Raw genomic sequence first — 144,179 nt, 5'->3', positions numbered from 1 at the left:
AGCTCTAGCCAATCACGTGTAGCATGTGCTCCCAGACTTCCCCTCCAATTTGCCCTCCAAAGCTAGTACACTCCTACCTCTACTTCTGCTCATGCCATTTGCTCCCCTACTTATTGCCTTTTCTCCAAATACATTTGGAAATTTATCATTTGATTAGTTTTAAGGTGATCTGTGTATAACTTTGCATGCAGTAGATAGAAGACGAGCAAGGCATATTTCCCCTTTGAAGGTAAGTGCAATGTAGGAGCAGCTATTCATCAAATGTCACTCATGGGCCGAGCCCGTGGTGCACTTGGTAGAGTGCGGCGCTGGGAGTGCAGCGACGCTCCCGCCGCGGGTTCGGATCCTATATAGAACTGGCCGGTGCACTCACTGGCTGAGTGCTGGTCACGAAAAAGGACAAAAAAAAAAATAAACAAATGTCACTCATACTGTGAGTAAAAGTAAATTGCTATAAACCACACAATAGGAAAGAAGATGGAATGGGCGAAGCTTAGTATGATAAGCAGTTGCTAATCAGAAGTGGATATTTTCATCTTCCAACTTAACTTTTTTTAGCCCTAGAACTTAAGCAAGTTGAGATGAGGGACAATTCCTAGCATGTTGCTTGCAGGCACTTAATATGTTTGATGAGTTAAAGATTATAATGATAGGTTAGGTTTTCCTACCTACAAAATTTTCTCCCTCAAGCTTAATATATATATTAAGCTTGTGTGTGTGTCCACATATATATGTACGTATGTATATATATTTAACTTGAAATTTAAATTGTATCATAACAGAGAGGTATGTATACATGTTTGTACATTAACTGTAAAGTAGAAATTTGACATTGGACATTTGGGTCAAATACTGAAAAGTTAGTTTTGGTGCTATCAAAGCTCAGCTCTGGTTACCTGCTCTCTTGCTTCAAAGAAAACCTCATTTTCAATGCTAAGAGAAAAAAGTGGAATTTTAAAAAAAGTAAAACCAATCCATTAAAAAATTTATTTTTCTTTATTATTTTGTTTTAGTGAAACAAAAATCTATTTATCTTAACCTTATTCAATTTTTATCTTTAAAACTTTTAACAGCCTAACTCTTAAACTTATACTGAAAGTGCATAATGTAGGTCAGTATTAATTTTTAAAATGTCGATTCAACTTAGTAGAAAAAAAGGAGTTGATGTTCTTCAGTAATAACTTCCACTTGTTTTAACTTGTTATATGAAAGCTTGTAATTCTATTTAATTGGCATGTAATTTAATTGCCACAGAAGTTATTTAATTATATACTATAAATGGAAAATGTTGTTTATAAGCAATCATATCTCTTTGTTAAAATCCGGGATACTAGATCTTCCTCGATTTTGTTTATATGAAATTCCTTCATGCTGATTATTTGCATTGCATGATGGAGTGATATCACATACTAACTGATTTTGTCATTGTTTGTAATGGTGTTGTGTGTGTATTTGTATTTATTGTTATGTTTTAGTAACTAATTTACAGATCTAAAATTTAATCTACCTTATTAATGAAAAAAAAGGCACAAAAGACCTGTGTCTCTCTCTTTATGGCAATTATAACATCACAGTAATTCACACACACTGTTTGTTCAGGCTGGCTCTACTCTCCCTTCTTTGCCTAATTCCAGCATATTACTTTTTAAAATGTTTTTATTGAAATATATTGATTATACATATTCGTGGGGTACAGAGATGAATATCAATGCATGTATACAATGTGTGATGATCAAATCAGGGTAATTAGCATATTCATAATTACAAAACTTAATCATTTCTTTGTGATGAGGACATTCGATCTCCTCTCTTCTTGCCATTTCATAACAGGCAGTAAATTATTGTTAATTATAGATGCCTAGCTCACCTGTACAGCAGTAGAACTTATTTTTCCTATCTGGCTGTTTTGTGTCCATTATCCAACCTCCTATTATCACCTCCTTCCCCTTTCCTGCCTCTAGTAACCACAGTTCTGCTCTCTTCTTCTGAAAGTTCAACTTATTGTTTGTTTGTTTTTAGTTCCTACTTATGAGTGACAACATATGGTATTTCTCTTTCTATGCCTGGCTTATTTCACTTATCCTAATTTTCTCCAAGCTTGTCCATAGCATATTATTTTTGAAGATATACCTTAGGTGTTACTTCTACTAGGAAAGCTTTTCTGACCTCTCCAATGGTTAGATGGCATTTCTCTATGTTCCTTTAAGTGAGATAACAATACAGAGTCGGACAGAACTAGGGGTAGTCTTAGTCTTTCACTAGTATGGCAACCTCGGGCGCTAGCAGGATAGTCTTGGAAAGACTCAGGTGTCTTGGTTGTAAATCAGGGATAATAGTTACTTATTAGATTGTTATGAAAAATGTATAAGCTTTATTATGCCTTTGCACAATGCTTGGCACACAGAAAGCCTTTGAAAAATTTAGCTTTTTTTCTAATGAGTGGATTACAATTACCTATTGACTTGTCTGACTTCCACTGCTCTGTTTGTTTATTCAGGGATGGGTCTGTAATATTTTGTCTCATGTAAGGTAGAGAATAGCACCTGCCACATTGTGAAAACCTCTAGCTTTCTAATCTGACTAAAAACTTTCATAAGTACTTCAAATAAATATTACTCATTTAAGCAATATTTGTTAAACACCCACTGTGAGCCAGGCACTGTTCTGTAGGCAGTTTATACTTCAGTGATAAAGTCTGCTTTCACAGAATTTACATTTCAGTGGAGAGAGACTGATGATAAGCAAATAGGTAAATACAAGGAATGTTGAGCAATGATAAGAGCTATATAGAAAAATAAAACAGGGTAAGGGAGCAAGAGAGTGTTGGGAGCAGTTGCTACTTTATGTAGTGTGATCAGAGAAGCCCCACCATAAAGGTGGTATTTGAACAAGAGACCTAAAATGAAGGAGTGAGTCATGCGGATGGATGGCTGGATGAAGAGCCTTCCAAGCAGGGGGAGTAGCAAGTGCAAAATCCCCGAGGAAGCAGAATTCTTGGTGTCTGTCTCAGGAAGAGCAACGAGCTGGTGTTACTGGGTGGAATGAGGGAGAGAGAGGAAGCGGTGTAGAAGACACCCCTTCTTCTACAGGTAGCAGGGAGTCTTGGACATCAGTGGAAATATCTAGAAGTCTAGTCTGAGTTAGATGGAAAGTGTATCCATTAGGTTTCTATAAAATAAAAAGAAATAAAAGCATTCTGCTACTTCAAGCAGAAAGTACTTTATACAAGGAGTAGGTGCTTCCACATCTTTGGAAGGGGTGGAGGGATGGGGTCTAGGCTGGACCTCTGGGAATGACTCCTAGAACAAACCTTTGAAGTAGCCTGCCAAAGGGAGTTGCTATCGTTGCTCCTATCAAGAAGATGGGGAGTTAGGAGGCCTCCTTAGCTGCGATTCAGGGATTAGCAACCACCAGCAACACCACATCCATTTCTTGCCACTCATAGAGTTACTGACTGGACATTGCTGCACTGATGCAGAAAAACCCAAGATCTCCACCACACTGCTTAATAGCAGCAGTGGTCAAACAGTTTTCTAAGTGCCAAGCAATTTGCAAAGGCAAAACGATGGCCCCCCTTAACTTCTGTGTTTTTGTCTTTTAAATCTTGCTTGGGTGCCTGGAATTGGGAAAAATTAATTTCATCACAAAACATGGCTTTCTAGTGTTTGTTATACAGGGAGGCAGACTAGGAGGCTCCAACAGATGCTGAGACCCAGTCACTGACAATCCACTCATTATCCATCACTGACAGCCACAGGAGAGTATCAAGAAAATACAAGATGTGAGTTGAGTTTTAACAAGACCACCTGGCTGCTATGTAGAGAACAGACAACAGAATACCACTTAGGAGGTCATTGCAATAATCCAGAGGAAGATGATGGTGTTTTGGTGTAATCTTGTGTTTAGAAGAAACAACTCGCTCTTTGAACTGATGTCATTCATTCATTCAACTGTTTATGTATTTTATAATAAAATATACTGCATCTCTAAATTTGAGGAAATATATCTATGTGATCTTATTCAAAACTGATTAAATATTTCTGTAAAAACAAGAGTGAAATTTGTATGGCTACAGGAATCAAAGCTTAAGTTTAAATCATCTTCCTAATGGTTATCTATATCAGAAGATTTAAATACATTTAGTTTTTTTTTTTCCATTTTTTAACATCAAAAGAGAAATTAGTTTACCCTGTGTATTAGTCCATTTCTGTTGCTTATAACAAAGTACATGGGACTGGTTAAATTGCAAGAAAATGAAATTTATTGCTTACAGTTTCTGAGGCTGGGAAGTCCAAAGTTCAAGGAAAAATAACATCTGGTGGTAGCAACAATGACCCACGGGTCTCACACTGCAAGATGGTAGAAGCAGAGAGAGGCTAACCTCTTCGTGTCTTGTTCTTTTAAAGCCCTCAGAACCATGCCCCCAACCATCATTATTAATCCATTCACTATGGCATGGTTCTACAATCTGATCACCTCTTCAAGGCCCCACCTTTCACTTACCATAATAGGATTTCCCACCCTTAACAGTTACAATGGGGATTTAAACTTCAGTGGGAGGCGGGGATCCAGTCTACAGCACCCCGTATTTTAATCCACTTGGATGCATGTAAAGCATATGCAACTTGTAGGAAGGTACCCCTGCAGGCTTGATATAGGGCTAAAACGTCTTGCATATTTGGTATATTGCTTATTAATATGACCCTCCCAGAAGCTCATTGTTTCATAGATCAGGATGTGGTAATTATTCTCATGAAGAAATCAGGATTATGTAGCCAAAGCTGGTTCTTATAAGAAATTTCATTTTATATTATTTTCTTTTTTCCCAATTCTTGAAATTCATTTAGATTGATGTAAAATTCCAAAATATGAATAATTGCCACCCGATGGCATTTAAATTAGTCTCTGAAATACATATTGTAAATATTAAGCAAATGATTTAAAAATGGGCTTTATAATAAACATAATTTTTATTTTTTGATAAAATATTTTTGTAGGTAAAAATAACTCAGCTTGCCTGTTTAGTTATTGCAGGATATGTATTCCCAGGTGATGGTTTTAACCACATTCCTTGGCAATATTAAGTCATTTATATTTGAATTTTTATTCCTTTGTGCTTCTTTTTAATATATTCAATCATGCATACTTTGTTTTTTAAAGAACACTGTCTATAGTGATTATTAGTGGGAAACCATATAGTGTATTAAATGAAGCATATTTTTGTACAGAGCACCCAAAGAAATATGAAATATTTATAATTTGGGGTTGTTAATTTAACAGTGACCTGATTTCTTTTTCTTTTTTTTTAAGGTTTCTATAAGTTATATTTTAATGTGATACTATATTGTTAGGTAGTATGATATAGATTGTTAAAGGCATAAAATAATGCTTTAAAGTTGCAAGTTTATGTTTTTATATACAAACATGATCTAAATTAAATAATCTGTTTTCACTATTCAGCTGTCACAGCTCAAACATGTTTAATAAAGAAGAGATTTTTAGTTGCTTATTTGTGGAATACTTCCTCCCACTTCATGAGTGGAAACTATTATTAAAATGGATGTGGTATATGAAAACATACCACATATATATGCATACATATATACACACACAGGTATATATTGTATACATATATTTGTGATATATATATATATTGTATACTTTAACAAATGGGACTATCTGTTTCTGGAATGCAAGGGATTTATATTATTTTTAATATTTTTATATTATACGGCATCTTGAACATATAAACACTCTATTTGTTGAATAAATGAATATAAGTGCATGCCTCTGATATTCAGTTGGCAAAATGTATCCCTTAGGGTTGCTTTGACAGTGAGGGAAATCACTGCCTCTTTTTTATTACCATTTAATCTCTCAATGTATTGTTATAGGTGTTTATTTAAAAATTTCAAACCTTCCTTTGAAAAAACATTTAAAGCGATCCAAATTCCCCAAGGACCTTGGGTGTGTTTTTTATTGGGGCACTTAAACACTATTGATACAAATCAATGTCTTTGGGCCCTTGTCTCCAAATTGTACTCCTTAAATGTTGTTTTCAGGTGAGATCAATATTTTTTGAAAGTTTCCAAATTTAGTTTATAAAATTGTTTGCTTGCATTTGTGGAGCAATTATGCTTTCATATGATGTAAAATATTTTAATTCTTTCCTAAGACCACATACAAAGAAAAGGAAGATGTTTACATTAAAAGGCCGGACTTTCTCTTTGTTTAATGAAAAGAAATGCTCCTTTTATTTGTAACCATGGAAACGTAAAGTGTATTTTAAAAATTCTTTTTTCTCAGAGTCCACATCCAAACATGCTCAAATACTGGCTAATGCTCTTTCCCCCACCAAATTTCTACTCGGTACATCTTCACATTCCCTGCCCTAATTCAGGCTCTCACGTCTCCAAAGCTCTTCAACAGCTTCCTATTTACTTTCCTGACCATCACTAGTGTCCTTCCCTTCCTTCCCACTGCATGCAGCCATGGTGATTTTTCTAAGTGAAAATCTGGTCACATCACTATTGGGCTTACATCTTCCAATGGGTCCCGGTAGCCTAGAACATAGAACCTGAAATAAATTCTGGTCAGTAAACACTCCCTCTCAGCCTCTCAGTCTTAGGCACGTGCTGTTCCTTTTGTTTCCAATATGCGGCACCTTCAAGAAACCCCACTTCCTACCTTGTTGCCTCACACAACCTATTCATCCTTCAAGACTCCAGCATTACCTTCTCTGTGAAGCTGTCCCTTTCCTGTGAGAGGAAGTTATCTCTTGAGCCCTGTAGTAGCTTATGTGTACCCAACCCCACCTGACATACTTGATTATAATGTGGGTGTGTAGGTAGAAAGAATTCTTCCCCAGCAGTCTGAGATTCTTGAATGTAAGGGATCACAGTGCCTGTCACAAGGTTTGAGATGTACTAGGTATTCACAAAAGACAGATTTGTAGGAATAAAATCTATCTAAGAAGACCATTGTATGAATTCGTTTTGCTGCTGTTGACAAAATGCAGTTTTTTTCTTACCAGAAGGTGTCGCACTAGCTCTATATTTTTAGAGGGGGTTTTTGGCTTTTCAGCTTTGCTGAAACATATTAATTGGGCTGTTATGGGAAAGAGATGATAATTTAGGCACTGTTTACAGAGAAAAGCTGATTTAACCTTCAGTTTTTCTGTGAACATTTTTTTTCAAATGTAGTGTTCCAACTTAAATTGCCAAAGTAAAAAGGAAGACTTCAAATTTTAAAAAACAATTAGAATGAAATAAAAAATTCAAGATAGGCATCAAGTTAAGAACACAGGAAAAATGTGAAGCACAAAATCAACACCTCAGAATGGTAATGGCACAATAATAGCTATAGCCACGCAACTGTTTCTTTCCATCTCACAAGCAAAATGCAAATTGGGTTTGGTATTTGAGCAAGAGAGCTCAAAGGAAAAACAAGGCCCAGAATGAAATGTGCCTTGTGTGTAGGGTTTCTTTAACTTTGAAGAGCTCAAGATATTGCATAAAGAATTTTTTAATCATGAACCTATGAAAATGAGAATGAGGGAAAACGAAGAAACAAGTTGAAAAGGAGACACCAGGAGATGATAAATAATCTCAGAAGGTATAAAGATATATAGTGAAGGCAGTTCTTTAAATGAGGTGGCTGGTGATCACGTACACATTCCTGAATGCTTGCAGCTCAGGGTGGTAAAGGAGAAAGACAGTCTTGGAATCAGAAGATCCATGTTATGCATTCTAAAATGTACTAGCTATGTGACCTAGGGTTATATAGATCTGACCTCTCAGATCATCCGTACTTTCAAACACAGAATAAAGCCTATCTCCAAAGGGTGTTGTGAAGAGCAAATAAGATAATTCATGTAAATATGCTTCATGTTCTTAAAATGCTATATTAGCATAAAGAAGTAGTAGAGAAGAGTGAAAGTAACACTTATTGGGCAAGGGCAGTGCCAGGCACATTACACAAAATCACGTACATTATCTTCCAGTAGGTGAAATTCTCTCCAAGGTCTCTGAGCCAATGACCTGCAATCACAGCTCCCTCCTCCCCACATCCTGTTTCTTTCTTGGCCCTGTCACCATGTTAAAATAAATATCTCTGAGATGTGGAAATGATAGATATTACCGCTTAGCCCTAAATACTGAAGGATCTTGGTGAAAGGTGAGCTTTATCAGAACTGGTAGTTTTCAGCTTCCAGATGCCTTATGGCAGTTGTGAGCTAGAATTAGTGCTTTTCAGGAAGCTCTGGATATATGGGAGTACTTCAAAAAGTTCATGTAGAAATGTGTATCATCTTCTAATTCTATTTTTCCATGGACTTTATGAAGTACCCTTGTATTCGCCAACAAATTTCTGGTGGAAGCTTTCTTGTGAAGATGTAAAAGAATTTTTCATCAGATGAAGATCACATATACCTCTTAGACCTTTTCATGTGGATACATGAGACTATTTTTTTGGTTTAATTCAAAGGTTTCTTCTATTGCAGGATAAAATCAGTTTTGAAATATGAGAAACTTTGAGACAATAGGAATAGCCTTGCCCAGGTGAGCTCTTAATAAATGTTTACAAAATAAATTAAGATTAGGCCCTATACCTGGCAATACTAGTAAATTATATTTCTAGGGTTATCGATTTCAATATATGCACATAATTGTAAATTGTTTAGTGGTCTGTAATTTCCATTCCAGAAATAGTCAAATTTGAACAGGCAAAATATATTGTTTTGTGTGTACGAGTATATACTTTTGGGGGCATTGGAGTCAAAAATGTCATTATTATAATGAATTTCACATGGGCTGGATGGAAGAGAAGTAGCAAAAAATAAAATAGTGAAAAAGAGAAAGGAAACTCCAAGATTTTATTCAGTTTAAGGTATAGAAAGTGAATCCTACAGCAACACATGTCCTTAATTCCATCCTAACATTCTCTCCTTTTATTCATCTTTACCTTTTACAGAGATTATACCTGAGGTATTAGCTGCTAAAATAACCAGAGTGCAGGAAATTAAACTTTTCATCTTAAAAAATTTGCAGAAGTTTGGATCACTATCACACAAACACTGTTAGGATATTAGCAATCCATGCAATGGATTATAACTTACATAGATTTTTTTGTGCACGTCTGTAAAACTTCATTATTTCCATGGCTGTTGAACTGAAACTATTTTCAGTTACTAAAAAGGCAGGTCAAATATTATGTCAATTGCTGATTAGTAGCTCTATTCCTTGACAAGGTTACCAGTGCTGCCATTTGATGTTTTGTACCGAGTGGAATTAATGTTATTCCAGGAGGTAATGGTAATGAACTAAATTTTACATCCACAGAGGAGATTGGACAGCAGGGCAGTCTTGCACTTTGGTCTTTATCTGTAATAAGATGCTTTATCACCACAAATCCTGTCTGTCAATTTCCCCCAAATAAGCTGGATTTATTAATACAGGTTGTTACTCCTTGTTCTGATAATGAGCTCCACTACTGGTGGTGGTTCAAAGAACTATAGAAAAGCAAAGCAGAAGACCTGTCATTAGATAGCAGACTACATAGGCAGTAGGAAGTGGATATGGCTTTTAACTCCACACTATTGATGGTAATTTTCAGTTGCTTGCCTGATTTGCCTGGGGCAACTAAAAACATCACCTTAGTTTTATTGAGGCTAATTGTCAGCCTGTGCAGTGGTGCCAAATTTGAGAAATGATTGACATCTGGATATATATCCTCAGATGTATGACCCTCCAGTTCACAGTCATTAGCACTCAATGACTGTGGGCAGGTCTGCCGTGAAGCCATCAGTGGAGGCCAGCAATCAGCTGAGTCCACAGAGCTGTGGGGAGGAACAGCAGCACATTGTCACCCAGGTGTTCACGATTCTTGTTGCACCATTGACTGTGCCCTGTAGGAGAAGCTGGATGGCATAGGGCCTATTGACGACCTTGTTTGACACCCATTTGTGAGCAGAGGCGGTTTAGGCTGGATGCCATCTGTCATGACTCGGCTGGCCATACCGTCATGTGGCTGTCTCCAAGTTGATGGATTTCTTTGAATAGCTGAGTGCGTCGAGAATTAGCTAAGTAAGTAAAACAACGTGTAAGTCCTGATGGTGCTTATCACATTTCTTCTCCCACTAGAAAATCATAAAGACCGTCTCTCTGTGATTTGTCTATAATTTTAGGGAACACAGATGATTATAAAATCGATTATTTTAAGATCTGTATATTACATCCATCAAAATCTGAACATATCTCAAACTCTATTCTTTCTCTATTTGTTCTTTCTAAACACATTACTCACACAGTGAAACAGAATTATCCTGTGCCTGCCACTTTTTGGTGCTTCCAGTGCTCGGCTGTGCAATCAAACTTGTATGAAAATTAAAATCCATATCCACAAGCTGCCAGAGATTACATTTTAAAAAGGACTGATGTCAAACACGCTGTGTACTGAGGGTTATATCATTGTCAGAGAAGCACACTTGAAATAATAGAGTAAATATGACATTTTCCCCAGTCAGAAAAAAAAACATTTAAGGAATTAAAGCTTTCACGAGGGGTTTCTGGTGGTCATCCCTACTTTCTAACTTTGCTATACTTCTTAGGTCTCTGCTCCTTCCTAAAACTAGCTTTCTCTTCAGACTTGGCCTTGAGAGTCTTCATTTATTCTTTGCGAAGACTCTATCCTGACTTACAGGGGCTGGTGTTGCCCAAGGATCCAGTGGCCTTCCCAGGTCTGAGTTATTCACTGGAGAGAGGAACGTGCAGCAGCTTCAGCAGGACCAAGCTCAGTAGCCTATGGCCCTTTAAATCCTGCAGAGCAGTCGTGCACGGGGTGAGCCATCCTAATTGAGCCTTCCTAGATCTTCCCAGCAGTGTTGTTTCCACTTTTCTTTATCTTCAGCTGCCTGATAGAGACCTGCTGGCTCACATGGAGACATGAATGCATGCATAGGCTTCCCATCCACCTCCTCTGAAGAGCAAGCTTCCCTTTCCAGAGACAGTAGAGTCCTAATCTGCGGTCAGAAACTGGAAGCCAGTGGGCAGGATTCTGACCACAGATATTTTTTGTTTGGCCTGCGCAGCATTCTCAACATTCTAAAATTTCACCCAAACCATCTGGCTTTTCAGCTTCTTTGGAAAAATCAAAAGATGTAATCCTAGAAAGCATTTCTAGAAGGCAATGAATAGCTGAGCCTAGGAGCAGCCGACTTTGATAGGCCATGCTACAGAATTGCCACTCCCTAGTGTCTATGTTTTTCTTCTTCCTTTGGGTTTTTGACTCTTGGTTTAAGACCATAAGGTAGAAGAAAAACATTCCAGACGAGACACTTCTCTCACAGTGGAGTTGGCAGAACTTAATATACAGAGCGGAGACAGGTTCTTCATTTCTACTTCTACTCCCTTTTCAAATTGCGATTCTTGAGTATTCCAGGAATAAAAAATAAAACCAGTACTTTACTGAAACATAGACTTTCTATGGCTGTTTGCTTCGCTATATAAGACCTGAAAGAAACTTTGAAATGTGCACATATAAGTGCTGGATCAAACACCTTATGTAAGGCCTTGACCTCCTTCCAGAAGGGAGGTGATGGGAATTTCTTTTTCCAGGACTGGTGGAGGTTCATAGGGGATTGTCACAGTTTCAATACCATCATACAAACACAGAGTTAGTTTCCTAGAAGAAGCCTTGTAATCCATTTAGTTTGATATAGCTCTGTGCAGGGATCTCCTATAGAACATTTCTGATTTCCCTTCTTGATTACTTTTAGAGGTAAAGAGTTTTTCTACCATAAATATTGTTCACCCCATTTTTGGAAATGTCCTCTATAAAATAGGTGTAAATTGTGCCCTTTCTTATCAGGTTATTGGAATAGAGTTTTTATTTGTTGTATGGTTCTGAAAAGTTCTTTCTTTTGCTGAATCCCAAATCATCTAACTTCTAATTATCTTCCATGGAGCTTCTCAGTCTCTTCCCTCTTCTGCATAAAATCCTTTCAAATATTTGATGACAAGGATACTTTCCATAGTCCAATCATGTTTAGATTAGACCTCACTAGTTTTTTCCTATGTTTTTTCCTATGAAATAGTTTCCAGAGTGTTCACTATTTTAATAAACTTATCCTTGATATTGCATTTTTAAAGGAAACTTTTATTTTGGAGTGTTGAATGTCATACCCAGAAGTAAGTGAAACAGGCTTTTTCTATTTAAGTTCAGCAGAGGTCCCATAGGCACAAAATAAAACATTATGTGCCTATAGGGCTTGTGAGCTGCACAACCATAGAGGACACCATTCACATCATGATCCATGTGAACAGTACACCCTGGAGCTGCACATGCAGCACACAGCCTGTGTGACTCTCATGGAAGTCCCTGACACACATACAGGATAGGAATTAGCCCATCACCCCTGCCAGGGTAGAAGAAAGAAGACAAAGAATTCATTGCAAGGGGGAAGAAGCTAGTGATGAGGATTTCATTGGAGAGAGCTATAAATGTGTTGATTTCTCCCTATTCTCACATACCTACCATGCATGAGAATGCTTTCCTCTCACCTTAAACTAAATAAAGAGGGGTTTTAGAGCACAACTGAGAGAACATGGCCCTTGCTTCTGAATTTGAAGAATGCAGTGACTGATATGTACCTTGAGATATAAATCTGTCATATAAACACAGTATTCCAGATGTGCTCAGCTCAATGCAAAACACAGAGGAACTTGAACATCTGAGCGTAACCAGTGTTATACTGATGTTTAGTTGCCATGTCACAAAATTGCTTATCTTGAATTGCAAAAAAAGTAAAACATCCAGGTATTTCTCATATGAACTAGAATTTGGCCAGATATATTAATAATTTTTATGGGCAAATAGTTTTTTTGAGGCTAAATCAGAAGAAACTTGCTACAGAGGCAACATCACTAAATGTGAGTATAAAATGCCTTGGTTTGCCTCTCACCTCCTCTGCTTAGTTGGTCAACCATCAATCTATCTGAGCCTCAGTTTTCTCATCTGTATCATGAGAATAATAATTCCTCCTTCCAGGAATTGTGAAAATTAAATGAGATAATGTGTGTGGGTTAGCACATTGGAAGTACTAGATAAATACTGGTTCCCTCTGTCACTGATGACACCCAGAATTTGTGATTTTGCTCATCCCTAACCACCCTGCTGGAGACAGTGTAACACAGGGGCTGAGAGAGATGTCACCACTTGCTAAGCTCCATTGCTAAGGAGGTGTCACCACTTACAAGTGTTTGATTTCATGCAAATTACTTTGATTTCCTGATTCTCAGAAACTTTCTCTATAAAAAGGGGGAGATAATAGTATTTGAGTATGAGATGAGACATGACATTTAAAGTATTTAGCACAGAGCCTGGCACACAGCATGTTATTTGGTATTTTTTTTTAATTGTCATTACTACTGCTCCTGCTCCTGTGACTGTAATAGCATTTATTTGCTTTGATGACAGGGCCTATAACTGTCTTCCAGAAATCTGGACAAAGGATCTCTTTTAAACACACTTAACCACTGTCCTTTCTAATGATGACTGAAGAACCTTTAATTTAGTCTAAAAATAAATAGCCGATTCCCAGTAGGTGGCGGTAGAGGGAGAGATGGCCACAGAATTTCACTTTACAGTCTCCTTCATTTTGACCCATATTTCCTCTAAAGTCTCTGCCAGTTTTTCTGAGATATATCCTTCCTCAAATTCTATATGTCCTGTCACTTTCGTTTCATCCATCAGCTCTCCCTTTATTGAACTGACTAAAGAAGCATGGCTTCCTCATAGGTCCCTGTGCTAACACTGTGTTATTTGCCTACCTTGGTCATCGTCTGTGTTTCCTGCTGTGGTGCTTCCCACCTCTCTGGACTGTAGGGGACAACCTGGGTTATTAGAAGCTAAGTTGCAAAGAGATGGAGAAAAGAAATTTAGGCTTGTCCCTGCCAAAATTTGAGATCTGGGATATAGCAGTGTTTAACGTTTTTTTTAAAATCACCATGAATTCAGTGTTTTGAAAAAGCTATATTTTTATTCAGGAATGATAAAAAACAATGTCTTTCTATGAGAAGGCCAAATGCACCACAATGAAATGACCCATTATAAACTTTGAAAAAGAAAAAAAGAAAATTTATTTTTATTTAGTTTGGGCCATCTTGCTCTCTGTAACTATGTTATTTCTTCTAGACTGCTGGAAATCCTGAGAGTATTTTGCAAACCTGTATTATTACCTTAATAAACCCTTAGGCATTGGCAATCTCAGATTGGGAATTGCTGGTACAGCTTTAGCTGGAATCATTAAAACTAAATTATTTAGCGAGAAAGATGCTATGTTGAACAATATAATAATTTAAAATCTAAGTAATTTATTTCCTCTGTATTTGTTTCTTTAATGTTAAGGTGCTTGTCTTGATTACTAATACGTTGTAACCACTTTCTTTTAGCGGGGGAGGCCTGGTAGAAAAAGCAAGGGCTTTGGATCAGAAAGATCTGGTTCTTCTACCTACAAGCTGGTTGACCTTCATTAATTTAGTAAGTCTCTCTGAGGCTTGGTTTCATAGTCTATAAAAAAAGATGAATAACACCTGCCTTATAAGACTGCTGTGAGGATGACAGATGAATTATGAGATTATGTTTGTTCAGGGCAGGTAGTGACTAGCATAGTGTAGATGTCTAATAAAGTGTAGTTATTACTGTGATATGAGCAAATAACCAGTTTTTGAATGCTTACTGTGTGCCAGGCCTTCCTCATTTTCTGATGAGAATACAGAGGCTTGGAGACTGTGAATAGCTTTCCTGAAGTCACAGAGCCCCTACATATCTGTATTAATCACCATAGGCCATCTTTGCTCTGACAACCAACTGCCCCCAAATCTCAGTGCCTTTAAACAGCAAGAGTTTGTTTCTTGTTCATGTTCATGTCCATCTCGAGTTTGTGGGGGGTTCTGCTCCACATTGTCCTCAGGAGGGCAGGCTGAGGAAAGCAACACCATCTGGAATGTTTCTGGTTGCTGGGTCCAGGAAAAGAAAGATGGAGAATCTTGCAGGAACTCTTAAAAGATTCTACCCAGAATTGACACTCATCACTTTTTATTCATGTTTCATTGGACGAAACATGTCACATGGCCATGCCTAACACCAAGGGAGTGGAGACACGTGAGCCTCTCCTAAAACCCAAAGTGGAGAAGAACCAGATATGGGAGGGCCGTGACACCTCCCACAGTGACAGAATTCCAATCCAAACCCAGGTGTCCAGTTCATGTACGGACAAAATAGGGGATCCAGAATCTTTTACTGCTTCTTAAATCAATGCTTTATAACATGGCCTCTTTGGTACATCTGAAGAAAATTCTCAGAATTTACCATATCACATACACATAAATACTCAAGTCCAAGTGCAAAGGCATGACATCAAGCAAAATGGAAGGTCTATATGGATTTTCTACTTTCTTTGATTACGGATGATAGAAACCACGTACCTTTCCTTTGAGACATTGCCTCTTTCTTTGTCATTTATTTGCCTTTTAGCCAGTAAAGTTGCATATTCTCCTCTTGACTTCCTTTCCCTGCTTACTAAATGTTTCTCCACACCACAGCACACTCCAGTGGTAACCACTTCGCTTTTCCCCCCTTGGCTTATAGCTTAGGAAACAGCCTCAGTTGTGGTGCATGACTATAAAATACACCTGAGCGACCAGCGCCATGATATTTTGTGCTTCCGTTTTTAATGTTGCAGAACGTTGGCTCATCGGAGCATTACTCCCATGTCTCTGTCTGACTGACCATTTAGCTCAGGGATAAAAGCTCATTGTGGTGACAGCCTTGCACAGGTGCAGAGAATAAACCCTGTCGTCACGATTCCTCCTCCTCACCCAAAAGGTGAATTCTGATGTGGCCTTTATTGAGAGGAAAGGTTACTGAAAAAGAAACTTAGAGAAAGAGAAAAATCCCACGATTCTGATCTTGGGTCAGTTACAGGGGTCATATTATGAAACTGTTCCTATCTTGAGGAATACCCAGATTTTTCTTTCCAAGTGCATTTGTAGAATTTCAGGAGCATGGTTTTTGCTGTTTTTATCTGCCTAACTATTTATTCTCAATGCTTTGGGTTTTCCTGCAGTTGACCAGTGGAAAATCGCTCTCTCCAACTCTCACTCCAGAAATGTCTTTCCCTTGTATTTTCTTTGATGCTTGCTCCGCTCCACAACTTCCATTCAATTATTGTCCATAACCAAAAAGTCTCTCGAATTCTCAGAATCTGTGACCACTTCAATAGTGACAAAACTTTTTTTTTTAACCCATGTGCCCTTAGAGAGGAAGTGTTGACTAAGCCATTACTAGTGAAAGCATGCTTATTGGCAGAATATTAAGCCCTATGAACTCCATAAACTCCTTTAGGAGTGCTTATTTACATAAAACTAATATGGTAATTACCAAAAAGTATCTTTATCTAGTCAATATTTATTTCTCAAGGTCCCTATCAGGTAGCACTTCCTTAATTTAGTTTGAGTTACAGTATGAACATGTGAGTAATAATGTATATTTTAATTTTTTTAAAAAAGGTATTATAGTTCAGAAGGTTTGTTCTTTGAACTTGACTATCGTCTACCTCCCAGGTGAACAATACCAGTCTTCTGCTCAAGTCCGTGAATTTACTTCTAACCTGTTTAAGAGGTGCAATGTTCTTGTCTACACAGTCTAATTCAAGAGCTCGCAGTTCCTCCTTTCTTTCCAGCTGGAGAGAGAACAAGATAATTCAGTTAGCAGTTTATGATGCCAGAATGCCTGAAGACCAGCGCTGTTCTGCTTCCATGGAAGAGCCAAGTCCAGTGTCATTTAAACCAAATGAAGCTATAAAATTGTTTTAGAGATGGTTGCTCGTAAGGGTAAGAGGGTGTGGAGTACTATTTACTATGTCAGAAGACAGCTGTGTGGTAATAAATGAAATTCCTGCTCTTCAGTTTCTTTTTATCAGCTGCATTATTGAGCTGCTGTGAGAGGGGAGAGTTAGGAGGAGGACAGTTGGTACAACTGAGAGTGGCCTTCATTTGCAATCAGTGGCCTTACGGTTACTATCCTCCCGTTGTATGGTTATACTTTCTCACTTCTTGGAGGTGGGAAAGAACACAGCAAAGAGTTATAAGAGTGTGGGTTTTGGAATCACAAAGAATGGGATTTGAATATCAGCTGTGCCACTAATAATTTAAATTAACTGAGCCTCAGTTTCCTCATCTATAAAATAGAGATAAAAATAATACCCCTTACAGCTGTGAGGACTCAGTGAGTAAAACGCTTGGCATAGGGCCGACCCCATGGCTCACTCGGGAGAGTGCGGTGCTGGGAGCGCAGTGGTGCTCCCGCTGCGGGTTCGGATCCTATATAGGGATGGCCGGTGTGCTCACTGGCTGAGCCGGTGTGGTCTCGACACCAAGCCAAGGGTTGCGATCCCCTTACCGGTCACACACAAAAAAAGAACAATAACAACAACAACAAAAACAAACAAACAAAAAAAACCGCTTGGCATACATAGTGCCTGATAGGCCAAGTGGAAACTTTGTTCTGTGTACTCCCAGTGTGCTCTTTATTTCTAATGGCAAACAGTAGTGTCAGTCATCTGTCATTTCTTTGGAAACATTGGGTCAAGTAAGCAAACCCAATTTTCCATTGCATCAGGCATTGTGATGGCTCTACTCAGTTCCTCTCCCCAATTTCAAAGCCTGTGGTTTAGAATGCATTTTTGGTTAATAGTGGGAAATCATAGACATGGTGAGCTCCTTAACATCTAACAAATTCACTTACACATGGGTGGGGCCAGAGCCAGAGAAACAGTTATATATGACTCTTATTATGTCACATTCTTTATGCTCTCCAACTGGAGTGTCAAGGAAATATGCATTCCACTCCTTCTATCATTTATCCAAAAAATACTTACTAAATATTTCTGGAACTCATGGTGATTTGATTGGCACTGAAGGAAAGAGCAGGAACTCACCCTAGGATTGGAGGAGACAAGACATGCATGCAAACAACACAGCATATGGATATGCTGCAAGAGCAAACAGATAATACACATTAGAAGAACAAGCGACCCCACAGCAGCGGCTCGACACACCTGAGCCCTGTTTGAATCCCATTTCCTTGGCGAAATCATTATTTCCTTCCTCTTCTCTTTTTTCTCCTCTCCTTCCTTCTGTTCCAAATCACAACCTCCATTAATGTTTGGGCTACAGAAGCCAGGGCAGGGTCTATAGACACTGGCTGAGACCACCACCAGCTGGAGAGGCTTAGATGGGGAGGTCTTGGCTTGGGGAAGACTTGCCTCTTTCCCCCCAGGCCTATCTCCCCAGCCAACTCCTACACATCTTTTAAGGCTTATCTTAACCACTGCCTACTCTGTGAGTCATTTCCTGCCTTCCCTAGACAAACTTTTGGGGATGGTGCTGGTGGGGAATGTATTTACTGGCAATATAATTATCTGAAAACAATAGAAACATAAATATTCTTTATTCCCCTTGCAGACCTCGTAGCAGTTATGCCTCTCCGACGGCCTCCATATTTCTCTCTTCTTCCTCTCTTCTCTTCCGTCATTTCCACTGTCTCTCCTCTCCTGGTGTAGAGTCCCTGGGACAGTATGTTGAGAAATAATCAGGGTCTCAAAGCTAGAGGAAATAATAATATGATTAGTAAGCTGTGATATTTAGCATCACAAACAGTGTAGATGGCAGGGGATGGAGGTGGGGCAGGAACATCAGTCAGAGGACACTTCGGAATTATACCTTTCACATACAAGAGTACTCCAAAAAGTTCATGGAATGAGTTGTGTTATCTTTCAATCTTATCTTTCCACGAACTTTTTGAGATACCTGCATACTTCCATCATAGCATTTAGCATTTTGCTTTGTCATTTGTCTGCATATCTTCTTAGCCAGTGGGCTTCAAGTTTGAGGGAAGACTGGAGCTCTGTGATAGTTTCAACATGTGAACTTTTGGGGACGTTCAGACCATAGCAGCTAGAAAACAATTCAGGGCAGTGTGTGCCTTTTTTCAACGGTTTGATGTTAAATGCTTGTACATCAACTCTCCTTTCTTTAGCTTCTCAATGCTACAGTTCTGAGTAACATAAGCTAATGTTGGGGAACGTAAGGTATTAGGAAGGTCTCTTGTAAATTTAACCATCTGCACAGTTGAGCATTTCCTGATGAAATGCTTACATGACCCATCTCCCACAGGGGTTTTATATAGTCTTGATAAAAGAAGGTAGCTATGTAACATCAAATCTTTATGATTCAAGGCCCTGGCACTCTGGGTCTGTGATGGGAGAGGCAGCCTCGTAGGTCTCTGAAATGCCTTTGGGGTTATATCTGGGAAGAAAGTCTTGGTTACCTGACCTTTATCTTTCAGGAGAAAGATACCCACATGGGAAAACTTATTCCTCCAATCTATTCATTCATTCCTTCATTTGCTTATTTATTCAGCACCCACTCTGTGAGAGGCACTGTGGTAGGTACTGGGGATGCAAGGGTGAAAGACGTGGTATCTGTTCTCAAAGTTTGCGAGGGCAAATTACCTCTCTGATTGTGGTGATGACCTAGACCAGTGGTCAGCAAACATTTTTTTGTAAATGGGCAGATAGTAAATATTTTAGGTTTCATGAGGCATAAGTAGTCGTCAATGTTGCGACTACTCCACTCCACCATTGTTGTACAAAAGTGCCATAGATGATTTGTAAACAAATGGGTATGGCTGCATTCCAATAAAACTTTATTCATGACATTGAAATGTGAATTTCATATAATTTTAATGTATCATATAATATGCTTCTTTGATTTTTTCCCCCCAAGCATTTACAGATATAGCAACCATTATTAGTTTGCAGGCTGTACAAAAGCAGGCAGTGGGCCAGATTTAGCTGGCAAGACATGGATTGCCCACCCCCTATATAAGACATGGTCACTGATAGTTTAGGTCTGTGATTCCTAAGTGCAGCTCCTGTTCACCCAAAGTGGAGATCCAATCAACACTGTAGGTGAGATCTTGTCTTTCTCTCCCTCTACTTCTTGCAGGTCTCCTGACCCACACTACCATTTCATAGGTCTTTCCATAAGACAGTAATCTTTTCAAAAATTGATGATATTATTGGGGACATTTGGGGACTTGTTTTCCTGTGGGAAAATGAAAATGACTTACATGACTATTTAGTCTTGAAGCAGCTTAATTTAGTTTTTTTCTTTATTCCCTTTCCCTATCTCCACACTAGAAATTAACATAAAAATTCATTCTGGCTAAATTCCCAATACATTTTCACAGTGAGCTTTTTCTGAAGTGAAAATTAGTAGCTTCCTTGCAGTTTTCATCAGGGATGTGAAATTGTGCAGCTCACAGGGGTGGGCAACTCAAACACCATTTATGAATTAATACATGCTGCTGAGGGTACCTTGCTGTCTGCAGAGTGCCAGGGAATCTTTTCTCCAGAATCCTAAGTATCTAAATAGTGTATTTTAATTCCTTTCTCACTCTACCTGAAAGAATACCATTTTATATTTGTGAAAATGAATTAATATGTAACAACTGGTACCTATATAAGATTACATTGTTTACACTATCCTTAGGGATTGGCAGCACCTGGAGCCAACTATAGTGTCTCTTTCTAGTCCCTCTTCCTCTTCCTCCCTGATCCTTGGTTTTTATCCAGGTGAAATCTAGTTACAATGAGTATTACGGGCAATCTCGAGTGGAAGCCACAGTCATTGGGGGTAGACATATGGGGGTAGAGACTACCTCTGCGTCTCTCTAGCTCTAGCCATCTGGTTCCTAAAGCTGCCTTGAATCCTTCAGTCTCAGGACCTAAACTATTGAGCCAGCATCCTATTTTTTTCCTCTGGGATGGCTCTGGTCTCCAAAAACTATGATGACATAGAAAATTGACTTCTGGGGAGAAGAATCACATAGTTGTTAAAAACACTTGGGCTTTGGAATCAGACAGATCTGGATTTAAATTCTAGTTTTTCCACTTAAGAGCCATTGTAGACTTCAGGCAAAATTACTTCTCTGTGCCTTAGTTTTTGAATAGCTACAAAATGGAGGAGAAAACCTATCTCTAGAAGTGGAAACGAAGATTAAATGAGATAATGAACAGTTAGTAGGTGCTCAATAAAAGTTTGAGGAGAACATTTAGTAAATACTCAATAAAAATGCTACCACTTAGAAGAGATTTTTTCTGTTCATTTATATTCCAAACAATTGTTGAACTGCTGCTTGCTTCTGAGAATGAAGAAAAATTAAATCGATGTACAAAATAGAGGAGTTCACATTCAAGTAGAGAAGTCATCCACATACACTGGTAAGTGCACTACAGGGAGAAACAATATAAAGCAGAGGTATGTCCAGCCTGAGTGGGCCCCAGAGACCAGAGTTGTCAGTACACTGGAGGGTGTCAAATAAGGCAGTGTTCAAGTTATGTGTTGAAGGACGAATAGGAGTTTTCCAGGTGGTCAGGGGTTGAAGTATGTTGCCATTAGAGGGATAATATAGGAGTTTAGTTTTGCTAGAGTTTAAGGTAGTTGGGGTGGAGAAAATGGTCATAATGACACTGATGACTGATGCTGGGGCCAGATGCTGAAGGGCCTTGAATGTCATGCCAAGGAGATTGGACTCTGTCATGCTCAGTGGGCCCTTCCCATCTCTGAGTGTTGCTGAGCTAGAAGAGAGATCCACAGATAGCTGTCACCACTGATGTGTCCAACCTTTCACTTATAGTGAGGAACCCGAGGCCAGAGCTCGTCACCCAGCAAAATATCTGACAAAGCAAGATCACGACTAGGAATAGGTCATATGAATCCAGTGCTTAAACTTCCTCCACACCAAGGCCCTCTCTTTTAAACCCAGGCTTCTTCACCTCAGCCCTGCTTTCTGTGTTCTGGATTCCAATACAGGTACCCTTCAGGATGCATTTCTCCCACTTTCTGAAAGCCAGAACTCTCAGCCCTGCCTGCTAGAAGTGGGGACCTCAGCTAGGAAAAAGGATGGGGATTTTCCAGGGAGGAAATCAGCCGATCGCAATGCCCTGCACATGCAAAAGCAAATTCAAAATCCAAAGCAGATTGAGAAAGGAGACTTCTTTCTTTCCCTTGACCTTGCATTCGAAGGTCTATTTTACCACTGGAAACCATCGCATCACGCTGTAGCTGCTCCCTGCTCTTAATGCCCTCAGCCACCACCCAGTCCTTCCCTCCCCAAGTTAAGTCCTAGCAGGAAACACACCAACCAAAACGTGTGTGTGTGTGTGTGTGTGTTTGTGTGTGCGCGCGTGTGCACACTTGCACGCGCTTGTGTTTGTGTTTTCAGATTACAGGTGCCTGGGGAACCTGCGCCCCACAGCAACAGAGGGGGGCAGCCCGGGTCTCCTCCCACATCGGGGCCCAGAAAAAACAGTGGCAGCTGGCTTTACTGCCAGGTCCCCGAGGCTCGGTTCCAGCAGCGCCTCCGTTTCTCCAGACCCTCGGCGCTTGCCTTCCCTTCCCGCTTAGCAACCGAGAGGCTGTGGATACCGGCAGCCGGTGGGGGCCCGGGAGGCTGCGGGTAGCCCGGGCGCCGTGGGGCGACGGCGGCGGCCCAGCGCAGGTACCCGGCGCACTGGCGACCGCAGCGCGGAGCCACACTGCGAACGCGACTGTCGCGGCGCCAGAGCGCACGGGGCCCCACGCACCCACCCTCTGCACCTGCCGCGGGGTCCAAAAAGGATCCTGCAAAAATGAGCCATTCTCATCCCGCTGGGTAAGTGACAACTGGAGCTTTTCCACGCTGCGGCAGGTGGCGGCTTCAGCCAGCGTCCCCTCCCCCTCCCTCCTGCTGCGGAGGGAAGGGGCGAAAGGGGTTGCCAGAGGGAGGGCTGGGGAGAGGGAAAAAACATAATAAGACTACGGATTCCGGGTTTCAGCGAGCATGGCAGAAATCCCAGGCATCCCATCTCCTCCCTCCCGCTCCTCGCTGCTCTCACCGACGTCTGCCCCTTTTGAAATTTCCACCCTGGAAAGATAAAACAGTGGATGTGAAAAAACGCTTACGTTAAGCAGGAACGTTAGCTAGGATCTAGACGATCCCATGTTGTGGAACGTATGTATTTAAATGCAAAAATAGAGGTTACCAAAATATGCATTCGTTTGGAGATTTTAGACCTCAAATCTCCCCACAGCGGCTTGCAAATAAACGAAGTGTGAGTTGATTCAATGTTGCGGGAGGTTTCCTGGTGACAGGATTTTTATCTGCCCAATCTCAAAAGGATCACAGGGGTCCTTTAAAGGTACTTTGAGCAAGGAAAGTGGTGACACAGAAAGGAAGGAAAAAAGAAGTCCTACTCATGGTCTTCCCTTACTTTGGGTGGGAGGACTCCTCGGAAGGCCTGTTTCGGCAATATTCAGTCTATTCCAGAAAAGTGACACAGTCAATACTGGCTGTTGCGCACACACAAAAAGGTGTCCGTTCTTTTATTGTAATGAAGAATATCCAATTTCCTTCTGACTTAAACAATGCGATGTGTATTAGATGGTTTTTTATTATGATACATCTAGTAAGCAGATAAATATCCTAGTTGATCCTGCGACTAATTTGAAGATTCTTTCCTTTTCGACTGCATTTATTGCACATTTTCAAAAGCAGCAAATTAGCAGAGGACAACATATTGAAGATCATTTTAAGTTTGTGATGTCTGAAGTGCCCCAGTAGTTTTTGTGCTTGGAATTGATAGTCAAACTTGAAGATTTTACCTTTTAATGAATTCTCTGAGTGTAAGGACATAAACAAAAATGTTTGAAAAAACTAAAGCCACATAAGGTGCCATGTTGGAAGTCAGTTTCAGCACTTTTTAGAAATTGATGTAGCTATAACTGAATGATCTTATTTTATCTCAAATTAAATTTAGTTTAGGTACGTCAAAGTACTAAACTTAGTACTTTAGTACGTCAAGGTACTTTGACGTGCCTAAACTAAATTTAATTTAGGTACTTTTAAATTTAGTTTAGGTACTTTGCTGGATTCCTATGCAATTTTAGTTAGCCGTGGGTCATGCAGGATGTAAATAGCACTATTTTTCTGCAGCTGCTGTTTGCAGTATGTCTGCATCAGGGAAAAATGGATGTGTCAGTCATGGTTGTCTTCCTATGTTTTTCAAGTTTTTGGCCAAGTTCGAATCTGATTAGACCATTTAATCATCTCTTTTAAAATGCGGAAAAATTTGTAGCTGCTTACTAAATTGTGCATGATTAAGATTTCAGAAACTGATGTCAAATTTTTCTGAAGCTCCATTAGTTCCAAGCAAATGGGGAAAAAGGTAATTTGTTATTTAACGAAAGAGTATGGTTCATAGTACTCTTCAAGAAAGATATTAAGATGGCAGCAAGTATTTTGCACTAAAACGGTAGTTCCTGTAGAGTAGGTACTGTGTCTTATTAATCTTTGTGCCACTTTACCTAGGACAGTGTTTAAAATAAAGTAAAACTCAACCAATGTTTGTTGAATGAGTGATATCGCCCGCTAGTGCAGAGAGTTTCAAGGTGCATGTATTCACATATGAAAAGCATGTTAGACTTAATATATGTCAACATTTATTAAGTGCTTACTATGTGCCAGCCTCTATTCTAATGTTTTACATGAAATACCTTATTGAATCTTCCCGCCCACTCCATGAAGCAGGTTCTAAATCCCCCTAATTTTCATAGATAAGGAAATTGAGGACTGAGAAGTTTCTTTCCTTCTTTTTTTTTTTTCTGACTGGTAAGGAGATCGCAATGCTCAGCACGGTGTTGCCTGCACCACGCTCAGCCAGTGAGCGCACCGGCCATGCCTATATAGGATCCGAACCCGTGGCCTCCTCGCTACCAGCACCTCACTCTCCCGAGTGAGCCACGGGGTCGGCCCAGAGAGCTGAGAAGTTTCTAAAGGTGGCAGATCTAAGAAGGGCAGGGCCAGAATACAAAGCCAGGCAGTCTAGCTTCAGATTCTGTGATCTTAACCATCAACTATGTTGCCTCACATGGTCAACAGCCAAGATTTGCAGGAGAATATATAGAAATATATAGAAATATAATAAATATAATAAATATATAGAAATATATAGAAATATAATAAATATAATAAATATATAGAAATTCTTATCCAGATCAGACCAAAATCTGACAGAGGGCAGCCATACGTAATTATCTAGTATTTTGATATATGATTAGAGAATAATTTTGTAATGGTGTATTATATGTAAGTATTTTTTTGGTTTTAGTTCATCAAAAGTAAATGAAAACAATAAGTGTAAATATAACAAATCTAAATGCCTTAAAATTCACCAATGAACAAAATTATTCAAATTGCTAAAGTTTTCCCGCAAAGAAAAGTGGTGATTATTTCTTTTTTTTTTTTTGCTTATGTTTCCATTTGGAAATAATAAAAGTTTCAGTAGCAAATAAAAGGTTTCATTAAAGCCGAGAAGGCTTTTCCAGCAGTACTGAAGCAGTTTGTACTTATTACACTTTAAGGATAAAACAGTTATAAAGCGCAGTTGTATAATAAAACAGAAATTTTAAATCCCTAAAATTCCACCAATCAATAAGTGATGCTTTCTCTTGGTGCTTCCTTTGAATCCCACTGCTTACTTAATTATAGCATGAGGCATTTGATGTAAAAATTGCAAAGGGCCTGTGCTGGCTGTGTTCAGATAGTTTGGAGTAAATAAAAATGCACTTAGAAGCTTCTGCCAAAGATAATAGAGACTTTGAATCTGAGCTGCATCATAATTTGGTGGAAGTCAACTATAAAATACTGTTTCTGGCACTGCCATATCTAATAAAATTGTTTCAGAGTGGAAAATTTCAATTGATAGTACCTCTAGTTTGCTGAATGTCACCCACGCTGGTGTGTGTGTGTGTGTGTGTGTGTGTGTGGATTGTGCACTGGTGCTAGAGGTGGAATGGGGATTTTATACCCCTCAGTCACGCAGGAGGATAAAATGATACGGCTCTTCTGACTCCTTCAAAGGATCATCACTGAATGAATCCACATGAAGTTGGCTCCTTGCGTGAAAGATCAACTTGGCTTGAAGTAGAGATAGTCACACTCATCTGTAAATTTCCTTTAAGGAAGGAAGAATGAGGAACATTATAGTTCATGATAAGAAAAAAATGTAGAAGATGTATGTTTTGAAAGCATTTTTTTGTTTGTTTAGACTTATTAGTTTACAGCTTTTTAATGTAAAGAAGTGTTTCTATAGTGACAGGGTACACTGAAGTGTGGTAAAAAGAAATTAACACATCCTTAGTCCTACCTGATAACTTAGTCATTTTTCATTAAGGGCAGAGTAAAATTTACTGCAAGTAAAATTGTCAATTTTTAGATAGTATGTGTATCCCAAAGTGACAAAAAATGTAAACCCACCATGTTATTTACTATGTGAGTGTCCATCTCACCCTTGAGTAACATTCACTGTCTTTACCTTCTTAGCAAATACCGTAGTACTTTGTGAGGCTGTGGTATCATGCCAGTCTGTTTGTTGCCTACTCCCACTATCAAAATTATCTCTCACACAGAACTTCACACTTGAAGTCATTAAATATTTGAATTCACACTGGGTAGTTTCTATTCATCATCCCGTTTAATATTAACAAATTAAGGAGTAAATTAGTTCTGGTTAAACGAGGTGAGTTGAACAGGCTCATTTGTCATGGTTTCCTCTCTGGTCACTTGTGTTATAGATTCTGCTCTTTATTTATTTTATAGATACTATATTGTCTTTCATCTCTTTGCTTAGCAAACCTGTTCATTTAAGTAGATGGTAATGGAAAGAGATTTATTATGGAAATGTCTCTTAAGTCTTTAAGTTCCTTCAGAGTCATATGCTAAAATCACGTAGTGATCTATCACCAAAATGATCTTTCAAATGACAATTTAGTCAGGTCCTCCTTTAATTGTGTTTGAAACAAAGGATTAGAAACTATTTGACTTGCAATCAGATTTGTTGTCCAGTCACAAAAGCCATTTGTGGTATGCACATCTGTGCAATACTTGAAATTGTCCCTTTATTTGCAGGTGTTCTATTTCAGTTGAGCACACCCTAATAAGACACCAGATGGTGAGATGTGCCTTTCTTTTGTAAAACCAGAAAGACATTTATAAAAGGGAAGGTGGGAATTATCAGGCCCTGAAGTGCATTTTCAGGAAGATCAATTTTGGGAGAATACAAAGGAAAATTGAGGAACAGAAATTGATTCCCTTAAAACTATGCTTGCCCAAGTTCTGCTAGGAAAGTCTTTGGATATCTCCAGGGGTGTGCATATCCGGTTTGTAAACTCCTGGTTGAGGGCGCAAGGTGCTATCAGATTTCTCTCAGTCTCTGCTCAGGAAAACCATTTCTAACTGGGAGAACAGATGACTTTCCCAACCTTTTTAAAATTATTATTATTGAATCATAGTTGATTGTACTTATCTGTGGGGTACAGATTTGAATATCAATACCTGTGTGCACTATTTGATGCTCAAATCAGTATCCCACAGGTTTTGGTATGGTCTATCTTTATTTTCATTAGTTTCAAGATTTTTTAAATTTCCTGTTTAATATCTTCTTGGATCCATAGACCTTTCAGGAGCGTGCTTTTTAATTTCCATGCATTTGTATAGTTTCCAGAGCTTCACTTGTTAATGATTTCTAGTTTTAATCTGTTGTTGTCTGAAAAGATACTCACAATGATATCAGTTTTTAAATATTTGTTGAGACTTGATTTGTAACCTAACATGTGGTCTGTCCTGGAGAATATACCATGTGTTGATGAGTAGAATGTATATTCTGTGGTTGTTGGATGTATATATTCTGTATATATCTGCCAAATCCAATTGGTCTAAAGCATGGTTTAAATCCTGTGTTCTCTGTTGATTTGTTGCCTAGATGATCTGTCCAATGTTGAGAGATGTGTGTTCAGGTTCTCTAACCATTATCATATTGGCATCTGTCTCTTCCTTTAGGGGGTAATAGTCTTTCCTTTACATATGTGGGTGCTCCAATGTTGGGTGCATATGTATTTATGACTGCTGTGTATTCTTGCTGGATAGACCCCTTTATCATTATGTAATGGCTTTCTTTGTCTCTTTTTATGGTTTTTGGCTTAAAGTCTACTTTATCCAATAAAAGAACAGCAACTCCTTTTCGTTTTTGTTTTCCATTTGTGTGGTGTAGCTCTTACCATCCTTTCACTCTTAGTCTGTGTGTGCCTTTGCAGGTGAAGTGAGTCTCTTGTAGAGAGCATATAGTTGTTTCTAATCCAATCAGCTAGACTGTGTCTTTTGAGTGGGGATTTTAATCTATTTACATTTAGGGTTGTTACTGATAGCTATTCTGTTGCTCCTGGCATTTTATTGATTTTCATTTGGATGTTTTAACTATCTTTTGTTTCTTTTTTCTCTTTTATTGTTTGTCTTTGGTGTTTGGTTTTTGAAGGTGGTACGATACAGTTTCTTTCTCTTTCTTGTTTGCACTTTTGTTTTGCATTTTGTTTTACTAGTGGGTTTTGTTCTTTCTTGTGTATTCATGGTAGTGATTATCATTTTTTGGATTCCAGATGCAGGACTCCCTTGAGGATATCTTGTAGGGCTGGTCATGTGGTGGTGAATTCCTGGAGGTTTGTTTGTCTGGGATATACACCATTTCTCCTTCATTTCTGAATTATTGATTTGCAGGGAATAGTATTTTTGGCTGGCATGTATTTTCTTTTAGTATTTTGAATATATCATACCATTCTCTTCTGGCCTGAAGAGTTTCTGTTGAGAAGTCTGCAGTTAGTGTATGGGGACTCTGTTATAGGTTACTTGACACTTTTCTCCTTCTGTTTTTAGGATTCGCTCATTGTCTTTTGAGTTTTGTTAGTCTGACTATAATGTGTCTTGGAGAGGACCTTTTTGGATTAAATATGTTTGGGAATCCTTTAGCCTCCTGAATCTGAAGGTCTGTGTCTACCATATACCCAGGAAGATTTCTGCTATTATTTCATTGAATATGTTCTCAATGCTTTTTACTTTCTCCCCCACTTCAGAAACACTCATGATTTGGATTTTTGTGTGCTTAAGGTTGTCTGCTATGTCCCTTAGATTTCCTTCATTTTTAAAAAATTCTTTTTTCTTTTTGTCACCCTGAGTTATTTCAAAGAGATTTTCTTCAGGATCAGAAATTTTTTCTTCTGCTTGCTCTAGCCTGCTGCTTAAGCTCTCAGTTGTGTTTTTTATTTCATTGAATGACTCCTTCAGTTCCATGAGTTCTGCTACATTCTTTTTTAAAGTATTAATCTCTTTGAAAATTTCCTCCTTCATATGCTGGATAGTTTTGCTCAGTTCATTGTGTCATATAATTTTGTCTTCTTGTATCTTGTTGAATTTCCTTAAGATTTTTACTCAGAAGTTCTTTTCAGTCATTTTAAGGGTTTCCTGCTCTATAGGGTCTGGTACTTGAGAGTTATTGTATTCCTTCAGTGGACTCATATTTTCTTGGTTTTTTTTTTTTTTTTTTGTATTTCTAGTATCCCTACATTGATATCTGGTGATCTGGGAGAGCAGTTGCTTCTTCTATTACTCTCCTTCCCTGTACTATGCTGGTGACCTCTTCCTGTGTCAGTACAGTAGAATGGTCAGCAGTCTGCCTGCACAGCAGCTGCTGCTGTAGTAGCAGGCCACCCTTGTGGCAGCAGTGGCTGTGATGGTGGCTCTGACAGACTGCCTGCGTGGTGGCAGTGAGTCAAATGGCACCGTGCTGCTTGCACAATGGTGCTGGCTATCTGGTGGCACTGGTGGTGGCAACAGCTGCAGCAGTGGCAGTTGCAGCAACCACCTGCATGGCTGCAAAGTCCACAGCAGCAATGGGGTTACCTTGAAGCACTGGCAGTGGGGTTGGCGGCTGCAACTGCTTCCTTGGTACCTGTGGTGTCCTTGGTGGCAGTAGGGTTACCTTGTGGGAGTGGCAGCTGTGCTGGTGGTTGCACCTGCTTCCCTTGCATCTGTGGTGTCTGCAGCAACAACAGGGTTACTCCATGGGGGTGGCAGCAGTGCTGGTGGCTGCAAATGCTTCTCTCATGTCTGTGGTATTCACAGCAATAGCAGGTTTACCTTGTGGTGGTGGCTACAACTTTTCCCCTCACATTATTTCATGGAAGCAGTAATGGTGCTGGCAGCTACAGCAGCCTCTGTTGTGTCTGCAGTGTGCACAGAAGCAGTGGGGCTACCTTGTGGGAGTGGCAGTGGCTCTGATGGGTGCAACTACCTCCCTCACATCTGTGGTGTCCTTTGTAGCAGAAGGTTAATTTCTGGTGGCAGCAATGGCAGCAGTGGTTGCAGCCACTTCCCTCACATCTGCAGAGTCCACAGCTGCAGTGACGGGTCACCTGCAGGTCTGCTGCTCTGTGGGAAACTGCTCCATGATGGTGTATGGATCTGGGGCAGGACAATGGCTCTGGTGACTGAGGTGGTGATGGTACTGGGTCCATTTTTATCTTCTGTGGGAGGAATGTGCCCTGGGCCCCTCTAGTCTTCCAACTTCCCAGAAGTCCTAACCTATTTTGATTATTAATAACTACATGAAAGTTTTTAAGGGAGGGAAAATAAAAGTTCTCTGACTCAATTCTCAATTCTAAAATCAGCCCCAAATAATTTGAGCCTGAGGTAAAGTTTGTATATTTTTGGAACTAAACATTTCCAATAATATCATTTTAGATGAAAACTTCAGATTCTGGAAGATGGTATTGAAATAATTTTTTAATCTTTAGTCATTCATTCTGTATGGACCAAGAGAAGCAGTGTGCAGACTGAATTACTGGATGTTCCCTCCTATGGCTTAATCACTTCCCTATACAAATAATTGAGAATAGTGTATTTTATGTAATGACTACATAAATGTCAATTGACTCAAAATAAAACTGTCAAATTAGGTGGGATTAAAATTTGCAAAACAAAACAAAAACATAACCACTAGGATTTAACATTCATATTTATTTGTAAGTATCTTTGTCACTTTTCCCTAAACTGGAAATCCCAAATGATATATGTGTATGATTTATACAAAAAAATAAAAAGGATAGAAGACAATCAGCTGAGTTATATTCAAAAGTAAAATCCTTGGCACTACAAAAAACAAACAAAAAAAGAGTAAGCAGATATTCATTTATGCTTTCGATTAAAATAAACTATTTAAGGCAAATGTGTTCATATATAGTTACCTCTTTAATTTAATTTTTTATTTAAATGACCAATTACTGGTCCAGATTTCATTGAGTAAGAAGACTTGTGCAGTTCCCTCAAAGGAGAATTAGTTGAATGTGTAGACACTGCATTTTGATTTTTCTTTAGTTCCTCCCTTTAGCTTAGCTCCATGGTTCTCTCTTCAGCATGAAAAGAATTACTGAATAGTGTGTTATAACAAAATCATGTGTATTGTCCTATATGGGTTAAGTAAGTGATTTTGAAGGAAATATATATTTTTTACCATATAATATATTTACATCTTGTGCTGATAAAAATAGTAAACCAAATGTAAGATAGGCCTTACTATACCCCAGGGTTCTAGCTGAGCAGAAGCCATTGGCGCTTTCACTAGCCAGGAGCTCTGAATCACTCTCTTCTTGGAAGACTCCCAGCAAGGAAACACATCCTTCATTGACAACATTATTGCTGCAAATTGTTATACCAGAAAATATACTTGGATTAAAATAATTCACCTGAGAGCTTACCTTTTTGGAGTAATGTTTTTCTGGAGAAAAGAGAAAAAGATGTGACAAGATGAGTAGTGCAGCTTGAAGAATCATGCTTTACTGAGAGTCTGTCAGTATGAAGATTAGAAGTTTTCTGAGAATTGATGTCAAATCATTGCTTTCACAGTGAGCCACGAGAAGCACACTTTAAAAGCGAACATTGAAAAGTGTAGATGTGTAGATCTGGATTCCTTAATAGTTTCCCATTCTCTTGTGGGTCTACTCTCACTCTCACTCTTCTTGTCTCCCTGTCTCTTTTGTACAATTAATTCTATTTTGGTTGATGAGCAGTTTCTTCTTCTGCTAATGGAAGTGTGATTTTCCCATGCTTGGGGACTCTTGCTGGAGAGCTTCATTATCCTCTCCTCTTCCATCCCAGCTACCTACTTGCGTGTGGTGGGATCCAGCAGGTATCTGTGCCCCTTTTTGATGCGCCATCAATGATCCTTTTCTATTTGCCAGTACAAATAATTTGGAATCAAGGTTCAGGCTCCTATGTACCCAGGAAAGATGTTCCTTATTTCATCTGTTTAAATCTATGTTATATAATTAAATCAGTCACCTTTATGGTTATTTCTGTGTTATGGACTGAATGGTGCCCTCACCCCCACCCCATAATTCATATGTTGAAGTCCTAACAGAATATGACTTTATTTGGAGATAGGGTCTTTAAGGAGGTAATTAAGGTTAAATGAGGTCAATGGGGTGAGCTCTAATCCAATGTGACTATTGTCCTTATAAGAAGAGGTGATTAGGACACAGATTACGTACACAGAGACCATGTGAAGATAGAGGGAGAAAATGGCCATCTACAAGCCAAGGAGAGAGGCCTGGAATAGATCCTGCCCTCATGGCCATCAGAAGACACCAAACCTGTAGACACCTTGATCTCAGATTTCTAACCTCCAGAACTATGAGAAAATACATTTCTGTTGTTTAGGTCATCTGTTTTGTGATCTCTTGCTATGGCAGCCCTTTTGAACTAATACAACCTGTTTTAACTGTGGATGCTCTTCTTACTTGGTCCTGCAAAAACTGAAGTTGGTCTTTATAAGAATTCAGAGTCATTGAAAATGAATGATTTATTTTTTTATTTATAACACTGTGGGGTTTATGAGTATCTTAGTTCATTTGGATTGTTATAATAAAGTATCATAGACTGAGTAGTTTATAAAGCAACAGAAATTTATTTCTCATAGTTCTGGAGGCTGGGAAGTTCAAGATTAATGTGCTGGCACATTCATTATCTGGTGAGGGCCCACTTCCTGGTTCACAGATGGCAGAAGGGGAGAGAGCTCTCTGGGGTCCCTTTACGAGGGCACTAATCCTATTTATGAAGGCTCCACCCTCACCTGATCACCTCCCAAAGGCCCTGTCTCCTACTACTATCACATTGGGGGTTAGGATTTCAACATACGAATTTTGGGGGGACACAAATATTATATCCATAAAACAGGGAAAGGAGATTTGAAGCCAAAAGTTCAAAATCAAGATAAAAGTCAAAACTGACAGAAAATATAAATAAAAGTCCAGTGCAGAGAAATGATTAAGATAGTAAGTCAATGATCTCCACAGATAAGTGTTGAACTTTTCTTTTGTTAAGTCTGATTAGTAATCAAATTACTCTCTACCTCTCGGTACCTGACATTGGTTAGGATAGAAAATTGAACATTTTAAGCTGGTGATCCATTTTTCTGTGACTGTTATTATTTTTCTATAATGGTCATAAACATTTATAAATTAATGGAAACTCTTAGGGCAAAATATTGAAGCAAGAAAAGAAACAGCAGGGAACTAAACAGACAATATAAATTGCACATTGTAGTTATGAAACAGCATTAAAAACTAAGGATTTTAAATTGGATTGAATCACAGTGTTTTATGGTAGCAGTTAATTTGGCGTTCTCTATATGCCATGGATTGTAATATTTCATATTTGTGAATATTATGTGGCTCTCATATTAAGAAATCATTTCTCTTCATAGCTCGCTCCAAGATATCTACAATAAAATTGTTTCTGTTGTTTAGATTCAAATAAAAATAATCTGCGGTAAATTAGAATAATAGACTTAGAAGGCAAGTCAAATCTCTGGGTACTAGGGATACAAGTGGTTTTTTATTTTTCTCCTTGTACTTATCTGTATTTTGAAAAATTTCCACTTTGAGTCGAAGAGCACAAAGAGGAAAATCAAAATTGCTTGAAATCCTACCATTCATAAATAATTATAGATAGCATTTTCAATATTTTCTTTCTACCTTTATGTTTCTGTGGATTATTCCTCCTTTTTAAAGCTATACTGACAAAGCTATACTATTTGAAAGCTGTTTCTAAGACTGTACAGTTTTTGAAGTTACACAAACAAGTACTGTGTAGGCATTTCTCTCAAAGCATTTGAACTATCTTCATATCTCCCATATAAATTACGAACTCTTTAGGGTGGAGATCATATCTCTTTACATCTTTCGGTCCTCATCGTATCCCCAGGACTATGTTCTGAACTTAGCTCAGTAATTGCTGACATATGTCTTCTGTCTATTTAACGTAAGTCCCAAGAGTATATTTGCTCATTCATTCAATTAATATTTACTGTCTACTGTGTGCTACTTACCATATTAAGCTTAGTAACTTACTATGCTCCGGAAATTCATTTCACAGGATTTCATTTGAGTTCCTGAAAAAACATGAATAGTGAATTTTTAAAATAGGTTTCCAAAGTCATTGACCTTCACTGAGCTTTGCCATCCTCAGGCAGCATGGTGATTGTATCAATTAGGAGAATATGTTCAGCTGCAAGTAACAGAAAACCAAACTGATAGTGACTTAAAACATAACAACATTTAATATTTATTTTACAAGTAGTCTACAAGGAGGTGATTAATTTTTTAATAATATCAGGACTTGAGTCTTTATCTCTGTAATTTTCTTGGTCTTTTCCTATGGTAGCAAGTTGACTACCCCAGATCCAGATGTTATATCCTTATAAAACCACTCTAGATAGAAAGGAAAAGGATGGGCAAAAAAGGAATTTAAAAAAAAAAATCAGGGAGGAAAACACTCCCATAGTCATTTTAGTAGAATTTTCTTTATATCTCATTGACCATAACTGTGTCAATGGACATGCCTCACTGCAAGAGGGAGTGGGGAAGAGAGTATTTGACTTTTCTAGTCTCTACTATGGGAGAGAGGCAAGGGAGAAGGGTTTGGGAATGACTTCTCAAAGCCAGTCAACAGTGTCCTCTACAGTGCTTTAGTGATTGCTGTCTGTCACTAGACTTAGATTGTCTGAGTTTTAAATTGTCAGACTTGCCGCATAGTTGCTGTGTGACTCTATGAAAATTTTGTAATCTCTCTGCTTCTTGGAGTTTTTTCATTTTTGTGGGAGATACGTCTGCTTTGCAGGTGGCTGTTAGGATTTCATGAGATGCTTTAGTACATATAGTGCAAAGCCTGGCACATAGTGAGTACTAATGTACTGGCCTAGTGCCTGGTAGCTTATGCACTAATGGTTTGTGAGTAGGCACAGATTTCTGAAGAAGAACTTCCATACCTAAGTCTTGAAGTAGAGTTGGGTTAACCAGAGAAGGCATCCTGGGGAGATTAATCTTGGGGAAGAGTATTAAAAGGAGGGGAGAGACATAAAATAATATATATGGAAATATTTTAAAATGGTAAAAAGCACTCTCTAAAAACATGGTAATATAATTACAGTTACTGCAGTAGCCCTTTATGACTTTGAGTAAGTGAGAAGAGACAGCAGCATTACTTGTTTACTTAGGTGACATGTTCTTAGTAGCAGGCAAGAATGCTATAAAACCAAGTGAAAGCAGGCCTGTCGTGGGAAGTTAACCTCTAATTTGGTTTTGCTTTAAATTCCACTTGTCTCTTGCTCATTTTTTGGAACCTTGAATAGGAGGTTAACTGTACACACTAGAGTATTTCTTTTTTAAATCAACGATATCTGCCTTCAATTTTAAGTCAAGGGTTAATTTTAGATTTATTTCTGATCACCGCTTAAATGTTTATAAAAATGGGTTTGAATATTTATTTTTCTTGAAATCAATAGTTTGAAATTTCTCTAATTGCAACAAATGACTTTTTCACCACAATCCATAGGGATTTACTAAGATTACCACTGTTAAATTCTTCTTTCCTTTCCATTGAGCTGGGGACATGGAGCTTTGACTCAGGCTGGAATCTTCCAGAACAAGGACTTAGGGAGTGGATGAGACTGGCCTCAGGCTGAGATATTGAGATTCCAGTCCTTGGTGAGGCAATTGGCTCAGAAAAACAAATGGAAGGTCTGCAGTTTTGGGGCCATATGCAAGAGCATGGAGCGGGAATCAAATCCCAGAACCCTGTGACAGGGAGCAGGATGAGCTTTAACAGTGCAGGTCGGAGACAGGGACCAAAGACATTCAGAAACTGTAGTGGGGAGTGTGGACAGGAGGCTGGAGTATTTCTAAAGAGGCATAAATATGGGTTCAAACTGTCTGGAACTCGTCTTATTTTTTCCTCTTCCTCTACATTAAAAGGGCTGATATTCCCAAAGGAAAATCAATGTTTCATTAAAAGATATGAGATAAGCATGCTGTAGTAGAAAGAGGATTATTTTTAAAGTCAGAGAGATGTAGGTTTGAATCCTAGTTACAATGTGTGTGAACTTAGGAAAGTTAATTTCTCAGTGCCTCCTTTTCCTCTTTCAGGAATATTGGCGCAGAAAAGAGACTCAGTGATTGGCAGCTATTGTGTATTTATTTTTATCTTTGTGTAAAGCATATGTTGCGTGAATTAAATCTTTAGGATTTAATTCTTAAAGCTTGTGAACCAAAAATAAATTAAATATACAGCTCAAAACAAGCAGAAATGTCCCAAGCTAATTGAGGAGGATGAGGGGGAAGGTGTTTCCACTCCATAAATTACTTTATTGTTCAATTAAATGAATTTCTTTTAAATGACAACCTATTCTTAAATTCATATGTTTACCAGGAAAATTAACACTGACCTACCAATTCATGACCCCCCAAATGAGGTGGTCCTTTTAAAGAAACCATGCTCTGGACATCTGAGACTTTTAATGGAAATGGAAACTGTAAGCCGGAGCATGTGTACTTCTCTGGCATGCTTATTGTGATTATCAAACTTGAGAATTCAAGACAAACTCATAAAGCTGCATGACTTTGACACTGACAAATGATAGAAGGACTGGTCAAAATCTTATGGGTATTTTTTTTAAAAAATGGTTGAGCACTTACAATTTAGTTAACATCTTTAACCTTTGGCCAGAGGTCATTACCATTTAAAATCTTACTACTGCATATAAGAATTACATTTTAGAGAAATTAGAAGGTTTTTCAAGTGGTTGATGATGTTTCCCTTCGCGACACACACGTATTGGTGTTGTCGTCTTTAGAAGTTTGGTGTGCTGAGATTTTTTCCTTCCTTTTCCCCAACCCTTACTTCCTTTTTCTTCTCCTTCTTTCCTTTCTCACAGCTTGTCACTCTCTGGGATCATTCCTAAACATTTTCCTATTGGACACTGAAACAATACTATTACTCTATATTGAAAAGAATACATGAGAGGTGTTAAAAAAATTGCTAAGTTTTATTCAGAATAGACACACCCTATCATTTACATCACAGAAGACTAGTGAGAGTCCCTGAGAGCTGTGAGAGTCCCTGAGAGCTGCGAGCTACCATTCATGAGCATTTGTGGAAATACCCCCAAACAGGAAAGGAACTGAGAATTATACACATACATGTAAAAGCATGTGTGTGTGTGTGTGTATCACTGTGTGTCTGTGAAGGTGTGCACACCTATATTTAGATTTCTTATAATCAATGGGTGGTAGTTAAAAATGTTTCAGTGGGCTATTTGTATCTATAAGAGACTGTATTCTAATATCCAGTGTAGATAAAGTGATCTGATTTTCAAGCCAAGAGAGCCCACTAAGTTGTATTTGACATATAATGTAGAACTACCTTAATTGTCAATTTAATAATACTGTAGACCTCAACTCCATTTTATTATACTAATTTTATGGCAAATAGTCAACAAGTTGCTACTGGGTGCCCAGAACTGTGGTTTTTGTCTCTGGGACTTCATGCACGATGTTCCCACTTAGAGTGAGTCTAGACATACCTCTGCCCCGTCATCGCCCACCCAAATTTTACTCCCCCTTTCAACACTTGACTTGCCATTTAGGACAAGTTCGAATTTCAGTTCTTTCTGGATACCTTCCTGTGTGGTCTTAGATCATTTATTTGTAAAATGGGATCATAGCTTGATATGTAGGATGTTTCACAGATTAAATGAGATCATGCAGGCCCGGGCACAATAAACAGTAGCTGTTATGATTGTAGCGCGTCAGACTGTACTGCCATTATTTCCTTGGTTGGATTGTCAGTACCTTGACAGTAGCTTTGTAACCTTGGGACAGCACAAAGCCAGGCATCTAGTAAGCATCCTAAATTTGTTGCACTAATTAACTGTAGTAATCTCCTTCAAGTCTGGCAGCAGGGATGCTGACTCAGCACGCCCCTGTCAGTTTTACCCTCGGGCCCTGGAAAATACGGTGGAGCTCCTTTGTGCTTCCAGTGGGGGCTCTGAAAGTGTGTGTGCCTGTGTGCAGCAGAGCTGGAGGCAGGAGCTCTGCCTGCAGCAGAAGCATAGGGTAAAGGTAGACACCACAGTACTTTCTCATCCCTGGGCCTCTGCATATAATAGTCCCTTTATCTAGAACAATCCTGATATAAGTCCCCTCTCCTCCCCCTCACGTGGCCTGGCACTTACTCACTTTTCTTCTACTGGTCCAGACTTCATTTCATTCCTGATTGCTTAAATTATCCCCCTACTCACAAGTACCCTGGATGCACCTCCTTTGTTATTCTGAAGCATGGTATATTTACCCCTTTCAGAGCATTGGTATAGATATATGTGGTTCATTTAAAAATAAAACATTGTTAATGACACTATAGCAACTAATGGTGCCACCCACTGTACTAAGTTCCTTACTCAAATTATATTTAATCCTTAACAGAAGCTCTGTGCCATAAGGCACTATTATTTTCCTCCTTTTCCAGATGAGGAAATGGTGGTTAATAGTGATTAACCAATTTGTTAATCTCTGAGTCTAGAAGGTGGGGTAAGTGAAAAACTCACTGGTAATATGGTCTCAAAATGGTTAGAAACAGCTTGACTTTTTAAAAGAACTTTTAAAAAAAGTTTGTGAAACCAGCTTAAACTTCAGTGGGAAAAAATGACAGACATTTGAATGAAGTTCCTTAGTCCAATATTAATTTCTGTCCTCATATGACATACTTAACAATACATCTAGAAAATCTGGCCTATTGGCATCATTTTTTGTCAAATGCACAATTGCTGGTAGGACCTATCCATTAGGTGTTTGTTGATTGTTCGTTGACAGGTCAGCCCCATGCCTGAGTTGTCTACCAGGGTTATCCTTGACCTGAACCCAGCAGAAGGGCTGAATATTAAATGTGAAGGTTAAACTAGCTTTGGGAATTATGGACATCTAGAAGCATAAAGAATCAAAGTTCAAAACTCTTTTAGTAAATTTAAACTTTGTTTGGAGGTAAATTGAATGAGAGTTACCAAAGAAAATTTCAGGTCGTATTACAAGACAGGAAAAAAGAGGATTCCTGAATGTAAATCAGCTAAGGGGTCAAAGGGGAACAATATATCATTCTACTTGGTGATATTTGCTACCATAACTTTAGACGAGTATGGTTAAAGCAATCAGAATCTTTATGAAACAGAGAAGATTATTACCTCCGTATTAGATTTCTGAAGGCATTGCCTGTACCCCAAAGTCACCTGTTTGGGTTTCTGATTACTAATATTTCATAATTAGAGCCTGTGCCCTAAACTGAAGGCTTTGACCCTGTCAAAATACTAAATACCCCTGCAGGAGGGAATGCACTGCTGTGACTGACACAGAGGTGTGCCACCAGGACCCCTCTAAGAGGAAGAACTTGCTGCCAATCTCTGGAGATGGGCAGTTGATCCTCCAGCTGTCAGCATCTTCAGGGTCTGCCTTCATTCAAGAGTACTGCTTTATCCAAGGTCACATCCTTCCTGGGCCGCCCTCATTGGTGACTGTGCATGGACAGGTATAAAGGCCTCACCATTTCATACTGATGCTGGACAACCATGGGAGCAATATTTGCTCTAGAGTTCCCTGCGAGGTTGGCCAAGCCTCTGCTTGGTTTGTGGGCAGTTGGGCTTCTCCCTCTGCTCAAGCCTGTTTATGCTCCTTTCCTTTCACAGGTGTCAATCCTAATCAACATCTTATACTCCCCCAACTGAATTTCAGCATGTATTCCCAACAATTCTGAGAATTACTTTCCTGAGAGTAGTTAAAGATGGAAAAGGAACGAGGAAGCAAGAGGCAGAATGAGAAAAGGAAGGGAATAAGGAAGAGGAAGAATCTGACAAGGCTAGATAGTATGTTCAAGATGATTGTCATTTAGGAGTGAGAAAGGACACAGGAAAAGAAGGCTGGGTGTGTGCAAGGTGCTCTTCACCTACTTATAAATTTTGCTTAAGTCAGTTCTGCATATCATGATACAAAAATAAAATAACACGAAGTTTTTCAGATCCTCTCTAAAAGACTGCAGGGTTCTGTCTCGCTAATTCAAAATGGACATTGGCAACTAGAACATAATTTGAGGATCTATAAAAGAAACAATATTTATTTGTTTTTACATTCAAAAAATACATTCCAAGTATTATTCTGTGTACCTGGAATATTAGGTACTGGTGACAAGGACCAAGTTGATGCTGTCGTGGAGTTTTAATCTAGAGAAAAGATAATAAGGAACCTGGCTTTCTAACCTCAAGAAGATAGTGCTAAGATTTATGTGAGCTTCTTACTAAGAGGATAGTGATAGACTAGCCACTCTTTGAAGAGCAAATAGGGAGAAATAGATTTTATGTGTAGTCTCTTTCCAGGAAGATATTTCTGCCAGTGAGGCAAGTTAAATATAGGAAGAAGTTACTCATGATGGAAGTCTTTAAGGAATAGTTAGTTTTACCTACATAGTGTTATTTCAGTTTGGTTATAAATTGGTGATGGAGAGGTGTATACTCAGTGATAACATCTAACATTCACCGAGCATTTACTATGTGCTAGGTAAATTGCTAAGTACGTATTGACTCATTTAATGCTCTTTCTCAGGAAGCCCTATTGTTATTTGCATTTTCAGAGGAAGGTAACAGGCACAGGGAAGTTAAGCAGCTGGGCCCTTGTCACTATTCTACTAAATAAACTAGTTAGGATTCAGACTCTGAAAATCTGCCTTGAGAAGTCAAACACTCAACTACCATACTCTCCTCTCAAGACACAGCAAGAGGATTTTGGTTTTAAAGGGACCTAGAATAACCTGGTTATGCCGTTTCTCTGCATAAAACTCCTCTCCTGCTGTTGCAGAACCATCCAGTCCCTGGAGCATGGGGCAAATCGTTTTATAGGCCACTCCTTTGATTTTTAAGCAACTTTCCTTCTATCAAGCCAAAATGTCATCCCTGTATTTTCACTCATTGCTTTTTATGATCCTGCCTTCTTAATATCGCCCACATGTCAACCATTCACTCATGTGGCCTCTTTGTGTGTTTTTCCTTCTCCAGACTGAACTCTGTAGGGCTTTTCACTATACTTCATAGAACACAGTTCAGTTTAGTGGTTAAAGCAGAACAGTCCTTAGTTTGAATCTGAGATCTGCCTTTAACTACTCATGACCTAGTTATCTAACTACTCTACACATTAGTTTACACATCGATGAAGAGGGAGGGTAATAGTACTTCACAGGGTTGTTGTGAGAATTAAAATATATAGTACATGTTATATAGAGTGTTTGTTGTATGCACTACAAAAAAGTGCTCCATGAATGCTAGTGATAAAAATGATTGGCTTCTAGAACTTTCCCTCCTGGTCACTTTTCCTCCAAATAGCCTCCTTATCTCCTTTAATCCTATTTTTCTATCAATGCATATATTTTTAAGTGGCCATTTTTGTTTTTTATGTTTAGAGATAAAATTCTAAAAAGAAGAGCTAGGAGGCACCTACCATGTCTTATAGGCAACTGGTCAAACTTAGTGTGTCTCAGGCCTACTGACACCACATGCACTGCTTTCCTGTTGCCTCCTCTGTGTGAACCCTGCAAAACTATCCGGCCAGCAATGAGCACAGTTGGAGATCAGTCTTGTTTTTACTAGTCACTTCAAACCATCATATTAAAGCTGTAAATAAAATAATGTTATGGTTCTCATCTGGCTGCATTGTTAGAATAAGCTGAGAGAGATTGTAAATCAATATTTAGCAAAATTGCTGCAATCTGGCAGGTTTGGATGCAAATAAAAAACAATGAAGAATATAATATAAAATCATTTATATAATATTGGTTCAATCACTCCTTATAAAGTGGCAGGCAGAAGAGATTCATGGTCTATTTTTAGTTGGTGAAGAGTTTTCCTATAAAAGAATGGAAAATAATTGACCCTCATGTCAATTGTTCTGTATTTGTCTTTCTTCAAGTTTCCTCAAAAGGATATATATTTTTTTGCTGCCTCCCTAAGAACTTGTTCTTTATTTTTTCCTAATGCAATTTGTAGCACATGCAAAGGCACGTATTCGATAAAAACAAAACAACAAAACTAACATTGTTAGTGTGATCGTCCATGCAGAGCATTCTGCAGTTTAAAAAAGCCAGAATATGTAAAGCATGCTTTTGAAGCTCTTTTGCCATGGACTGCTTCCAGTCAGTGTCCTGAAACAAGAAAGGTTATGGTCCTCACATGTGGATTCTTAAAAGGATATATATCAAGGAATTGGACCAGTATATTTTGTTTCCATTAAGTGATTTATTCATTCACTCAACAAATATTGGCTGAGTGTTTACTGTGTGTATGGCTCCGTATTATACCTTTAGGAGGGAGACAGGGAAGAATCTTATGTGAATCTAAAGGGAGTGATCAAACATGGATGAAACAAATTCTGGTGGAAGTTAGGGAAACAAGGACCCTAGGAAAGATATAGGTACAATTCTATAGAAACTCTTGAGGCATTCTGGTATCTTCTTTTTGAGGCTTTTGATTTTAGTTTGTTGATGAACCATGCCTATGTTTAGAACCTTGGTCTCCTGAATGTAAAATGAGGGAGTTGGTCAGATCCTATGTGGTTATTTCTACATGTGAATGTCTATAATCCAATGATGTAGTAGCTCCAAGTAAATATATTTCCAGATCAGTACATTTAGATCATTTACTTCAGGGGTAGTCCCAGTATTTTACTTCCCCGTGATAATTGTGAGGGGAAGATGAGCGAGTTCTCCAAAGTCATGTATCTTGTAAGGAGTAAAATTAGAACTTGACCTCAAGTCTTCTGGATCCATATCCCATTCTTTTTTTATTTCATCAAATTTTACACTGGGCATGCAGTGTTTGAAATAAATTTATTTGTCTTAAATAATTACAGTCAAATCATTATACCTCCTAGGAGTTAAGGTGCCTGGGCTGGCCAGTTGGCTCAGTTGGTTAGAGTGTGGCCTTACAACACCAAGGTCACAGGTTTGGATCCCCATGCTGGCCAGCAGGGGAAAAAAAAAAAGTTAAGGTGTCTGGTCCTGTCTCTGTATTTCCTAAATTTTCTCACTCTTAAATAATAGATATGCAGTTTTCAGTGATAGAAAACTAAATTTTCTAGATTACGTCTATACTTTAACCTTTCTTTATTTTTTAATTATTAGTACCACTTTCAGATATTTTATTTGGAGAAGTTGTTTAAATTTAGATTTTATTCACTTTGCTATGTATCTTTCCGAGATTCAAAATCTTAGACTTGGTGGGGTGGCTTGGGTATGATGAGTTTGTCCATGGAGCTGAAATTCAGCGTATTCTTGCAATTTTTTACTGATGGATAATGAGAAAGGCATTTGGGTCAGGAGACAGAGCTTCATTGCTTGTGAAATGTGAACTAACATACAGACAATCAGACCACAATATTCTATGATTTGTTTAACTTGCCTTCCCAGTACAAGCACTTGATTTGTGAGATGCAGAAACATTTTACATGGCTTTCAGTTGCCAGAAGACTGCCTTGGCAATGGAGGTTTGGTGGAGGTCCTGCTTGAACACTATCAGACTCTCTACAAACTGCAGATTTACTGAACTCTGAAATGCAAAGAACCTCTCGATTAGGCTTTTCATCTTTAGTAATAAAAATGTGCTCATTCACATATGTTTCGCTTGATTCTGTTGAGCATAGAATGGTGTAATCAGTTTTTCCAGATTGGTAGGTAAGTTGAACCTTTCCAATTGTGGCAATGCAAAGAAATATCTTGGATAACATTTTTTGATTGAAATGTAGCTGAAAATGACAGTGTAATTGCTAGAATCCCTATGTTCGTTTTGTTAGGGATAGGGAATAGTTGAATAGGTATATGAGCCCTTTGGCCAAATAGTGCATATAAAGGATAAACTTTTGGGTTTAAAGTATGTAAAGCATTCTTTTGTGTGATACATCTTACCACTTTTTAAACTTAGTCAGTGGTGCACCAGTAAACAGGCTTTTCAGGAAAGAAAAAGAGTCCTGATTTGTAGTGTTTTCCCATTTCTGTGGTGTGAATACTCCTGCAATGACCAATTTTAAGCTACCAATGACTTGCAAAGTTCCTGCAAAATTTAACAATTGCCTCATGAGAATGTGAGTGAGCTGAGGTATACCACTGTTAGTGCTTTTTAAATATACTTTTGTGTATTTTCTAATTATTTTAGAAATTAAAGCATAAAATGCTTTTCTCTAACCTTGTTTTGAGGTTCTTAATGGTAAGGACCCTGCCATATTCTTGCATATACCTTCTTTTTCCTCTTCCTGAGACATGCCCGCTTAAGTGCAGTAGTAAGCATGCATAGTAACATATTTCATCAATAGTAAGATGATTTTTTCCCCACATTTTAACATCACGAAAGTCATTTGCAGCTTATAGTCAATGGCATGTCATCGTGTAATTGGTAAAATTTTTTTTCTTTCTTAGTATTTCATATAATAATTATTTGAATTTAATGAAATATATTAGGTGCTGAAAAATGATGTTTGACATGAAAACAGTTACATCCTATGGGCTAATCTGTCTTTTCACATATTAGATCCACCTAAAGCAACTTATGTCTATGATGTTATCCTTATGAGAAAAAAATATAAACTCTTTGAAATCATCTTTAGTGTACCTTTTGTTCTCTTGTCTTAGCACTCACATTGGCAAATCAAAATTAGATCATCAAGGTAGGCCCCAACTTGTTTTGTACATCCTGGCAGGGTACCAAGAACTGCCTTCCTCCATCTGGGAAGTGTCTATTTGAAAGTGGGTTTCACTGGCATGATTGGTCATTGAACAATATATGTTACAGCCTGCCATAGTTTGAATGTGTCCCCCAGAAACCATTTGTTGGAAGCTTAATCCCCAGCACAATAGTGTTGGGAGGTGGGGCCTAGTGGGAGGTGTTTAGGTAATGACACTCTGCCCTCATAAATAGATTAATGCCATAATAAAAAGGGCTCATGGGGGTGGCTTTGCTATCTTGCTCTCTTGCCCTCCCACCTTCTGCCATGTGATGAGGCAGCAAGAAGGTTCTCACCAGATTCTGGCACCTTGATCTTAGACTTTCTAGCCTTAAGAACTGTGAGAAATAAATTTCTGTTCTTTATAAATTACCCAGTCTGTGGTATTCTGCTAACAGCAGCACAAAATGGACTAAAACACAGCCCAATCACTGTCACATTCAGTATCTAATGTTTCTGTTCCCTGGCATGTGGCATACGGGAAAAACCTTCAGTAGGTAGAAGAATGGCCCTTCAAAGATGTCCATGCCTTTATCCCCAGTACATTACTCTACATGGCAAGAGGGAATTAAAGTTGCAGATGGAATTAAGGTTACTAATCAGCTGATCTTAACATAAGGAGATTATCCTGTATTAACCTGAGTGGGCTCATGTAATCACAAAGGTCTTTAAATAGGTAAGAGTGAGGCAGAAGAGCCAGAACCAGACAGATGGTATTGTGAGAAAGACTTGACAGGCCATTGCTGGCTTGGACAATGGAAGGTGGCCAGGACCCAAGAGATGTGTGCATCCTCTAGAAGATGGAAAAAGAAAGAAAAGGATTATCCTTTAGAGCCTCTGGAAGGAATGCAGCCCTACTGACACGTTGATTTTGGCCCAGTGAGACGCATTTTGGATTTCCAACCTCCAGAACTAGAAGATAATAAATTTGATTTTTTAAGCTACTAGTGTATAGTACTTTTTACAGCAGCAGTAGAAAACTAATACAAACTTTATTAATTCAGATTTGCCCAAGTCACAACTGAGGTTAAATAAAACTACCCTGATTGTGCAAAAATTATTCTGTATATGCTCTCCAAACAAGTCTACTAAATTTGTAGTGAAAAGTAAATTTCAGTAATATATATTTAAGAGATTAACTGATTTGAAGTTTTTAGCACCTTGTCTTTGTGCTAATGATAAGCTAATTATAGATGAAAGTTGTATATTTGTTGATTTATGTCTATTTAAATTTTTGCTATCTCTGTACTGGAGAATCGGTAGGATTACATTTATCTAAGAATACTTATGATTCTTACTTTTCCATTATTATCCTGAGCAACCACCAGTCCCCACCTTAGCAAGTCCTGGTGAATGGTGTTCACTGTGATTTGATGTATACTATCAGGAACAAGTTTTAGGTTATATGATCCTTGGCAAGTAACTTAAACTAAGACTTATTTTTCTCATCCACAAAATGGGGATGATTATACTTTCTGTTATGGACTGCGTGTTTGTGTCTCCCCAAAATTCATACACTGAAACCCTAATTCCCAAGGTGATGGTATTTGAAGATGGGGGCTTTGGGAAGTACTTAGGTCATTAGGGATTAGTGTCCTTATACAAAGAGACAGGAGAGAGCTTTCCTCTCTGTTCTCTGCCATGTGAGGACACAGTGAGAACATGGCTATCTGAACCATGAAAAGGGCCTTCACCAAGAACCCATCCGTGCTGGTACCCTAATCTCAGACTTCCAGCCTCCAGAACTATGAGAAATAAATGTTTGTTGTTTAAGCCACCCAGGCTATTATACTCAGTTATAGCAGCCCAACCTGACTAAGACAGAAATTGGTACCAAGAGTGGCATGCTACCATAACAAATACCTAAAAATGTGAAAGTGGCTTTGGAACTGTTTAATCGATAGTGGGTGGAAAAGTTTTGTGGTGCATGCTAGAAAAAGCCAATATTGTTGTGAAGGGATTTTAAAAGGAATTCTGGTGAGGGCTCAGAAAGAAAAGAGGAAAGCTGAACACTTCCAACTTCTTAGAGAATACATAAATAATAACATGCTGAATGTTGGTAGAAATATGAATGGTAAAGGCCATTTTGATGAGGTCGCAAATGGAAATTAGGAACACGTTAATTAAAACTGTAGGAAAGGTTATCTTTTGTTATAAATTGGTAAAGAACTTGGCTGAATTGTTTGTGTCCTAGTGTTTTGTGGAAGGTAGAGCAATTGAGGTGGAGTTATGAGGCCAGTAATGGTGGAGCCAGGATTGAAGCAGAGCTATGGTTGTAACCACCACATCCCTTTCTCTACCCGTGAGCAGACAGTGTGAGGACAGGCAGTGTAGGGAGAGGAGGTTGGGGTTAGCAAGTGTGGCAGACCAAATGAAATGACTCTATCAGCATGACCCATGAAAAAAACATTTCCTTGGTCAGATTTTTTCAGGACTGACTCACATTAAGCTATCATCTTGTTTGGGAGCGTTTACATTTTAGCAAAATGGAAGAGCTGTAATACAGTCGTATGCCACATAACAATGTTTCTGTCAACAATGGACTGCATATACAACAGTGGTCAGAACCATATAGCCTAGGTATATAGTAGGCTACACCATCTAGGTTTGTGTAAGTAAAGTCTGTTATATTGGCACAATGATGAATTGCCTAATGACACATTTCTTAGAATGTATCTCCATTGTTGAGCAACGCATGACTGTAGTTAGATATTCCTCACCTTTTAGGGACCTAAAAGAAATCAAATAAGACTATGCATGTGGAAGTGCTTTGTAATCTGCAGAATGGGATATGTGCATTATACTCCTTCCCCAAATCAAGGCACAGTGTCAGACATGGAGACACACAGTAACTATATGTGAATGAATTAGCTTATGATACAGGAAGAAATCAAGTATTATACACACATACACACACACAGAGGATGTATGTGTATGACTCCCCACTAGACTGTGAGCCCTGTGAGCACAGTGTCTGTGCCATCTCTGTGTCCCCAGTACCTTACAGAATGACCTAAAATACTTACTACTCAATAAATGCTCATGATTAATAACTATTGTAGTACCTCTCCTTTTAGTTGACATGGGACAGTCTCTCTCTTTGGGATAAGAATCACCAACTTTTATTATGATAGAGCCTTGGTTATATATTTGACACGGGGGGAGGCGAGGGTTCAAGGGTGAAGTGCTGAAAAGCTGCAGCTGGAAGGCAGCATTCCCAGTGCCTCAGCAGCCAGCTGCTCCTCTAATCCTCAGACCTTGAAGGGATATGGGGTATGTAGTAAGTGGGGAAAAAGGAGCCAGCATAGAGACAGGGTTGCTCTGTTTCCTGGGGGACTGCTTTCCCCAATGCATTGAGCCAGAAGGTGGGTGTTTCTCCATTCAGTGACCAAGGGATGTATAGATAGTCTTTGTCCATCATAAAAAGCAAACATGTTGGACCAGTCTGGCCAGTGAATTGTAAGGCTTGTTGTGAACAACATGGCCTGTGAATAATGTGGTCATAGTGACCTGGTGGTCACTGACAACGATGCAGAATAACATACAAAGGGAAAGGAGGGTTCAAGGTGCAGCACAGTCTTCAAGCCCACAGCAAAGTGACCTTATCTAGCCCAGGATTATGCCAAGTGCAAGAAAAAAAAAAAAAAAAAGAAAGAAAGAAAAGTAGGGGGGGAAAGTGGCAGTGAATGCAGAGGACAATGGCAGAAACATCAGCAAAGCTTTACTCACCTGTTTGTTGCTTGGTCAGTAAAACTCTTATAACTGAGTAATTGCAAAGAGGGACTAAAAGCCCATACAAAGCACACATGAAGAGGAGCAGAGCAAAAACACTCAGACCATGGTGGTGGCTGAGACAACAGCCACATAGGATATGACCATCTCCCTGGTGAAGGAGGCTTGATGGTCAGAATGAGGGTGACATTAATACGTATAGTGGAAATGTTTGCATTGATAGTTTTACCAAGTCCCTATATAATTTACTCTAGTGCAATTCTTTGTTACCAATTTATTAATCTAAGGTTTCAGTTAAAAAAAAATGCAGGAATTGTTTGAAAAAGAAATAACTGAGCCTGGGTGGACCCTACTGTTTTTTATTCTACCAAAGCCAGTCGTAAGATGATAGTCGAAAGAGTTGCTTTACAAATGACAGCTCACCTAGGGACCTGCATTCATTCCTAAATAGGAAAAGGTGAGACAACTGTGTGCAAAGGTTTCAACTCAAGTGGACCCACTCGACCTTTCTGTAAGACTGGAGGGGCGATATTCACACATGTTTATTTAGTAGGAGCCTAAGAGAGCAGAATTAAAATTAGGTGGCACCAAAGCTGGCTAGGCATTTTTATCAGGACCTAGATATTTTAAAAGTTACAAAGCCTAGATTAAAAGAAGGGGATATTTTATCAGTCAATAGGAAAGTTGAAGTTCATATTATTCCAATTTTTTGACCCCACTTCATTTAATCAAGGTTTTAGCACTCCCAGCTATTCTCAAACTCTTGATTTTATTTTTTTTAAATGGAGCCTGAAAAACAGACAAAAGACTATCTACGATATCACTCTAATGATTTATCTTAAGAATCTGTGAACTGTGGAATCATGATTGTTAGGACTGAGAGACACCTGCTCACCTTTCTGAAATGAGGAGCTGAAAAGATACTCTGAGATTCAGAAAGGGTAAGGGATACAATGTTGACCTTTTGGAGACAGGAAACCTTTGATGAACTATAGGACACCAAGACAGTTCATTTAAAAGATGTTTTCAAAGCATATCCGGAGCTGGTTTTGTGTGTGCCTTACTGAAGCTCTTGGGTTGTCTTTTTACATAAACCCAGCGAAATAATGGTTTCCGCAGTTGTTCATATGTCTGCAACCCTCATGCGGCACCTTGGTTTCTGGGCTTTGTAACTGCTTTTCAGTCTCTTTTGTGAACAAAATTAAACTTTCCTTACCATTTGACAGCATGGAACTTTCCGGCTTCAGGCTGTTAAGGAGAAAAGAGACAGGAAAAGGTCACCAATACCATCTCCATGTAATTACGGCAGCGCAAACAGCTAAATAAAATTGTTGCTAATGACATTTACTCGATTCTGTGAGTCTCTGCCTTGATCTAGGGATAAGTTAAGGATCAGCTGCTCATAAAATGTACAGATTGTAAATCTTTGTGGCAGGTAATAGAGTATGCATGTTTTTACAGACTACTTTAGGGCTCTGGGTAGGCTTGCTGTTCTCTTTCTCTGCCTCTGTCTCTATATACATATATACTAACATTTATGTATATAAATGAATGGATATGTACATGCACAGTTATACATACATGTATATATGTATGTGTCTATTTTTGTAAGATACAGATTAAGGATAGGTTAAAATAGGAAAAATAATTTCCAACTTTGGTTTATAGACTTAGATTGACCTTTTACTAATGTAATAAGGCATGTAATCAAGGAATCAATTTGTTCTCTTTTAATTCTTAAAAGACCCTAAAAATCAAAGGTCATCTATGATTTTTTTTTTTTTTTTTTAGTACTGCATGTGGAATTAGGAAAATTGTCTATGTATACATAAGGAAGTTAACACTTCAAAAATGCTGAGCTTAAACTTAGATACTTCTACCAGTGAAAAGTAAAAATAAGTCCCAGACAAAATTGTCTTCTGTAGGGTAAATATAGGAAAATGGTCAGGCCTCCCTTGGATGTTCGGAATCTTGCCGAGTACTTGATGTAAATGTGTCACTGTGTATGTGCACCCAGGTGTTCCTTGGGTATTGTCTGTAGATGTGCATAGATGTGCACGGGCACCTAGGTGTTCCTGGGTTGTGTGACTCGCACCCAGGTGTCCTGGGTTATCAGACTTAAGTATAAAGGATGAATGGCTCTGATCCACAGGGCCCCCTGCCCTTGGGATGCCTCTAGGGGGCCATGGGGAGGCTATTACTGATGCCAGAGGCTGTTGCTGCCAGGGCCCCTGGGATGCCCTGAGAGGTGCTGCTGTAGCTGCTGCTGCTGAGGAAGCTGAAGACTGAGCTCATGTCATCTGCCAACAGCTCTCGGGATCTTTCCCAATTACCTAGCTCATGGACCTGTGTGTGAGAAGTCTGGTGACCCAGCCAGGCATGTGAGGGGTCTGGTGACCCCTGTACAACAGGTTTGAAGGGTCTGTGGACCCTAGCTTTAGCCCTAGCAATACAATTGCCTATGTCTGCAGGATTCTGACAATTCCCTAACCCTACATCTTCATTTACTAGACACATTATTATTTAGGTGCATAACAAATAACATAAATAAGGATGCCAAGAATAATGCACCATCCTGGCTGTAATAGTCAGGGTTCTCCAGAGAGGCAGAATCAATAGGATATGTTATAAATACATGAGAGTGTATTTTATTAGGGGAATTAACTCACATGATTGTGAAGAAAAGTCCCACAACAGGTCATCTGCAAACTGGATGCTGGTAGTGTGGCTCAGTCCAAGTCCAAAGACCTCAAAACCAGGAAGCTGATGGTGTCCTTGGTGTAAGTTCTGGAACCCAAAGCTGAAGAGTCTCGAGCTCTGATGTCCACTGACAGGAGAGAAGATAGATAGAAAAGGGTAGACAGAGCTTCACCTTTTTCTCTATCTTTTGTTCTCTCCAAGCCCCCATTGGATTGAATGGTCCTCCACCCACACTGAGGGTGGGTCTTTCTCACCCAGTCCACTCAGGCTGTCATGCTCATCTCTGCTGGAAACCCCCACGTGGGCACACCTAAAAAGATAGCTTTACCGGGTTTCTTGGCATTCCTTCATCTAATCAAGTTGACACCTGGAATTAACCTTCACACTGGCCTTCAGGTCTAGCACAGGAGACCGAGAGCTGAATGATCACTTGTTGTGTGATGTGGGATGTAACTCAGGGACTTATGGAGGTGGAGTGGGAGGTAACAGCACACCCAGTGCCTATCAGGAATGGTTCCTGGGAGAAGAGATGCCTGTGCATTGCAGGTGTTATCCACTAACTGATAGCTGAGGAAAGAGCCTTCACAGTAGAGGGACTGTGATGCTTCCTGACGACATGAGAGAATATGTTGAGGGAGAGCATAGAGTATGTAATAAAGTATGTAATGAAGAGTCTTCTGAAGTAGCCCCCACTTTTCTGTCAGGTCTCCTCTGACAGATGACTTTTTGCATATTCCTGTTATTGAACTTTTCACATCCAAGTTAGTTGTATATATCTGATTTCCATAGTTGTCTGTGGGATAATCAAAGTCAGGACTGTCTTTCCCCTAGAAAACAGTGGATGCTCAATACATGTTTATTCAACATATACACGAATGACTGGCTGGCTGGATGGGTGAATTATTGTGCGCAGTTGCATTGCTAGGCTAATTGTCGGAATCCTGCCAACGTAGCCAATTGTATTGTTAGGGTTAGGGCCCCCAAACCCTTCAAACCCATTGTAAAGATTGGGTCACAGGCCTCTCACATGCCTGGCTGGGTCACCAGATCCATCACATGCAGGTTCACAAGCTAGGTAATTGAGAAAGATCTCGGGAGCCATTGGAAGACAACATGAGCTCAGTCCTCATCTTCCTCAGCAGCAGGAGCTGCATCAACATCAGCAGTGGCCTCTCGGGGCATCCCCAGGGCCCTGGCAGCAACAGCCTCTGGCATCAGTAGTGGCCTCCCCATGGCCCCCCCCCCCTGGGGTGGGGGGGGCCATGGGGATCAAAGTCACTCATCCTTTATACTTAAGTCCAATAACCCAGGACACCTGGGTGCAGTCAGACAACCCAGGAACACCTGGACACACATGCACAATTACATTAGACAATAACCAAGGAACACTTGGGCACATGTGTGTATTTACATCAAATACTGGACAAGACTCTGAACCCCTGAGGGATCCCTGACCATTTTCCTATATTTTCCCTACAACGGTTTAGGGATGAGAAAGTCAAGAATTGCCTTGGTTATCAAGCAATACTTCATAAATCCTTAATGGTTTCATTTTTCTGTTTCAGATTACTTGCGGCATATAATAGCCTTACTGATAAACACCTGGCTGGATATTTCAACAACACAAGGATAAGGCAACATCTCTTAAAATCAGGGCTGGTAAGATTTGGTTTACTTTTCACCCACCCTCTTATTAAGTCTAGTAATTCCCTACCTTTTCAGGTTTTCTTTTTGAGCTAATTAGTGACATCTCTCCCTCCCCCTGCCCCACCCCTCACTTTAGAAAAATTACCTTCTTTCCAAAATTTTGATTATCTATTTGAGGCTGTTTCAAAAAAATGGGAAGAGAGGTCACAATGACTGCTAAGGAAAACTGTAAGTTATTGAGGAAAAGTCCCTGTGAGTTTCCAATGGCAGATTTCATTTATTCATTCATTCATTCATTCAACACTTTTATTGAAAACATTCTATGAGTCAGAAACTGTTAGGCATGGAGCATATAGAAGACTTCACTGTTTTCAGAAAAAAATATTGTTTTTAATAATCACAGAATATGGTGAACACATGAAGAGTTGAACATTTTTCCTTGAACTTTTCCTATATATATATAATGGGAAAACCTTATAGTATTAAAAAATACTGTAGTTTTCCACTGAAAGAAAAGGGTGTGGTTATGGAAACTGTTAGTTGTTTACCTTCTTAAAACACAGTGGATTTCCTTAACTAGTGTTGCCATGGCGTTGAAAGGACATGCATTGCGTTTCTAATTGTTGTTATGTGCTTGGCATTCTAGCTGGATAGATCTGAGAGCTTGGTCTCCTGGGGCTTTGTTATAAGACAGACCTGGCTGAAACCTGACTCTGCCATTTACAAGACATAGAAACTTGAGCAAATCACTTCCTTGACTTTTTCATCCCCAACTTCATCAATTGTAAAATGAAGATAATGATACTCTGCCCTCAGGTTTTTTTGTGGCAGTTAGAGATGTGCAATGAATGATTGTTGTGATTATTGTTGTTATTATGTATTAAGGTCGCTTCTTTGGATAACAGCCTGTGAGCTCATATATAAATGGGAAGGAATTTGTATTTACTTATCAACATCATTAACAAGCACTTATTGAACACTGAGTATGTGCATGGCAATTCAAATAAGGAAGATACAGCCCTTTCTCTAGAACAGTGGTTCAAATACAGCCCCTCAACCAGCAGTGTTCTGTGTCACGTGGGAACTTGTCAGGAAGTGCAAATGCTGGAGCCCTACTTCAGACCTGCTGAACCAGAAGCTTTGCGGTGGGGCCCACCTATCTGTTTTTCAACAAGTTGTCCAGGTGATTCTGATGCAGGCTTAAGTTTAAGAATCTCTGCCCTATTGCATTTTCCCATCCAGTTGGGGAGATGAGTGAGACCTGATGATCCCAGAGGAGAAATAACAACACGTTAACTGCCAAAGGAGTGGCAATCAGGACGTTCTGACATTTTCTCCCAATTCAATACATGTGACAAGATATCCCATGGACAACACATTTCAAAAACTGCAATTGGGTTATTTGTTAATTCCAAGCAAACTTTCTATAACCAAACCCCTTTCGTCCACTGGACAAGATATTTATATAAAAAAGACTGTCAATAACCAATCACTTGTAGCACGAGTCTATTTGATCGCAACACTCCAATATGTTGCAACAATAATGTTAAAAAACTACAGTCAGGAAAAGTAAGAACAAAATTTAGAAAAAATATGTGGTTTGTATTAAACCTAAAAAGAAGAGTGTTGGGAAAATATAGGAAAATGGTCAGGGCCCCTCAGATGTTCAGAATCTTGTTGAGCATTTGATGTAAATGTGCACCTTGGTTATTGTCTAAAGTAATTGCACATGTGCACCCATGTGTCCTGGGTTGTGGACTTAAGTATAAAGGATGAGTGGCTCTGATCCATGGTGCACCCCCGCCCAGGATCCCCCGGGGGGAGCCATGGGGAGGCCACTACTGCTGCTGGAGGCTGTTGCTGTAAGCTGTTTCAGCCCCAACTTCATCAATTGTAAAGTGAAGAAGAAAAGAATTGTAGAATGAAAATTGTCTGCCCAGACCCTCTGTGAGGCCACTGCCACCACTGGACCTGTAAGTGGCTGCTGCCATTGCTGAGGACTGGGCTTGTGTCATCTGCCAACAGCTCCTGGGATCTTTCCCCAATTACCTAGTGTGGACCTGCATGTGAGGGGTCTGGTGACTCAGTCTATACAATGGGTTTGAAGAGTCTGAGCCCTAGCCCTGGCAATACAAATAGAAACTTAGTCTAACTAAAATAATGAAACATTTTGGCTTTAGTTATGATTTGTCTTACTTGACAACTGGTGTGGTTGTGTAGCTTTATGATTAGCATAGTCATGGCAGAATTCTGGGCAGGTAAAAGATCCTGGCAATTGGCATCTTGAGTAGGATGCTAAGCAGGTAAAAAAGCAGAAAGCCCCTTAGGAGGAGGAGGAGGAAATGTGGCTACCCTTGGATATGTGGTGCCTGGTGGTCGCTTTCCTATTGACTGGGGTCTGGCTATTGTTCACTGTACTGTGAGCCAACATGGACCAGAAACCCCATGAAGCAGCACAGTTTTGAGACTTGCAGCAGAAAGCAGACAGGTTGGAAGCATGAGTATATGTCCTCACTGAAGTACAGCAATGGATCATCCCTGCTTCTGACACCAAAGACGTTATGTCAAACATGATGGTGATTTGGGGGAGACTGTGCTTCTCCTTGCACAACCTGCTTATCAGAAAGTGAAGCACAAGCAGCCTATGGGAGTGGGCAGATTGGTAGATAACCCATAGGTGACCCAATCACTGCCTATGTCCCATCTACCCAGGTGAAATTGGTTGGCTTGGGGAAACAAAACGGCAGAAGCAGGGAGAGCCTCTGGCTGCTGCAGCTATGGGACCTAGGGGTGGATGGTGTAACATGCTCTGGAGATGATGTAGTAAATGCATGTCACATTTGTCCGAAGGCAAATGGCTTGGGGGGTGCCACTTAAAACTGATGGCTTGACAGGTGCCATATAAACCCAAGAAGAGTGCCACATGCAGATGTGCAGATGATCCAAGGACAGGTGCCCCTGAAGAATTTCAAGTATGTTTTCATTTGGTGAAAACGTGGAAAAATTAGCCTCAATTACCATGCACCGGTCTCTGTGGAAGTGGTTGCAGAATAGCTGCAGATATGCCAGGGGCAGGGCAGCCACTCCTTCACGTACTGGGCAAATGCAGTTGTTTGAACTGTGTGTGTGAATACTGCTGAACTGCCCAAGACTGTGAGTGAATAGCTGGTGTAAGCCGAGCTGATTCAAGTAATTTCAGGAGCTGGGATGGGGCAGCTAGATGCTAATAGCCAAGACAATGAGAAAGGCCCTGAGGGCATTTCAGAAGTTTGGGAGAGTGCCCCTCCTATCACAGAGGCCTAGTAGAACTGAGTTTCTCTGGAGGACAGACCTGGGGCACCGCTGCCCTTGGGAACTTGCTCCCTGCATCCCAGCTGTTCTGGCTGGAGCAGCCCTGCCTTGGGTGGCTCAAAGTATGATTCATGCAGAAGCTCTAGAGAACAAAAGCCGAAAATCTTGGTGGTATTCACGTTGTGTTAAGTTTGCAGGCCAGCAGTATGTGAGAGCAGTGGAGGTGTGGCAGCCTCTACCCAGATTTCAGAAGATATATGAAAAAGCCTGGGGATTCAGGCAGAGACCTGCTGCAGGGGTGGAGCTGCTGCGGAGGTCATCTACGGAGCAATGTGGAGCAGAAAAGTAGGGTCAGAGCTCCACAGAGAGCCCCCACTGGGGAAATGTCTAGTGGAGCCAGGACGGCGGGACTGCCACCAGGAGCCCAGAACTGTGGGGCTGCTGGCAGTATACAATGAGGGCTTGGAAAAGCCACAGGCACCAGGGCAGCTCAATGGGTTGCACCTGGTGGAGCTGTAGGAGTGAGGCTATCCAATACTATGGGGGTCCAGATGCCCCAGTGTGCTTACTGTTTGCCCTTTTGGATTCGAGCCCTGTTTTTGTCTATTCCTCCCTTTTGGAATAGGAATGTGTACCCAGTGTCTGTCCCACTGTATCTTGGAAATAGGTAAATTTGCTTTTGAGTCTTCACAGGTTCACAGCTGAAAGGAGTTTTGCCTTTGGGAGCGTTTGATTGAGACTTTGAACTTTTGAGTTGATGATGTAGCAAGCTAAAGACTCTTGGGACTGTTAGGATGGAATGAGTAATGTGTGAATGCAAGGGTCAGCTATCCTTGCTAAGGGAATATCACGGAAGATTCTGAACGTGCAGACTGTACGGCGAGGGACCCTGAAGGGGTAGATTGTTGGGAAAATATAGGAAAATTGTCAGGGCCCCTCAGATATTCAGAATCTTGCTGAACATTTGATATAAATATGCACGTGTGCCTAGGTGTTCCTTGGTTATTGTCTAACGTAATTGTGCATGTGTGTCTTAAGTATAAAGGATGAGTGGCTCTGATCCATGGCACCCCCAACCCCCAGAATGCCCCCCCCGGGGGGGGGAGCCATGGGGAGGCCACTACTGCTGCTGGAGGCTGTTGCTGCCAGGGCCCCCGGGGCCCTCCGTGATGCTACCGCCGTACCTGTAAGTGGCTGCTGCCATTGTTGAGGACTGAGCTCGTGTTGTCTGCCAACAGCTCCCGGGATCTTTTCCCAATTACCTAGCGTGGACCTGCATGTGAGGGGTCTGGTGACCCAGGCTGGCATGAGGGGTCTGGTGACCCAGTCTATACAATGGGTTTGAAGGGTCTGAGCCCTAGCCCTGACAATACAAATAGAAACTTAGTCTAACTAAAATAATGAAACATTTTGGCTTTAGTTATGATTTGCCTTACTTGACAACTGGCGTAGTTGTGTAGCTTTACAAAGAGCCAGGCTTAAATAAGTGGAAAAGAAGATGAACCACTCAGAGAGGATAATACCGTTTGTTTACAGGAGATATAGAAAAATACAACTATGTCCATAAGAAGGATTAAAAGAAAAGAAAAATAAGTAAATAAAAACAGAAACTGACACTTCTGGGACTTGCACTGATGCCAATTGAGACCAGTATCGAGTATCTTCTATCTATAATGCTGCATAATTTATAAAATTTTGAATCACAACAAATTAAATTACATTCTGGGCTGGAGAGTGGAAGAAAAAATCAGTGGGAAAGCAAAGTAGTGAAACAAATTATTTTTAAAACAAACTGATGAGATCCTCTGTAGCTTGCATGTTTTGCCCTTCAAAGTTATTTCCTGTGAGATCATCTGTCCTGTGATCACTGTTCATGTTCATTGTTTCTAGGTAGGACCCCACCCCTTTCTCTCCAGAATATGTTCAAAAAGAGAAATGAAAAGAACACCTGGGTTCCATCAAGGGAAAATTGTTGCTCTAATGAAAACCTTGTTTTAAACGTCAAGTGCACCACCTGTGTGTGTTTTCACACTGATGGGTGTATAAGACTGCCTTTCTCTTTTTTGCCTTATGAAATATTCATTAAAAATGAAAATTTACCAACCGTAGTTGGTACTCCTTTAGGTTTGGAAGATAATTCTGCTTTTTCCTTCTCTCTCTCCCTTACCCCCTTTTACCTCTTTCTCCCTCTTTTTCTCTTCTCTCCCTGCCTTCCTTTTTAGGTAACTAACAACATATTTTCTACCTTGTATTTCTATGTATGTTTTATTCATTCATGACAGATCACAAGAAGTGGAAGAATACTTTCTGAAAAAGAATACAAACTAAATATCATGAAGCGGGATCACCAAAAATATATCCGGGAGTGCTTAGCCCAGGCTATTTTCCATAAGGTTCTTGATATGGAGGTACAAATTTCACTATTTTCTTTACAATTGATATTTTCTAATATGATGATTAGCAATGCTTCTGTACCTAGAAATAGGGGAATTCTTCCTGTGTTTCATTAAAAGGAAATGGAACAAAATGACCTGAGAAATACTCACTATCTCTCTAGGTAACCAGGAGCCAGGAGACTGAAGTAAGCTTCTCTTCATTTCAGCTGGGAAAAAATATGGATATCATTATATGTTTTGTGATATTTAATTTTCCAAATGTAGATTTTTAATCTACAATGGCTACTCTGAAACATACCAGCCCTCACCATCTGCACCTCAATTTCCATTTGCTAAAGAAAAGTGGCATCTGTTTAAATATCAGTAATTCCACTGCCATGAATTATTTCAGATCTGTTATTCTTTTAAGGCTCTGAAGCTCAGCCGTATGTTAAGTTTCAAGGAATGGGCGTTGAAACATCTGTTGTCCCTCCTACTAAAGTCCACATTGGTCAATATAGATTCACAACCCAAGCATCAACAATTTTTTTTTAATCTGACATAGCATTTTGAGTGGAATATGTAGCTAACTTGATAAATTATTTCAGCCTTGCTCCATGGAACTCATAGTTTCAAACATCAACACCATTTGAATCTCTGTGAAGAAGCACTTTTTGGCTTGACTATACAACAGTAAATCAGAAAAACTTGGCTTGTAAAACCGTTGACCTGCGTGTGCAGAAAACATTTATGAACAGCTATAGAATCATCAGTAAACCAATACTAAGTAAAGTGCCACTATAAATATTTATTATTATGCTACCATTACATTGAGCAAGTGGAGTGATCATTTAACATGTGCATGGTCTATTAATTTAGGAATTCATTTTGTGCTTTATATGATATGCATGAATTATACAGAATCATTGTTTATGCCCCTGAATTCACTTGCTTATAAAAGTATTTGTTAGGATTCCACAATTCTGTTAAAAAATACATGATACAGCATACAATTAATCTATACCTAGTTTCAAACCTAATTAATAGGCATTGATTTCAGTATTAGCTTTGATCCTTGAAGTTTGTTTTTCCAAAATCTCACATAACTGACATGTTAATGACACTTCAGAACTGCTAAATATGCTATTATTTGAGAGTATTTGTGCATTCTTAAGATTTTCAATAAATATCTTAGATGAATGTTAATATATAACATAGTATATAATTTATATATAATAGACTAATAATTATAATATAGAATATGTTAATAGAACAAACAATATTTCTAAATTGTCACATTTGTCTCACATTTAGTTTATGCTGATACTGTTTACTAAATATTGTATTAATATTCCTGTATTCACTCATGCAACAAACAGTAATTGTAGGCTTACTATGTGCTAGTATGAGGCTATGTGTTGTGGCTGTAGGATATAATTAAAAAAAGAAAACAACCGTAGAAAGTGATTGAATGCTAGAAGAGAGGAACAAACAGACTGCGCTCAGAAAAGAAGGGAAGGGTGACTTTCCTCTGTGGGAGTCAGAGAAAGCCAAACAGGGGTCCTGTTCTTTGAACTGGATCTTGAAGACTGAGTGACTTATATTAAGTGAAACAAGTCAGGCAGAGAAAGAAATACCACATGTTCTCACTTATTTGTGGGAGCTAAAAATAAATAAATATACAAACAAAGGATAGTGGGCGGAAGAAGACACAACAATCACAATTCCTTGAACTTGTTAAGACAAGTGAACAGATATGATGTAGTGGGTGGGGGATGGGAGGGAAAGAAAGGAGGGGGAAAGAGGAATAGGTAAAGGGACATGAAAATCAACTACAATGTATACTGAGAATTTAAAAAAAAAAAAGAAAAGAAAAGAAAATGCGGGAAAAGCCTTCCAGAGAGTGAAGACAGCAGGTGGGACATGACAGAGGTGTGAAAGGACGTTGTGGATGGAAAGGGACGCTCACTGAGGCCAGACTGTACAGAGGGTTGTTTGGAAGGAGTGGCAGGAAGTGTCACTATCCAACACGTTGGAGTCCAGTTTCTGGAGAGCCTTAAATTCCCAGCCCTGGAGTGTAGGTGATGAGGTGATGAGGCAATGAAACATTTCTCAGCAGGGGAGTGAAATAAATGAGCAGAGCTGTTTTAGAAAGATGATGTTGCTAAAAATGTGGATGATGGATTAATGAGCTGGAAAAGATTGGAGGTGGGAGGTCAATTAGGAAGCTGTTGCCAGAGGGTGCAGGCTAGCGGCATCAGTGGTGACGCTGGGGAGATGCAGCTGTCGACAGAGACACTGAAGAGGGAGAAAGATCTAAAGTGACAGTCAGAGGAGGGCTGAAGGAGTCCAGAGCATCTCTGAGGTTTTTGGCCTGGTGGGTGGTGTGTGCACTGCAGGAGATTGGGAACAACAATGGGAGCTGGGAAAGAGCCTTCAAGTGGTGAAAAGCATGCCTCACAGAATGGTGTCCTGGAAGCCAGGAGGCTCTCGTAAGCTGCAGAATGGTTCATAAGATGAGTGGTCTCAGCGGTGGCAGAGAGAAGGGGTGGTGGGAGTGGGTGGCTGCAGTGGAGCTGGGAATAAACAGAAGATGGAAAATGGTTGATAGTGATTTTAATAAAATGTGGTAAGTGGGTGAGAGATCAGGGAAAGGGGCACGGAAAGGGAAGTGTCAAGAGGATGGATGGTAGGTAGGTAGGGAATGGCTGAGTCTGCAGGTACCACGGGCAGTGGTAGGAGGAGAGCAAGAAGAGAGAAAAAACATTTTTTCAAAGGGCCAGTAGAGAAACACGCTCAAATGCATCTGGATGATTCCAGATCAAATTGCAAACAGATTATTTTTACGTGAGACTCATTTTTAAATGGTACAATTACTATATTACAGAAAATTTAAAAGATACAAATAAGCCTAAAAAAGGAAAATAATCACATGTAATTCCTCCTCCCAGAGACAACTGCTGTTAATGTACATTTCTTTTTACCCCTAGTCATATTTATACATTAATAAAATGATGCTGTGTTGTGATAGGGACATGGTTTTGTGGAATAAAACAAAACAAAACAGAAAACAGGAAGTTAATGTTAGGCTGAGGTTGAAATGACAGCTCTGCCACTGACTAGACCGATGACCTGGGCAAGTTCATGATCCTGCCTCAATTTCTTTGTAAGATGGGACTGCTCGGCAATGAGAGTTATTCAGGAAGAGATGATGTGTGCCACTTGATATGGGCTTGGTCAATTAAATCGTATTTCTGTGCAATTCTGTGTCCTGCTTTTTTCCTGCATTACATGCACTTTCAATGTTTTAAACAAAATCTTTATGAACCTTATTTTGATGATTATTTTCTATTCCATCATATAGAAGTAACAAACTTAACTAGTCTCTTCAAAGTTAAGAGATAGTTAATAGTTAATAGTTTGAAAGTTAACTATTCTCTTCAAACTATTCTCTGCATTTTTGTTTTGAGGGGAAAAATTTGTTTTAGACAGCATCTATGTGCATAAAACACTTTTAAAAATTATTATTCAGATATTTTTCTAGGGTTCGAAGTGAACTTTATTGGTTAAAGGGTATGAACACTTTTAACTATTTGGAACTGGCTTTCCAAAGAGGTACCAATTTATATAATCACCTGCACACTTAATGCAGGTGATTCTTCTCCGTCTCAATAATGAGAGGGGTAATTGAGAATATAGTTAGCTACTGGGATTATTTTCCTGTAAGAAATTCTTGTTATGATTGATTTGATTCTCTCCTCCATTCTTTCCTGTATACTTAGCGTTATCATCAGCTTGAAATAAAAAAGAAACTGGAGACCTTAGCTAGGAAGGAACGAATTCAGAGATTTAAGGTAAGGAACTACATAACTCTCTTTTGTTTCATAATGTTATTTCATGATTTCAAAAACCAGTGGAGCTATTACCGAAGTTCCCTGAGGCACTTTACTTTTGGGTAACACATAGCTAAGGTCAAATGTTGGTTCCCCAAAGCCTGAATCTTGGCTGTTAGGAACCAAAATAGGAACCATTTGTGCAAAATAAATTTTAATAAGGCACAAACCTTTCAAATACAAACTTGAAAACATTCTTTCCGTGTTTGAAATTTTGCTTTTGTATTTTGTATTTCACAAATAAAGGCCAAAGGATTTTTGTCTGTCTTAAGGTAAAAATAGATGGTAATGTTCTCAACATGAAAAGTAGAGCATTTTAAGAATTATACAATGGGATATTTTCATGTGAATGTGGCCCATGAACATATTATAGTGGGAAAGATCCTCCTTAGCAAAAGAAAGCAAGATAAGATTTAGACATTTTGTAGAAGGCATTTTAACAGTTCTTGTTTTTTATTTTTGTGTTTGATAGCCCTTCTTTGCAACTTACTAAATACATAAATTTGCATGGAGATGAGAGGTTCAATTAGGCATGTTTGAAACATTTCAGTTGAAGTGGCAGTTTTACTCAATTTCTTGAGCCACTCAAACTTGTATGTTGTTCTTAATTTTCTGTGTAGTCTTACAAATGTGGGGCCTAAGACCTGTTTCACAAACAGATAAATATCCGTAAAGCTTCCGTAGAATAACTTGCCATGTAAGACAGTAATTTTCCCTCTTGCCTAGTAGACTCAAATCTATTTTATCAGGGTCAAAAGATAATCTTATTACTAAAAGTGTTGCTAAATGACAGAAGATAGGTCAGTTTTTCAAGATCAGAAGAATTGGTGTGTAGAGATTTGTGGTTAATTAAATTTTGCTGATATTGTCCTACATCAAGGGCTAAGTTATAGAGTCCATAATTGATCTGCTGAAATTCTGGTGGAGAAAAAGTGTTACTGGAGATTGTGACCGGCACTGCCTGAAGTAGTGTGAGCTGTGGCGTCTACACTTTATTCACCCTTGTCCAGACTGCCGGACACACTAAACTGGGGACATGGGCGTATTAGAGCATTGGCAGAGATTCACTATAGACACTCCAGTTCCTCCCCATATGATTTTTATTTGCAACAATTTTCACTTTATGGTTACAATTGGCAAAAGATATGTTTTAGGTCCCCTTTATTTAATGTGAAGCCATTTTTTTCTTCATGGCACTATTTAATTTAATTATTTAGTAAGGTTGAAAAGTACTATTTTCTGGTGGTCTCTACTAATCAGAATAGTGAAGAGCAGTGTGGTTTTTGTAGTGATCTTCCTAAAGTAGGTTAATAATTATTATTGATAAAGCTGAGGACATACTGTTTTGAAGCTATTTCTTTGAGCACATCTAAAGCAGACTGGATTTTCTACCTTTTGTCACCACACCCAACTCCCTAATTCATCTGTGGAAACTTCCTAACCACCATGAAAGGCCTCAGAAGTAGCACTCTTGAAAGGAATAAGACAGGTCTTCTTTAGTCACATAGGCACTAACCTAACCTAGATTACTAACCACACATCTATTTGCTACATTGCTTTCTTATTCTAGAGAGAACATACAAGACGGTCTATTGAAAATAACATGCCAATCCTGTCTCCCCGCCCCCCAGCTGGCCCAAAGACTAGCCGTGGCCATAGTGTTCTGGTTGATGAAGGACATTCCAGCCCATTAACACTGGTGAGTCATATTAAACACTCTGGCGTGCAGTATCCCAGCTGATTAATTTATGACTTCTTATTAATTTCAGAAAAAATTCTCTGGGAATATGTCAGCATAATCCTGTGAGTCCTACTGAATGAAAATATGTTCTTGTATCTGTTCAACTCTCTCTCTACTGAATGTCCTACCTCCAATCAATATCACCCCTGCCAAATCCATTTTGCTTGTTACTGCTGGATTTGTTTTTTTGAGGTGAAGATTATTTAAGTTACTTACATGCCCAGACACCTTTTCTGGCTCTGTATTACCTATAGAAAAATCCAGACTCTTTCACCTCACATTTAAGATCCTCAACCATGTGACCTCAGTTTAGCTATCCAAATAGTTTTTTCCCAGAAGTGCCCTTCAGCACCCTACAATGCAGCAGAATTGAGCCATGAGTTGTTTCACATGTGTTCTATATTCTGTGACCTCTTAATTTTGTTCTTGCTGTTCTCTCTACTCCCATCTCATCTGTACAAATTCTATGGTACCATATACCATACCTAAAGACACTAATATCTGAGCTTCTTTTATCAAAAGTATATGCACATACTCTAAGATAAAAATAATTAAATGTGCAGAAATTCTACTTGAAGAAATTGTGCACTGATATTTTATCCCAGCTTGATTCATTTATAACCTAGAGGTAGTATTTGCTTAAAGGGAGGTTAAGTACCTTGAAACAATATAGATATAGGAAAAGATTTACAAAAATATTTCCTGGAGATTGATTGTTTAAGTTGTAACTGAATTGCTTGATTATATCCTTATCCTTGCTTTGTGTAGCCTAATATATTTCCTTGTTAGCATAAACTTTTTTTGAATTGCACAATATTTATAACAGGGAAATCACAGTGCTTTCACAGATTGTTGAAAGAAGTTCATCACATATAGTGCTAAGCTTTGACATTATTCAAAGGGTAAATATGTTTTGACATTTCCTGATGAACAGCTCAGGTGATGAAAAGTGAACATCTTCCCTTTTTTGTTACCCTATTTCCAGGTTTGATTTGAATGTATATGTATACAAATTTCTTTTATTGGACGGCAAAATCATTAGACTCTCAAAAGCTTAACCCCATTGAAACAAAAGAAACAATAAAGTGCTATTTTCTGTCTTCCCACCTATTTCAGAGAAGAAAAACCCTTGAAAGGCTTTCTTTTCAATTTTCCAGCTGAACACCCTCAATAAATAGTTTATGATACATCCAGGAGATCTTAATGTGGCAGGAGTCAGAAGGTAATTTAAAAATTACAGAAAACACTGACACCAGCACTCCAAAAGCCTATCTCTCTGGTAAGCCCCATTCTTCACTTGGTCACCCCCTATGGTGTTTTTGCATCTTAAGGGATACCTACTGTGATCTTGGAATTGTAATTCCCATTTTACAGAAATTCAAGTCCCCTTATTTGTTTTTCCAACCTGGTTATGTATCCTTTAAATTTGACTCCTGACCTCCAAGTACCATTGAGAAGAAGATAATATTCCTTTTGGATATTGCCATTGATTTTTTCTTTTTTAACTTTCTTGAGTGAATAAGGAAAGCATCCAGTGCAATGTTAGTGCTCCTGGTCACTAATTGCACCTAAACTTTCAAAACAGCATACAGGCTTTTAGCTGCACTACTCCCTATAAAATGTGGAAAGTCATGTCAACTAATTTTGCACATGCTTGAAAAATTCACCCCCAGAGATCTACTAAGAATTAGAAATGCTCAGCTAAGCTGAGTAATCACCAGGTAGTCAATTTCAATTCTCATTCTGGTACAGTTTTGAAAATGTTAAGCTACAGTGCCATATTTATTCCAGAAAAGATATTACAATTTAAAATATAGCAAATTTAAGGTAGCTTCTGATGTGAACTACAACAATTTGTAGCTCACAGCTGTTAGCTAATGGTGCAGATTTGTTTTTAGAGGTAAATGTAATCAGTTAAACATTTGACTGCCTCATTCATCTAACTGAATGATATCTGTATGCAAATGTGTGGAAGTAAAATTTAGAGCACAACAGCCAATAGATCATGTTCTAGTTTGCAGTAACCTGCTTTCTTGAATTCCTACATTAGATTTTTCGTGTTTCTGTGTTCAGCTGGATTATATGACAGGAGAGAGTGTTAAGGCATATTTGTTTTACAGAGTTCAAAAGAATTCTTCTGGGTGACCTGACTCCCTTGATCAGAAACCTCTAGTTTAATTTCTATTGGTGTGTTTTAAGACCTTTTACCTTTTGGCCTATGTAGGCTTATCTCTGAATTTCTGTAAAATTGCAATTTCAAGTAGGTATCCCTTAAGGTGCAAAAGCACCATAGGGGGTGACCAAATGAAGAATGGGGCTTACCAGAGAGACAGGCTTTTCAAGTGCTGGTGTCAGTGTTTTCACTGTTTTCTTTAAATCAACTGCTGCTCTAGTCAATCCACTTGGCTTCTTGTATTGATTGTGATCTAGGTTTGTGTGCAGAGATGCAAAATAAGAATGGCTAAAACATAAGGCTCCCTCCCCCCAACACACATACAAGAGTCTCAGCTGGTGTGCCATCTCTACTCCATGAAGTCATCAAAAGCCCGCACTCCTTTTGGGTTATTGATCTGCCAGATTTAGGGTGTTCCCTTAATCCACGTAAGCCAAGATGGTGTATAAACCATGTGGATATTTCAGGCAGAGGGAAGAGGTAAAAGGGAAAATGGGGGCACACTTCTTCTAAGGACACAATCTGGAGGCTTTACGTATCACTTCTACTCATACCTTACTAGCCCAGATACTGAGGCATACGTCTACACAGAGTTGCAAGGGATACTGGGAAATATAATCCTTATTTATGATAGCCATGTTCCCAGATAAAAATTATATCACAAGTGAAGAAAGGAAAACAAATACTGGGGAATATTTTCTTTGCTATTCTTCCCATGTCTTGCTTACAACTGGCCCACTTTCTACTTGGATATTCAAATTTATCATTCTTTTTCTCTACTTATCCATTTTCTTCTCTTGCTTAACCATTTGAATGTTTAACCATTTGAATAAAATCTCAGTGCTTCTGTGAAACATAGTAGCTTCACTGGCTCACTGTAAATATGCTCCAAACTGTTAGTTCTAAGAACTATTCTCAGGTATTTTGTTGTTATTGTCTGTTTGGCAGTATTTATGTCATTCATGTGACACTAATTGTCTTGTGTTGCCATTGGATGTTAAAAATTACTTTTTATCTCTCCACAGGGCCTATGAATAAATAAACGTTCAATAAATGTTAACAGAATCAGAAATTTAGCAACATATGACATGCTTCTCAAGATGGAACTAAGTTTAATTTTTGGTAGTAGAAGCTGCCATTTTTAATGGGTTATACACTCTTTTCCAGAGTTGAATATTTGTTGTTGAATATTGTTGTATTCTTTAGAGTCCATGTATTAAGCCTTATTCATGAGTCATTTACATACCATACTTCTCACAGCCCGTTAGCCAAATATGTATATGCTATTCTTGACAGGTTTTCCATTGTCTTATTGTAATAGGATCACTGGGCCCAAAGCCTCATTTTTTCCCAATTTTGACCTATTGCTAATCATTATACTAAACTTACAATATACTGTCAATGCCCCAAAGGGCAGTCTAATGCTCCATACTGGCACTTCTGGTATTTGCTGCAGTACATCCTTGGTTGGAAAATGCATCAGTCAGGGGCTCAGCAGGAAACATATAGCTCACACAAATAGGGTAATTAGGAAGTGTTTAATAAAGAAACTATTTACAAAGATGCAGGCAGGGTTAAGGAAAACCAACTAGGGATGTTGAGCATGCTAGGGTCAGCACAATGGGAACCCACAGCACCTAGGATGAAGAGGGAGAGGGATCAGATAGCAGAACCATCAGATAGTACCTATAGTTAGGAGAGGGCTTCCCAGCAGGAGCTGTGGCCTTTGGAAGAGGAACCCAGCTGGCCTGTTATGACCGTGCAAGGAGGGGTCTGGAGAAGAAGGACTCTAATCTCATTCTCCTGTCCTTTCATTTCCTGCTAGTGCCTCTCATGGGTGCAATCCAACTGCAATCCTGAGGTTAGCTGGTATAGTCCCTAAAGGAATGACTCCTGGGTACCAGAGCAGGCCAGAGAAGGTGGACAGTAGAGCCAGAGGGGCAAATGGAAAATACCCTGCACGGAAAGCATGTCCATTTTTACACAGTGTTTTCTACAGTCACCAGTTACAGTTTTTCATTTTCATTTTCTTAATGTCAAGGAAGCAGTTGGATAAATGGAAATGCATTACAGTTAAGCATCTGCCTCTCCTCTTTTGTTTGAGTCATAATTGTCTGCTTTTACTTCATCCCCAATCTTATGGCTTAAAGCATTCAGAGTAGAGTTTATATTGAAAACACTTAAACAGAAATGAGTCCATTCCAATAATATTCCTTTAGATCCTTAAAGTAGGAACATGATTCAACTTAACATTTAATTGAGTAAAGCCAGCTCTTCTATGTACAGCATAAATTAGGTATTGTCAGTGAATTTACAGTATGAAAAAAGTACAGGAATGTAATAAAGGATATCTCCTTTGTCTAGAATATAATTGTGGCATTTAGTTATGTAGAGGACTTCAACACCATATGTTTTAACAAATACTTTGGGTCATAAGGGTATGTATAATGGAAGGACATAATTAAAGTTTAATCTGTTCAGTAAAAAGGCACCATTAATTACTCTAAGCAATTTGTTAGATTATTAATTGGTTCTGGAAATGTGTCAAGATACTAATTTAAATGGAATTTTTTTCCTTGATTGTCTAGACAGCCCCTCGACCATATACTGCCCCAGGAAATATGCAGCCTCCAATGCGATTACAGCCTCTTCCCAGTAATCCTGCAGTAGGAACTGTTCCAAAGATAACTTCGAGGTTCAGATCAAAAACCTCATTGCTGGACAATGAAGCTCCATTTCCCATTGGGGTAAACGTTATTTTCTTCAAGAAATATCTTTTTATTCTTGATTAGAATATTATGTTATCACAGTTTTTAGATGCTGTATTCAATTAATCCACACAGTGAAATTTATATTGTGCATTTATTGAGTCCTTACTACGTACATCTGATTGATTATGCCTTATGCTAACTGGAAGGCCTATAAGTTTTGAGCAAAAAGAGTAAGAAATCAATTTGTAATAATGTATGATGATTTCTTATTAATTCGAAAGGCTGATTGAGAAACAAAGAGGAAACACTTTTCATACGATATGACTTCTGTCAGGAAAGACCCAGGATTGACTCTTTCCGTGTTTTAACTGCATGAAACCTAGAAAATGATACTTTCCTAGAATGAGTTTGCATTTGCATGCTGACTTACTTTCTCATCAGTGTATGAAATTGCTTCAAGTTTGACTCTTAGAAGGTTGAATGTAGAAGGAAAAGAATGTCCATCTTTAAAACATGCTGAGTTAATCACACAGGAGCTTGACTCTGCTTCCCTTTCAAGGTTGTATCTCAGGTAATTTTCACTCATTTTAATAGAGTCAAGGAAGGAGATCTTGTAACCATGAAATATGAGTTACTCAAACAGGGAGGAATAATTAGGGCATTCAGTAATCAGGGAGGGTATTGTTTGTATTTCTAACATGAAGGAGAAGCATTTGCCAACTTAAGAAAGAACCTGTGTCGTGAATATAATTGTCATGACGTTCAATTGGGTGAATTATGTTTCATTCCTTATTAGGAAACGAGACATATGAAATTAAGATATTTTTATCTATAACTGACAGATAACCTTAATGCTAAGAAATTAGCTCAGACAAATAAATGATTGTTTCACAGTAAAAGTATAAATATAACTCTAAAAATAATATTTTAATCCACTTAATGTAATTTTCAGCTTGTGATGCACTGTTCACAAACCTTATTTCAGTTAATTTAATAGTAGTACCCCAGAAGTAGGAGAAATTAATCCAAAAGTGGTGGTGCTTTATCTTGGGAAGACTGCTTAGAGCTAGACAGGAACTTGTTGGGTCATAAGTCAATTAGTTTGTTACTTCCTAGGACCTGGTCTCCACTTTGAAGGCCCAGAGATTTCCTGTTTCAACCAGTGTCCAGGAATGGTTAGGTCCTGAGCAATTGTCTCTGGTTAACTGAAATAACTCAGAACAAGCTCATTTTTCTTTCTATAGTAAACCAACATAAGGAACAAAATCATAACTGGGGGCCATTAATTCATCAAGAGATATCAAATAGCAATGCTTATAGTAAAAGTCCAATCTCCCCCCATAGGCAGACCTACTCGGGAAGCCAAATGACAATGAGAAGGTTGCCTGGTGAACGTGGAATCAGAATGAGGGGATGAGGTGTAATGGAATGTTAATGGTATCAGGCTACAATGGCCCAATGCACTCACCTTGTCTTAGGAATGGGCTTGCCAAAGATAGCAGAAAACTCGAAGGTCTTTGGCTGAAACCCTCCGTACCTTCTGGGAATAGCTTTGCTAGTGGGACTAGAAATATTCATAGTCCAATGGGTAGAATTTTCTCTCTCCTAGATCATAGTACTCCAGTGAGTACTTTCCACATTTGCCAAGGTGATTACAATCTTTTCTAAGCTCTTATAATTATTACTTCTACTTTGATTGGTAGGTTTTCCTGTTAGATATGTCAGTACTATCAATCAGGTAATATTCAAGTTCTATTGATTGAGGAGCAATTTTTTTTTTTTCTTTCAGGTGATTTTCTAAATCGTCTCTGAGCCACTGGGTCAATTTACTAAGTAAATCTATCAGGGCCTTTTATTTTCTCATTTCCAAATTTTGGGGGTATGGGTTATTGAGGGATAGGCACTTAATGGTAGCTCACATGTGCTAACAAGATTGAGATCAATTCCATGTTCCTTTCAACTAGCTAAACTCGCTTTTCATTCAGTAAATATTTATTGGGCACTTACTAAGGGCTTGGTACTGCTTTAGACATTGATGATATATCAGTTGTCAAGGCAGACAAAAGTAACTTATTGGAGCTTATAGTGTAATGTACATAGGCAAAATATACTCCAAGAAAAGACATGTAATTTTTTCAGTGGCATCGTTGATGAAAATGATTTAATATAAAATCAGATAGGAAACTCTTAAAGAAGCATAGTAGTCTGCATGATTGCTGAATATGTAGTGAGCACCCAATAAATTCTCATTGCTTTCTTAAAGATAAAGGATATGGATGTGAGAAGTATTTGAAGGTACAACACATTTAAGCACGTTGAACTTTGCTTAGTAGCAAGAGTGAGTCTTTGATTTAGGCAAAAGCAATTTGGTAAAAAACAAACTAAGATGCAACTGAGCAGAAATAATGACTTTACTAAAAACGAATATCCTTAGAATGAGAGTTTCTCACACACTATTGGTATGAGTAGAAATTGGTACAACAATTTGTGAAGGCAATTTTGGAATATCTATCACCATTTTAAAAGAATATGCTCAAGAATTTAACATATAGGAATTTATCCTAGGGATACACACATATGTGTAAAGAAATAGATTCAAGAATATTTTGTACTGTCACATTTGCAATAATGAATAATTGGAAGATATCTAAGTGATAGAGTATTGTTTAGAAATGTTATAGTATATTAAAGTACATTTTAAAAAATAAGATAGAATTATTTGTATTGGCATGGAAAGATGTCTGAGATGCCTTGGGCTAAGAAAGTAAAGTAAAGAACAACATGTTAATTTTAAAAAGAATTTATTAAACCATTTTCAAACATAGAATACAATTGACTGATGCATACTGAGAAATAAATTTTTAAAAATCCCCAAACTCAAAAAGTTCTAGATTTATTGATTTTATTGTTCCTATCAGTTTCACTCATTTTTATTTGTTATTGCAGTATCAATGCATTTTATTACAGAAAAATTGGAAAATGTAAGAAAAGAAAAATAAGAATATAACACAATGCATTGTCAACCATGCTAACATTTGTAAGTTCCTTGGTGAATATCTATCTAAATCTTTTTCTGTTTACATAAATGTTTTCAATCAAAATTTGGGTATGTGCACCTTTATTTAAGCTGCTTTCATTTATTTGCCAATAAGAAATGTTTGAAAAATAACTTCCCTTTCTTAAAAGTAACATTTCACTACTTAGCATCTCAAAATAAGGACTGAATTGGCTAACAATTAATTATAAATTAAAAAACTAAATATTAATACAATGTAAATATATATTACATAACTATAAAAAAATATAAACACAAGTAAATTGGTATAAAATAGATAAGAATGCTTAAAGATTCCTTAAAGTTTGCAAAACTACCTCTGATACCCCCAAATTACCAATTTGTGAAAATTCAAGAGCTCAAATATACCTGAAAAATGTAATATAATTTTTGATTATACCTTTGTTGTTTTTAAATGATTAAGGTAATACATAGTGATTAAACTTTCATATAATATGAAAATATATCCCAAAGACAACCCTTTTAGACTTCAAATTCTTCTAGTCATTACTGTTTTTTAATCAAAATCCATATAGAAATTATTTAAATGAAATGTATGATCATACCACATGGCCCTTTTTATGTCAGGAAGAATAGATTCACATCATTCTTTTTTAAAGCCTGGAAAGAATCTATTATACAAACAAAGCAAAATTTAGTTAAATATCCTTTTATTGATGGACTTTTAAGATGTTACTCTTTTTGATTGGTCAACTAATCTAGGTATATATATGTGTGTGTGTGTGGGTGTGCATGTTTATATGTATCCTTATACACATTTATATTCATGTACTTGTGAAATTATCTCAGTAGGATTTATTCCTACTGGTAGAATTTCTAGGTCAAAAGCTATGCATCTTAAAATGTTGTTAAATATTCTAACTTGCCTTTCATAAAGGTTGTAATAATTTATTCTAAATAGTGTGTGAGATTGCCAGTTTGTTCAAAGCCTTGCCAACCCTGTGTATTCTAATACTTGGATAGCCAAAATTAGAATATGAAAAAATTACTAACTTGCTGTTGCTAAGTAGACTATCCAACCCCTCTTTAAATTGTTTAATTGTACTGGGTTCCCATAGATTTGATGGATTACCGAGGAAAAATCCCCAAAGTACTATAAAAGTGCCATCACTATATGTTGGTTTAAGAATATGCTATATAAGGTTAGAAATTTATGAGTCTTAAATTTGTTATGGATACTATAACGTGCCAGTTTTCAACAGACTGTAGTGTTTTGAGTTTGTCTATTGATATCAGTTGTATTTGCATGCAATGTCAGTCATACAGGCTTGTCTTCAAATTGGGGATACATTGGGTCACTGCTTCTGTTTCATGAGTTCGTACGTCATTAAATGTGATTGCAGAGCAAGAAGGCAGTGTTGAAGTTCAGGACCTACATGGAAAATTCAAAGAGAATGAATCCATATCAACTTCCCAACATTAACAGTTACATGATGCCTATTCCTCCTCCACCTCCTCCGCCAAATGAAAAAATCACAAGGGAAAGTAGATCTGAAACGTGGAGGAGAAGATTTCGTCCAACCACTGCTCCAAATGGCTTAGAACCTCTCTTTACCAGGGTAATTATGGAATAAAATTGTCTTTTATTAATTTAACACAGATTACATTGCATTATTATATTTCTAGATCTGCAGTAAAAGAATCTGGAGAAATCACGTGCAAAATGCCTTGCATAAAGAAATGCAATAATTTTATAAGTGTAATTATAAGCTTGAATGAATCTGAAACCAAAGATTTGAGTAGTTCAGTTGAGTAACTTAGCACAACTGATAATAAAATATTCAGTACAATTTGTTGTCAGATTTAGTTTGAACGACACCCATATCCAAATTATTTATTTCCTTTAATTTGCTCATCCAATCTTATGTTGTCAGAAGTATCTTAATATTTAATTTGTAAAAGTTCAGGGACTTAAAATACCTGAAAAAACATAATACACCTTATTAAAGTTTATTTTTAATGACTTATGGCAAATTACTGTATAATACATAGAAAAAATTTTCTCTTAGTGTTCTTTGAAAATATTCTAGTTTGTTGCAGTTATTTCCTCAAATACTGGTAAAGAAAATAGTTCAAAGATACAGATACAGGCTAGTAACGGGCAAAAAAAGAGATCTGTTCATGTTTATTATGTAAATATGCAGCCAATAATAGTCATAGGTAACTTTTGGGATTGTTAGCAGATAGCTGAGTCAACATGTCACTGACTGAGTGTCAGAGAATAAAGTGCCCACGTTCACATAGGCTCTGCATGCTGGATTTTCAAAACCAACCTCCCTCTCAAGGGCCTTATTCACCGTGTGTCCACATGTTACTCCCAGCATCTGGCCTCACATATAACCTTCTCAAAAGATTGGGACCGTCTTCCTCCTGCTTGTTCAGATTTCCTCCTTTCAACTCACTTTTTACCAGTTCTCTCCCTTTGTTACTGCCTCTGACAGAGCAGTCTCTTTCTCATCCCTGGGGCCTACCCATGGCCCTGAGTCCTTGATGTCATACTGTCATTCTCCTCTCTAATTTGGATTTTCAGCCTTCCCCTGATATTCATCTCTGCCTCTCAACATACCTAGAGCTCAGGTAGAGTAATGAAATTATTTTCTTACATGCTGTAACCTTAGACTTCTGTTTTCTCCTTTCCTTCAGGGAAGAGTTCTCCTAAGAGTCGTTTACTGTAGCTTAGTCTAACAAAGAACCCCAAGTGTCTCAGCTTAGAGTAACAACGGTTTACTTCTTGCTCACGTTATCGTCCACTGTTGGTCTGCTGCAGTTCTGGGACTTAGACTTGGAGGAACAGCTCAGACTGGAGGAGTTGGGTGTGTTGGCCTCATGGACAGCAGACCGTGGAATGCTTTTAAGGTTCTTCTCAGGAGTGGCACTTGTCACTTACGCTTGAATTTTATTAACTAAGCAAGTTCATGGCCAAGACTGACCGCAATGGAGTAGGAAGTATCATCCTCTCACCTAGAGGGCCAGGGAATATTTGAAACAATAATAGAATCTACGACATCTACTAATTTGCTTTTGAAGTCTTTGCGTGCTGGTGTTGGTTTCTACCAGGCCGATGATCATGCTGTTATCCACTTAGCAAAAGCAATGACCTCCTCGTCATACCCAAACACTTAGATGGCAGCATTTGATTTACTGATGCTAAAATATACTGCTGAGATACACTCTACTTGGTCATGCTCTTTTAAAACAACATTTAAATGTCTCATAACTATAGGAATGTATAAAATGTATACATACATGTCAAACAACCATAATGAAGCAAACATCCTTGTACACACCATTTCTTCATGAAGTAGAACTCCACTATATTATGCGAGAGCCCCCCGTCCTGTATTTCCTGCCCCGTTCTGTCCCCTTCTTGTTCCCAGAGCAACTACCATGACCTCTAATGTTAACTGTGTCCCTGCTTTTCTTTAGAGTTCTATCACTTATATGCACAAAACTTCAAAAATAAACTCACATCTGGCATTGTAATGAAAAGACAACATTTCTAGGAGAAAATAAGCTAAATAGAATCTTAGGGTCAGAGTCTTGTTTAGATCTTGACAGTTTTAGTAGCCTTTTCTGGGGAAGTCAGAGAGGCCAGGTCATGAGTGTGTCTTAGGAAGCCTGGGGCTCACCAGAATCAGGTATGTGGGGAGGTCCTGGGGTGGGCCAGACACATCCAGTAGGAGGATGGTCAGGGGAGTGGGTTTCCATAGCTGGCGTGGAGGAGAGAGCAGCAACTTGTCCTTGACAGGTACGGTGCAAATAAGTATGCGAGCCGGGTTCCCCTGGGATTCTGCACTCGGATTAGAAGCACAGCATGGTGTCAGCAGGCATCCAGACCTTACTGTGTTTGTCTCTGGAGTCACAGGGCTTCAGTCTGACTTGGCCTTCTTTTTTTAAACCTCTGTTCTCTTTTTTTGGAATCATTATTTTGGGAATGTTAGTACTACTAGACCGATGCTGTAATATTCTTAGCTTTTCTCTTTCCACTTTGTCTTTTTTGTTCTACTTCCTGAGAGATTTCTTCAATTGTATCTTCCATACATTCTACTGAGTTTTTCCTTCTGCCATGTTTGAATTCTAAGAACTTGTTTTGTGTTCACTGAATGTTATTTTTAAAAGCATCTTATTCTGTATGATTTTAATTCTTTTGGTATTTGCACACACTTACTTTGAGGGCTAATATATGTTCAGTTTTTGGAAAGAATATGATTCTTCAAATGTTGGGATCAGGGTTCTATATAGGTCCAATAGGTAAATGTTAATTATGGCACATATTTCTACATCCTTAGATTTTTTTTTTTAAAAATCTGCTTGGTCTCTTGGTTCTTATATTATAATGATAATTCATTCACTGTAATTATTATTTGTCAATTTCGCTATGTAATTATGTCAAGTTTTGTTTTGTAAATGTTTAGAATACCTTGTTACATGCTCTCAGATTTAGGATTATTTTATGTTATGATGAAGTGATCCTTTATCATTAAAAAATGATCTTTTTTATTACTTATTTTTGTCTTAAAATTTATTTTGTCTAATAGTACTTCTTCTTTCCTTTAGATTAGTATTTAACTGGTTTGTGTGCATACATATGTGTGTGTGTATGTGTGTGTGTGTGTATTCCTTTTACTTTCAGCCTTTTGGTGTCTTTAGGTTTAAACTTTTGGCTTTAAATATTGTTTATGCAGCATACGGGTGGTTTGTGTTTAATTTAATCTGAGAATCTGTTCCATTAATAAGTGAGTTTAGTCCAATTACACTTATTTTGTTTAGTGGCATATTTAGACTTGTACCATCTTAGTTTGTACTTTTGATTTATCATGATTTTTCTTTGGTAGCCGCATTTTATGCTATTAATTGCAGCTTCCTTGAAACTTTCCTCTCTTGTGTTCCATGGCATTCTATTTTCCTGGTTCTTTGCTGAATCCTTTTACCTACTGTCTTACTTCTTTGTGACTCTTCTTTGTCTTCACCTCCTAAATCTAGTCATCACCATAGGCTTCAACCTTGACACTTGTTTTTCTATTTCAGATGTTGTCATCGTCTCACATGATTTCAATAGGCTGCTAGATGTCTCTTGGATTTGTCTCTAGCCCTGGGTCCTGGGGTATAGAGTAAAATCATCTTGTCAGCGAAGTCAGGCACTTTCACATTAGTATTTGAGTTTACTTTATGTAGGTATAGAAAAGACTCATTTAAGGGGAGATGGTTCTCAACTATTTGCAAATTAAATTCACTTTTATTTTATGACTACCACCCATCAAAGCATCCTTCAAATGATCTTAAAAGGAAAGAAATAGGTACAAGGCAACAAAATTTGGCTTGCTGGTGGCCCACCACCTGTTTCTCTGTGAGTGTGTAGAACAACATGGTCTCTGGCTTCTGTGATCTGTGCCTCTAGGGGATAATCAGTGGAGCCAAATGACAAGATGTGATAGGACTCACAGTCCATCAAGTGGCCTCTGTGCCATATTGCTTTGTTCTATTTCATTCCAGCACCTTCAGAGTTTATATTGCATTTACAGAATCTATGAGACTAAATAGATTTTGTTAAAGTTTAGCTCACCCACCTCAAGATTTTTGAGTTCCCACTCAGGATTGAGAGAGTGTTGCTTTGTCCCCCATGGATTTGTCACCCCACTTCCCCTGGGTGATGGAGCTGCAAAGGATTACTCAAAGTCCATCTTTTCTGAGCAGTGAGAGACCCCAAAGTGGTTAACTTCCCCAGAATCCTCAAGTGAGAGGCATCCCTGCCTTGGGAAAATAACCCCAAATTGGGGTTCTCTTCCTGCACTTATTTTCCAGACCAGGAAGTTACAGGAAGAGAACATAGGTGGGGTTATAGTTTAACAATATAGGCTGGTAACTTTCAGTGAAACAAGTCAGATGACATTTCATTAGACAATTAAGTGATCCACTAATAAAAGCTTGATCTTAGCAAACATTCCTTCTCCCTGCAGCAATTTTCCATTATCTTTTCATATCAATCAGTAACTAGTCTGTCTTTGAGCCAGCAACCTTGCTGTGTTAGAATTCTTTATCTTACACCAGAGACTTTATAGCCTGAGGAAAATTTCCTGTCCTTTGCAAGGTCAATATTTGAAACTGCAAGGCTTTGGAAAACCAGGCCCTGTGAAGTACATTTGCTTTAAGAATCCTCTACAAGAGAGCTTGACCTTACTGGTTACCTACTTTACATAGCAGCCTGCTGAAAATGTGGATAGTCCAATAAATAGCTTTTATAAATGTTAAAATACAGGTTTTCAAACAAGAACCTACTTATTGGTTAGGTTTATCAATTAAAAAAGCCCCAAACAATGTTTGTTTTTATTTCTTATATGTTTTGTGAAAGAGAGGGAAAAGAGCTTCTCCAAGCATGGCACTAGTCTGGGACTTTCCCCATCTCCCATTGAAGCCCCCTAACTAAGTCCTAGGTCTCAGATGAGCCCTGTGCAATTATAGATACCTGATTGATAGGTCCTCCTGCCTCTCAAATTCCACATGGTTACAACTTAAGCCAGCTACTCCATTCAATTGCCTTATTTCGTTTAAAGCACAACTTTTCTCCAGTAATTTGGTATCAAAATCTAGAATTCCTTCTTCCCTGTGCATAACACATCCAGTCAATTGTTGTCCTCTAGATCAGAGATGTTTCAGAGAAATATAAGGCAAGCCACATATGCAATTTCAAATTTTCTAATAGCTACATTAAAAAGGCAAAAAGAAAAATGTAAAGTGAATTTTAGTAATATATTGTATTTAATCAAGTATATCCCAAGTATCATTTCAACATGTAATCAATATGAAAAGTTTTAATGAGGTATTATAAATTTTTTAATACTATGTCTTTGAAATCCAGTAAGTATTTTATACTTACAGCGGTTTTCATTTGAATGAGCTTCCTTTCAAATGCCCAGCAGCCAAATGGGGCAAATGGCTGCTGTCTTGGATAGCACAGCTCTAGATACCACTTTGACAAAGGCTGATGTATGCAATAATCCTTTCCATTCTCATTGCTACATCTTGAGTTTAGGTGCCTGCTAACTAACTCTTAACAGGACTATTGCAATCATTTATATACTTATACCCTGACTCTAAATGAATAAATAGCTCACTTCAGCTTTTATTAATTATGACAAATGCTATGCTAGGTGCTGAGGTTACTTAGATGAGTAAGACTAAATCCTTGTTTTCAGAAAGATTGCAATTAGCAACAGAGACATAAATGTGTACAATTAACCATGATACATTGTGATGAGTACTATTATGTATAAATAAAGCAAAATAGGAACACAAAGGAAGGAAATATTAGTTCTGACTGAGGAGACTGGAGAATGCCTCAGAGACAAAGTGGCATTTGAAATGGGCTTTGAAAGATAGCAGAAAGTTAGCAGATAGAATGAGGGAACAGAGGGTGAAAGGTAGGAAGGAAAAAAGTAAGCAAACCCATCTCAGTTTTAGTAGATCCTTCAAAATGATGCTAAATTAAATTAAACTTTGTTGAGTAACTCCCAACATGTTCATTGGCTGCTTAAAACCTTCACTAGCTGACCTTTTCTAATGAAAGCAGGTATATTCTTCTGTCTATTTTAAAATGTTGGCTTTATTATTATTCAGGTATAGTGAGACCTATTGATCAAAAGGCTGTTTATTACTCACAGTTCCCAGAGGAGGGGTACACTGTGTGCAATGGTCAGGGTTCCATCCAGAATAACGTTTGACCACCAGCCTAGGCACCATGGTCCAGCTAAGATGACAGATGAAATTAACCATCACATCATACCATGTAGGGCCATATGAGGAAGAACCAGCATAGGTCAGGAGGCGGAGGGAGTGGGGAGGAAACTATGGGCAAGAACCTTTACTGTGATTTCCATGGGAAGGAATGGTTGAGGCAGGGTAAGCAGGTTTAGGATTGAATGAATAATTTCAGCAGGCTGTGGGGTGTAGGGGATCTCATGAGGTGTCTAGTACCTGGCCTTGGGGTGATTACAGCTGGGGAATATTGGTGTAGTATAAGGACAGATAGAGAAAGGGGGAGCAGATGTGGGCTCTGGATTAGTTCGTTTGCATATGAAATATGCTCTCCCAGGCAAATCCTTTACTATCTCTAGAAATTGGTTAGCCCCGGGAGGGGCAGTCTCCCTACGGTCGGTAAGGCCCAGATGACAAAATGTGAGAATAAAAAGTTATGCTTCATCCACTGGCATTGAAGATTTTTCAGATTCTTCCCCATTTCCAGCTTTTTCTCCCATTCCTCTCCAAACCAAACTGAATTACTCCCTACACCCTCACCTGGTTGGTCAACTACTCCCCAACCTCTGATCTATGTTTTGTTTTGTTTTTACTTTCTGCTGGAAATTCACCTACTTTCAAATCAAATCATTTAATTACATGATGTCATTTGTTTGTCTTTTGGTAACTTTAGATAAAATGTGGAAGTTTGTATTTAGTGATGACAATAGTGATTATACCTATCATTTAGTTGGCCTTTACTATGTGCCAGGGATTTTGCTCAGTGTTTTACTTACGTTTTGTCATCCAACACACATAATAAACTCAAGAAAAAGATACAATAATTTCTCCATTTTAGAGATGAGGAAACGGAGGCAAGACAGGTTAAGTAACCTTTCCAAGGTCACATAATTAATTAGTGGCAGATTAAGTAAACAGCCCAATAGGCTGATATCTAGAGCTTGCAGTCCTCACACCCAAATTACGTGGAACTTATTTCGGAGAGTTTTTCTCTCTAAACTTTTTATTTATTATTATTGTTTTTACATTCTAAGATATTATGGTGGAGCAGTTGGGGGAGAGTGGGAGAGGGGAAAGGGTAAGGGAATGGGGAGGAGGAGGGGACTTGGTCAAGGCCCGTGGCACCCCCTCATTCTGGCAGGGGAGCCCTGCACGCTTCCGACGGCAGCTCGATATTCTTCACTGGGCTGTATGCAGACATCTGGGGGCACGGCTGAGGCCATTTGCCATCCCACAACCCCAGCTTGAGAGCCTGGGGGCTTCTGGTCCTTCTAGGTTTTATATGTGTTCTTCGGTGGTGTAAGACATTTACTGGTTAATATCAGAACTTTGTCTCTGATCTGTGGGGTTTTGTTTTTCTCTTTCAGTTCTGTGTTGGATTATTCACTATTCTCACCACTTAAACTCTCCACTGGAACTAATTTGTTGTCCATTGGTTACTTCTAAAATGGAGGAACTTCCTGTGGGGACCAGCACTTGAGCCCTGTGGTTGAGCTAAATTGCTGCTTTGCTGCTGATTCCCTAGGGAAGGCTTTTTGTGCAGCTCAGTTTTTAATTGTTGACCTTGTAAGCACTTCCAGGTCTTGTGAGGTCCAGTACACCTGGGTTGTCTAGAAACTCTGGTCTGGGCCTGAGTCTTTTCATCAAACTGTATTCCCTTCAGTTCTGTATTCCTGACCAGTCTTCACTGAGAGGGCCTGTGCTGATTGGGGGGCAGATCGGCTGTCCTTGCTGTACCCCAGTGTTCCCCTAGGGGGCCAATCTTTCATACACCCAGCAATCCAAACACTTCCCATGGGGCATGCCATGTGCCAGTCCCTTGCCATGACTCACCTGCCTCTGAGTGGTTCCTTTTTTCAGTTGTCTGTGGCCCCTCGCTCCTATGTGGGTCCATGGGAACCCTTTAGTGGTCTTGCTGGCCTGGGGGCCACCAAGGCCCTCTTCTCTCCTGCTGCCTTCATAGGAAGGGCACAGCAGCAGCTTTTGCCAGCTCTTGCTGCATGTGGTTACCAGGGCCAGCCTTGAAGTGGCTGGGGTTCGAAATGGTGAGAGTGGTCCTTTCTTTCTCTCATTATGGCTTCTCCTGCCTTTATGAACTCCATAGGTCTCTCCTCTTCTTCCCCCAAGCTCTGGAGGACCCAGCTTGGCAGTCATTGCTTTTTAATAGTTGTAAATTGGTTGATTGTGGGAGAGAGTGATGCTGGGTACCATCTATTTCACCATCTTGATTGGAAGTCCAGAAAGAGATATTCGTTGAGTGGTGGGAGGATATGTTGACAGTTGATACTTAAAAGCCTATTTGGAAAATTGACTCATTACCTCTGTTATAGAAAGGGATGAGGGTGTCTTAGCATCAGAGGCATTTTACCCTGAAGTCATGATGATGAATCAGGAATTCAATCAGGCTGTCTTCAGTGAATTGCACTGTGACATGTGGATGGTAGTACCCCACCTCATGGCACTGTTATGAGGCTTGAATGAGCTCCCTGAGCCAAGGGCCCAGGGCGAGACTGGCCAAGAGGAGGGCTCCCGGAAGTTTCATGCTGTTCTCCAATCTTAGAAGATGTTAATTGTAATTGGTCAAGTATTTGTTCAGAGACCCATTAGACCTCTGATATTTCTATTAAGGCAAATATTCTTTTCTTGAAGAAGTATGTAATCATCCTTCCCAGTCCCCCTCAAAGGTCTCATGTTCTACAGTGTATTTCTGTGTATGGCAAAATAATTCTTTTTCTCTCTTCAAAAGGATATTGTTACTTCTCTTATTTTCCTTACTATATTCTGCTTAGTATATGTACTCGAATGTTTCCTATTCCTTAATTCGACTGCCAGATTATGAAGATTGTTGAGGGCAGCCATTTGATTTTGCTTACATTTAATTAAGCGTGTTTATTAGTACTGCGTTCATAAATTGGGTATTATTTTATTATCCATGCAAAAATTGAACTCATACTTTCCTCCTTAGGTAAATATCATGAAAATCAATTATGTCTTTCAGATACAGATCCCCTTTCTCCAACAACAAATAAAACCTAACATATATTAGCTTTACTAGTAAAATTGCATATTCTTTTGTTTGACTCAATTAAAAAAATCTTTTTTCAATTTCCAGTCTAGTCAGTGTATTATCTTGATATTTTTACTCTTGGTTTTTCTCACCAATGGACCCCCCAGATATGAGAATGAAAAGGGAAAAAATCAGCATGATTTTAATATATGACAATTCAATATAACTCATAGTAGACCTGATTTGCTTCAGACACTTTCCTTTAAACAATGTTTTTGCTTAAAAATAGCATTGTATTTGGTAACTACACAGCTGAAAAGGACTTGAAAAACAGTTTAGAAAGCAAATTCATTCCAAATATCTTAGCAGCTGGTGCTGTGGAACAGCGTCCTGGAAGATAGGAAGAACCAAAATGCTTCTAGGTGTCACTGTAGTGATTGGAGATCAAGGGTAGACTTGACTCAAAAGGCCAGATTTGGGGGCCTTCTCATCAAAAGCAAGATCCAGCTGGATAATTTCTAGCTCTCGATGATTTACTGAATTCCTTCTGTTGAGGGAGATGAGAGGGAGTAGCTCATGTGTCTACTCGAGATCTTCAAAATCAAAACCTTTGATGCCTCCAGAAGGAATGAGGCATTTCTGGGCATGACAAGAATAAGCATGGGTTACACAGTATTGAGAACAATGGGCAAGAGGAAAGTAAAAAGAGGAAGCATACTAAAAGCAAAGGAGGGAGGAGGAGATAAAAGGCAAAGCCAGTGCCAAAGGAGAGGAAGGGAAGACCTGAGAGTGCACTGAGGAGAGGTTTCCTTTACAGCCAGCTGCTTCTTGAGCCTTTAGGTTATGAGCACTCTTCCCCTGGCTTGTGTCAGAATTTCTCTCCCTAAGGTCAACACCGTCAATATGGTGACTGCCACTGTTATGGTCAGACTTTTTGATCTTTATTAAGAACTAATCACCAAAATTGGTGTTTGGTTTAACAAGACACTGTGAATCAGTTTTTATGTTCTGGTATCTATTAAGTTCCTATAAATGTAGAAAGCTTCTGATTTAGGGCAGGGCCAACCTACTATAGCTTCTGTCTTAGCAAAGGACGGAATGTGGAATGCCTCATTGTTCCATGTCTGTGTCCAGTTGGATCAATGTTTATTAGGTTCTTACTAGTTGTCAGCCCTGAGAAGACACTGGGGACATAAAGATCAGTAAGAAACCACCCTTGTCTCCCGAGAGAGGAATGCAAGGAAATAGTTTCAATACCTTGTGACTCATACAGATTTAGAGGCCTGGAGATTAAAAATAGACTAGCAGTATTTAGGCCACTACAGTCAGGTCAGTTGCTGGACCTTTAAATTAACACCAGAAATTGCATCATTGACAGGTAGTAGGAGTTAGAGCATAAAGCATTTTAGATTGTCTGTGGAATGTTGGAACCTATCCCACAAATACTGGGAATCCTAAGTGACTTTAAGCAGGAGAGTCATGTGATCTTTTTTGTGGAAATAGATCGCTGATTTCCAGGAGAAGGAGATTTTGAGGGACATCAGACTGGATATGGGAAGACTAATTAGTAGGGTGACCATATACATCCCAGTTTTCCTGGAACAGCTCAAATTTTTGCTCTTTTTTCTTTAGCATAATTATAAGTAACATTTCTTTCACTATGTGTCAAAGTTTGGATGATGAATTCTGTGGCCACCCTACTAACTAGGAGTCTATTGCAGAGGTCTAGGGAAGTCTGTGATGTCCAGAGTTCACCAGGGCTTGGTTAAGTAAATGGAGAGGAGATGCTGCCCAACAGTATCAGCAAGAACAGGCACTTTGACACTTACACAATTTTTTAAGTGTATCCCTCACATAGGCCTGGTCAGGTATAAAAGAGATCCTAGTGAGAACTTAGTATCCTTAGCATGTTTAGTATCTTTGCATGTTTATTGCTGCTCTGTTTACATAGCCAAGAGTAAGAGCCAACCTAAGTGTCCATTGTCAGATGACTAGATAAGGAAAATGTGGTGTATGTGTGTATATATACGTGTGTGTGTGTATTGCATATATATATATATATATATATATATATATATATATATATATATATATATGCAATGGAATATTACTCTGCCATGAAAAAGAATGAAATACTACCATTTGCAGCAACATGGATGAACTTAGAGAAAATCATATTAAGTGAAGTAAGCCAGGTGTAGAAAGAGAAATACTGTATGTCCTCACTCATAAGTGGGAGATAAAAAAATAAACATATAAATAAAAGAAAGAAAGAAAAATACAATAATTACAATAATACATTGAACTTTCAAAAGGAGAATTGAGGTTATCAGAAGTGGGAAAGGGGCAGGGGGAAGGGAGGAATTGGTAAAGGGCTACAAATAGCCATGACAGTGTATATTGTTGAATATAATAATTATTCTGATTTGAGCATTGCATATTACACACAGGTATTGATATTCAACTCTGTACCCCACAGATATGTATAATCAGCTATGTTACAATAAAAAATAAAGAAAGAAAAATAAAGAAAAAAAGGCTTAGTAAGTCTATCGAAATGCTAAATATTGCAAAAATGTAGTGGTTGACTGTTTAAGTGGTTAACTCAGTAGTCTTGCTGTTTGTCAACTTAGATTGTACTTGCCTGAGAAATCTGAAAAGAAATGAAAAGGAAAGTCTTAAGCCACTGGTGAAGGAAGTAAGGAAGATAAGCCTTAGTTGTGCAGTGACATGAGGCCTTGCTCCTGCTCTTGAAATGGAACTGAATTTTCATGGAAGGTTTTGATACTTGCTTGAGAACAGCAGAAAGGGCCATGAAACCTTGTCTAAGTTTCATCTCAAACATTATAACCTTGAAAGATGGTTATTATGACCTTGGAAGATGGTTAGCACAGAGGCAATTTAGTCAACTGAAGGAAACAACTGTTTTTTTCCTAGTGCATGTGTCTAATCTCCAGCTGTCACTCGGACCTCCTGTTAAAACCCAGAAAAGCTTACTTGGTGGCAATAATTGAGGAATATGTTTTAAAAAGAGAATGAAGTAACTGGACTTGAGAGAAAAAGAGATGTTGGTGTTAGAAATATACTTCAGCAGAAAAACAGTATGAATAAGACAAAATGAGAAGGGTGAAGGGCTGCCATTTCCTTTATTTTATTTTTTCAAAATTCCTTCCTCCAGTTTCCATTTTGTACAGATGAGGCAGGCCTTTTGTCCACTATAATCCCACTATTACTTTGTACTTATATAGTGCTTATCTCCTAGAAGCTCACAGGGCTCCCTCTAAATCCATGCCGCTTCAGAAAGTATTGCTTAACAAAAGGGGGATGCTTTTATTTAATCAGTCACTTCATTAGCTGCTCTAGCTGGAGCTTGGAGCTGGGTTTGCTTCAGGTCTGCCGACGGTGCAGTGGGCTGCACACATGCATGTCACAGCTCCATGGCTGCCCAGGCAAGAGGAAATGTGGCATTATGATTTTGCAAGTAGGAGCCAGGCCTGCCATCATCCCTTTGCTTTCAGCTGTGATTCAGGGAGATGTTTCCAATCTGTAGAGCATTATCCAGTTTGCTGATTTACCTTCACAACTCTTAAGTTCCCGAAATATTTCTGTTGATTATCTCTCTGTTTGGGAGCTCTGTATGTCCACAGGCAAAGACAATTTGCTGAAAAAAATTTTTTTTTCTTTTAAGTTTGCCTATGTAGGTAATTTTACCAGCATTCTTTATTTGTTCTTATGGCTTCAAGGTACTTCTAGCATCCTTTTATTTCAGTCTGAAGGACTCTGGTTAGCATTTCATGTAGGATAAGTCCACTAGTACAAACTCCCTCAGCTCTTGTTTATCTGGAAATATATTAATTCACCATCAATTTTAAGGAATAGCTTGCCTGATATTGAATTTTTTCCCTTTCAAACTTTAAATATGTCATCGCACTAATTTTTGGCCTCCAGTTTCTGATGAGAAATTGGCTGCTACTCTAATTGAGGATCACCGAACAGGACAAATCATTTCTGTCTTGCTACTTTCATGATTCTCTTGTCTTTCAACAATTTGATTATCTTTCTTGCTGAGTACTTCTATGAGTTTACCATAATTGAAGTTCATTGAGTTTCCTGGATGTAAAAATTCATGTTCTTTATAAATTTGGGAGGTTTCAGCTTTTATTTCTTTAAATATCCTTTCTGCTCTTCGTTCTTTCTGCTTTCCTTCTGAGGCTCCTATTATGCATGCATTGATATGCTTGAGATGTCTCAGAGCTTTCTTAGTCTTTTTTTATTTTTCTTCACTTTTTCCCCCTTTCTTCTGCTCAGATTACATAATTTCAATTAACTTATGTTTAAGTTTGCTGATTCCTTATTCTGATTGTCAATCTGTTGTTGAAACTATACAGTAAATTTTTCATTCCAGCTATCATACTTTTCAGCTCCAAAATTTCTATTTCATTCGTTTTTTAAAAAATTTTAATCTCTTTATCAATATTCTCTATTTGTTGAAACATTGTTGTCCTACTTTCCTTTAGTTCTTTGTCCATGGTTTCCTTTAGCTCCCTGAGCATGTTTAAGACAGTTGATTTATAGTCTTTGTTAGTAAATACATTGTCTGTGCTTCTTCAGAAACACCATCATTAAACCAGTAATCATGCTTCAATTTACCCAACCTGCAGAATTCCTCAGACAGCTTTAGTGAAGATGGCCTGCTCAGAGGCAGCCAATGTGGCATTCTTATAACAGTGAAAAACCAGAAAAGAGCTGTTCCCTCCTCTTCTTTCTCCCCTCTTCCTCTGGGCTTCTTTCTTAGGTAAGATTAATCCACGTGTGCCCATCACTCCCTCAAATTTTAAATCTTGTTCATTCCCTAGCCCCCCTGTTGTTTGCAGAATTTCATTATCTCAAGGTTTATTTCTTCTGGTTTTTGCTTCAGAGAAATAGAGTTAAATGAAAAAAATATCCTCTGAGGTAGAAGAGGATAGTTTTGGGGATGAAAATATTTTAGTAGTTCCTTCAGAAATTTTTGTTGCAGCTTTGTTATTCTTAAAAAAAAACCCCAAAAGCATGCTTCCCATGCATCCATAATTCAACCAAATCAAACTCAAATCACTGCCTTGGATCCACTGACAATTGGTCTCTCCGTGTTTTTCATTTAGCTAAAAATTGATTTTTGGAAAAGTGAAGTTCATTAGAAAGCCTGGCCTGTGCACAATTCTAGAGGCCTGTAATATACTTACTAGGCCCTCTTAGTCTCTGACCCTCTTAGCCATTTCAATTTCTCTGCCTCTTCCTCCTTTTCCTTTTCTTGCTTTTCCTTCCTCCTCTTCCTACTAAGAGGTTAAGCAAGCACTGTGCTTACTCACTATTATAAAAACACTTCAGAATATAAATTAGGAGGCAATAGCTAGACATATTTTTTTGTAGATAATTTATTATACATACATGTGGGGTGCAACATTGATTTTCAATAATTGTGTACAATGTGTGGTGGTTAGGTCAGTATAGTTAGCTTATTCATCATTACAATATGCAATCATTCTTTGTGTCCATTGACCAATTCCTCATTAGCCCCACTCTCTTCCCTCCTCCCCTTTTGCACCTCTAGTTATCTAAAAGTTCAACTTCTTACTGTGGTTCCTGTTTCTTTCTTTCTCTCTGTTTCTCTTTATTGTTCATTTGTTTATTTATGTATTCAGTTTCTGGTTATGAGTGAGAACAAGCAATATTTCTCTTTCCATACCTGGGTTGTTTCACTTAGAATATAGCCAAAGCAATCCTGAGCAAAAAAAGTAAAGCCAGAGACATTACGCTTTCTGACTTCAAACTATATTACAGATCTATAGTAACAAAAACAGCATGGTACTGGCATAAAAACAGACACATGGACCAATGGAACAGAATAGAGAACCAAGAAATCAACCCACATATTTATAGCCAACTGATTTTTCACATTTAAAAAAAATCTCTGACATATAAGTTTATGGCATATTTTATAAATAATGTAAACTAGGCAATACCATAGAATACAAATAGGTTTATAAGGTAATTTTAAAATTTTTGTTGAGTATATTGTTTTGATCTTTAAAACTATATTAATAATATTGGTTTTTCATTGAACTGAATGCCTCCTGTGAAAATGGATACTCCCAGGCACATAATATACCTGATCTCTAATTCTCAGGGTGACCATAGAAGGAATCAAATGTGTATGTATCTCCCTTTCAGAACAAGCCCAAAGAAGGATAGGTAGTCAGTGATTAATTGTAAAGATAAAGCAGTCAGTTATAAAAACTATTTCTAAATCATAATAGATGTCAATTTCAATCAGAACAAAATGATGTCACCAATTTTTATGTCATTTGTTTGGACTTTTATTTGAGAACCAGCTAAAAGAGCCAAAAGCAATTTCCTCTTAGAATCATTTTTTTTGTCAAAATTTACCAGCATTTACCTTAAAAATACAAAGCCAAAATGTATATTTTATAATTGTTCAGAGGAATTTAATTTGTAATGGGCTTGACTTGTGCACATTGTAAACTGACACTTTATACAGATTTTGCTATTAGGCACATAAAAACAGCCTTTTTTTATTCTTCATGCTCATGTGAGAGTAAGAACTCTGATTAGAAGGTAATTAGTTAATAGGACTAGTTTTTGTTGTTGTTTATTCTAGGATTCAAGAAGGATTCATAAAACATCACTGCATAGTAATGCAGCTATTACGATGATCTATTTGGGGAAAAATGTGCACCTATCTTATGATGACCCAGACTTCCGAGATGAAATAAAGGTTTATCAGCAGCACTGTGGTGGGGAAAACCTTTGTGTCTACAAAGGCAATCTACTTGAAAAAGGTACACATAAAACATGATTTTTTTTTAATTGCTTGGGGTTGTTGCTATAGGTAAGCTGTTGTTGCTATAATATCAAAATAACTTCAATCACTTTATGAAAGTTTGCATATCCAGGGACTTATAAACCAGCTGCCTAAAAGTAAATCTAGATTTACTGCTTCATGATTGATACTGAAGCAGTAATTACTCTTGCAGATCGTGGAAGAAAGAATTTGGAGTGATTTAACCTGGTAACAGATTAATTCTGGGATAGAGATATATGATCATTAAAATGTTGCATGAATAAGCTGTCCCCCGAATTACAAGTTAACTATTTGGCTTGCCATAGTGAATTATATCATACGTTATTCTAATAGAAAAATACCAGATTGGCAATTTGTTCTTTAGAGGTATATTGAGATAAAATCACAAATCCAATAAACTCCAGGGCAAATCACACCTAAATAACTTGGTGCAGAATTTTGGCTAAATGGCTTTCTGCTTTCATTTGATCATAAATCTGTGTTTGTCAATATAAGATAATTTTAATACCCAATATAGGTTTTCACATATTGTACTATAGTGTTTTTCTTCCATATTCATTTCAGAGGAGCAACAATTAAAAGACAGAGTGATTACAGGACTATGTTTGCTACTTCCTTGCTTAAGGAAGAAAGCGATAGAAAGTTTCTGTTTAGAAAGTAATACTATTTTTACTAATTAAAAGGAATATTTGTATTTGGATAATCGATATATATTGACTTAAGAATTAAGGGACGTGTTGGGGGTGAATATGAAATTTTTACTTTTGGCCTTTCTGATTTCCCTCATCAATCAAAAATGGTAACTATTACTTAAAATACTTTCAAGTCCTTAAAGAAAAACTATAACTACATATTTAGGAATTACATATTAAACTTCCCAACATAAAAAAAGAGTAAATACTTGCATGTTAGTTTTAATTTAATGTAAAACAGAATATGATACTCAATCATGCTAGAAACTGTTTTTCCCCTTTTACATATTTGTTGGAAATGTAATTTTTGTCTCATTTTGCCATAGTATTTCAAAGTTTATATTCTTTCCATTTTGTAGATGAGGAAAATGAGAGGAGTCCAGAGGTGGAGTGGCTCCTAGGGTTGCACGTCCAGCTCCGGGCAGAGTCAAGAGCAGACCCTGCCATGCCCCTGACTAGGTGCAAGGCCCTAGTTCTATGTAGTCCCAGTTAACTATTCTCAGTACCAAAGAGATTCATACATGTTCATAATATGAGGGGTGTGAAACCCCTATTAACAGTGGCACAGATACATATTCTTATTTTCATAAAGTATGACTTTCAGCTATTAAGAGAATTGCTGAAATTAACTGTTGTCTAAAATTGGAATTAACGTAATGAAAATGTTCCTGAGCCTTAGATCTCATTTCATTCAACAAAATGCATATATAATATTTATTTGACTGCTGAAAAATGGGGTGGATACAAATGAAAAAAGAATGAGGCTTAGCTGAATGATTCTCTGGTAGACGATTTACACTCTGTGATGAGAGTGCATAACCAAAAGTTATGGGGAAAAGGGTGTTACTTGGCTCAGTGTTATTTTGCATACACGTCTATCTTGGGATTTTTTTGTTATGGCATTAGACAGTCTTGAATAATAGAATGGAATGGGGACTTAAATAATTGAGTCCTGTCCATACAAAAATTTTGTCTCAGCTTGCCCTTGATTGCCAGGAAAGTAATTGTTCAAAATTAAAAAGTTGGGTAGCTCAGAGTTGACTTGTGGTTCAGCAGTCTTAGCAATTCAGCCAGACTGAAAAGAATCTGCCCTTTTTACAAATCAGAGCTTTTCATGATTCAGTGAAATGTGAATAGGTTTTTAGAGGTTCCTGTTAAAAAAAAAAAAAGTCATTTACCATTGTGCTTGGAGCAGTAAACTCATTAAAATGCACCAGTTGTTAGTTTGTCTTGCTTTTTTATTAGAAATAACAATAAAATTAACTATTTAAGTTAACTACTTAGGATTGTGGCAAGTGAATCTTTTATTCCGATAGTAATTCAAGACATCTTGCAATTTGATTTTAGACTTCAAGCCACAAGCTGATTGTTTATTATATACATCCATGAAGTCACTGAATATTTTCTACTACTGGTGAAGAGTACAGTTTCTTCACAGGCATTTTTATTTGCCATGATTACCCTTTCAAACAAGGCACACCTTGTTCGTGTGGATGCAAGGAATGAAATAACTTTTTTTTCTAGCCCTCTTGTAATCCCTTCCTTTTCTGCCCCATTTTCTTGTATTTTTATCAGCTGGATCTAGGGCTCGCCAGGTGGCTCAGGTGGCTGGAGCGTGGTGCTGATGACCTGATCCTGTTGCTCCCGTCTGTGCGTTCCTCATTGCTCTCTCACAAACACAGCTCCTTCACTGTCCCCCAAATGTGCGGTTATCGTGCCTTTTCTGTGCTTTTTCTTTTGCCCATCATGCTCTCTCTGTCCTTTTTTTTAAATTCAAATTTTGCCTATTTTTTAAGACTCAGATTAAGGTGGTGCAGCTTCCTCAGCTGACTCCTCCTCTGTTTTATCCCGACTGGCCCAGGGCTGTTAATCAACACTCAAAACCAAAGCATTTCATTGTACTCTGACTTATGTTAACTGTCTCTGCTTTTTCTTTTACTTGTTACCATATATATATTTTGGTTTTTAAAAATAGCTTTATTGAAGTGTAAATACCATATAAGTCATCCATTTATAAGTGTATAATTCAATGGATTTTAGGAATTGTATAGGAGATGTGCAGCCATTATCATAGATCAGTTTTAGAACATCTTGATCACTTCCAGAAGTCCCCTTGGGCTCATCAGCAGTGACTTTACTCTCATAACCAGCCTCAGGCAACTACTGATGTGTTTTCTATCTCTACAGATTTTCTTTTCTGGACATTTTATATAAATGAAGTCATACAATGGGTAGTATTTTGTGTCTTGCTGTTTCACTTAGCATAATGTTTTCCAGAGTTGTGCAGTTGTGGTATTTATCAGTAGTTGATCTCTCCTTATCTTGTGGAATATATTCCATTACATGGTTATATCTTTTTTTTTTTTTTTTAATCCATTACCCATTTGTATTATTTCCAGTTTGGGGCAATTAAAAATAATGCTGTTATGGGCCGGCCCCGTGGCTCACCCAGGAGAGCGTGGCACTGGTAGCGCCCAGGCCGTGGGTTTGGATCCTATATAGGGATGGCCGGTGCACTCACTGGCTGAGCGTGGTGCGGACGACACTGTGCCGAGGGTTGTGATCCCCTTACCGGTCAAAAAAAATAAATAAATAAATAATGCTGTTATAAACATACAAGTACAAGTTTTTGTGCCAACATATGTTGTCATTTCTCTCGATTAAATTCCTGGGAGTGGTTTTGATTACTTTTTTTCTGCATATGAGTCACACTTTTCTGTTTCTTTACATGTCTTTTGATTTTTTGTGAAAACTGAATATTTTAGATACTGTACTATAGCTATTATAAATTCTGGATTCTGACTTTTCCCTATCAAAGTTTACTGTTGTTGCTTTTGGGGGGGGGGTTTGTTGTTTGTTTAGTAACTTGTCTAGAATAAATCTTTGAATTTCAGCCCTTATCACCCTGGTGTATAGCCAGTGATGTTTTGCTCATATTTTTAAAAATTCTGTTTTTGTTTTTTAGGCTTGTCTGTTGGAGTTATCTCTGTGTTTTCACAGTTTAGTGATTGTCCAGTGATTTCTCAGAGGTTGGGCTCAAACACCTTGAGCCAGCAAAGGCTTCACCTTCTGCCAGTGGATTTCTTTGTGGGTATATTCGTTTCCTGGAGCTGATGTTATAAATGTCCCCCAAATTGTGGCTTAGAACAACAGACATTTATTCTCACACACGTTTGGAGGCCAGAGGTCCAAAATCAAGGTGTTGACAGGGCCACACTCCCTCAAAAGCTCTAGAAGAGAATCCTTCTTGGCTCTTCCAGCTTCTGGTGTCTCCTGGCAGTCGCTGGCATTCCTTGGCTCCATCTCTCAATCTCTGTCTTCACATGGCAACCTTCTTTGTGTATCTCTCTGTGTGTCTTATCCTCTTCTTATAAGGACTTCAGTCATTGGATTTAGGGCAAAGCTTAAATCCGGTATGATCTTATCTTGATCCTTCACTAATTATATATGTGAAGACTCTGTTTCCAAATAAGGTCACATTCTGAGGTTCTGGGTAGTCATAAATTTTTTGGAGGACACGATTCAGTCCACTGCAGTGGATTCAGGAGTACATTCAAAGTTCAGGCAGTTTTCAAGTCTATTCCAACTTTTATTTTCCACCGGGCTCTCTTGTGTTTTCTCTGTGCGTAAGTGAAAGATCCCAGTAGGCTGGGATGTATGAATAGGTTGGGCATACTTTCATCCATGCCATTTCCAGTTAGTCGGGGATATATAGAGAGCTTATTGAATGCTTCTCTGTCTGTTGTATTGCCTGTATCTCCCTGTTAAGTTTCTGGTTAGTTCACTGGCCTGTTGCTTGCCCTAATTAGAACTACAGCCTCAGTATGGTAGAACCTCTGACCTTCCCTGTTAACTTGCCTCCGAGATTGTTAATTATTACTGGTATTGCCACGGGCCAGGGGTTTTTCGTCTTCTGCTCCAAATCAAGTCAACCCCCTCTGACAGTGAAGCTGCTGGTTATTTATGGCCTGCTCTACCCTATTAGAACCATCGTGATGAAATAGTGGCAGGATGAGAATAGCATTAGGCAAGAATGCTGCAGATTCCCACTGTTTTTGTCTAAAGTTCAGTCATTTTTCATGAATTAATGCTGCTCAGTTTAAGTCTTTGGTCCATTTCTAGAGACAAATTTTTAAGGGGAGAGGATTTGGTGACCTCACTCCAGGAGTCTGGTATATTAATTTTGCTTCTCCTGCTAGATCATAACTTCTTGAACAAGGAGACCTCATTCAATATTTTTTTCAGTACTTTGTTTCCCTTTAGTGCCTAAAACAGTGCTGCTCGCTTTCAGTGAACAATGAATAACTAATTTAAACATTATAAAATGCTTTCTAATATTGCATATTACATAATCTTTAAGACTGCTCTGTGAAGTGAATAGACTGGGACCACACCCCCAACAATCTCCGTTTTGTAGATGAGAATTCTGAAATTCAACCAAGTTAAATGACTTACCGAGGGGCAGTCAACTAAGTGAAAACCTGGGATGTGGACCAAATCTTCTGATTTCTGGTCTATATTCTTTCCACTGCTCCATGAAGAAACCATCAGGTCAGGGTTGGAAGGTGTCACTATATTTTAAAATACAAAATTATAAAATAAATAACAAAGGAGTAAAGGCAGAGAATGTCAATTCTTGTTAAATAAGTTTGAAAAAAAATGAAAGACCAAAGTGCAATAATAGCTGGATGTGCTGTCCAGCTAACTGGGCATCAAGTGGAGGGGCTTTCACATCCAGAAGTTGATTTTGTCTGCCCGTTCCCAACTTTTCCTTGACTACACTCTCTTCCTGGACTCAGATTAAGGCTTAGGAGTTATAGGGCATGATACTGCAGCAAATGGATCATGTTACATGAGTGTAGAATTCACGTTTCTGTAATGAAAGCAGTCAGACTTGCTTTCTACTTACCATTTGTAGAGTCCATTCAACATTAAGGCAAAAGGACTTTAAAATCTATATCTTAGTTTCCCCAGACACTAACTTTTTCAGTTTTCTCTTTCCTAGTTTGTTTAATTTCACATCACAAATCCTAAGATATGAATGACAGAATTACCTTTTCAATAAGTTTACTCTTTAGAACAAGTTGCATCTGATTTAGAAATTTGTTTAGGGATACAATGTGGTGTACACATTGTGTTTCTAGATGACTCTGAAAGAAACAGTTTAAAATAATAATTTGCTAATTATTTTTGGGAAGTCTCCTATGCCACTGTGCTGGGATCTGGGAAAACAGAGATGAGTAAGATCAGCTTCAGTTCTCATAGATTTCACAAACATGCAGGGCAGCAAACATGGAGACCAGGGTTCGAAGCTCAGTCCCCAGACCAGCTGCATCAGCATCACCTGGTAATTTTGTAGAGATGCAAAATCTTGCTCCCTATCCAAAACCTACTGAATCAGAAACTAGGGGGTGAGGCCAGCAATCTGTTTTAATATGCCTCCTAGTTGATTCTGATGCACATTACAGTTTGAAAACCACTGGTGTAGCCATATTTTAATATACTGTAGTCAGTACAACAGGAAATGTGTACATAGTAGAGAAGTGAAAATTGTCAGCTATATTATTGGTAGAAGTGAAAGGGTTCAGGGAGGCTTCTTTTTTTTTTTTTTTTTTTTTTTTTTTTAATTTTTTCCCATAGGAAGTGATATTAGAAGTGTTCATGAGAAGCAGGATTCTGAGTCACTCTGTAGAGATTAGGGTTTCTCAGACTTAGGGTTTAGGATCCCTAGGTGGGACCTTTACAAAGAACACTATAAAGAATTGGAATGATTAAAAACTATTAATTGCAGGCAGTGGCTCTTAATTTATGGGTGGGACTTTTGAGTGGATAGGGGAGAAAAAAGGGATCTCAAATCCAAACAGAATCTAGTATGTCTGGTATGAAATAACTCTGCTTCCTTCATATATGGGTCTTCAAAAAGTTCATGGAAAGATTTGTATTTTCTTTTAATTTCATTTACCATGAACTATTCGAAGTACTCTTGTATGTCAAGATGATTAAAGTCCCAACTAAAAATACAAATTTTTAAAAAAGAATTACTGAGCTCACAGTAGCCTTTGTTCAAGTACTTTATCAATAGATAGCACAGCAAGATAGAGACATAGGATCTACAAAGATGTTTGTATTCAGACACAACTCTCCCACTTACTGTATGATCTTGGGTAAATTACTGAACTCCTCTAAGCTTTAATTTCCCACCTAGTAACTTGTGGTAGAAATATTGCCACTTCATATGATTGTTGAGAAATAACTCTGCTAGGACAATCAGTCATAATGCCTGGCCACAGTAAGTGTTCATATAACTGTAGGAATTATTCTGTTACAAATCAAAGAGTTTTGTAAAGACATGGAGTATCTATTACTAATAAAAGTAATAGAATATGCTTTAGGTTTTTTGTTTGTTTGTTTGTTTGTTTTTTGGTGGCTGGCTGGTACAGGGATCCGAACCTGTGACCTTGGTATTTTAAGACTGTGCTCTAAACAACTGAGCTAACTGGCCAGCCCCTAAAATATGTTTTAAGATTGAAAATTGTCCTCAAATTAAGATGATCTATAGCATATTATTATACTTAATGGAAAAATGTGATTTAGAAAATGTTAGTCAAAAGTCAGTTGCTTTCACTAATTATTTCTTTTTAATTCCAGAGACCTTTCAGTTTATTTCCAAAAGGCACCATGGTTTTCCCTTCAGTCTCACCTTTTTCCTGAATGGGATGCAGGTGAACAGGCTAAGTTCCTGCTGTGAATACAAGCATCGAAAAGGTTCCAGACTTGGAGGCAAACGAGGCTACTTTGGGTTTGTGTGTGTCGAGAGATCATCTCCTTGCTACAAGTATGGAAACAAATGTCCTTTGGTAGAGGGCAAGCTTTGCTAAATTTTTTTCTTAGGCTTTTACTAAGGCATTTCTCTGCATAATTTGTTAAGAAAGAAATCAGTGTAGATGAGCCAAAAATATCTAAGTTAAAAGTTGTTTATTATGACCCTGAGTGTTGTATTTGAAATTATAAGATATACATCCAATTTCCAGAGGTATTGTATAATAGATAAAAAAGCTGGTGGTGTTTTAGATTCTGTTTCTCTTTCTTTTTTTTTTATTTTAAATTTTAAAAAATTAGCATACTCATTCTTACCAATCATGATATTTCTTTATGTCCTTTGCCCGACCTCTCACTTCCCAAGCCCTCTCTCTCCTTCATCTCTAGTATCCTTAGGTTTGTTCTCTCTTTCTGAAAGTTCAGCGTATTGTTGTGGTCTTTTCTTTCTTTCCCTCATTCCTTCCTTCTTCCCTCCTTGCCCCCCTGCCTTCCTTCCTAGCAGCCAGTTATGAGTGAGAACATGTGTTATTTCTATTTCTCTGTCTGGCTTATTTCACTTAACACAGTTTTCTCCAGACTCCCCCATGTTGCTGCAAATGCGTCTCTCTGTCTCTCCCTTTCCTCATATTGCTTTAAGTTCTGTTTCTGAAGGGGAGGAAAGAGGAGGATGTTGTTTTGTTTTGTGTTTTGTTTTTTTTCCTCATTACTCTTAGTAACTGGTTTTGGGCAGAACCCCAAAGTGTGTGCCATGCATCTGACTTGTATGGTTGGGTATTACAGGTTATGCATGTGAGAGGTGTGCCTGCATTATGGTGTGGCCCAATTTTCATTCTGTTTCCCTACTTTCAGTCTCAGGCATAACAAAAGGCATGATAAAAGGTCAGTTTTCAGGCTGGCCGGTTAGCTCTCTTGGTTAGAGCATGGTTCTGATAAAAGGTCAGTTTTGACTTTTGTTTATCAGCTTTCATATTGTGCATTCTGTTTGAAATCAGGAGTCTTGCTTGAGGGATTTCTTTTATTTGTTTTCTGAAAGTACTCATGGAGAATCAACTATTCAGTAGTTGTATTTCCTGCTGGAAAACAGGGGCAAACCAACCAAAGTATATGTCTCCATGGAGACTGTTCTAATGGAGGAGGGCAAATAACATACCAGGAAACCAGTTAATAGTTGTCAAATGATAATAAGCATGATGAACACGGTAACAGAGATATATAGGGAATGACGGGGGATAATGGTCATAGGAGGGTGTTATTTTATGCTGGATGTTCAGGAGAGGCCTCTCTGAGGAGATGTCTTTTGAGCAGAAACTAGAAAAAAAAGTCTCTTCCTCCAATAGCTCTTTAGGTAGAGGAAAAGCATATACAGTGGCATGAGACACGAGCATACTTGGTGTGTCTAAGCTCGTGTGGCCAGAGCAAAAGTAAGAAACAGGACGAGATAGGAGATGAGGTCTGAGAGACAGTGAGGCCAAGCCACATAGAGTCCTAAGGTCATTGCAAGGACTTTAACTTTTATTCTGAGAAGGATGAGAAGCCTCTAAGATAGGTTTTGAGCAATGACCTAGCATGACAGTAGCTCCTATGGGAAAAATAAAGTAGGAGGACGGGGGCAAGAGTGAAAACTACTTTAATCCACGGAAGAGATTGTGGTAGAAAGACTTAGAAGTGATTTGGTTCTAGATACGTTTTGAAGATACAGCTTATAGGACTTACGGATGGATTAGATATGCAGGGCATGAGATAAAGAGCAGAGTCAAAGATGATTTAAACGTTTTTGGCCTGAACAACTGGAAAGATGTCCAGTTAATATATACTTAAGATGGGACTGTGGAAAAAGCACGTTTGGGGGAGGGTGGAATAAAGGGGTTTTGGTTTTGAACACATTAATGTGAGACATCTATGAGATATGCAAATAGCGATGCTGAGTGGGCAGTTGGATATATGAATCTGGGGTTGGTGAGAGGTCCAGGCTGGGGACATACACGTGAGAATGGTTTGCGTATAGATGGCATTTAAAGTCATAAAATGGGATGGAATTGCTTAAGAAATCCAAATGCCGCATGATCTCATTCATGTGGAATGTAAAAGAGTTGATCTCATAGAAATAGAGGGCAGAATGATGATTACCAGAGGCTTAGGGCGTTGGGGGAAGGGGAATAGGGGAGACATTGATCAAAGGGTAGTCATTACAGTTAGTTACAAAAAATAAATTTCAAAAGATCTGTTGTATAGCAAGGTGACTATAGTTAATGATGACTTCTTGTCTTCTTGAATAATGTGAAGAGAGTGATGTTATGTGCCCACAGCACAAAAATAAACAATGTGAGGCAATGCATTTGCTAATTAGCTAAATTTAAGCATTCTGCAGTGTATATGTATGTAAGAACATCATGCTGTTATTATAAAAACATACAATGTTATCTGTCAATTAAAAAAAATGAAAAAAGAATTTAATGCAGATAGAGAAGATGTCTAAGTAATGAGTTCCATGTCATTTCATTTCAGAGGTGAGGGAAATAGGAGGAACCAGTCTCAGAAGAAAAGCCAGTGATTACAGAGAGAACCCAGAGACAGTGATATCTGGACAATGAACAAAATGTTTGAAGAGTAAGGGCATGATTAATTAGGTTGAATGTGCGGATAGGTTAAGCAAAATGAAGACTGAGGATTGAACATTGATTTGGTAGTCTATTGGTTATTGGTGATCCTGGCACAAGTTATTATAGTGGATCTGTAAGAATGTAAGCTTGTTCAGAGTGTATTTAAGAGATTATTGGAAAAAAACTAAGGACAGAGACTATAGACAACTTTTTAAAAAAGTTTTGTTGTACGTAATAGTAATCAGGTGGTAGCTAGGAGGAAGAACATAGGGTCGAAGGAGCTTTTTATTTTTTAAGATGGGAAATATAATGTTTATATGCTAATAAACAGGACTGATACCCTAGAGAAGAAAAAAAAATTGATGAAGCGTGACATAAAGGGGAAATTGCTGGAGTGAAGTGCTAGAGTAAACTAGAGAAGATAGGATCTCAGGCTCAAGTGGTGTTGTAAACCTTAAGGAGAGGAGAAACAATCTTCTATAACAGGAGGAAGAATCGCAGATAGGGTAGAAAGAAAGGTAAGATGGTGGATGTGCTGGAATCAACTGGAAGTTCACTGCTGATTGTTTCAATTTTCTCATACAAGAAATCAATCTTTCAGCTGAGGTTAAGGTTAAGGTTGAGGGAGGAGAGATTGGAGGTATTAGGAGAGAGGAGAGGTGTGAAAGAATCATCCAGGGAGTAGGAGACTGAATGGCCTAGGGCAGTATAGTACCAAGGCTCCTCTGTACTTAGGGCCCACCTGAATTGCCTTCCAGTTCCAACTCAAATATGCTATCTCCTTATTTGTGGGCAAGTCATTTAAAGCACTTCTATTTAACTCCAGGGAAGCTAATGAACTTATATATAATAATCCATGTGCAAACACATTGCATTCTTTGGGAGTTGCTATATAAATCTAAGCTGTAAGTTTTTAACCCTGAGAACTTTCTATGGAGTTTTAATAATCAGTACCAAAATGTGACTGATGACATCTATTTTTCTATTCAACATCTACTAGCCTCTATACAATTCTTTCTATGATTTCAACACTTGGTCCCCTCTAGCTTCTTTCTTCAACCTTTTCAAATAATAATAGCAAAATTGTTGTAATATAAAGAATAAAACCTATTATCCTTAACTAAAATGCACAGTTCTTACAGGCAAGTGGTTTTCCATTTTTTGTTAGCTTTGTAATGATCTCTTCCAATGAAATCTGAATGCCCAAAGTAGAACAGTATAGGATCATTTGATGTCTCCCTATTGCAGATCGGGTGAAAGTTGAGTCAGGCTGGTTTCAATGTGGCAGGGGTAGATGGTGAATGCTAGTGCCTTGCTTGTTTGGTCCTTGCCCCATTTGAGACTATTCTGGTTATTCCAGAGCCACTAAGACAGCAGAATTCCAGTGAGAGTTGAGAACTACCCCTGAGGAGACCAATATAATTTATTATATTGTATAACCTTTTTTCTTTTGTCATACCCATAAGAATGCTTTTAGTTATTTTAAGGAATACATTAATTCCTCCAATTTGTTCCAAATAAAATTATTTTCAATTCATTTAAATAATACTTGTCCCTGGAACTTTTATGATGAGGAAAAAAAAAAGGCACTTCCAGAGTATGAAGATTCCATAATCGTATTCATCCCTCAATCATGGGAACTGTTTAAAGAGGCACAGCAGTTATTTTTAATTGTGAGAGTGAAATATGGGAAAAAGGACTGCCTAACTGAGTGGAATGCAGACCGCTTCAAGCTTTAGTAATCAGAATCAACACCTCACATTTTACTCAGAAGTCAAATAGGTAGTCTGTGAGGAGAGCACAGATGTTACTCTCTTAGTTTGTCCAATTCCCTTCAGCAGATGGGCAATAAAGAGCCTGTGCATGCAGTTGGGAGGCATTAAAGCTTTTACACGGTCACAACATAAACCAAAAGTAACAGCATATCAAAGGCTCCAAATCAATGGATTTGGTGTTGCCATTGATAAGGGAAGAACAGCTTGAACAGAAGGCAATGCTCATAATCATACTGTGTGAAGATTTATGACACCTTTATGCCAAGGAAACAAATGTGTTAAGCACACCATCACTACAGTCAAGAAATATTTATCATGCTTAATATGGGTGAGGTAAATATATTCTCATCATCTCATGTTTTATTGCCTGATAGTTACTTTGAGTGCAAATCCTTTTAGCTTTATTTTATGGGGAGATATTGAAAAGTTATGTGATATAACTCAGTTCTCATATTTGCTTGTTGGGAGAATTTATTAAGATCAATTCCTATGCTGTTTCTAGACTGGAGATGGCTGAAATTCAGAGAAATCTTCGGTTTAAAAAATTGTCATTGGATTTGATTCAGGTGGAGGTAATTTGCAGATTTTACATATTAGTCCTATTCTTCCCAGGCTGACAAGTCTGGACTGCACTCAGAGGCCCTTTCACCTATGCACTGTCAGTGACTCAGTTCCCTGGTAGTTGTGTGGCACCAAGAGAAGGGCTGTGCATAGTTGTAGAGAAAGAGGAATATGGAGACTGAGAGTTGTCAGGTAACTTTTTCAGGTCATGAATTGTCACTAGACCTTGGTGGAAACTTCTCTAGATTGTATTAGTTTCTGGTGTGAGAGTTTGAGTACTTTCTCTGGTGGTAAGCCCAGCAAAGTAACATTTGTGTGACTAGTCATCTCAGAGGTGTACACCTGTAACAGAACAATCTAGTGCTTCACTGTGAGGGGATGGAGTCTCGCAGTCTCGAGCTGGAATCAAGCTCTATCACTAACCTGCTGGATAACCTTGGGCAAGTCACAGAACCTTTTAAGCCCTAGTTTTCTCATTTGTAAAGTGGTGGTGATAGTTCTTGATTTATTGGTCTGTGGCATAATGAATCCCTTAAGATAATGTATATAGAGTACCCAGCAAAAAGCTTGGCACAGAGGGGGTGCTTAATAATCTTATCATTATCATAATTATCATTTTTATTAATATGTATATTATAAATATTGGAATTCTTATGTTGATATTAACTTGAGAGAGAAAAAAGCTAGAGAAGACAATTTATTCATATTAATTTTGTTACAATTGATTTAAAAATATTTTTTAATGTTGTAATATGTCGAAATAATCTGTGTGGTTCAATAGATTTGAGTTGGAATGACTTTATGATCTCTACAAGTTATTGCCATTTCCAAGGGACAAAAGCATCTTGCCAACAAAATCACCATAAGATTGTAGTACAAGCTTCAAAAGGCCGTTCTAAAAGCAATAATGGTAATTCTATTAAAATAAGTGTGCAGACACCCGAGTTGTTAAAGGGTGCAACAACATTTTACTACATATGTTTCTTAAAAAAATGAATCATATTTATTTAGGGTCAACTTTGTATGTAAGTCTTTTGTTGTTATGTTGTTGGAATAATAAATTATCAAGGACTGAATGGCATCTTTCTTGTTATTTTTATCTCCCTGTGTTTATAAACCCGAATGTTCTTTTATCACATAATTCTCATTTAAGGAATTGAATTATATATATATATAAAATTTATATTAATATCTCTCTATATATCTATATCTATGTCTGACTTTGTTATAAGGCCAGAAATATGCTTTAAAGCACAAATCTTAGTTCGACACTATTGTTCATGGTTGATGAGTTGCTTAGTTTTATTGTTCATTTTTGGGGGTAAAATTATTAAGAATCTGTTGTTTTCATTGATAAGATTTTAGTGTCAATAAAAAGAAAATAGTTTAAGTTAACCTATGTGTACTATAATAAATATATTTCTCATATCATTTCTTTCTAGAATAAGACATAAGTGATTTAAAAAGCTTTGAGGTTTCACTGTAATACATATAAGGATTAATAAATACTTTATGTTAATATTTTTCATAGATGCATTATTGCGATGGGCCTCGACAAAAGAACATCTTCACCAAAACCTAGGAAAGAAAAGAGCACTGAGAAGAGAGAGGAAGTGAAGAAAGGTGAGGGAAAACTGAGGAATGATAGAAAGCACTTGATACCAAGAAGAAATGAGACCAAGGAGAACAGAGTCTCAGCCATTTTTTCAGCTAAAGAAATAAAAACAAGGGTCAGAGAAGTGAGAACTGCTGTGGAAGAAATGGAATGTAAAGGAAAACCAGGACAAGATGTTTGGGAAGATGACCAGGAACATGCTTTTAAATATGGTAATAGCACAAGATTCTTTTGTTGTTGCTGCTGTTGTTTTAACTTTTAAAAATGTGATTATCAAAATTTGCAGAAATATCCATTATATGATGTTACTTGGTTGTGGTCTTTAGGCAGCTTTGTTACATGGGGGGAACCCCTGACCACCTTCCTCTGCTGTTCAGTGTGGAGTCACCTGCCTTGGAGGAGGATAGATGTAACCCCAGAAGGGTTGAAGGTGCTTGTTTCAAGGACTAGGGAGGGGAAAGGGTGTTTATGTCGGTGTGAGCCAGAGGTTCTATTGACTTCTGCAGTGACCACTTTGATAAAATAGAATTTTGCCTATATTTTGGTTTTTGAATATATTTGCTTTGGGGAAACTGATGAATTGCTTTGGCATCAGGTAGGTACAACCTGTATGAATACATGGTAATAGAACATTCCTTCACTAAATGTGGTTCACCTAGGCTTGAGGTTCTGGAGCTTATCCATCTGCCTATTTAGCTTTCTTCTTCTCTCTTCTCTCTCCTCTCCTCTCTTTCTCTCTCCATGTATATACACGCACATTCATATATACATACACACATACATAAAGAAAACCTAAAGTAGTAATAACAACAGTCATAAAAGTGTGAGGCACTGAGCACTGGGCCACGCACTTTCCATTTATTATCCCTTTTTCTCCTCAACGTATGATGTGGTAGATGCTATTACTCCTTCCATTTTATAGGCTGGGAAACCGAGGCTCAGACATACAGAGAGAAAGTAGGGGAACAAGGATGTATACCTAAGTGTGTGTAACTCCAAAGCTCAGACTTTCAAACACTGTACAAACTTCTGTTCTGTACAAGCCATCCTAGACACTATGTGGTTGTGGGTGATGTGTCCAAACAATTAAAAAGGGGGAGCTGCCTGAGTGTCCCTCTTATACCCAGAAGACAAAGCCTGGATTAAGGGAACTACAGCCAGGGGTTGGAGCGACCTGTGGAAGGGCTGGCATCAGGAAGGGGTAACTGCTAGATATATTTTTCTTCACCTCATCTTGTTGCTGCCCAAGGGATTTAGAAATCCAAGAGACAAGTTACAGAGATGTTATAGCACTGGACTCTATGTTTGCTCATTGCTGAAATAATGTACCTATTTAAAAAAAAAATTAACTCACAACACTTTTACCCAGTTACCTCTCTTCATGATCCCTTCTAGTCTTTATTCGTATCTTGGACTGAGACTTTAAAAATATCTGTAGCAACTGCAATCACACAAAGATAAAGAAATTGGATGTGTTTTTATACGTTTTACGTTTTAAGACATGGAGATTTATTAAAGCCATGTTCAACAGAAGCTTTTCATTTTCTTTATTATTTTTTTTCTTAAACCAAACATGGTTAGAACTGTGAGTGACATACTTTATACCTATGATACAGTTTTTCCTGAGGTCTTTCTTCTGTGTTGGCTATTTAGTGGACTTTAAATGTTCATTTCCATTAAAATAAATAAATAAAAGCAGCAGCAGCGGTGGCGGCGGCGGCGGCAAGGATTTTAGCTCCCTGCAGAACAGCTGCTGATGTAGGGGCAGCAAGAAGCTCAAGTCAAGGTCAGTGAGGAGGGTTGTGGCTGAATTGCTGTTGACCTGGTGTTGACTCACATCCTCATTAGTGGGGATGGGAGACAACAAACTCATTACATTCTCTAGAAGAAGGAAAATGGGATGGGGGAAACAGAAGAGATGATGAAAAGGATTCTGGAAAGCCCACCAGTAGTTCATTCATACTGAAAACATGAGTAGATGACAGGAAAGTGGTGTGCTTTGAGCTGTAATGCTAAAGGAAGGCTGTGGTTAGCAGAAGGCTAATGTTTAGACATGATGATAGCAGGGGTAGAACAAAGCCAGGGTAGCCTTGAATTTCATATTTTGAGAGAAAACAGAGAAGCTGCTACAAAATAGGATGCAGGGACTGTTCATGTGATTCCTTCAGTTTTATGTTGTGATTCAATGTAACTGTAATTGTGTTCTAATTATGGACACTTGCATTGCTCTGATTTTAATCAGGTGCCTCCATTACAGTGTGATTTCTCCTGTTTTATGACCGACTCCCTCTACAACCCAACACAACCACTGTTACTACTAATCCCTCATGTTTATTATGTACCTGCCAATCATGGCACTGTGCTAAGCATGTTCTAGGGAGTATTACTTTTAATACTCACCGCAGCTTTGTACTACTTATGTTATGAATAAAGAAAAAGTAAAGCATAAAGATGTTAAACAAGTTTTCCAAGGCCACAAAGTAGGTGTTTTAACTGGGCCTTGAGCATTTCTGCCTGATTCCAAAACCCTCACCTTTCACTGCTCTGTAGCACTGTGGATGGAACTGAAGTGCTCCACTCATGTTCTCTCTGGGCCTAAAATGATACGTGTGTGTATTTTTCTGCTAACCTTGGCTTCTCCTCTTAAGAAGTTTTCCATGATTCTCTAAAAGGACTCCTTATCCTCCTTTGATTCCATTTCACTTACTTGACATTTCTTCATATAATTAATCATGAGTCCACTATGAGAATTCATAGCAGTTGGGCCCAGCGGTGTTGAAACTAACATTACAGAGGGCCATGTATAAAAACTACTGTAAAATGAGTCTCTTGTGTACCTATATCTGATATCCTCAATAAAAATAGGTGATTCCTTGATGGTAGGGTTGTCTTATTGTAATGTCTTTTATCTTGCAATTTTATCCTCTTCCACAGAGAATGTTCTCAGTGGAAGTTTATTGTTTGACAATTAACTGGGCCAAGTGATGGCCTATCGTATAACTTGGCCAGAAATACTTGGATCAAAATATTTGTTTATACTAGTATTCACTGTTTGTGTCATGCAATATAAACCAAATTCTTCATCTTCTTGCTTATTTTAAAATTTTATTTTACTGATATTCACATTTCTTGTTTTAATGTTCTAAATCTCTTTCATGAAAATATTTTTGTGATTAATTCTCTGTTTGCCTTTCTTCATTACAGTTTTTAATTTCTCTTTTCTTCTTACATCTCCCTCGTTTGTTCTCTGAATTAACAGAGCTTTCTTCATATGCATGGGGCATACATTTCTAAATTAAGTTTTTTTCATTGCAGCAGGGTGGACAGCTCTCAAATAAATTATACAAAAGGCCCCCACCACTGGAGGAGAAGCCAGAATATCTAATAACTAAAACACACACATTGGAAAACCTTTATTTTCCCCATAATTTTTATTTTAAAGATAATTGTTCATTTGCTTAATTGGTTCTGCATGAGGTTCTTTTGCTCTCTATCCTTGGCATGTTGTCACTTCAAGATTTTTAGATTTTGGAGAAGGAAAAAGGGGAACAATTAAATATGAAAGGTGAAAAATTATAATTACGGGGGACAGCTGGAGTTTATATGATGTGACAATTTCCTTTTCCTGCTACAGATTTATTGTATCTCTGTAGAGAATGAAGAAAATATGTGACTGTGAGAGTAATATTCTATTTTGTAAGAATTTTTATCCTCAGATTGTGATTATTTCTTTTATTGTAGGAATGAATAGTGTATATGATTTCAGTTCTGGCCTAGGTATAGAATCCTTCATAATGTCTTTTCTTGATGTCCATTTGGTTCTCAAAGAATGTGCTATTCACGATATCACTTCTCAGGGTCTTTGGACTTGATTAATTGAATTTTTCCACTTCACTATTCATTAACTTGATATCCAAATATTTTGAACATTCTTCCTATGAAATATGACCTCACTGGGTCTCCAAATTAAGTCTCATTATTATAATCCTGTTCTCTTCATTTTTAATTTATTTCTAATTTATTGTTTTATATCAAATTCTTCTCTTTCCATTTTGGTCATTGTAGATGATGATGTCCATTTGCAAATGAACTTTTATTAGGCTTCAGCCCTGTCATTTGGAGCTTCATTTCTTTTGTGCTCTTGTATATGTAACTGATTGCAATCTTTGTTCATTTGCTGTTAGTTTTCCATGTTCACTAATTGTGTGAAAAAGGAAGCAAAGAAAGGCCCAGAGAAGAGAGGATAATGGAGTCAAAGATCCCATTAAAGTGAAATGGGTTAAGTGTCAGGATTCTGTTTTCATTCTTATAGTGGAGATTTTCTTTTTTTCAGAATATGAAGAAGATTTTGAAGTAGTTGAGGAGAAACAAGATGAAAAAGCTAATGAAAAAGGAAAGGCTGATGATAAAATGAATGGAATATCAAAGTCACCCTCAGATGATGAAACAGATCATTTAGACCCTGAAAAGGACAGTGAAACCTTGTCCCAGAAGGCAACAGATGCTGATGACAACGTGAAAGATGAGGATGACAGATGCTCTGAGAGTGAATTGGAAGATGATAAACAAGGCGAGTTGTTTAGCTTATCATATGACATTGGCTGTTCAGTGAGTGTGCCTACTTCTTTTTTTCCTTTATATTTAATGAGATAATCCCCTTTTAAGGTAATGTTTAGAGCATGGTTCCCTAACCAGAGAATGCTGGTCAGTCAACCTTCCCTAGATACCCAAATTGTAGAGTCATTCTTTAGTCCTTTCTCTTTCCTTAGTTTTCTGGGATTTTTCAGTAGGGTGTTACACAAAGCTTGCAGCGACCCATTTTCTGTTTACTTAGAAGGTTACTATTTTTATTAACCCCTAACTATACCCACCCGCTCCACACACACATACACATACCCTATTCTGTGGCTTTGGAAAAATGGAAAGTAGCTTTTGCTTGTACTCCATTAAAGGCAAATGTAAAGATTTATGCCTTGGGTTTTATTTATTTATTTATTTATTTATTTATTTATTTATTTATTTATTTATTTATTTATTTATTCATTCATTCATTCATTCATTCATTCATTCATTTACTATTTACTTATTTACTTTTTTCTTTTTTTGTAAAGTTACCTTGAACACAGGATGCTGGCATATTACTTTTATGGAAAGTACTAATGAAGCTACTAATCCTAGTAGCTTCCTCATAATCTTCAAGCCTAAAATGACCAAATGTTCACATGGAAAATACAAAGTTTTTCAGGTGAAAAAGAAACCCTCATCCTCTGAGGCATACCTTAAATTTTTAAGACCTTTTTAAAGACCTTAATTCACCTAAATTCTGTCCAGTGAAAGAAGAAACTCATTTTCTACCTTATCCTATAAGAGCATTTGGTCAAGGCTCTGTGGTTCTTAAAGATCTCCCTGGAGCATTCACAATGATAACAATAAACTTCTCTTATATCTAAGTATGTGTATGTATTTGCAATTTTCTTCTGATTAGAGAATGATGTCACATTTTGATGACTTTTTAAGTTGCTGGCCACTTTCCCCATTCTTTTCATCTTTGAAAACATTATTTTCTTTATAAAATCTCAAAATCTTGAATTCAAGAAATATATTATGACAATATAAGAGTAAAGTAAGTAATTACATGAGCAATTAAAATAGGAATATGAGCAATGATATTTCCTATTTACTTTCCAAGGAATGGTTAAAAGGTACATTTTTAAAAGTTGAAATGTAGTTGCTTGTACATATCTGTGGGGTACAGAGTACAGTGTCATTACCTGTGTGCAACATGTTATGCTCAAACCAGGATAATTAGTATATTCAACATTATACAAAGTAATCATTTTTCATGGCTATTTACCAATTCCTCCCTTACCCGGCCTCCCTTTCCCAATTCTGGCAACCTCAGTTCTGTTCAGTCCTTTTTAAAGTTCAATGTATTATTGTGATGATTGTTATCTTTCTTTCTTTCTTTTCATTTATTTGTTTACTTTTTAGCTCCAACTTATCAGTGAGGACACATGTTATTTCTCTTTCTGTCCCTGGTTTATTTCACATAACATAATTTTCTCCAACTTCATCCATGTTGCTGCAAATGGCAGAATTTCATTCTTTTTTTATGGCGGAGTAGTATTCCACTGTGTATACAATACCACATTTTCCTTATCCAGTTATCCATCAGTGGATGTTTAGGTTGGTTCCAACTCTTGGCTATTGTAAATAGAGCTGCAATAAACATGGGAGTGCAGGTATCCCTTCAACATGATGACTTCCATTCCTTTGGACATGCACCTAGCAATGGGATTGCTGGATTGTAAAGCAGTTCTATCTGTAGATCAAGGAAGCTCCATACCTTTTCCCATAATGGCTGCACCGATTTACAGTCACACCAACGGTGTATAAGGGTTCCCTGTTCTCCACATGCTTGCCTGCATCTGTTATTCTCTGTGTTTTTTTGATAATGGCCAGTCTAACTGGGGTGAGATGATATCTCAATGTGGTTTTGATTCACATTTCTCTGATGCTGAAGTTGAACATTCTTTCATGTGTCTTTTGGCCATTTGTATATCTTCCTTGAGAAATGACTATTCAGCTACTTTGCCCATTTGTTAATCAGGTTACTTTTTTTTTTCTTTACTGTGAAGTTGTTTGAGTTCCTTGTATATTCTGGATAGTAACCCCTTTTCGGATGCATAGTTTGCAAATATTTTCTCCCATTCTGTAAGTTGTCTTTTCACTCTATTAACTGTTTCTTTTGCTGTGCGGAAGCTTTTTAGTTTGATATAACTCCATTTATTTATTTTTTATTTTGTTGCCCATGCTTTTGGGGTTTTATTCATAAAGTCTTTGCCCAGTCCTTCTTCCTGAAGTGTTTCTCCTATGTTTTCTTTCAGGATTTTTATAGTTTCAGTTCTTATAGGTAAGTCTTTAATCCATTTTGAGTTGATTTCGATATATGGTTTTGTATATCTCTATACACATTTAGTTTCATTCTTGCACATATGGATGTCCATTTTTCCCAGCACTACTTATTGAACAGGCTCTCCTTTCCCCAATGTATGCTGCTGTTGCCCTTATCAAATATCAGTGAGTTGTAAGTTTTTGAGTTTATTTCTGTGTTCTCTGTTCTGTTCCATTGGTCTATGTGTGTTTTTATGCCAGTACCATGCTGTTTTGGTTACAATAGCTTTGTAATATAATTTGAAGTTGGGTAGTGTTATGCCTTCAGCTTTATTATTTTTGTTCAGGATTTCTTTGGCTGTTTGGAGTCTTTTGTTGTTCCATATGAATTTTGGGATTGCTTTTCCTATTTCTGTGAAGAATGTCATTGGTATTTTGATAGGAATTGCACTGAATCTGTAGATCACTTTGGGTATTATGGACATTTTCACAACATTAATTCTTCCGGTCCAAGGTCATGGGATATATTTCCATCTTTTTGTTTCCTCTTTAATTTCTTTCAACAGTGATTTGTAGTTCTCATTGTAGAAATCTTTCACCTGCTTGGTTAAATTGATTGCTAGGCATTTTACTTTTTTGGTGACTATTGTAAATGGGCTTCCTTTCTTGATTTCTTTTTCTGCTAGTTCATTATTGGAGTATAAAAATGCTATTGATTTTTGTATGTAGATTTTGCATCCTGCAACTTTACTGAAATCGTTTATCAGCTCTAAGGGTTTTTTGATAGAATCTTTAGGTTTTTTTTTATATATAGGATCATGTCATTTGCAAACAGGAATAGTTTGACTTCATCTTTTCCCATCTGGATACCCTTTATTTCTTTCTCTTGCCTGATTGTTCTGGCTAGTAATTCTAATACTGTGTTAAATAGGAGTGATGAGTGTGGGCATCTCTGTTCTTCTTGTTCTTAAGGATGATATTGAATGATATTGGTGGTGGGTTTGTCATATATGGCTTTTATTATGTTGAGATAGTTTCCTTCTAGACCAAATTTGCTGAGAGTCTTTATCATGAAAGGATGTTGAATTTTGTCAACTTTTTCTGGGTGTGTTGAGATAATCATATGGTTTTTGTCCTTGATTTTGTTGATGTGGTGTATCATATTTATTGACTTGTTTTGTGTTGAAACATCCTTGTATCCTTGAGATGAATCTCACTTTATTGTGGTGTATAATTTTTTAATGTGTTACTGTATTCTGATTGCTAATATTTTGTTGAGGACTTTTGTGTCTATGTTCATCAAAGATATTGGCCTATAGTTTTCTTTTTTTGCTGTATCTTTGTCTGGTTTTGGTATCAGGCTGATGCTGGCCTCATAGAATGAGTTTGGGAGAATGTTCTCTGTTTCAAGTTTTTGGAATAGTTTGAAGAGAATTGGCATTAATTCCTCTTTAAAGGTTTTGTAGAATTCAGCAGTAAAGCCATCTGGTCCTGGGCTTTTCTTTGTTGGGAGACTGCTGATTACTGCTTCAATTTCATTGCTTGTTATTGTCTGTTCAGGTTTTCTATTTCTTCTTGGTTCAGTCTCGGTAGTTTGTATGTGTCCACGAGTTCATTCATTTCCTCCAGGTTTTCAAATTTGTTAGTGTATAGTTGTTTATAATAGTCTCTAATGATTCTTTGTATTTCTGTGGTTTGGGTTGTAATGTCTCTTTTTTCATTTCTGATTTTTGTTATATGGATCTTCTCTCATCTTTTTATAGTTAGTCTAGCTAATGGCTTATCTGTTTTGTTTATCTTTTCCAAAAAACAACTTTTGGTTTCATTGGTCTTTTGTATTATTTTGGGAGGGTCTCTGTTTTATTTAGTCTGTTCTGATTATAATTATTTCTTTCCATCCACTAACTTTTGGATTGGATTGTTCTTGTTTTCTAGTTTTTTGAGGTGTAGCATTATGCTGTTTATTTGAAATCTTTCTATTCTTTTGATGTAAGCATTTATTACAATAGAATTCCCTATTAGTACTGCTTTTGCAATATACCCTAGGTTTTGGTATGATGTATCTTTATTTTTGTTAGTTTCGAGGAATTTTTTGATTTCCTGTTTAATTTATTCTTGGACGTATAGGTTGTTCAGGATCATGTTGTTTAATTTTCCATGTATTTGTATAGTTTCTAGAGTTTCGCTTGTTATTGATTTCTAGTTTTAATCCATTGTGGTCTGAAAAGATATGCTAAGTGATTTCAACTTTTTAAAATTAGTTGAGACTTGATTTGTGTCCTAACATGTGGTCTGCCCTGGAGAATGTTTCACAACGGACTAAATTTTTTATTTCTTCAGTAGTGGTGAGAAATTATCAGGTTGTTGATACCATGTGAATTTAGTATACTCTTTGCATATTTAATCATCTGCAGATTATTTTTGTGCCACATAATTACCTTGATTTCTGGGAATCAAATGAATTTTTCTAAGACAGATTAATTTTTTATATTCAAACAGAGAAGGATGTATGTAGGTAGTACTTGGATCTTCCTTGGAGGGAAGTTCTTAAGTATTTAGACCTGTAATTATTAAATAACTGACAGTGATATATATAAGCTTTAACATTGAATATTGCTTGCATATAGCTAATTAAAATCCTGTGTTTAAAAGAGCATACTGTGTTAGTACATTTTTGTGTTGCTATAAAAGAATACCTGAAACTGGGTAATTTATGAAGAAAAGAGGTGTATTTGGCTCACTATTCTGGGACAACTGCATCTGATATGGGACTCAGGCTGCTTCTACTCATGGCAGAAAGCAGCAGGGCAGCCAGCAGGTACAAGACAACATGGTGAGAGGAAGCAAGAAGAGAGAGAGAGAGGGAGGGGAGGTGCCAGGCTCTTTTAAACAACTAGTTCTTGTGGGAACTAGTAGAACAAGAAGACACTCACTCCTCCTTCCCTCCACCCAGGGAGGGCATTAATCTATTCATGAGGGGTCAGCCCCCATGACCCAAACAGCTCTCAACACTGCCACACTGGGGATCAGATTTCTATATGAGCTTTGGGGAGACAACGTATCCAAACTCTGTTACATACTATAATCGACATTGCAATAGGTCACACAATAGATACTGTTTATTAAGACTCTATTACATGCTAAGCACTGGGCTAAAAATTTTACATGAATTATCTCATTTACCTCAAACAACCTTTAAAAGCAGATACTGTTTTCTTTTTTATCTCCATTTTAGAAATAAGTAAACTTGGAAATGGTGAGATTAAGTAACTCCCAAAGTCACACAGCCAGAAAGTAGTAGAACCAAAACACAAATGTTATCCAACTGCAGAGCCTGCCTTTTGGAGAAAAAAATAACATTTCTTCAAAATAAGAAAATATGAACATACCTAAGATTAAAGAACACCCCCATGAGATGATTTTTGTTTCCTTAAGAATATACATTTTAGAAGCATTTATCTTGAGCTCTTCATCTTACACTATTCCTTAGCCTCTGTTTTTTGTTTGTCTTATTTTGTTTTTAAAAAGAGGAGACCAAAATGGGACAGTTTTTAATTTTACATGCATTTACCTTTCTCCCCCCAATGGACTTCTCTATCTAGTCCCAGGCCTTTGGCTTAGTTCCAGCTCATCCCTTGCTCCTCCATGACTTTGTCTGACTTCAGCAGCCTTCATTGGGCTCTGTATTTTTTGAAATCCTATCATTCAGTACTTTACTTTTGATTCATTGTTTCATGTGCGTTAAATTTTTCCCCTCAAATTAATTATACAAGTTAATAATACACAAATTAATTAAACTATGGAAGCTGGATTATGTGTTGTTTTTGCTGTTCCTCACAGAGCCGATTTCCTGAAGGATATTTTGTACGTATTAATCAATTACTTGATTGTTAACACCAAGAATACAAAGGTGCTTTGGTTAATGCCATGATATTTAGTTACATTTATGCTATATGATTATTATTTAAATTTTTAGTGAAAAAATTGTATGGAGTTAGCAGCATTGTATAGATATACAGTGTATAGTATTTTAAATAGATATGCAATGAAAATTATGAGAACATACAGCTAGTCCACACATGAGGAAATTTAAGAGCCAAAAATTGGCCAGCTATTTAATTTTTTTTTGTAATTTCAGTAATGATGTTATCAAGCTATCCTCTTAAGGGGCTATTTTGCATCCTTGATACTTACATTAAAACACTGAAATTATTCTGAAATAAAATCTCATTGCTTATTACTGTTTCTTTCCTCCACCTCTAGGCTCTCTTACTTTTTATCTCTTTATTTTGATAACCTGCCCTTGCGTTATTCACAAACAGGCCTTTTAGTATAAGTATCGGCATTAGAGATTTCATCCAGCAGGCAAGTAGCATGTATTAAAAATGATAATGACATGATAGATTCCTTGGGAGCACACTATCAAAAAACCAGACAGCATTTCATCTTCAAAAGTGTAAGAGGCACATTTTGACCACTGAATCCTAGATACCAGGACATCCTTTTTATTGACATGATTAAGAATCTTGCTCTTAGTATTTGGATGTGTTTCATTTGAACCTACCTGCACCTGTTCCCAGAGGGCAAACAATTGCCCAGGCTGTCACTCTTGTGACAAGTTGGCCCCATTTAAACTGCCAGCTAACAATTGCGTTGGCCCGCCTTGATGAATACACTGTGCTGAGCAGCCCATGAGTGATAGAGTGCTATGGGCTGAAAGCTGACTGAGAGAGGACCCTGGTTTAGGAATGATGTGTGAGAGAGACCTCCTATCGTTTAAAAAGAACGACAGCTTCTTTTTCTCTGCATTTATGTTGGCAACCCCAGGCACTAATTCACCAGTTGAAAGTATATTGTCATAGATGAATGACATAAGGTTGAGAGAAAAAGTATCATGTCACTGAGAATACACTTTTATACTTTTATGGACAGTTTGGATGATAGTGCCTATGAGTAAAAGGGAAAGACTAAGTAGCTCCTTATGAGAAAGGGGGTGGGGGTGGGGAGAGTACCTCTTCCCAGAATATGAAGAAAGGAAAGCAAGACTTAAATTTTTTTTTCTAGTAAGAAAGATAATGATTTTATTTGTAATATTTCTCAGTCTGTTGAAGAAGTAGGTCTTACAGACTTTTAAAATCCCAGAGTCATAAAAATATTCTATTTACTTGACTTACTGATTTCAAGAATCTTACTATATTTTGGTCTGACTGTGGGCTTCAAGAGAGCATATGGGTGAAGTCTTCTTCTGAGCTGAAATTATGTGTTGTGACTGTATTAGTTAGGGTTCTCCAGAGAGACAGAATCAATAAGATATGTTATAATTATATGAGAGGGATTTATTAGGAGAATTAGCTCACGTGGCCATGAAGAAAAGTCCCACGATAGGCCATCTATAAACTGGATGCTGGTAGCGTGGCTCAGTCCAAGTCCAAAGGCCTCAGAACCAGGGAAGCTGATGGTGTCCTTGGTGTAAGTTCTGGAACCCAAAAGCTGAAGAGTCTCAAGCTCTGATGTCCACGGACAGGAGAGAAGAGTGTGTCCCAGCTCCAGCGGATCGAGAGAGAGAGAGAGGGTGCCAGGGTCTTTTTAAGCAATGAGCTCTTGCAGGAACTAATCAAGTGAGAATTTACTCATTACTCCCCCCAACCCCCAGGGAGAGCATTAATTCATTCGTGAGGGATCCACCCCCATGACTCAATCAGTTTCCAACACTGCCACATTGAGGATCAAATTTCCACGTGAGTTTTGGAGGGGACAACACATCCAAACTCCATCAATGACGCACACCCTGGGGACTTCAGTGTAACCTGTTGCTCTTTGCATCAGAGAAGATTATGGGAAGACTGTAGGCAGTTCTGGTCAGAGACCATATGTGTGATTTTTTGCATGGTTAGTCATACTTTAATTTCTCTTCGTGGTAAGAATTTCTTAATCCATACTTACTTTTCAATTGAAGTAGGAAGTCACAGCTTTCAGGTGAATACTTAAATGCAATGCCATTCCTTAGTTCACATAAAATACTTTTATATTTACACTCAGTAAAGTTGTGAATGTAAAGCTGATGACTAGGTATATAGATAATGTAAAAAGACTTATGCAGCACAATGTGACAAAGGATTTGATTATTTTATCAATATTTTAACTATTCATTTTAATGTTTAGAAAGTGCAATTAAAGGTAAAGAAATATGGAGAAAATTTTAAGCTCTCTTTTTTTTCTCCTGCTATATCTGAATTTACCTGTAGATATGTATCCTTACAAAGTAATGTATATATTTGTCTCATTAATGAATTGAGACATTTCAATTCATGATAATAATTGTCAGTATGAGGATATATGTTATCTCCTAAGATAAATAACTAGTTACTGTTCATAGCTAGAATTTAATGATTTCTACTTCTATTTTCATTAAGCACACATTCATTCTACAATACATTGAGTAAAAAGAACTTGTGTAATTAGGTATTATTGTACATGAAGATATCAACTGAACCACAGTATTTGATAAAAAATATGAATAGATTTTCATGAACTCATGAGTATATTATAATCAAGAGGGAACTATTCACAAGCATTATTAGAATATGTAAATTAATGTGCCATGGCTAATTTCAAGAAAATAAGAGCAGCATTTATGCAGACTTTGCTGCAAACACTTGGACTAAGGAATAGGAGAGATTTGATCAGTATTAGAGTTTAGAAGAATATTGGGTCCATTGGGTTGGGATTCATGGTATGTCATTGGGGTGATCTAAATTTTTAATTGAACTTACCCATTTGAGTTTGTGCACTTAAATTAAGGTGTCTGTATGGGCTTCCAGCTAATAAACCAGAAACAAAGTAGTTAAAATCAGTACACTAATTGAGAAATTGTGAATTTAAACCATCGTAAAACCATGCTCCATGCTAGGGGGTGTAGAAATTATTAAAAACTAAAGTAGGAACTTGTTACTAGTTTAAAACAGTTTGGCTACTGATTACAAAAACAGTATAGCAACGGCTTCTGAGAGAGTTATCCACAGTCACTGTCAGGAGAATAAACAGACACCTTAGTGAACATGTGCAGTTGATCTGTCGTCCTCATGCAAAAGGAGGCAAATAACTATTACTTTCTGTCTAGAGTGTGTAATCTGTGTGGAAGCAAGGACCTGAACTTCCTTTTTCTTGTGTAACATTGACTGGCAGGCACATAGGACATTCTCAATATGCATTTAGTAGATGAATGAATTATGCAAGTGGTCATGAAGGTGGAGGAGAACTCAGAACCCCAGTTTTAAGGAGAGAGAATTCATCCTGAATTTGCTATACTGGGGTTGAGTCTGAATATGCGTGTGGTTGGTGCCCTTGCTCAGGTCTATGTCAAGTTGGCAATCAGGCATATAAACAGTGGAGATTACTGGCATACACGCATACAAACACCCATGCGCGCGCGCGCGCGCACACACACACACACACACAGAGCATTTTTGTGAATGTGCAGACAGCGTTCCATAAATATTTGTTAAGTAACTTAATAACATATATATTTTCATACAAATAGTATAATGTTCAATGTTATAAATAATCCAGGGAAGGTTTTGCTTTGTATTCCTATTGCATGCCTCAGAGTGTATTAAATGGGCTGTGGGCTTTAGAATGGTGGACAAAATGAGGAGTGACCACTAGAGATATAAAAGGGAGGACAGACTATGTATTTCATGAATTCTGATCTTTTGGAGAGGACTGTTTCACATTTGTCATCCTTGAGTGGTAAGTAATAGTAGACAGCTAAGAGAAGCAATGGTGGGTCCGTGACAGTGGGTGCTTCCTGTCTGAAGGCCTTTTAGCAGGTGGAGGTGGGGAGTTTCTTGGTTTTATTACAGTGTATCATTGCCAAAGAAGTGTTTTATAAAATTTGTTACTTTATAGATAATGGGCATTGGGCATTTATTTAACCTCTTTGGACCTCACTTTCTGGGTTTAGAAAAAGAAGATAACTATTCCATTGGATTAAATGAGATGTTTGTGAAGTGCTTACTTCATTGATTGATATGCAGTAGGTAATTAATCATGATCAAGTTTTATCTTTTTTCCCTCAATAAATAGTAGCTGTGATATCACTTTTACTATAATGTACAGGGTGGAATTAAAAGAAAGACATGTATTAGATTATACTACGTTTGACTTCAAATTATACTACAAAGCTATAATAAACAAAACAGCATGGTACTGGCATAAAAGCAGACACATGGGCCAATGGAACAGTATAGAGAACCCAGAAATCAATCCACATACTTACCGCCAACTAATCTTGAACAAAGGCACCAAGAACATATATTGGGGAAAGGACAGCCTCTTCAATAAATGATGCTGGCTATATAACAAAATCAATTTAAAATGAATTAAAGACTTAAACATAAGACCTGAAACTATAAAACTCCTAGAAAAAATCATGGGTGAAACACTTCAGTATGTAGCACTGGGCAAAGAATTTATGAATAAGACCCCAAAAGCAAAGGCAACAAAAGGAAAAATAAACAAATGGGATTACATCAAACTAAAAAGCTTCTGCACAGCAGAGGAAATAATCAACAAAGTGAAAAGATAACCTACAGAATGGGAAAAAATATTTGCAAACTATACCCTCAAGAAGGGATTAATATCCAGAATACACAAGGAATTCTAACAACTGAACAGTAAAAAACCAAATAATCTGATTTAAAAAATGGGTAAAGGAGCTGAATAGACATTTCTGAAAGGAAGACACATAAATAGCCAACAGGTATATGAAAAAATGCTCAACATCACTAATCATTAGGGAAACACAAATCAAAACCACATTCGCATCTCATTCTAGTAGACTGGCTATTATCAAAAAGACAGAGAATAACAAATGCTGGCAAGGATGTGGAGAAAGGAGAATGCTTATACACTGTTGATGGGACTGTAAATTAGTACAGCCATTATGGAAAACAGTATGAAGGTTTCTCAGACAACAGCAGATAGAATTACCATATGATCCAGCAATCCCACTACTGGGTATCTACCAAAAGGAATGGAAATTATCATGTCAAAGGGATACTTGCACTCCCATGTTTATAGCAACTCTATTTACAATAGTGAAGATAAGGAATTAACCAAAATGTGCATTGATGGATGACTGGATAAGGAAAATGTGGTGTATATACACAGTGCGATACTAATCAGCCATGAAAAAGAATGAAATTCTGCCATGTGCAGTAGCATGGATGAACTTGGAGAATTTATGTTAGGTGAAATAAGCCAGGGACAGAAAGAGAAATACTGCATGTCTTCACTCATAAGTGGGAGCTAAAAGATAAATAAATAAGAAAGAGAGAGAGAGAGAGAGAAAAGAAAGAAAGAAAGAAAGAAAGAAAGAAAGAAAGAAAGAAAGAAAGAAAGAAAGAAAGAAAGAAAGAAAGAAAGAAAGAAAGAAAGAAAACAATCACAATCACAATAACACACTAAACTTTCAGGAGAGAGTAGAACTAGAGTTACTAGCAGTGGGAAAGAGGGAAGGGGAGGAGATGAGTGAGAAATTGGTTAATGGACACAAAGAATGATTATGTTTTGTAATGATGAATATGATAGTTATCCTGATTGGATCATCTTACATTGTACATGTGTGTTTATATTCAACTCTGTACCCCACAAATATGTATAATAAATGTTTCAATAAAAAATAAAAATAATAAAAAGGGGAAATGATTGCAAGGTATAAAAAATGATTATTTGATTTTATTAGGTAAAATTTTTTCTCATGCAATTTCAACAATGACTTATGGAGAACAAGTAGAACGATCCCCATTTTAAAACAGCTGAGAAAACAGAGGCTTAGAGAAGTTAAGTAGTGCAACCAATCTCAAAGCTGATGAGAAGCTGAGTCGTGGCAGAGACACTGTTTGTCTTACAGAAGAACGTGTTATTTTCTCTCATGTTGTGTGAAATAAGATGTTAATTGTATTGATGCAAAAGAAAGAACAGTTATCAATGAGTTATTGATAATATGAAAAGGGAAGGAGAATTTGGGGACTGATTGAATGTGGAGAGAGAAAAAGTCACATCCTGTATAGGACGTTGAACAATGGCACCAGACTTGCTGGCCGTGGCCAAGGCCTCAAGCAATGAGTGCAGATCTTATCTTTGCCTGAAAGACCAAGAGCAGCTTTTTTCAGCATCAGTACCAGGAAGAAATGCTGGAAGGACAAATGGAATTGGGTAGGAGACAGAGTGTTTCCCAGCATCCCTCCAAGATGACTTTTCTCTCCTAATGACAAAAAAAAAAAAAAAAAAAAAAAAAAATTACCTAGGTTTCCTTTATGTAAAAATTTACATATTTACATGTATGTTTCTTTATATAAAAATTTGCCTTATTTCTAAGAGAATAAATAAATTAGTTTTGAAATCCCACTCCATGGCCTGGAAGCATTTTGAGCTATTTTGTAGGCAAAGTCTTAACCTCCGTGTCTGTATGAAAATAACAGCAAAAAATGAGAATGCAGCTAAATCATATCATGAGGTTAGAGAGAAATTTGAAAACTGAAATGAGTTTATAAGTGCCCTTGCCTTCGAGGCCATTCATTGTCCTGATCTTTTTTCTCTGAAGGACTGACTCAAAAATGAACCAGAGCACATTTCAGCCTTTGGAAATAAAATAATACAATTAATAGAAGCTGCTAAAGAAAGATAAAGCAGCATTCATTTTTTTTTTTATTATTATGTAAACAACTCTCAGAGCCAAACTAGGAGTCATCATATCAGTATTCAGATGGTAGATATATTTTTGGAATTTGAGAACAAGTAACATTGTGTCCTAACTGTGCAATTAATGAAAGCCATTGATTAAACCACTAATAAGTAAGAGTTGTTTTACTTTAAAAAAACCCCAAAACAATTGTGGATACTTAAGGCAGGGGAGCTTATAGATCCTACAGTTCCTGAACTGCTGTGTTCCCTACAGAGGGACAGTAATCCAGATTTTATAAAATGGAGAATAAATGAGGAACTGAAGTACGGGATTTCTTGAAAAATAGCAGTCATCAGGTGTTTGTCAAGGTATTGGGAGATAAGAACAAATGGAATTGTACTTAAGGGGTTTTGTTGCTTAGAGGCTTTTTCAAGTTTGTTTTTTACTGCTATGTAGCATCTCTTGAATCTTTGTGGAAACTCGGATATGTCTCTGAGCCTATACTTGAAATGCTAAGGCATGTCATGGAGAACCACAGGGCTGGAGAGTTGGAGAGAAGAGGATAAAGGGTAAAGACGGATATTTCTTCCCCTAAACAACTCATTAGCTGCTATAGCCGTCTGTGTAGCTGCCAGGCAGAAATGAAAGAAGCAGGAAAAAGAGTACAGGGTACAGAGAAAACAAGAAATCTAGGGAACATGTAACTGTGTGATATTTCATTTGAGAATATGTTCTATGAAAAACAATTATAAATACAGATCTATCGGTTAAAAAAACAAAAGCAAGTTTGTGTCTCTCTGGTCCATAGAAGTGTACACACTGACTTTTATGCTCCGTGTCTTCCTTATAGAGATTCAGTGTGTTTGTCACTTTCTTGGAGATTTTTTTTGAAGGTTTTTGGATAGTATGTAAACCATTTTTGACCACCGTTAAGTTTCTAGATTATATATCTGTAGCACCACCTCAGTGCACGGCTTAGGTCTCCTAGAATCTCTTTACCAACTCTGCGCCCATCTCCCAGCTTCTGCACCTTCCACCTTCTACAGAGGACAGCCCTGGGCTACTGGAATTGCTTCACCCTCTGGCACAAGGACCCTGGAAGTGCAAAGGAATTTATGTTCCCTTATCGTGACCTGTAGCCAAAGTCTGAATCTTCCAAAGTATGAAAGCCCAGTTCCTTCCTAATGTAAACTATATCTTCTAATATAACTTACACTTCAGAGGTCCCTGTGGGATCAGCTTGAGGTTGAGATGTTGCTTGAAATAGCTCCCTTGATCGATTTCTTCCCTTCCTTGCCTTGCTTCCCTCACTCCCTTAAGAGTTTGTCCTGAAACACATCCTTAATACATGACTTGCACATGAATCTTCATCTCAGCGTCTGCTTCTGGGGAACTTGAATAAGACAAAATCTCTTCCTAAACACACACACACACACACACACACAAGCATCACCTAAAAATATTTATTAAATGTCTATGTACTGTGCAAATGCATAGATCTTATTGTACCCAGATACCAGGGTATACTGGGATGGTGGACGTTATAGTAGATAAAAATTTAAGTTCCATGCACAGGGAATACTGTGGCTATACATGGGGATAAATAAATAAGTGCTCTTGCTGTACAAGCAAAGGATTATACGATTTTTTTCTATAACAAAGTGGACATTCACAAAGGTTTTCCGATAAAATGGGTTCCAAAAAAGAAATAAAAGCAAAAGAGTTCATGTTCAATTAAATGTGATCTCCTGTTAAAAACTGCCATAAACTCATAAATTCCACAGGTTTTTCTTTATCAGGACAGCTATGCAGACTATATGGGAAAAGGGTATCAACTCTACAAAACTATACCTCATAATTTTTAATGTGATTGATGACTCGCATAATTCCCACAACAAAACCATTTGCTTTATGAGACAAAAATAAAATCATTTTAAATTTTTTGTAGATATAAAAACTGCTTCGTCAGCTTCAACCAGAAGTCACCCATATTCGAGTGGCAGTGAAGAGGAACCTGCAGTGGGGGACAGGGAAGCTCCTGATGAAAACAGTACAGATGAAAGCCCCAGAAGTTTATCTTCTGAGGAGTTGAGGGCAAATGATGAGCCAGGAAAATCCCGCCTTGCAACTGTGGAATCCTTCAAAACTGAACGTGAAGAACAAGAAATAACAAAAGCTGATGTGGATCCCAAGCCTCTGCCAGCAGGGGAAAGCTTTGAGAATGTTCTTACAGAAGAAACGGAGAAAGGTACCCAGGGGATTACAGACAGTTTGTCTGAGAAGTCTAGGAAACATGTTTCTGAGGAAGAGAAGGAAAAAGATAAGAGTAAGCTTTGGGAAGGAAGCACTGCTAAGGTGAAGGACGAAAAGGCAGGTGTCCCTGGGGTGGAGAAAGGTGGTAAGTATGGCCCTTGAGTTGACCCGCCATTGTCCCCATGCATGGAAGCTGATTTTGGTCATTACATTCTGCCAAAGCTCGGGAAATACTATTGTGACAATGCTGGGGGGATTTGATATTTTTCTTGTTTCTCTCTTGTCACATAATCATACATGTATCTTCATCTTGCTGTTTTCCTTCTATTGCATTTAAAAATAACAGGGTAATTCTTACATAGCCTGTTTCCTATTTTCTGTCAATTCCTTCCTATGGTCATTTTATCTCAAGAATCAAATAAAACACAATATGTGTCTAAAGGCAAGGGTATGTGTGGCTTTTTAGAGGTTATTTAATACTAGCAATGCTATTTATTCTTAGCTGTATATGCATTTAAATATACATAGCTAATATTGGTAGGTGCTTACTGTGTTCCAGGCACAGTTCTAAACACTTACATATATTAACTCATCGCAGCCTCACAACAGCCCCATCTCTCCATGAGTTAGGTTCTATTATTGTCATCTCCTTTTTACAGATGAAAAAATTGTGGCTTGAAGAGGTTAAGTAAATCACCAAGGATTATACAATTAATAAAGTGAATTCCTAGGATTTAAATTTAGGCTAAGTGGTTCCAGAGTTTCTAAAGATTTCCTATTGTACCCGTGTAACAGGAATTTAGATTCAGATAAAAATATAAAATTTTGAAAGAAATTTCAAATTTCATTTTGAATCCTTCTTTGAAACCGAGTTACTTCCTGATCTCTGGGTTTCTTGGGTGGATAGAATCATTCTGTTTGACATGGGAATAGTAAGGACTGTATTAGTCTGTTTTCATATTGCTGTAACACAACACTTAAGACTGGGTAATTTATAAAGAAAAAAGGTTTATTTTGCTCATGATTCTGGTACAGCTGCATCTGGTGTGGGCCTTAGGCTGCTTCTACTCTTGGTGGCAAGTGGCTGGGCAGCTGCTGGGTGCAAGGAGATCACATGGCAAGAAGAAGCAAGAGAGAGAGAGAGAGAGGAGGTGCCAGGCTCCTTTTAACAACCAGCTCTCACTGGAACTAATTAATCTGTTCCTGTGAAAGCTCACTGATGTACCCCACCCCCATGCATTAATCTATTCATGAAGGAGTCACCCCCATGACCCAAACACCTCCCAGCACTGCCACAGTAGGGATCAGATTTCAACACGAGCTTTTGGGGGACAAACATATCCAAACCGCATCAAGGAGTGGCAGACATTCAGGCCCCAGTACTTAAGACACATGGGAGGTCTGATGCTTTTTCTCAACTCTAGGAGGACAATGAAATGTGAGTTGTGTCCTGTGGACAGTAAAATTGTGCCTGCCAGGAACCTGCCTCTCACATAGCATACTGTGATCTCGCTGTAACTGGTTTCATGGTCCTTTCACTGCTGTCTCTCATTTTTTTCCCTTGCCAATGTGAGGGACACTATTTTCATTCCAAAATAACATTTGTTTTTACATTTTAATACTACTAAAGTCAAGCTGTGTTGTAAAAACTTATGAGTACTTTCAATGTCTATGTTTCTTTTAGGACTTTAAAAGCTATTATTAAACCACTAAGGCCTACTTCTAGGAATTGGCGATGTTGAATAGTTGTCTTTCAATTTAACCATTATTATTAAAGTTCTACTATGTGCAAGGCACTATAGTCAGTAAGAAACACATGGGAGTGGGTTCTTCCCCGAAAACATTAAGAGGAAGGCTTGGCACAACACTAGACAAAAATCAGTAGTCATTTGTAAAATTAGAAAAGCTGTAAAGTGCTATGGGGCTTCAAAGGAAGGGAAATCCCATTGGTTGAAGACATCTTGAAAATTTTCATGAAGACCATGTTTGAGAAAGACTTCAAAGATTAGATAAAATTTTGAAGGTGGGATGCAGGAGGGTAAAAACATTTCACATAGTGGGAGTAGCAAGGGATTTTACCTTTGAATAAGTTGTTGAAAGTAACTCTAGAACAAGCAGAGTTTGGCATACTTTGGCCATGGGCCAAATCTGGCCCAGTGCTGTGTTTTCTTGTATTGCTTTGAAGCGAAGAATGGTTTTTAAATTTTTAAAAGGCCCTCAAAGCCCTAGGAATTTACCACATGGGCCTTTACAGAAAAAGTTTGTCAATCCCCGCCATAGAATTATAACACAAATACTTCCGACATTTTAAAAAGGATTTTACCATATATGAATCAAGATTCTTGTTAAAATATATTTGACATCCTTTCATAAAATAATTAAAATCTTTGATGTTATTATTAAATTCTGACACATATAAGATATAATGTAGAAAATTTGCACAATTTGGCAAACTGCTAAACAGGTGGTAGTGTTGAAGTTCAGTAGTAACATTGACATTATTATTATTAGTTTCATTCCTACTGCAGATTGTTTACCTGGACTGATGTTAGTAAACATCTTTTTGTAAAGTAGAATGCATATAATGCAGGTTGTGATTAGGCGATGGATAGAACAGCTGCAAGTTTAGACTATGATTATAGAAGAGGGTAGTTTTTATTTTTTCTGGATTTGTGAAATGAAAAGTGTATTGTTTATTATTTTTCTCAAATACATTAGTAAACGTGTCCTTGACTCGATGACATCTATAATTAAAAAGTATTTCCTTATTATCATTTTATTAGGGTGGGTTCAACACTAGATGGAAAGATTTGAGACCATTTATGTTTGTTAAGTGCCAATATATGTGCTGGGTCTTTTTATTAATGTGTGTTTATTTTTTATTAACAACTAATGCATACACATGAAATAACATTCCAAAAAAATAAAAAAAGTTGTTTTGAAAAATTACCCATCGATTTATCACTCACAAAAAATCACTTTCAACCTTTGGCCAGGCATTTTATTTCTAATCTTAGGGCTTAATAATATATGTTCTCATATTTTTTAAAGATGGATTCTGCTTTTCATCTTAACATTATATCATAAACATTTTTTTATTATTATATAATCTTTATAAACATGTTTAATGTCTATGTATTATTTAAGCATTTCCCTATTAATCAATATTTATATATTTTTTCCTATTTTTACTATTCTATTAGTACTTTAGTGAGTATCTTGTTACCTAATTTATAATTATTTATAATTATTTTCTTAGGATATATTCTAAGGAGTGTAATTGGATCAAAAGTTATATAGATATTTTAAGGTTTTGACATACTATTTTTTTCTCACAAAAGATTGGTTTAAAAGTTTAAACCTTATGGAACAGACAAGAGTAAAATGAAAGTTAAAGTCTTCCTTGCCCAACCCCTACTCTTTTTCCCCAGAGATAATTGTGGATAACCTTTCTTTTAGTGCATGATTCCAAAAACTATATATGTGTGTGTGTGGATAGATAGATACAGATATATTGATATATATTGATATATATACACAAATACATATATTATTTTCATATATATAGGTAAACATCATATGTTTTGTTCTGCAACTTGCTTTTTCTCACTTACCACTATATCTTGGATGTCTTTTTGAATCAGCATACATCTCTATTTTATTCTTATTCACCTTACATGTTATTCTTTTATTGACATGGTATTTTATAACTTTGTAAATTTTCTTTTAAATTTATTGCCTTCTCTGCCAGAACTCATAGTTTTGTTCTATGGCTCATATTCCACAGAAGAACAAAATGTCTGGGTTATGAAAGCCAGGGGCTAGGAATATAAAGGACACTGGAAAATAAGACATTAATTGGTGAACAAAACAATGACCATGTAAAATATTCAGAATAATGTAGAAGAATTAATACTATCAAAAACCTAAGAATGAGTAGTTTATAGCAGTTGGGCTCTAATGTTTTTAAAATGTAAATACTCGGGGAAATGATGCAAGAAATTTGTAAATATTTTAAATAATGGATTCTTTATGAATAAAAATTTCTAAGAAAATTTCAGATAAGATCATCGAGGTCTCGATCGCATAGTTCATTATTTGATATTGATACAAAGCAAAGCATTTAGGGCAAGTTCTTCTAAAATAAGCCTTCAGTTACATGGCTCAGGAAGCAAAGGATGGAAGGAAGGTTATATGTATGAAATGAAAGACTATTTAGGTGGCTATTCTGCAAAACACAGTTTATGTAAATTAGACCAGAAGGCTGGTGAAGTCATAAGATTGAAATATGCATATTTTACTTTGATTGCTGACTAGAATCTTAGGTCAAAATGAAATGATGGCTGAGATAATGTATAAAAGACTATGTTTCATATTTGTATGGTACTGAATTAATCATTTTTCAATTAAACTTAGAATAAAAACTGTGATTTTGTTAAGAGTACATCTATGGGCTATAGAATTATATACAATTAATGGTGTCTTATAGTATCTAAACTAATATAATTTAATATGATTTGTTTTTACTTAAGATGATAGCATTGGATAAATGAGCAAAATACTTTCGTTGATGTTATACCTTTTAGGTTAATAGCATAAAATAATATTTTTCTTGTCACTATTTTATAATGTCTCACTTAATTGGACTTTTTCCAGGCCATCAACAAATCAGCTGAATTGTATAAAAGATGTGTGTACACCATGAAGTAGATGAAGTAAAAAATTATAATTGCTGGCTACAATGAGATAGTGTCCTTGGGAGTTAATTCAGTATTGTGAAACATAGTTTTATTTTAATGTGTTTATTTTTTTGTTATTTCAGTTTAAGTTGCCTTAATGCATTGTGACCCAATCTTTGCAATATGTTCTAATGGTGGAACAATTCAGGTGCATTGATAGGGAAGTTAATTTAATTTATACATTATGAATATAAATAAAATAAATTAAGAATAGTGTATTTTAATGTAAATCATAATGTAAAATATACATGGAAGTAGGCATTTTATATCTTTATATGTGAGTCAGGAAAAGTCATAATGCTTGGCTAGGTAGCTTAAACCTACATAATGCCACGACTAAAATAAGAGGCAATTTTGTTATCATGTAGGCAGGATAAAATTGTCCTGATACAAAAACAGGAAAATCATGTGTTATGAGTTGAAGTCTAAATACAATTTCTGGATGGATTGTGGAAGCATGTAGTTGCTTTTCCAATAGATTTCTTCTGTCAATAGATATTTGTTGGGTGTCTGCTTTATGCTACACGCTGTTCTTGGTGTGAACTATGGAGTTACGTAGAGTTTATACTCTAGGAGGGATATATACCTAACAAGTGGAAAATGAACATGAAGTGGGGTATCTGAACTAAGTGCTAGAAGGAAAATAAAGAAGGGTAAGAGGGTGGAATAATGGTTTGAGGAAGGAGTGGTATTTTAGGAATGGTCTTGCTGATGATGGGACATTTGAGACCTGGATAACGTGAAGGGTAAGCCACTCTGTCATCTGCAAAGAGAGCACACAAAGCAGAAGGGCCAGCAAATGAAAAGGCCCTAAGTTGGGAGCACAGTTGCTAATGAAGGGTTTGGAAAGGAGACCAGTGTGACAGGAGCAGATGGAACAAATGAGAGGATGTTACAAGTTGAAGTCTGAGGGGGAAACTTGTAGGCCACGTGGAAGAATTTATTTTGAGATAGGAAATCTTTCCACAGGAATGATTTGAGCAAACAAGTGGTATGATCTGAAAGTTTTGAAAAGATTATTCTGGCTACTTTATGGACAATAGACTTAAGCTTTCTGCAACTGTCTGAACAGCTGTGGTCTTGAGTTTGTAATTAATCCTGAGTTTTTGTGGGCCATGTTTCAATGTCAAAGGTAACACAAGAACATCTTTACCATGCAGGTAGATGATGTAAGTCATGAATTTTGTCATGGTGAGTTGTTGGGAAGGTAATTGATTAGCTACACAAAGAATGATCAAAGCACAGGGATACTTTTCAAGGTGACTGGGAACTTGGAATAAACTTGGGTATATCTTTACTTTGCTTTTATGACCTTCTTACATACTTAAACTTCAGATAAAAAAATCCTTGGCAAAATTTTCTTCTGATATTGAGTGGCTCAGGATTCTTAGCATGTTTTAAGGAGGGATCAGGTTTTTTTTTTTTTGTTTGTTTCAAAACAAGCAGAGGAGAGGGAATGAATTGGATGTCGCTGAGAATACAGGATAGGGAATGTAAAAGATGTAATGTATAGCAAATTAGGACTCTTGTGTTTTGACATTTGGGAATCCAGAAAAGGGAACTGATAATAAGTATTAAAGTAAGTATGAAATAGAATAAACTGGCATTTTTTTTCACAGCTTAAACAATATTTTAAAATTTTATACACTGGTGATTCCACTTCTCTTCACCTTTCTACTGCCCGGACCCCTCCACAGACACTAACAGCTAGGAAATACTTAGGACAGCTGTCCCTCCTTATCTGCGATCTCATTACCAGCCATCAATGGTGGTTGGAAAATAAGTGAGTATAGGATGGTAAGATATATCGAGAGAAAGAGAGGCAATATTCACATAACTTTTATTACAGTATACTGTTATAATTGTTCTATTTTATTAGTAGTTATTGTTAATTTCTTACTGTGACTAATTTACAAATTATACTTCATCATAGGTTTGTATGTATAGGAAAAAACCAGACAGTGTACGAGTATATAGGATTCAGTACTATCCACAGTTTCTGGCATCCACTAGGAGTCTTAGAACATATCCTCTGAGGTTAAGAGGGAACTAATGTGCTCTGAAAAGAAACCAGCAAACAAAAAAACCTAAAACCCCTGTGATATACAGTAAATTAAAGTTCTTGGGTGATTTTTCAGACTTGCCTTGTTATTCCTTTGCATATTTTTCTTTTCATCTGAGCTGGTGATGATGACACCGAAAGCTTTGCCACAGAGAACAGGAAATTAGAGGAAAGAAATACTGTGGCTTTGTGCTGCCCTTTTTTGCATTATTTTAAAGGAGAAAAATGGCCTAGAGGATTGTAAAATTGTGGGAGGAAAAAAAGGAAAGGGAAAGAAAGAAACAAAATGAGCATGGAAGAATTACAAAAAAATCAGAAAAGAGGAAATGCTACCCTGGAACTATGCCCAGCCTGCACAATTACAACCCTCATCATCATTCTAGATACTTTACTTTTTCTTAAAGTTTACAGTAAAGAATCTCTGAAAGTTTCCAAATTATCCATTTAAACCACATAAATAGTGCATCAAAAATGATCAGAAGAATGCTGATTTTTATTTAGTAAATATTTATGACTGATAATTCCATTTGCATCTTGACTAGCAGGTATTAAAGAGTCAATTTTTACATCTCAGTTATGATAGCCTGAATTTTAACATGTAGTGATTTGACTTGTTTCTGTAAAAGCATCAAAATTATTGCAGTGATTTCTTCATAGAAACTCTGCGTTAACATAGCAGCAAATGACATAAAGGCTATAAATCAACTTTTAAGGAGAATGTTAATCAGAAAGAGTTTGTGAAATACCAGTTTCATTGGTGATATGATGTCTCCCTCCCTCTGTTCTTTGAGATAAGGAAGAAAGTATAAAAATAGTAGTTTAAAAGTCTAAAAAGTTCCTTTCAAATCTAGGGAAGGTACCATCCAGATGTTACAAAATTAAAGGAATTTGCTACACGAGGTCATAGTAGAGAGAGACACCAGGAGCTATCTTGAGTTTATTTCCATGAGAAAGAGGAGTGGCCTCACGGAAATTAAAAAAGAGATAATCCCAGACCTTAAGGATTAGAAAGAAGAAGTGGGAAGTAGGGGTGAGTTTTGGAGGAAGTAGAAAGACGGTCCTGTGACAGTCCTTTAATTGCTCAGGATTCTTCGGTGTTGCCAACCCTCAGGAAAGTTGTGGGAGGCAACACCAAACAGGAAGTCAGCTGCACTAGTAGAGGGTCTTTTCCCCTGAGCTTGTAGGGGTTCTTCCCTAACAAAGAAGATGGCAGTGCCAAGAATGAGGGTCTGACCAAGTCCGGGAGCTTCTGCCACCATAGGAAAGTAACACACAGAACTATGTTTCTGCTAAGAGGGTTCAAAGCCCCACCTTCCTTTCCTTTTCCCCTAGCTCTTGGGTCACCTAATTGGAATTGGGAACTACTCCAACTAAACGTTTGTAAGGAACATCTGCATCCAACTGGAACATAAGAGCATACAAAAAGCTAACCAGCCACTCTCTTTTAAAGGAAAATACAAAACTAACAACTCTCATGTTTATGTAAACATAAATATCAGCTCTTTTCATAACAAAGACATAGAAAAAAGTATTAATAAAATTAACTTAACCATAGAAGATTGGTTTGTTAGATAATTACTCTTCTCTGTGTGCCTTTTTTTCCCCAGCAGTACAGAGCTGAAGTTGAATCCATATATCGTAACAGTGCAATAAAATTAGAAATTATTCACAAAAATATAATTAACTCTCACCAAAAAAATTGAACATTTAAAAGCAGTTCTGTAAATAATTCTTGGGTCTAAGAAAACACAATCATCTCCCCTGATAACTAACTGTGCAATTATTGGAAATATCAAGTGGTTTTTGTAAGGTGACCAGTTTCAAACTATAGCCTCAAACAACAGTTCCACTCAAACTATAACAAAAAAACCCCAAAACCCAAAAACCTTAGTAATAAACATCAAGTGAGCAATACCTATAATCATGCTTTAAAGTGTGTCTAAGGAGGGAAAGTAAAACACATATAGACTGAATAAGAAAATTATGACAAATGGAAAATCACTCCAAGTATTTAAATAGAAGACTAAATATAAAGATGCTGATAATTTTTGCCAGATTAAATTCTAAATTTAATGTAGAATGTCTCCAAATCCTAAAGATAATATTTTGAGATTTGGAAAAAAATTAAATTTATTTCAAAGAAATTATACTGAGTAATATGAAATTCTTTTATAAATATAATATAAATTTCTTTTAATAGCAACAACAATAAAACACTATAGCAAAGGAAAACTGAAACTCTGGGAAAAAATTGTGACCTATATTTGACAGAGCTGATATTTATAACACATAAAGAGTTTTTACAAATCAATAAGAAAAAGGCAAACACCATAGCAAAAGAATGTAAAGTGTACAGCAGTAAATTCACAAAAGGATAGTTTGCCTACTCCTATTGAAAGTCCTGTCCTTGCTACCACTTTTCAATTACAGAATTATCAATACAGAAAAAATTGGTGGACATGTTGACAATAGGGCAGGGACATAGGCCTTTCAGTCATTGTAGATAAAATCATTAATTGATAACTCCTTTTTTGAAGAACATTTAGAAACATATATCAAAAGCTTCTAAAAAGTTTGTGCTTTTTTTTTTTTGTCCTTTTTCGTGACCGCTAAGGGGATCACAACCCTTGGCTTGGTGTTGTCCACACCGCGCTCAGCCAGTGAGCACACCGGCCATTCCTATATAGGATCCGAACCTGCGGCAGGAGTGCCGCTGCGCTCCCAGCGCCGCACTCTCCCGAGTGAGCCACGGGGTCGGCCCAAGTTTGTGCTTTTTGACCCAGCAATTCCAATGCCAGGAATATTCCTAAAGGAGTAGTCAGAAATATGTACAGAAATGATTGTAAGTGGTATTTAAAATAGCTTTATAAATCACAAAAGAATGGAAATAACTCAGTATCCAACAATAGGCAATTGGTTAACCAAATTTTAATTTTATTAAAACATTCTGTATTACTGAAGACTCTTTTTTAATGATATGAAGAAATAATTACAAAATATATTGCTATATGAATAAAGTGGAATGTGAAATGCTTTCTACAGTAAGAATGAAGTAAAATATACTTGGAAATCCACCAAAATGTTACCTAGTAGTTCTCCCTGAGTGGCCAAACTATGGGTAATTGTTATGTCCTTCTTTGTACTTTTTTTTCTTTTTGAGCTTTAGATAATGAATATTTACTATTTTATCATTTAGGGAAACTATAATATATATTATTTTAAAATATGTTTGCTTTCACAATAAAAAGATAATATAAGAATATTTTCATATTGTTATTCCTAATGAAAAGCTATTTTAAGAATATTTTTATTATTAATAATATTTGTTAATATTTTTATTATTTCATAATGAAAAGCTAATATAAGAATATTTTAGTATTTTAAAAAAATACCTTAAAATATCCTATATCATTTGAGAGGGAAAAGGTGCTTTTCTAAGAACTTCTCTGTACGAGACCATTCCATTTTTGCTACTAATGCTGCGAGAACTGACAATTACCTTTGCCTTTAGTGGTCACCTTAATAGAGAGGTAAAGGACAGGAGCCTTAAGGGATGAAGGGCTAAATAGAGGAAATGAAGTGATGTGTCACGTTGCTGACACTGGAGTCTCAGCGTGTGCAGTCCTTTTTTCCTATGGGTGGAAAACAGTTGAGGTTAGATGCTGGCCAAGTTCTTGCTTTTAAGTTTCAGTTTCAGAAGAACACCTGAAAAAAAATGACCAAGTGAAGCCTTTTCTGGTTTCACACGTTATAAGCCCTTGATACTTAGGCCAGGCTCCTGTTCTTGCTGAGTCTGAAATAGGCAACACCTAACTACAGAGGCTCTCATCTACTTCCCAAGCCTAAACCTCGGGGGCAAGCCAGCAGACGCAGGCAAGTGGCGATTATAGTCCTGAGACAGAGGGACTACAAACTGCACTGTCATTTCTGAGTGAGTTATGATTTTAAGACTATGCTAGTATTGTTTGGCTTCTTAGAATAGTCTTTTGGTTCAATAGCTGCTAATTGTTTAATTATTGTTTATTATTCTTATTCTTGTAAGCCATATTTCTTTATAGCTTATGAACCACTTGGATAAAACCTAGAAATCTTGTTAGCACTGATAAAACAAAGCTTCGCGTAATTGCTACCAAGTCAGACTTCCCCCCACCCCCTGGTCCTACCATCTTTGTGATTTCCATTACTCAGTCAGACAAACAAATCTATATACAAAAACCCAAAACACTGCTTTTTAAAATTCTCCAGATATATAGTATAAATATTATTGTAGTGGGTCAGATGATATTTAACTTACACGTATAATGTTTGTAAAGTTCCTGAAATAAAGATTGACTTGATAACAAAATCTAACTATTATTTGATGTCATTTCTAAATTATATTATTGTAAAAAACTTTATTTGGTGTGTTGGATAAATGAGGAAAGCTGATGTTCAAAGTTTTTTAAAAGAGAATGTATTTGAACTATATCATGCTCTTCTTTTCATTTCCATGTTTGTCCTCTTAAGATTAGTATAAAGTGACCATTTTCTCCCTAAATCCCACTTGAAGCAGATGTCTCTCTGTTTGTGTTCAAACACAGTTAGATCAGTAATTACCCCTCAGTAATTCACCTTAAACTAAGCAAGAGACTACATTCTAGTTCTGTTTTTCTCAAGGTATAGTCTTTGGATCAGCTGTATCAATATCGGGGAGGAAGAAGGTAGGAAAGAAGGAAGTGAGGGAGTTTTGGAGATATGTTCTTACCCCAGGAGGCAGATCTAGGTCTAGGGTTATTTGAGTGAGCTTTTGTTAACCAGAAGGTGGCATGATTGTAGATGTCAGGGATTTTGAGACATGGGTCATCAGATGATAAGCAAGGAATATAGACAGGAAATTGTCAGAAGCTAACAACAAAGTTAATTGACAGTGTTGCCTAGAATCATACCACATTGGGTGATGATACTTAGAAATGCTCGTCACCATTATCGCCGTCATCATCGTCGTCATCATAACCATAGCTATCATTTATTAAATGAATAAGCACTTGCTAATAAGTGGAAGATGAGCATATTCTACATATATTACTTTATTTAATTTTCCCAATAATCATTGAGTAGGTATCTCCTTGAGTGAACTGAGGCTGAGGCTTAGGCCAAAGAACTTGCTCAAAGTGATAAAGTTAGTATAGGATATGGGACTTGAACTTAGGTCCCCGTGATCTAGAAGTCCCTGCTAGTAATCAGCTACAGATAACTGGAATTTCTACAACAGCTTTTCCTGTCACATTTATAGGAATCATGTAATAGCTTTTTTTGCTTCTGTCCACATGGAGTGAGTATTGGGGTCAAATCACTAAAATCTACTAATGGATGAAATGCTCATAGTGTAGTCAGCTCTGATAGTTTTAGCAATTTAAAAGAGCACTGATGATTGGTGTCATAAAAGCCATAACACCCATTTCTAGAAAGAAAAAGGCAACTAAACTGCATTTTCAATCGTTATATTGCATGAGCATTTGGCAAATCTGTCACTGCTTCTGGCTGTTGTCTTTTTTTAATGCAAGTATTTCTTTGCATGGATTTCTTTACTTCATGATCTATTTCTGTGTATTGTGTTTTCTTTTTGAAATCATAGCTTGGGATTTGTTTAATCTTAAAAGATTTTAAAACACAGTCATATTTTAATATGAATGCTTTTAAATTGATGCCACTTGCTTAAATGATGTGAAATAGCTCGGCAATGTTCCTGTGACCTGTTTTTATACCTTTTGATATTTTATATGATCTTCAATCAGTTGGGCAGATAATAACTGAAGCCTTGGCACCGAGCTGCCTCTGCTACTATGACACTGAGCGCGGTGTTAGCAGCGCAGATGAACGGGGGAAGTCCTTGAGGAATCCGGAGATTGACACAGGTGGAGGTAAGGTTGCATCATTACCTAGGAATGACCTTCAGAAAACCTCTGCAAAAGAGCTTATTTCCATCTTTCATCTTCCTATCCTTGTTTCTTTCTTCTGCCACCTTTTAAAAATCTTTTCTTTTTCTTTTTTTAAAAAATATAATTTCAACTAGTGAATATGATGGCAGGAAGTGGTTGAGAGCCCTGAAAGGGAGGTTTAAAACTGACATCAGGTATGAATGTTACTATTCTTTTTTGAATACATTGGTGCCTAAGATAAAACAAACAAACAAACAAAAACACTTTAGATTACAAAATACTGTTAGGGATTTTCAGATCAGTCATATTTAATAACCAGCCTACCAGTTCGTTGACCAGGTAGGTGAATTTGCCTTAGCTGAACCAATCAGACACATTGAGAGCCAAGGCACATTTCATGATTAATTTGAACTTTGTGTTTTTTTAAAAATTAGGAAAGAATTCTTGCCATCAGCATATGACCTGGCTCTTGGTGATGAGTGTTTCATCTGCAAGAGTGCCAGTTAGAGTGATTCGACAGAAGATGACCCATATATATCTGGTCAAACTTCCTCTGTCCTCGAAATCAGGCTTTCCCATATTCAGTGACTAACTTTTTCAAAATGTCCTGTTCTGAATGCATGCATGTGTGTATGTGGGCGGAGTGATATTCATTTTATTAATCATATGATCACATATGATCTCCCCGTTCATCTGCAATGTAGGCACAGCAGTTATTATTGATCAAATCTAATTCCAGCAAGAAAATCTAATTAAGTGTAAGCAGTGGGAGGAGAGTGTGCAAGGAAGACTTGTTAGGCCTTCCTGTGTGTCAGTGACTATGCTAAGCATTTTACATAAACTATCTCATTTACTATCACAAGGGTTCTGTAGTCAAGCATTGCTATTCTCATTTTATGGATAAGAAAATGAAAGCTTTAAGAGGTGTTATTTCCCAAAGTCATGTAACTTGTAAGTGGCAGGGCATTCTCACCCAGGTCTGTCTGATTCCCAAGGGCACATTCATTCCACTAAATCAAATTGCCCCTATTTGTGAATATTGCTTCCTCTCCTACATTAATTTTTTTCCAAAAGCCCTTGAGGTTACCATCAAAAAACACGTCATGTTTTTATACGGATATTTCTTAGAATGGCTTCAATTATTCTTTCTCCCTTGCTTCAGGAATGTCGTGTCTGACTCCCCTATCGTGTGTGTGTTCATATAATAGCTCAGTTGGATGCCATTAGCACTTTCTGTCCTAGAATTTAGGCATAATATGTGATCACATGGTGGTTAAGTAATCTTATTCCCATTTTCCTGAATGCTCTTTAATTAATCCATAAATTCAGAGGTCAGCTTAGAAAAACAGAGGACTTTATTTACATGTTTTTGTAACTTACTTTTTATATATTTTCATGCAGGAATTTGAATGGCAACAGATATACTATTAAAGAGGTTTGTCACACGCTGTATCTCATTATTTCAATTTCACTTTTTTTTTAAATGCAGTAATAATCTGTAATGAAATAAAATGTACCAAATTCTCTCAGGTATGGCTACATGTTCCCTGAGCAAATACTTAGTTCTACATTTCTCTTTCAGAGCTTTTAGGTACAATTTAGGAAATAACTGCTGTGACACACTGAAGGCCACCTATGCAAGTCCAGCTCAGCCACACTGATAGACCTGAAATTCCTATTTTACTCCTTTGAAAGAAGATATCATGTGTTACCTTCTGAATACATTTTTAAGGGAAATGTAATATCAGCTATCATTACCTTATCTAAAAATGGTTTATCATAGTAGCTGGCAAGAGACTAAGGGAACGCAACAAAGGTTAGCCATGCTTTTTGAGAGGTAATGGGATGGTTAGACAGTCCTGGATAAGGTGTAAGAATGGGGAAGAAGGTTGGAAAATCAGGGCTTTAGGTTTCTGGTAGATTGTTGATGATGGTATAGAGATTAAGATAGCTAAAAAAAATAAAATAAAATAAAGAAAAAAGGCAAGCAAGTAAAATAAGGAAGACACATTTGCCTACTTCATAAGTTTACGTAATTTAGAGGTTGACACCCTCGTATGATAATTATTTTATAGCATCTGGTTCATTGTATTTTATAAATGAAAAAGGGGATTAGATTGACAGAAATTATTAAGATGACTATTTTCAAAGCTCCTTAAGTATTATTCTGCAGTTGGAAAATTTAAATGCTTTGGGTATTTCACATGACATTCCTTTCCTTATTTTGCATGGTTCATTACCAAAAAATTACATCTTTGTTAAAGAATAAGAAATCCATTTAAAGTTTTTAAAAAAAACATGTAGAACCTATGTTTATTGAAGTGCTATACCTAGTAACCCAGATTTGCCAGGGAATAATGGAGAACTTATGAAATACTTTGAGAAGGTTATATATGTTGAAAATTGTCCTAGACTACAAAGTCTTGTCTTGCTCTGTGATCCTGTTTTGCCAAAGGCAAAGCAGTTTCTCAGTGTAGATGGGAGGTATCATGACCTGTAAGACAAATTGGTGTCTTTAGAAAAAAGTCTTACCTTGAGCAACAAAGGTTTTTGATGATGAAATCTAGACATAGTAGCTTTAAAATATAGGAGTAATGTATGAAATAATCATTATCTCACACTGTATTCACGATTGTGTTGCTAAATGCCCACATAACTAGCAGAAGATGGGGATATTATAGTGTTATAAGGAATAATGATTTAGAAGAAGATGTAATCCTAACTTTTTTTATTGCATAATTTTTCTGCAGGTCTTAATATTTCAAATGAAAGTAGGTGTGGGTGCGTGAGAGAGAGAGAGGTGGAGAAGGGGAGAGAGAGTGATTTCATTGAATCTAAGTTATAGGAACATTTACTTTGCTTATTTTCAGTGTTTCTGATGTTCAACTTTCCTTTAATATAAATGTGTTCATTAAATTTGAAATCATTTATTTCCACAATGAAAGGCCCTGATTTAACATGTTAGAGTTGATGGCATCATAGCACCAGTGGAAGAAACGTTTTATTCATATCAATGGTCCCTTGATAGTACATATAAATATCTCTTATATTATAGATAAGTTTTATATAAGATTATCTGTATCTCCTCCTTTGTCCACTTTAAGTAACCCCCCCCCCTTTTTTTCCCTAACCTTATTTTTATAGCCTCAAATGGGAATTTAGAGGTGGAGGAAAGAGCAGGTCTCACCTCAAACAAGGAACCCAAACAAGTTGCACAGGAAACGTATCCAGTGGGGAAGAAGGAAGCAGCGGAGGAAGACGAAGCTCCCCAGCGTGGGGATGGTGACCCAATAGAGGAAAAGGGGGACACAGCACTGTGGGGAAAAGCAGGAGGTGTCGAGGTTCCCTTGGGGGAGTGGAAGCCGACGGTAGAACAGTCAGTGTTAGTAGAACAATTTAGGGAGAAAAGAGTGATCCCTCCGGGCATAGCACGTGGGGCAGCGGCAGAAGCAGAAGGGGATGGAAGTCTGGGTCAGGAAGGGTTGGAGCCCGCGGGAAAAGCAGCAAGTGACTCTGAGGGTCTGAAGGACGATGAGGCTCCTGACGAGCGGGCCTTGACGCGAATAGGGCTCAGGACAGAGAAGGCAGCTTCCGAATGGGGACAAGGTTCGGAGAAGGCAGTACTTGCAAGCAAGGCAGCAGCTCTGCACTCGGAGCATCTTTGGGAGGCAGCAGCCTTGAGAGAGGCAGTGACGCCGGAGAATGGAGAGGCTGGGAGCGGGGCGGCTGGGAGTGCGGCGGGGGCCACACAGCCAGATATGGACGGACGTGGACAGGAAGCGGCCACGGACCTAGAGGACAGGGGCCCCGTGGAAGACGCTGCATCCCAGACAGAGGGTGGTTCTGGAGGGGCAATGGTTGGGGGAGAGAAACCATCCAGAGAGAGGAAGGAAGTTATGGGGACGGAAACACCCTGGAGCTCCTCCACAGGAGAGACAGGGGCGGCCAGGGCAGGGGAGTCAGAGGGCAGGCCTGAGGAGCTGCGCGAGGAAGACGCACAAGGGGAGGAGAGGGTGACCGAGGCAGACCCCAACAGGGAACATGAGAGGAGAGAAATGTCACCTGAGGAATCAGATGGAGCAAGAGAAAGGAGGAGAGCTGAGAGGCCAGAAGCACCTCTGAGGGAAACTGAACCTGAGAGAGAAGAGGCGACAAAGGCAGATGCACCTAAGGATGAAGATGTTCTAGAAGAAGAGCAAACTCTTAAAGGGGAAGAGGGGGAAACAGTGAAGGAAGGGAGATCTGAGGAAGAGACAAAAGCCCCCCACAGTGAAATTGGCTCTGGTGCTGAGGATGAAGCGCCTGCTGAGGCATCTGAATTGACTGAAGATACAGGATTTCCAGAAAATTCACTAACAGAGAGAGGGGTTTCCATGTTTGAAGCAAGACCTGGATCTGAAGAGTCACTGGAAAACCTAACAACTCTGAGGAAGGATGGAGAAGGGGAAAGACTGATCGCAGCCAGAGACACGGAGCACAGGGGCCGAGCAGAGCTGCTGGCCAGGGAGGACGTGGCCCCGTCCGAGCAGGAGCTGGGGCCCCCCCACCATGGAGGGGGCGCGTCAGGAGCTCCCGCAAGCCAGCCGGCAGGGAAGGCCCAGACACCTGAGGTGACGACCACAGCCACAGGTGAGGCCGAGGATCCAGACTGCCTTGCAGAACTGCAGGGAAGGGAGGAAGAAGGGCCTCTGCAGGGGCAAGAAGGAGCTGGGGTCAAGCTTATGATCCAGGAAGATGTTCCTGAGGGAGATCCCATGATGGCAGGAAAGTTCCATGAAGGAGAGATGGATAAGGACCCAGAGAAGGAGGAGGACGAAGAGTGTGCTCTGGGGACGGGAGAGATGAAGGACAGGAACACAGAGGGGGATGGGGACACGGGAGGAGGAGCAGTCATGGCTGAGGAAGGTCTCCAAGGAGGAGGAAAGTCAGACATGGCCGCAGAGAAGAGGGAGGTGTGGGCAGATTCCAAGACAGCTGAGGGGCAGACAGTAGCAGAGAAAGCCTCCCCCTCTTCAGATGTTGCTGGGGAGGAAACTTGGCACAGAGAGGATGAGTTACTAGGAAAAGCAACAGCTGCAGAGAAGGTGGTGGTAGAGGAAATAGCGCTGAGCAGGGAGGAGGTGCCAGCGGTGGAGGAGGTGACAGCGACATCAACGCCAGAGGCTGGGGTGGGAGCCACAGGAGAACCCTCCGATGCAGAAAGGAAGGTCCCTCAGCTAGGACAGGATCAGGAGGGAGGGGAGGTGGAGAGCACTCAGCGTGCAGGGTCGGCAGGAGGGGAGGCAGGGACCCGGAGTGGTGATGGGGGGCCGGGGCCGGGAGCTGCTGAAGAATTCAGACTGAGTAGAGAGAGTCTGCAGGCGGCGGCAACACCTCCTGCCAAGCCCGATTTTGCTGGAACCCAAGAGAAGCAAGAGCAGATGGTGCAAAGGGAAAGTGAGGATGCAGATGTTTCCCTGAACAACAGGAGGGCCTAGGAGGCTTCCTGACAGATGGTGAGTTGAGTCTGATCTGTTTGCAGGACTGAGTAGAAGCTCCTCCGTGGGTCTCCTCCCTTGGGCTGGCTTGTCCTTCATTGGCATCTGTGTACACATACATATACACACAGGCTCCGATTCTGTGCCACTTAGCCCGAGCCTGGCAGGTGAGGGACCAAAGCCCACACAAGGTCCCAAGGCTGTTCCCTCTGGGACTTTAAGTCCTACTTTGGTTTTGCAAGTGCAGCTCCCCTGGTTGCAAGATCTGTGTCTATGTGATAGGGCCCCAAGAATGAAACAGAGAGGAAAATGTGCCACAAGGAACAGACCACAGAAATAAAGAATCAAACTCTACTCCAGAATTCATTTCCGTTTTAGTGTTTTGAAGGATGGAATGAAGGTAGTCTGTGATCATTTGCCTTTAAATGGGCTCTACGCCTTCGTTTCTGCAGTTTGATAAAATTTAGTATATATTCATTTTCTCATGTGTAAAATAGAAATACACATTTATTTAATATATACATATATAAATATTGAAGTGTGGAACTAAAGACCAAAATTACTTTTTTGCATTTCAATGCCCTCACATCCTTAGTACCTAGTTTCTACTATTTTTGAGTGATTATATCCATAGTACTATTCTTTTTATTATTTTTCAGGATATCTTCAATGTGTCTTCTGGAAGACATAAAGAATGGAGAAAGAATCACCCAAGCACCTCACCAGGACTTTAGATTCTTTCTCTTTCTCTTTTTTTAATCACTATGCTTGTTTGAGATGGTTCCCAATCTGTCAGTGCTGGTCTGTAGCTCAGTAAACACCCTGAAAATAATTCAAGTAGATTTGCAGGACCCACCTTAGGAGCAGTGGTTCCTGGAGAACTGAGGCTGTTACACATTCTACACAGCTAATATATCTATATTCAAATCAAAATGATGGTTTTCAAATTTGATTTTTATCAAAGATCATGGGAAGGCACCAGTTCTAATGTCTGGGGTTTGTTTAAATTTTTTACTTTAAAATCAAATATTAGTCCCACTTTCATGCATAAGAGTTTTCCTTAAGATCAGTGGCTTGGGGCTTTACTGACTTGTCTGTGAAAATGAGCTCTAAAGGTCCTTCCATGTGTACTCAAGACTAAAGATTGCTCCAGACCCCTAAGTCCTTTCAGAAGAGGATTCCATGGCATCTATATTCACTTACACTTAGAAATACTCATTCTTTCTATTTATGCCAGAAGAGTAATTTAAAGAAGAAATCTTATTTCAAAGTGCCCTTTGTTTTTTGTGTGTCTTTCTGTAGTTCTGCTCTCTGAGGTAGATTAGAAAAATGGTAGCTTTGCAGCATTTTATCCCTGAGGGCCTTATTTACAGAGCCACTCAAATTTAAATCAAAGTAGTAAATAATTTAGCTAAGTGGAGTGAGTATAATAATTACAGCAGATAAACATAGCACATCAGCACATATGCCATCATTCTAGACTCTTTGGTTGATGTCATTCAATGGAAAAGAAATTTAGATTAGTGTGCTCCTCACCTTCCCAAGTTCTGTTATTTCAAACCTGTGAACTAACCTTGCAGTTCATTATAAATTAACAGTCACAATTGCTTTCTAAATTACTCCCTGGTATTATTCTCTAGCTGTGCGTCAGCTTGCCTCCTAGAGGTTTTGATTTCCTTGAAGACATCTGCATATCAGTGCCCCAAAGGGCACATGTTTTGCCACCTTTTCTCTATGGGAGGAGGTGAAAGAAAATTTCCTAAAGCAACGATTCTCCAGCCTGACTCTATACATTAGAATTTCATGGGGCACTTTCGCAAATGACTCAACCCTTGACCCCACCCCAGAGATTCAGATTTAATTAGTTGTAGATGGGTGTACACATCAGTGTTTTTTTTGTTTGTTTTTTAAATTTTCACTTCTACTATGTAACCAAAGGTGAGAACAGCTGTCCTAGATCATCATACAGTTCATGCTGGATGATGACCTACACTCTCTGTCCCTAGGG

General features: G+C 37.9%; 1 protein-coding gene across 1 annotated transcript; it reads left to right on the top strand.

Annotated features, from left to right (window-relative positions):
- The first annotated feature begins 30,178 nt into the window (after positions 1-30,178).
- Positions 30,179-142,171, top strand: ERICH3 (glutamate rich 3). The gene is given in 16 exon segments (XM_063105774.1): positions 30,179-30,490; positions 50,777-50,838; positions 53,117-53,210; positions 58,772-58,897; positions 62,647-62,718; positions 64,328-64,456; positions 69,260-69,418; positions 73,802-74,017; positions 89,876-90,056; positions 97,420-97,606; positions 104,058-104,353; positions 108,475-108,711; positions 123,671-124,124; positions 133,391-133,416; positions 139,167-139,178; positions 139,839-142,171. Coding segments are annotated over 16 exon segments (4,896 nt in total).
- Positions 142,172-144,179: the final 2,008 nt, after the last annotated feature.

This window comes from Cynocephalus volans, chromosome 8, assembly GCF_027409185.1.
Source record: "Cynocephalus volans isolate mCynVol1 chromosome 8, mCynVol1.pri, whole genome shotgun sequence".
Classification (NCBI taxonomy): domain Eukaryota; kingdom Metazoa; phylum Chordata; class Mammalia; order Dermoptera; family Cynocephalidae; genus Cynocephalus; species Cynocephalus volans.
Note: the sequence above shows the minus strand (reverse complement) of the source record. Positions and strands in the feature narration are given on the sequence as shown.